This window comes from Mugil cephalus, chromosome 1, assembly GCF_022458985.1.
Source record: "Mugil cephalus isolate CIBA_MC_2020 chromosome 1, CIBA_Mcephalus_1.1, whole genome shotgun sequence".
Lineage (NCBI taxonomy): Eukaryota > Metazoa > Chordata > Actinopteri > Mugiliformes > Mugilidae > Mugil > Mugil cephalus.
The window spans coordinates 4596631-4738034 of record NC_061770.1 but is presented as its reverse complement, the minus strand read 5'-3'; the positions used below and the strand labels follow the sequence as shown (position 1 = coordinate 4738034).

Below are 141404 nucleotides of genomic sequence, written 5' to 3'. Positions count from 1 at the left end.
CCATCAGTGGATTTTATTTCTTCCCTGATGGCACAGGTATATTCCAAGATGACAATGCCAGGATTCATATCCTAAAACTATTTCCTTTCTATACCAGCAATAACATTTTTCTTTTGCTGTAGTTCTTTGATGTTTCATGTATCTGGGGCTTGCAATATCAGAGCTTCCTTCTGTGTCATTTAGTGGTGCAAAGAAGCAACATAAGGTAATATGATATGATATGAGAACTGAATGTCATCTATAGCATGTCTCATTGTCACTGAAAGTATTCCAAATGCATCATCAACTCATCGGAACAGGCTGAGATAGATGCCGCAGGAGTAGGGGTGTAACGATTCATCCACTACATCGATGAACTACGATCCTAATACATCGATCTGTGCTCGGCAAGTTGGCCTTCTGGACAACATACATCCATAGACAAGCATACATTGAACTAATATCGATCTAAAAGGTAATCGATTGTATCGATACTAGGAAATAACGCATTAGATTAAGCACGTCAGAGGGTCCGCTTAGAGTATTTACTTGAGAAACACTGTAAACGTGGACAAACAAACTTTACAAATGAGTTTTATACACCGAAAACACCGTTATACAAATATGCGTTACAAATGAGTTGTATACACCGAAAACACCGTTATACAAATATGCGTTAGCTTCCGGCTATCATTAATGGCAAAATTAATGTATATGCTAATGCTAACATTCGCCTTCACGTCTTCTTGCCTCTCCGCCTCGTCCCACCAGTGACGCACAGTGACCTGAGACAAAATAAAACGACTCATACGTCGGATAATTTAACGTGCAGCGTCGGTTCCCACCATCATGTGATATTGTCAACAGACGGGCGTGTAGTGAAAACGTCAGCGCTCAAAAGATGAGATAATATACAGAAACGGACATGTGGTGTTAAACTACTGGGCCATAATAACCTTATTCTTTATTGATAAACCGAGCGCAGTCCAGCGGATCGAGACACTTGAGGAAGTATAAAAAGTGACTGTAACCGGTAGATTAAGAACCCCAAAGAGTAGATACTGAGCAAGATAGTTAACTGTTGGCCACTCTTACATGAATGTAGAGGAAACACTGAGTAGATATTTGTTTCAGTCAGTGAGGTATCACATATCACATATAATGTATCACATATAATGGAAGGACAGACAGTGGACTATCAGTAACAATATGTTTGCATTCATCTTCAGAAAAAAATCCTAAAACAACAGACAAGATAAGGCAAAACAAATCAGGACAGTTTTCATCATTTACTTTACACTACTATAGAGGTTTAAATGTAACATGTGCCCATAAGACTTGAGATTATTACACAACCATGCCAAAACCAGGCACAGTGCTCTGCCTTTATGTGTCATCATAAAATCATCAGCTAGCTTCCTCTCACTTCTGCTGTAATGCACTGTAATGAGGGACAAACTTTTTAAACTGCTTTAGATGCTGAGCAGCAACGGTGAAAATGAGAAGCCACATGTGCTCGAATGACCTTTCACCTAGTTCCAAAACACCTGCGAACCTTGAACTGAATGACTAATGCAAACTGGTTGAAATGTTTTATTTACATATTTAGTTATTATTATTTCAGCTGGGATGTCCAGCAATAAAAGTTCCAATCCATGGTAATTCTCAGTGGCAAACAACAAACAACTCTGTTTCTATGTGATCAGTAATAAACTGCAGCTCCCTGCTTTACATATGTGTGGGTGTGTGGTTAGGGATTCCCTGTTTGTACACATTAAAATTAGATGCTTCCAAGTATATAAATAATTGACCAAACTTTACTATAATACGAAACTGTAGTGTGGAATGAACTTTCCATGCTGCGTCACACTTTCTCAATTCACTGGTCTGTTTGCATTTGATTCTTTCGATTGATTGTGACAAATCGTCCGAGGATGCTATTTGTGGGTTTCAGTTCAGTCTTTAGCACTGTTCTCCTGGATATGCTGTTCCTGATACTCAACAAACCTGGGTCTCTCAGCATTTCCTAGCTCAGCTTACACTGCCTGAGTCCAGAAGAGGATCAGACACATTGTGACAGATCCTACTGTTAGATCCTGGGCAATGCACGCTCACACTTGTTCCCTAAAGTCCGGATTCAATGGCTAGTGAGAGTGCAACTGTACAGGGACACTTCCCTGGCGCAGTACGGTTGGAAGAGATGTGCTTCAGGCATGGCACAGTTGGTCACACAGCGCACAAGGGCTGTTTAGTACACAACGTGCAAAATGTAACCATGATGTAACCATGTAACCATGACATATAAAGCAAATGACCGTCGCTCCATCACAACAACAACAGCAAAGGGTTCACGTTCAAAGGAAGAGGGCTGACTCCGACATCTACGTCATCACGTTGATACACGACATATGCATGGCGTGACAGTCATCATGAACTGACTGTCGTGTCTCTGCAGTTATAGCTTGTACGCATGTGTGACGAAACATGCCGTGCCGAAGTCCACCTCCTTCCATGGCACCTTGCTGAGGAAGTGTGCCATACCCAAGCATGGTACGGTTGCTCTCACACTAGCCACACACTCACACTCACACTAACCATAGAAAAAAAATAGAATTCGGACTTTAGAGGGAAAACACGGTACAGTTCCCTAGAATGAGTGCACCCTTAGAGATAGCTTCTTCCCCAGAGTTGTGAAACTAATCGCCCCCCTGTAGTGAAACACTCACGTCCCATCCCTCTAGAACCCTCAGACATGCATCCTTGTACATATTTGGTGTTTTACCTTTTTAAACTAAGAGTCTCCTAATGACAATAAAGACTCTTGCCTCTTGGGCATCTGGAGGTCTTCCCAAGGAAATCCCTAACTGGATTACAACACAGATGACACATCAACCTGTGATGATGCAGTAGTAGTACCCATTAGACATCTGCCTCAACTAGTTCAGTTTCAGGTGGCCAAGTTCTATTAATACCGTAGACTTCAAAGTCATTCAGCATAAAGCAGATGTTCTGTCACGCAAAATTTTAAATAACTACGAAGGTGTGCCTTGGCATGGTTTCAAGGAGAAAGTGAGCAAACAACTGACTCATAGGATTAAGAGAGGAATTTATGCTTGAAAGTAAACCTCACTCACTCTTGGACTGTAATAAAACAGGCAATTTATAAGGACACCACAGCCACATTTACAAATGCAAACAATGACAATACTTTACACGTATGTTGTAGTGTTGAATCACATTGGGATTGAATCATTAAAGAAAAAGTGTTACAGGTAGTCACACTCTTTAGGTCAATCTTCGTTTGACTTGCAGTGCCTGACTAAGCTGATGCAACATTGCTTCAAAGTCATTGGTAATTCTGGGGAATTTAACCGCACCATATATAAAATGCAAACTGAACAGGAGTGCAGAGACACACCCCTCTTTAATGAGCATGAATAAATAATAGGGATATATGTAATCTGTATTTCACTTATATTCAGTTCATTTTAAAAGTATTTATTATACAGCACCAGTATCAGTCAAAAGCATTCTAAAACCCTTCAGAAACTTCAGAAACTGAAAACCCCAGAGCACGGATAAAGTGGTAGAGAAAAAACTCCTCCTTAACAGGAACCACACTCTCTGTACACTCTCTGAGTGAGAGTGTACATTATGTAAACATGCTTTCATAATACTTTTACGGGATACATGACATATAAGATGTGGATATAAAGGATGGCCTCCAAATTTGCCTGCAAATTTTTATACAGCATCTTTCTACCTACTGGTACTCAAAGCACTTTTGCAGTCACAGACACATCTACCCATTCGCTCACACAAGCGCACACACACATTGACACACCAGTGCCACAGAGCGGCCAGAGCAACTGAGGAGTCAGCGTCTTGCTCAAGGACACTTCCGGCATGATGTGCATTGTAGGGATTGAACCACTAATCCTAGTGTTCGTGGACAACCCACACTACCCGCATGATCCACAGCCAGGTGGCCCAGTGTTTGCATTCCTTTCAGTCAGTCGGCATTCCTTTGGCAGTGTGTCAATGAGGGAGCCTTGCCTCGTTCATTCAGAAAAAAAAAAAAAAAACACACGACTGTTATGTCTGATGGCCAGTAAATGAAAAATCATTATCAGCATAAGGTTAATTACTGACACAGTTAAGTTATGGATTTTTACGTTTATTGCCAGAGATGGTGCATATAGAAGCTTCCTGTGTTGCAGTTATAATCTCAGGACTTGTGCAGTTTGTGGTTCAGAAACACCATTACAGGCCCATTAGAGGCAGCAGCTTTTAAAACAATCTACTGTGCCCCAGATAATGTCGGGGTTTATTTGAAAAAAGAGGTAAATATCCTGGGGAACATGCAAACCTGAAACTAGTCACTTGCGAGTGAATTGCCCAGAATGGACAATAATGCAAGGTCAGGGCTGCAGAAGGACAAGAGGAAGGGGGAAGGGTAGGGAAAGCAGCTTACCTCTTCTGACCTTCTCTTTAGAAGTGGGATATACGCAGAGAGGCTGCAGTCAATTATGTTGTAACTTCTTGTCTTCAACTATCTAAGTTTGTATTCTGCTTTTGCTAAGCTTTGCATGTCCACTGAAACATTTCTGGTATTTCTGATGTGTCAATGCCTTTGTAAGTCACTTGACTTTGGGTTTTCCTTAATTTTTTCAAAAATCAAACAATACACACAATAGAAATCCGAAGTCCACATTTTGTTTAAATCTGGAAACACATTTCTTCTTGTGAATCCAAAGCTATCAAGCACCATTCTACGAGTTTGCTTTCCAAGTCCTGCTATCAAATTCTGTACAACTGAAGTGCAGTTCTTGTTTCGATTCTTAACCCATACTGAGCGTCATTAGCGTAGTGAAATAGAGGGAATATTATTGGATCAGGGAATACATGTACCTATTACTACCTATGAATTGCATAGTAGTAGGCGGCGGACGTGTTGCAACATGAGTGGGAATACGTACACGCTTTCTCCTCTGGTGTGTAGGTGTTTTCCCCAGAGGCTTCCCCCACGCAAATTCACAGGAAGCTGTCATTCATTGTTGAGGTAGTCAAAGCGGCATCCCCTGGCGCGCCTCCCAGTGTTTAATTTTAGATGTGACGTTACATCGCCGTCTTGTCTGTGTGTCAGTATTTCTTTATCAAACATTCCAACATGTAAACATTTAATATTGTAATAAAGGTTATATAAATACAATTTTACAAATATATGTATATAATGTATGTATATGTATATAATATCATCAGTCAAAATGTCCCCTTCACACCCGGGAAATCAGCAAATCAAAAGGTTCTAATGTTTGCTTCAATGAATTTATGACATTTTATTAACTCATGGACAAAGTAAAGATTCTCACTGAGGTCGAGCAGGATCCTTTCCAAAGAGGTTAGACTACAAAGAGTTTATTACACTTGGCACTGATCCATGCTAAACGCCTCCACGGATTCCCTCCCAATGCAAATGCGCTCTTTCATCACCGCTACTGGATAAAAGCAGCAAGGTGTGCAGCATGACAGGAGGTGTGTGACAGACCAGCTAGCCACAGCGCAGGTGGATTTGACACAGGGTACCAGAGCAAAGACAACTGAGAGCAAAGCTTTACATCATGAACTTCACTGCTCTTCTGGTGAGTACTGCAAATAATCTGTTGGAAAAAAAATGGACAGACCTAAAAAATTAGAGGCGTTACGTCATAATAACGTAGAATTATTTTACACTCTCAGGTTTTGATGTCATCTGCAAATATATGCAGTGTAGCAGTGTTGGAATAAGTAACTTTTGCTTTGTGTCAAAGTAGTATAGTAATGTAACAGGGATTCTCTCCAGCCTCAACACTTGGAAATAACTGATCATTTTTGACTGGAAAATTCGCATTTTATAGACACTTTATTTTTATATATTTACTTTTTTATTTACCAATTTTAACCATTTTAATTACCATTATACTGTACATACATGTTTTAACATTACATTACATATTTTTTCTGTACATAATTTAATATTCCTGTCTAATCTGTTATTATTTTTTGTATATATTCTGGTCAAATTCCACACTACTGTGATAAGAGAATTTCACATACATAGGACAAATAAATAATGTTTTATGTCTTGTAATCTATTTGACTCATAGAAAACTAACATATCTCTCTGTATTTTCAGATCCTACTTGGACTGATGGGGAGAGTCTACCTCCATCCTATCTGTCCTAAGGACTGTACTTATGCTTCTGAACATCACAAGCAGTACTTCAAACATGTGTCGGAACTTGGGAGCTCTTCAGCTGCACCCTGGCAGATGATGTGAGTTTTATTTCTGTTGATCCGAAAAGAGTCTGGGTGTTTGTCGTTCAACTAGAAAAAGGGGTCACTTGTACGTGTTCTTTAACAAGAAGATGAATCCCAAGTTGTTCTAGTGCTTGGCGCTGGTGTGTGAATGTGTGTGTGCTTGTGTGAATGAATGACAAATGGATAGAAAAGCACTACATAACCAATTATCAACACAATGTCGTATTCACACGATTTATTTTGTACAGCACTGTCTAAATATGTTAAAAGACATTTGAGGTTAAACTTAATTTAGAGTTACTTCACAGCTTTTCACAGACTCATTTTAAAATGGAATTTAAACCTCTATGGTGGCAAGAGATAGGGGGTTACTAAAATCACTGGGGTAAACCTTTCTCCATAAAGCTATACCAAATTTAAGTACTGATAGAATTGTAGATATATTTGCATAAAATGAAATGAAACACTTCACTTCAGGCAGACATATAAAATAACATCTGGGATTTTAGTAGTTGTCTTAGTTATGGCATTACGTGTAGACCTCCATTTATTCGTGAATATTTTGTTTCTTCTTTTCTAGTAATGAGACCAAGAAAGACAGAGAGCCTGAGAACATCTACCATGCATCATGCAAGGACTGCACTATGAGTGGCATGACTGCCGAGCCAATCTACTTTCAGATTGCAGTTTTCCAGAGGGTGAACACCAGCACCTGGTGCAGATGTCCCTATAAGCTGGCTGTCGGCTGTACATGTGTCCGGGCATCAAAATAACTCGTACTCTCTTTTTCCCATTTAGGTCCAGTACCTCTGTAGTTACTGACAAAGTGAACCATATCTGCTCATTTATATTAAGTGTGCATGTATCAAAACAGACTAAATATATTTTTTTGAAAATGTCTTATCGAACTTGTATGTATGTCAGTGACATGGATTATCTCTATAACATGTTTTTTTGTGTGTGATGTGATGAAATTTCTTAATTATTATTACTAGATTATTTTTGGCATTGCAAAATCCCATAAATCAGATTATTGTTTTTTTTTTTTAAAAAAAAACAAAGAAAAAAGAGCCCCATGTGCTGCTTTGTTTGATGTGATATTCAGTATCTGAATGTCCCACAGTTGTTGTTTTTTACATGTTTGATGTAATACACTTCAGAATATTTCTGTTCAATACAATTGTGAAATCAGTTTGATTTGCATTATTTCACTGTGTTTCTTTATCAATTATTAAATATAACAAATAATCACAGTATTTGGACTTTTGGTGTCACTCATTTAGAAACCACAGACTGTTGTTTAACTGTGCTGCAAACATACAGTATATACCAGATATATTCCTATTTCTACGAAATAGCTTCGTAATTGTTGACGAAAACAACACTGCATGTATATGCAAATGTGCACTGCAAATGTATGAGATGTCACTGTGTGTGTGTTTTGTGCATGAGATTGTAGCTTATAAATCATATTTCATTCGGGAGAGATGCCTCGAGGAGGTTGAAAGAAAAACCAAAGGAGCTGTGTGAGGCTGCAAAAGGCAAAGACTAGCCTACTTAATCTTTGCACAGATATGGGGTGTGGACAATGATATGGTATGTTGTGACCCCATCGTACATTCTTTATGAATATGGGTTGCTACAGTTCAACCAGTTATACTTTTATGTATTTTTCTGTATTGTCTTTCAAATGTGTGCTCCATGTGCCGACTTTAAACTTTGAGCACCTGCCCCTCCAGAGATCTCTGCAGGCCCTGATCATTGCAATACGTCTGCAGAATCACATTTGTGTTACCCCAGTATTGCTATGTTATCAAATACATTTATTTAATCAGACTCTTGCATCTTTGAATGTACACTATTGTCTTAATTATATTTTGTATGGTTAAACATTTAACATTAACCCTTAGTGGAGATAAAGGATGCTGACACAAGCTGTGAAAAACATTTTGGCTGTAATAACAAAAATCTGCAGGTGGCGCCATAAACATTCGTCTCTGTCAGACGGAGATCTTTTTTCATTTCCGGGTCAGCGGTACTTCCTTTTCTGTCGGCCATTTGTCGTACACGGTGGGTATCTGTCGAGCTCTCGCCTTAAAAACGTATAAAACCGACACATATCTTTATTTAGCTGTACTTTTTGTGACGCCTGTAGACGCCGACGCGGCCACGAACGTGTAAATAATGTTTGGAGCATGTTTATCGCAGGCATTGCCTGTAAATGTTAAATAGTAGTGGAGTGTGTGAGCAGCCACATGCGGCCGTGGGGTTCGCTCCTCATGCTAACTGACATGCTAGGTGGCTAACGCTTCTGTAACTCATTGTTTCTGCTTACTTACTTTAATGAAAGTTAAGTTTTTGTTCTTTATATTCGTGACTCGTGATGCCCACCCCCGGCGTTTCCAGAAACACCGCTATAAAACCATATACCGCACCAAACCACAGTTCACTTTAAACGCGCTAGCTTGTATGTGTCTTAGTAGCTAAGTTAACATCAGGATAAAGACGTTTGATCTCGTTTCTTTCAGATTTGTAGGCGACCATCTGCACCACCGTTAAAAATGCAGAACGATGCTGGAGAATTCGTGGACCTTTACGTCCCACGTAAATGGTAAGTGTTAGGATAGTTGCAGAAGGGGAAGGAGGACGCATAAATGTAGTGAAACGTACATGTTGTTAAGAACTCGGGGTGTTTGCCTTAATTCTAGCACGTTTGTTTTCTCTCAGGTCAGTAACAGAAGTCAGAGTGATCAGTAGTGATGTTTTGACAACATGGTTCAGTACTTTGTGTTTATTGCAGCTCTGCGAGCAACAGAATCATTGGGGCCAAGGACCATGCCTCCATCCAGATTAACATCGCTGAGGTAAAATCTAATCACATTCAAGCTCCTAATAAAGACCACACAACGCCTTACTTAATATTTTAGACTGCCATGATTTCATAATGCTAGTGTGGATAGGTTTTTCAAGACGATACAAGTAGACGCATGGAGAACTTAAAATTATAAAAGGGCAAAAAATGAAAATCAAGAAATATGTGCAGTTTTGAATTTACTAATATCATCTAAAGGGAAATGTATATGAGCTACTGATGACCTGCTGCCACTCTACCAGTTTTTTTTTTTTTTTTTGGATCAGATCTATTATCTTATTTGACATGCTTGTCCAGCTGATGTGTCTTTCTTTTTTCTGATTGTGACTCTCCAGCCTTCAGTAGTTTTGTCTACTACTTGATTTGCAAAGTGGACCTTTGACAAACATTTGTATTTCCAATGTTTGTCTCTATTTGAAAGAAATCAAAAAATGTTTGACTCTTGCCATTGACTAGCGCACGTGTATGTTCCGAAATGGGGCTCTGTGGTGTTGTGCCTTTACTGAAATGGCTATTTTTCTTAATTGTCAATAATCTGTCTACAATAACATTGTGTGTAATTAAGGTCTATGTCATACAATCCATTTCTCTATATGATCTCAAAGCTCTCACCTAGTCATAAAAATTGGCATTTAAAAATTAATACAAATACAAGCAAATGGCACACCTTTGTAAATGAGTCTTAAAGTGCAGCCTTTAATAGGAGGAATCTCATTTTACTGTAACCTGCCAAAATTGGAACAATTGTAAATACACTAGGATTAGGGTTCCCATGGATCCTTAAAAGGTCTTACAGGGCATTGAATTAATTAATATAAAAATAAGGCCTTAATTGGCATTAGAATGTCTGAAATCAGTCTTTCAACGGTCTTAAAAAATCTCAACACATTGGTAAGTAGGGTGTTATGTTTCACATCTAAAAATAAGAGGCAATGTTTATTTTTTTTAAATTGGCTAATAGCAGTAACGTCATACAATCACTGGAGTTCATGTTGCAGTTGGACAGCTACTACAGTTTTGTTTTATGGAATTATTATTCCATTCTGATAGATAATACAATGCAATTGGCCTTGAGTTTGACATGTGTACCATAGGGTAACAAGGTTTGACCCAACCTACCTGTCAGAGAGGAAATATTCATCCTGGCTGAACAAAACTGATATTGGTACTGTGTCATTTAACTTTCCTTTTTGTGTAGCTAAAAGCAAACAGTGGCCTTGCTGTTGGTTATCTAATTTGCATCGAGTTGCCAATGGGAGTAAACAGAGAGTACACAACGCCAGTGAGGCAGAACATGGAGAAACTGATCGTCAGCTGATTGTTGGTGAAGCAGATTCCATAGTATGGGAACAAGACTGACTGGAATAGATTTATCAACTTGTGTGTCCTAGACACCATGTCAATATTTTATGTTAGAGGATCACACCACTTTGTTCTGCCTGTTATAAGTTTATTATTATAAATTCTGTACATACATGCTGCTGTGTTTACCTTTATGGGTATTTTTGACCAACTTCTTCATATAAATTAAGATTCAGAGGCAAAATGGTCTAAAACGTGCCAAAATCATGATTGAAACTAAAAAGCTTTACCAGAGGATAATTTCATCGTCTTTATTTTGATTTGTGCAGCGATACATGTTAGTTGTTTAACCCGTTATGGGGCAAGGATCCATATTTGGTAACTTCCAAACACTTTAAATTGTGCCCCTTTGCTTCTCAGTGAGTAGCAGAGTTTAGAAGCATGTGGTTTTCATTCAACCAATCAAGGAAACTTTCTCAGGTCAAGTCAGTCTGATTTCATCCTCAAGGTCCATCTCTGCATGAACACTGGGCATAACTGATTTATTAGGTACCATGGGGCAGTGGCCTAATGTTTAATATCTTAACAAGTGCTTGAATCAGCACTTATGTTCTAATGGACTAAATACATGTTTACATTTGTTTACGGGTTTAAGGGCAAGGAAGCATATATGGTAAATTCATTAATCTTGATTTTCTCCATGAAAATGAAAAAATGTGAAAAAATTCACAAAAGCAAAAACTAAAAATTTGGTGTCCTATGATGACACTCTAGGGTTGAGATTTAGGACTTTAAGATGAATAGGAAGGGATTTTAAGAATTTGAAAGTATTTCATTGAGTGCCCCTAAAAGGTTAATTGACTATGTTGTGATTTCAGTCATTGTGTTGTTTCTTTTCAGGTTGACAAGGTGACCGGTCGTTTCAATGGACAATTCAAGACCTACGCCATCTGTGGCGCAATCCGCAGAATGGTGAGTTTACCCAATATCATAATTCCTGCAGTCGCATTAAGAGGACAGTTCTTAAGAACTCGCCGTGAGTCATCATTACAAGTCTCCTATCAGAAATATATTGATTTATTTTTATTTATGCAAAGTCCTCCCACCCTCTGACACATTTGGCTCAGTAGTTGTACTCTCTTGTGTTGCAGGGATTTCAGTTAAAGTAGCTGTTATTTAGCATTTATTAGCTCCAACGTAAGCCACTCACTTCCATCGACCTACATAACAGTGGCTACAAATTAGAGGAAGGTTCGAATGACTTTGGAATGACTTCACGCAGCTAAATAAGGGAATGACGTGACCTTTTCTGCAGGCAGAACAATTGTGACCTCACTGTGCTGGGTGGTTTACCATCTGCTGTGAACTTATGAATGCTGAAACCTTTGATCTGAACATTGACTTTTCTCCCTGTTCACAGGGAGAGTCGGACGACTCCATCCTGAGGCTGGCAAAGAATGACACCATTGTTGCAAAGTAAGAACCTGTCCTTAGACATTGTACTCTATCAAGTATATGAGGAATATTTTGTCCATTCAAGTAAATGTGAATATTAAAATTCATTGTACTTCAAGGTCAAATAAAATACTAGTTCAGCGAGTTAATTTGGCACTTTAGGAAAGCGTGTGGATTTAATGAATTTAATTTCTTGTTCAAGTCTGTGAGCCATCATTCACAGTAGCACAAAGTCTCTGTTGACAATTTACACCTGTTTTCTTTTTCCCTTTTTTCATAGGAACTTCTGAGTGAGATGAGATGTGGAAACTTTGTAAAATAAAATGGGGAAGAAAAACCTATCATTGTTGTTGGTTTCACTTGAGAACTAATGAAAGATTTAAAACGGTCAAGTGGCTTCTGCAATTTTAATATTTTCTGGTTTTGTGTTATTTTCATTTTATGCAGTTGGAACAAGACTAGACATACACCACGTGTCAAACGTGACACAGTTTACGCTGTTGTCATTTCATGAGATGCAAAGCAAAAACCATGGGCTCGAAAAACACCTCGGGTTTCAAGAAAGGCATCCTGCTGTCTTTACTTCACTTTTAGGTTAACAAATGCTCTGATGTAAGTGCACAATCAATGAGATAATTTGAATTTAATTACCAACACATACGTTTAACCATGGTATCTAGGCACATGTAAAATAACACCAAAATAAATACAGCAAATAAGTAACATTTTAAAGTTAATGCAATCTGGTATTTTTTTTCCTGACATTAAAAATTCATAGTACAAAAGTCTATGCAGATTGTACATTTACACATTCCCAACACAAAACTGATTGTGAATTTTAAACAATATCCATATATAGACTTTCTCACTTAGGTAGCATTTAGTTTTACAGTCTTAACTGAATGTAAGTGATTGTCACTTAAAAACCAAAGCACAATTCATATACGTGCATAATGTAAACATTCACATCCTTTTCTCTGAAGTGTGTGATGATGGGCGTTTTAAAAGATTGGTTGGTATTGATTACTCTGACCAGCAGGGAGCAGCATACGGCAAAAGATCTTAAGTCGCCCAAAACTACATCAATAAGAAACTGGTTTGGTTTTAGATGATCTTTGTAATTTATATTGGGGAAAGGAATCAAGGTTTCTGTATCAGATTCTCCAGGGATTTCTGCAGATTTTTCAAGAGTTAAGAAGTCTAAAATTTGATACATAAATAAATACGAGCATATTTTATATTGTAGGTCTTAAATTACATTTGGTCAAGTCTTAATCCCCCTTGGGCCTCAGCTGTTATGGTTCCGTTCCTCATTAGTGGAGCCCACCCCAGGGATATTTTGTTATTTTGAAAGTAATTCAGGGTTTCTGATTTCCCTTATTTTCTGGTACTTTGCATAGATCTTAAATCTAACCCATAATGGTCTTACAAGTTCTTAAATTTCACTTGATCAAACCTGCAGCGTCCCTGTTGTCAGTGTGAATCAGTAAACCTCATTGATGCGGCAGTCATAATAGCCCATTTATTTACAATATCTTTTAGTGCGTAATGTCTTATTCCCTTCACTTTTCCTTTTTGTTCATATTTAATGTTAATGAAAATCATTTGTTTGACAACAGCAATCTTAAAAACAAGATTATTAGATACAAAGATTGCAGTTGTCAAACCGTGTGAAACAACGCCCCCTTTGACCTCTGTGTATTCGGTTTGCGTGGTGAAACGTTTTGAGGTGTGTTATTGAGTGACTTGTCAATTTAGCTCAGGAGAAACACATGAAGCTTGCATATCATTATCCAACTAAGTGCTAATGACAACGACTAGCATGCAGGTAAATAATAATGGATGTGAGAAAATCACTAAATTGTACTTAGGCAGCCATTTTCTCAAGTGAGGTCAAGGTTCCTAGTTAAATTAGACAAAATATCAATGAAGCTCTCTACTGGAGGATACCAGAGGTCTACTGGGAACATAGAGTGTATCTCCACATATGAAGGTTAGTCTGATGCTTTTAAGCGTCCTCATCCATGTTGTACTTGCTGACATAATGAACTGCCTGGCCAAAAAAATAAAAAGTTGCCACCTGGATTTAACAAAGCAAATAAGTACAAACCTCCTGTAAAGTGACTGCTGCCTGGGTGATTATCTCTCAGCTGGCAACAAGTTATTTAACCCCAACTGATTCAATGAGAAGCTTCTCATTTGTTAAACAACCATGCGGAAAGGCGCATCCTGTGGTCGTGGAAAAGATGTTTGTCTGTTTGAAAAGGGTCAAATCATTGACATTTATCAAGCAGAGAAAACATCTAAGGAGATTGAAAAAGAAACTACAACTAAGCCAATAAAATTGGGTTAAAAAGTGTCCAAATCATGATTAAGAACTGGAAGGATAGTGATGAACCAAGCTGTTCCACAGTGATGGGGCATCAGGATCAGAGGTGAGACAGATGAAGTGATTCCCCCATCGTATCTAGTGTTTACTGTACCAGTCTGTGGGGTCAGTGCTATGATCATTTTCACACATGGATTGGCTACCACAGAGCATCTTTGGGATGTGCTGGAGACGACTTTGACTAGTGGTCAGACTCTTCCTTCATCAATACAAGATCTTGGTGAAAAAATAATGCAACACTGGATGGAAATAAATCTTGTAATATTACAGAAGCTTCTTAATGAAACTGCCACAGAGAATGCAGCTGTAATCAAAGCTAAAGGTGGTACAAAGTAAAAACACCCAGTTTCTGTCTTTCACATCACATGAGGTCTTTTTGCAGGAAAGTGTTGAAATCCACTCATTATCATATAACTAAATCATAACAGCATAATTGCATAAGTCTTTTTCTGACTTACAAAATCAATCCGAATACCATTTTTTCCCCTTGTTTTCCAAAAGACGACTTAGGTAATTAGGGTAGTAGGCTCACTTAACGCAACCTCAGCATAATCCAAGGTGGTGCTTTATTTGTTTCTCTGTCCTCGGCAGCACTGATCCTGTATTGCGGAAACGCGGTTCTTATTGCTGCAAGCAAGAATTTTACGTACATATCCCGGGAGTTGTGCTGCATTACTTCCTACTGCCTGCACCACCTGGCTTTCAAAGCGTGAGCGGGCAGATAACATGGAGGTGAATAACAGGGTGAGATGAAGGAGTATGATGGCTGCAGTAGTCATGCAGGTTAAAAGCAGTGCAGAGGTGGTGTGTGGGAGCGGTTTCAGGGCGTTTTTAACCTCGCAGCCTCAATGACAGTTGTCGTCAGCTACTACTTTACTGCTTTGTTCCCACACATTCTCCCTCTTTCTTTCCCTTTAGGTGAACAGCTGAGCAGACGAGAGGCATGTCATCATTGTCTTCATCACCTCACCTCTTCTCCCCTTCCCTCACTTTTTCCCACTAGTCCTTGTTGGGACTGTTGGTTTTAAGGGTTAAGGTTTTGGTCCCAGTTACCAGCATCCAGGTAATTTGTCTATCCAGGTAATATGATAATCTTTAATCATCATAAGTGCACAATATGATGGTTTTACAAAATATGGCATCAATGAACATTTGATAAATCAAAGTCTGTTAAATTAAACAGTTGGTGTCTTAAGACAAATTCCTCAGCGTCCTCAGACCAGTTTGACATGAGAAGAAAACTCACAAATTCCACCTCGTCTCCTAGTTGTGTGTTTGAACACTCCGATGATGCCACGAGGATAAAAACTAATGGAATGCTTAAGAAACAAATGTATGTGTATATATCATTAGGTGTTGTATGTCTTGAACCTAAACAGACAAATTGAATTGTTATACTGAGACATTAGACCATACTAGACTTTTGTAATTGTTACAAACTGTGTTGTTGAAACCATGCTAACTTTGTCAGAAAACAAAGAAATAACTGGTCTTTTCAACAGTTTTCAATTATTATATAAGGTTATGTAGCCACACTTGATATGCTGACCACCAACCAGAGGACTTCTACCTTTTGTCAAGTCCCAACTTCCTATGTCACTATTGGTAGGTCAGACAAACGCAGGGGTCCTTTCTCATAGGAAAACAGACCCTATAAGCTTAGTTTGCATCAAAACTTAAAACTGTGGATCTTCAATGACAACCGGAAAACTTGGCTTAAAATCTGAAGTATTATTCTACAGAATGAAATATGCATAACTGAATAAAAAAAGTAAGTTAAAACAAAATGATCTGCTTGCCTTTTCTATGCCAACTTCAGAGTAGTGAGATGAAATCAAAGTAAAAAAGGATGACAGGAATTCAAAAGTTATGATCTGTGATATTAAGAAGTTGACTAAAAGATTGTAAGGCTTTTAAAGTTTTCTCAGCATAGGGTCTTATTTAAACTTCAATCTTTTCTAATCCAAGACTGTCTTAGGCAGACAGAGTAAACTCTTCCCCTGAATGAAATGCTAAATATGCATAGTGTTTCTGCGCCTGTGGCAGGGAGCGCCCTGCGAGTCACAGCTCGCCAAACAATGATCTTAACATGAAGGGATGGAAGCCCCTTATACCCCCCCCCCCCCACCCCCACCCCCCCACCATCCCTGAACCCCCTCACCTGCACCCCCTGCATACCTTTGACACACACAGACAAAGAACACAGTGTTACAGCCACAACACACAGAAGAGCCAATTTGGCCTTGGTGCAGAAACTCAGTTTATTAGGAAATTATCTTTGGTTAGATTTGATTGATTATGTTATGCTTTTTTTTGCTAGTAAATGAAGGAGCTACATAGAAATGTCTCTCATCAGTTCAACGTAGCACTGTTCCAGGTGTTTCTGTCCTACAGCTCTCCCCTGTTGCGCATGTTGTTGTACAACCTGTTAAAGTGGCAGTTCTTTTAATGGCCACTAGGTGTCAGCTGAAAACAAAACTATGTGCACACTCCACTCACTATCAGGACATAAACAGGTGAATTTAAAAAGCTCTGGTTCCCTTTATGTCTTGCATTTTTTTCATGCTTTCTAAATGTACACTCTAAATTTCTTTAATTTCCTCTCTTCTTCTGTTTTTGTTATGGCTCCCTCTTTTTCTTCGCCTGTCTATCTTTCCATATCTCTTTCTCCCATCCTTTTGTCAGTGTTCAGAAGCAGCCTCATCTCTATGTCCCCGTCCAGACGCCAGCAGACTTCAAAGTAGGCAACATGAAGGCAAAGGAGGTGAAAGAGAGAGCTCTGAATCACCATAGGGCCACACTTACAAGGCTGCTGAGTTTAAGACGAAATGATTCCTCTCTGAAGCCAACAACAAAGATTTCATAAACATCACTAATAATATTATTTAAGAGAAGTTGTTTAAATGTAGGTGGCTTAAATCAAGGACCTGCACAAATAGTCGATTAGTTTAAGTGTTTCAGCCATTCATCAAGTTATCAGTATAGACATACTTGAATTTATTTTTGGTTTAAATGAGTAAATAACAGGAAATCAACATTTTGCCGTCTTAAAAAAAATACTTCTTTACTGCTTTTTGATATTTAGTGGGCTAAAGGTTCCAAATAACTGACAATTTATCGTATTGCATGCACATTATCACCAAATTAACTTATGTTTTCAGTTAAACTTTTGTCAGAAAGCTTAAGTTTCAAACAGGAGCTTCCTGGATATTAATTTATACAATGGAAATAATCATTTGCGGATCTGGCTTCTATTATGTAAAGTACGCAAGGTCTGATGTATGAATGAATTAAACTGATCCAGCCGCAAGTTCCAGACAAATTAAAAGAGAGGCTTCAGCACAGAAGCAAAACGTGTTTCCTTAGTGGCTCACCTTGTTTAGAGCTTCCGATCTATCAGACATCAGCCCCTAAAATATTCTACTACGATCCAAAATTATTATTTGCATACAGAGCGTGAAACTGTGACCGGATCTTAAGTGGTTGTTGGAGATGTCTGTGGAGACACATTTCAATGATAAGTGCCTGTTCCGATAGGGACCTTGCATTAAGGTCTGGGCTATCAGATTGCAAGTGGCTAGCTTTACACACACACACACACACACGCACACACACACATATATATATGTCCCCGTCCAGACACACACACACACACACACATATACATGTGTGTGTGTGTGTGTGTGTGTGTGTGTGTGTGTGTCATGTATTCTGTGTGGCTGAACCAGAACTCACGGGGGAACAAAAGAGAAAGCAGGAGAGAGAGACAGAGAGAGGTGCGGGCCCCCCATGAAAGTGTGTGGTTTGAAGTGCTTGGGTGACCGAAACAAAGACAAGGACATGCATGTACCTGCCTCACACACACAAGCTTCCCTCCACTGTCAACCCATAACATCCCCTCCCTGGCCCACAGCACCCCACGCATATCCGCCCTCTGCACTGTGTGTGCCATTCGGTGTGTGTGCATCGTAAAGTGTGATCCAGGATGGAAGCTGGAGCATCTGAGGAATGCTGTGAATGGATGAACAGTGTTTACACACAATATTGTTATCATCCAAATGTTCTGGGGTTATGTCTGCAGGAGAGAGAGACTGGGCACATGTGTGTGTGTGTGTGTGTGTTATATATCAATAAGAGAGGAAAGATAGGAAGATGCTCCAGAGTTAAATTTAAAGTGAAATTTGCTGTGAGGTCAGTGGGTTTAAACATTTTCTGTGCAATTTTCTGGGACTCAGCTGAATTCCAGAACATTATCAAATTAACTGAAATTAGAAATATAACTTCAGTGCAACAGCAGTGCAGTTATTTGACGCAGTGCCCAGATAATATGAATAGATTATTATAAAATATGTTTTACACCTGTGAACGACTAAAATGTAAGTTAGTCTACAAGAGAAGTCTTTACTCAAACTGTCTGTACTACGCCTTTCTACACTACACTACATCTTTGTCACTGAACAAACCCTTTGTTGAGTATGTTGGAATAAGGGTGTATTGCTTAGGTAATTCACCAGGGACAGTAAGATATCATAAATGGAGAAAAAAATAGAAAAAAAATCACCAAATTTTATCGTTTTTATTGAGACTATTTTATGTCTGTATATACTGTAGGATACAGAAACCTGTACATGACTGGCCTGTTATGTCCTCCAAATTACTGCTAAATAAGACTGCCTTTCTCTGCTTCATTTCCTCATCACTGCTAACTTCCGTGCTTCCTGCCTTTCCTCTCTCCACTTATCTTTTTGCTTCCCTCCCATTCAGCTTTTTCCCCTTTTCAGACAAATTCCAACCTCTTCATCTGTGTGTGTGTGTGTGTGTGTGTGTGTGTGCGTGTGTGTGTGTGTGTAAGGATCAGTAGGGGGTAAGTGGTCTCAATTGATCGAGCGGTTAGCAGTTGCCACGACAACAAGAGTCCTATTCCTCATTTCTCCTTTGGTCTCTTTGGTAACCAGGAAGTAGATTAGTTATAGAGTTCAGGGAGGACGACAGAGGGAGAGGATTAGTGAGGTGAAACGACAAGGCCTCTTTCCTCCTTTCTATTTTTGTCTCTCTCTTAAACTTTATTCAGGTTTTCTCTTCAACCCTTTTATTTCTTTCTGCTGAAGATGACATAGATCTGTTTCATAGTTCTGCATTCTTATTCGAGGCCTGAGTTTGTTCCTCCCATCAGCTAGTCTGTTTAGGTGTAAACCCAATAGTAACAATGTTGTCGGAGTTTTTCTTTGTCCTTTGTTCTTTGTCCTGTCCATCCCAGGGGACAGAAAGGTCACCACGTCTCTTGCAGATTTCACATTTACAGCACCATGAGTTAAATATGCATCTATTTCCTGCGCTTCATATTCTTTTTCTGTTTGTCTCCAGTGTTTTTATTTTGAAGTCACTGACCAAGTACACGGACAATCTTCATCCTGACATTCCAACTTTACCGTTAGCATAGAGGCTAAATAAAATGATTATAGCATGCCCCAAGACTTTAATCACAATTTAACTTTTCTGACATGAGTGAAGTTGGTTCTATAAATAGGCATAAATAACCAGATCAGTCAGTTTTTATGTAGCCGCTAATATTTACCAGTTGAATAGATCATCAAAGTTGTGTCATGAGACATTTATATTCTGATTGTCCACAGAAACGTGTTAATGTTTATTTGAAGTGACCTATAAGTGGTGCCATTGCGCAAGTTATCGCACGCATTTGGAAAAACCCTGCCTCCCTTTTTTTTTCAAATTTTGGATGACTAATTGATTTAAAAAATAACCCACAGTTGAACCTATCATTTTAAAACAAACAAACAAACAAAAACTATGAGTGAGCACAGTGACCGCGGTATTGTCTTGAGTGTGACCCGTGAACCTGCAAACATCCCGTGGAATGTTCTAGTATGTCAGTGAATGAGGCTGTGCTGCATTAACACACTGCCTCGAGACTCCCTTAAACTACAGGAGGTCACTGACCTCTGACTGAGTGTGTGTGTGTTTGATTGTATTCCTTATATTGTGAGGACATAAATCTGGTTAAGGTTAGGTTCATGTTAAGATGAGGTTAGACTTAGGCGAGTAGTAGCAATCCAGCAAATGTGTGTAAGTCATGAATAGAAACATGAAAAGCGTGTGCCTGCGTGAGACGGAGAGAAAGGCAGTCCACAGGTCAGAGTTCAGCATGTGTTACACAGACGATAGAGGAAGTAAATGTGTGAGGTTTCTGGACTCTGGACAGCATAGGCACAAACATAGCAGCAATTTAACCTGCCTGACTGAGGTACCTTAACCTTTTTATCTGTTTTTCTTCTTTGTCTTCACTCCTTCAGGTCCATCAGTGAAGGATTTGTTTCCGATGCAGACACTCATTTGAAACAAAAAGGCCTGACAGTGGCTTTAACTCACCTGAGCAGCTGTTACCTGTCTGTGTGTGTGTGGTGGGGAAGCTCTTTCATCCTCTAAAGTGGTTCCTGTCGCTTAATTAGATGGCAGTGCTCCAGAGTCCATGAGAAAAATAAACACACACACAGCTGCTCAGGTGTTCCCAAATACTAGCTTTCGCGTAGGCAGCAGTCTTGGCAACGATTTATTTTTCAAGAACAAGACCTGATGTGAAAACATAATCCCCAGGCAATTCCTTATGCACGTTTTAATACACGTTTCTAGACGTTTGTGGTGCTAAACTTTTGCAGTTTTTCATGTGCACACTTGAAAGTGGTAAAAATGTGTTTGACTGTGCATTCTGTTCATCTCAGTTCAGATGTGGGAATTAAAAGAAGTTTAATTCAAACTACCACAGATGAGACATGCTAGTGGCTCTGTGACGCTAACACCATTGTACTCACAATGCCAGTGCTAACATGCTAATGCTAAGCAAGTGCAACGTTTACCGTGACTAAATAGTTTTTTACAGGTATAACAAACTGAAATTATCTCTTAATCAAAATTTTTGGAAGTTATGAACATAACATGAGAAGTCAGGTTAATCGATAGGGTCCATAATCTGGGCTTCACAAATGTCTGAGCAAAGCTAACACTAATTTCTGCTGCTCCCATTTTAAATTGTTGTTCTTTTCTTCAGCAAATGCCTTCCTCTAGTTTGATAGAGATGTGAAGAGAATATTGGAGACAGTATGGCTTATTTAGAGGGACTCCCGAAAACCTTTCCAAAGATACTGTCTGTCCCTCTCTAAAACGCTTACTCTGGGAAGCAGCAGTGGAGAACAAAATCTGTATGACACGTCTGACAGCTCCCAGGGAGCAAAAGATGAAATTACAATGGGACGTGGGTGGATTAGAAATACCCAAGGGCTGGTCACCTATTCCATCAGCACAGTCTCACACATTTTATGTCTTACACTTCTTTCTGAGTGCACAGGCTAGATCAGTGTACACAGCATGGGAGCTTTCAGCTTCATCTTAGTCTTCATAAACAAATTAAATTTGTATCAGAGTTGATGACTAGATGATAACGACCACCAGTTCTCACCACTGACTGTATCTACCATGGACAAACCCATCGTGATGTCACCCTTTGCATTCTGAACCTCGAATATGAAGCCCAAAGTGGGCAGAAGCCCGCAGTCGCCATGTTGGATGAGCTTTACTCCACCCACACTCGGACACTCTAAATATGGAGATGGGGGGTCCTATCGGACTTTGGGATCCACCCAACTCTCCACTACTTGTTAGCTCAGGCTACGGCTTGTCACTCAAAGTGGGAATGCCGCTAATTATGCAGAATTTTAAGCCTTAATAAAATAAATAAATAAACTAATGTAAAAAAATAAATGAATGAGCCCCTGTACAGTTGATGAATAGTGAAATAAGATATTGAGACCGAAATCGATTTTTGGACCAGGTTGTAAACATGTTTAATAATGCTGTAAAGTTGGACTTTTTGACATGTGGGTCTATGGGGATTTGCTCCATTTTGGAGCCAGCCTCAAGTGGCCACCAACTCTCTACACCTGGGTCACATGCCACAATTAGACTCCACCCACTGAAAAAAACGTGGGAAACTCCTCATTTATTAGGGAAACTGTTAAACTATATATTTTTTTTGTGCGTCTGAGTGGCCGTGTCGGGATGCCCATTTCTCAGCGTGTGAAAAAGGGTAGGTGAGAGAAAAAGGACGAACAGGAGGAAAAGAGAAATTGGAGAAAACAGGACAGTCGAGGAAAGGTGGAAGGGGTGAGTGATAGATTTGTAAAAACTGCATCAAAACACATCTTTAACCAGTTTCTTGAGCCGCGCATTGAACGCTGCTGATGCTTTAACCATGCAAACATTGCACATTGAATGAACTGTGCCCTCCTCCAACCACCGGGGCCGGGCCAACAGAGAGAGAGAGAGAGAGAGAGAGAGAGAGAGAGAGAGAGAGAGAAAGAAACTGCACTCAGTTGAATAGGTGCCTGGTGGAGCGACACGGGGAGAGAGAGAGGGAGCTCAGAAACCTCGACGAACCGCTCTCCTGTATTCAAGTCCCCTTCCTCTCTTTCTTCTGTAGTTTGCTGCACTCTCCTTTCTCATTCCCCTCCAAATGCTTCTCTCCTTCAAAAGATAACGACTCGCCTCCTTAAACCCAGATCAATTGTTTCCTAAAACTTTCCTCCTCGTCCCGGATCGAGCGGGCAGGTGGAGAGGATGATGGCGAGCGGACCTGCGTCGCTCGGTGCTGCGCTCTTGGTGACCTGCTGCGTCTTGGTGTCGGCCCAGGAGCTGCCGACCAACGGGGTGAACGGGTACAGCCTGCACCCGCCCTACTTTAACCTGGCAGAGGGCACCAAGATCACCGCCACGGCGACCTGCGGGGAGGAGGACACCGGTAGGACCGTGCACGACCTGTACTGCAAGCTGGTCGGAGGCCCGGTGTCCGGAGACCCGAGCCAGACCATCCAGGTGAGCAGAACCTGCCTGTGATTTGACTCAAAAAGTGAACTTGAATAAGTTTCATTTTAAAGAAAGATTTCATTTATAGACGGGGAATACTACAACCTCACCGTAGACTAATATTTGCTCGCAACAGCGCCTTCAATTTTGCGTCTCTGCAGTTAGTTGCGTTTTTAGTATTTTTCCAACATAGACTTACAACACATCTGTGGTACTTAATTGGAACAATAATCCGTGTTCATGTGCTATATTCCCAAATCTGATTTTGAAGTCATTTTAGTTTTTTGGTAACTTACTTTTTTGTGTTGTATTGCTTTGTTAAACTTGTTCTATTATTCCTGGTGCTCATTAGCAGTCTTACTGTAAACTCTTACTGTACTCCTATAGTCCTCCTGTCTGTTTATACTCAGGACATATGACGTGTAGTACAGTTTTAATAGCCTCATTATGCAACGTGCCTGGTATCACTCCTCCTTTTATAAAATTCCCACAGAATCAATAAAGCTGTATTTGCTGTACTCTTTTCTTCCTCCTGAAAACTGCCAGCCTACACTCCTCACTGCATTCAGAGTAGAGAGTTGAACAGAGGGGGTCAGCAGTGTGCACGAATCGCCAACTGCTCTGCCAAGTCATTATTTCATGCACTGCTTCCTTTGTAGGACTTGGCAACGCTCAGCGCAGGCGACTTATATAATGGCAGGCACCATTCCTCTTAGCCACAAGAAACTCCGCCAGTGATTAGGTTTCCACATCGCGCTTTTTTAATGTGATGATGAGTTTGTGAGCTTGTAAAACCCATCAGTGGTCCCATTGTCTGTTTGACAATTAAGCCTCCTGGTATCTGCAGTTAACGCACAAAAGATTGTTGCGGTTTCACGGGTTAACCATTACAGCAGCCCTCTGGGCGATAGCATGAAAGCTTATTGCCTTCTTTCGGCCTCTCTCTTTGATTTTCTCTCTCCCACCTGTTCCCAGCATTCCTCACGGTGACTGACCCGTGTCCTCCTATCCGCTCAGTTACCGCGAGATTATCAAGGCCCGGTGCGACTTCCACTTATGATCCTTGACATTGAACCAGAAGTCATTTTTGTTTTAACTCATCTTTACTACGGGCAAAAAAAGACACTAACACGGTTGGAATTAGAAGTGAAAGTTTAAGATTGATTAGCAGAAGTGGAGAATGAACTAGTTTGGCTGAGAAGCACAAAAATGTGTGCCTTCAGGGCCTTTGTGAGGGTTAGGTGAGGGTTTTTCAGGTTTCTCGCAAGCGCTTACTGTTATAGTAACATATATAGAGAAATGTAGCAAAATAAGCCCTTGTGCACATTTTACTCACATCAGCTTCTCCACCCTGAGGATTAAGCCCAATATCCTCCTGTCAGAGTTTTCATTCAGTCTTTCTCTGATCTGCCTGCTCACAGCAGTTTGAGTGAAGTGGTCATGTTGTTGCTGTATAATTAGCTCAGGAAATCTCCAAAAGAACCCAAGAAATCTGGTCATTAGCTCAAGGAATGGTGCATTATGTGTTCGGTCTAAGAGGTTTAGCCCACTTTGCGGCTCCATTGTAGGTCGGTCCACTCGTCGGGTTGCTGCACCGTCTGGACATGACACACCAAGACAGAAAACGCACACTTTTCTGTGTCGAGGCTAATCCTGTTTTGATTTGACGGCCAGAGTGTTTCTACTAATTAAAAACAGCAGGAGGAGTACTGGTGAGTGGAATGTGTTTGCGCTCGCTTGAAGGACACATGTTGTGGGGACATACAGTACATCTCTTTACACAGCAAAACTGTGGGGTGAAAAAGCAAGTGAATTAGAACTTATGGACAGGGTAAGTCTCCAGTTTATGCAACATTCAGTGTTGTTAAATATCATTGGCTGTGCTCATGTGGACAAAAAAATTGAAGTTTTCCACTAATATTGGCAATAATAGATGACAGTAACAGTTCAATCAGTGCAAAATCATGTAGCATGTAGCATGGACAAACTGGTGTGATCAGAATATTTAATCAGATGCAGAGAGTTGTTATAAACCGTTGTTAATCTTTGATAATAGTAGCTCCTTATAACCATATAAGCACTTCACCTGATGGTTCCTGCCTGGAACCATTCTTTCTGTGCAAAAACCCAACAAAAGTGGACTAAACGTCAGCTAATGAAAGGGGAAGGAAAGACATGAACATGATGTGGGTTGCAATGTGGAATTGTGGGTCAGTCTCGAGCATCTTCCTAGTGTGAATTCCGCAGTAAAGTTCTTCTGTTATATGTATCAGATTTGACACCGTATTGGCTGATGTCAAAAACGTTGTATTTTGATAGGTGCTCAGGGGGCATGTCAACACACGTCTTATCAGTTCATTTTATTTAGCGTCCATGTAAACAGGGATCTCTCATCACAATGTTATGTCGATGTTATGTGGCCATGTTGACTGTCACGGACGTGAGGAAAGATTATAAAACAACTGTGAGATGAGGGAAAAAGACAAACGTGAGAAGTAGTTAATGGAACATGAAAGTTAGATTACGTAAACAAGCAGAGTGACGAGATTGAGGACATCATCTAAAGGTGGAGGGAAGGAAAGAGTGGGAAGTGAGGTGAAAAGCAGCTGAATGTTTGTGTAACACAGAAAGAAAGGAGACTCAGCTCTGCATGTTCGTTTCCAGGTGGCCCCTACACTGAGCTTTTCTAAAGAAGTGAGAAATAGTGTGAAAGGGAGTTTGACAGTCTAGCAGAATTATAGAAGCACACTGTGGACATGTCACGACACTAAGCTCCGGACATGTCTCTTAGAGATGTCACCTTCAAGGTGGGAAATCCCTTTTTTTTTCTCGCAGCCAATGTTTTCTCTCTCATGTCCATGCGTTTAGCCACAGTTTGAAGGTACCTTGTGATCCAACCCTAACCTCCACAAAAATAAAAGCGAAATTCTGATTGACAGCTGATCCCCGCAGTCCCGAGGGAAAGACGAGTTAGGAGAAGTGGTGGGGGGATGGAGGTGGATAGGGAGCAGTGTCCTCTGACCCCAGTGACCTGCAGTGATAACATCTCCTATCCTGGACCTTTGTTCAGGCCCACACTTGTTTAGTTTATGCTAACGCTTTTATTGCCAGCACTGGTTGGGTTAAATGTTCTGACAAGCAAACTGGATTAGCTAAGAAAGAAGAGGATTTAAGAAACCAGAGAGGCAAAGAGACTGCTTCAAGTGGACATGTCCACTTTTGCCTTGACATTATTTAAGCGTGCAGTGTTTGGGACTTTGGAACATTCTTTACTTATTTTTCAGGATTTTTTCTCTTTCTTCTCACAGTGAAAATCACTTTTATTGTGGATTAACTATTGTTGTTACGTGACAAATGAACTGATAGCGGCTTTGAGAGTTGAACTGAAGACTGAGATGCTAAGCTAGTGTTTTGCCATTTGACTGGTGGTGAGTATCTGTGACTCTAGCTTTGGTTGTACGTTCCACGCTGTTGGCACTAGTCAGGCCACTGTAGGCAGATTTTCAGTCGGTTCAGCATGTTGAGTCAATGACAGAGTGAGTGAGTCAGGGAGAACACTCTGATTGGCCGTTCAGCTTAAAGAACCAGTGCACAAGAAGAAAAGTAATACAAGTGAACATAGTCCAAATGGTATATATTTTCTTGACAACACGATCATCTAGCATGAAGAAACTGTAGATGAATTTATCAGTTGATGCTGGAGAGGCCATCTCTGCACAGTGGTTTGTTGCTCTTCCCAGCTTGCTAGTCTCCCTGCTAACAGTAGCTTTTAAGTGACAAAGACTACTGACACCTGCTGGTATGAAGAGACATTTCTTATGTTTCATGCAGGTTTACAGGGTACATTTGTTATTTGGTCACTGGCAGTAGTCTTTGTGGTATGTTCAAGTGCCACGTTTTGGTCCAGACACAGGCAACGTCGTTGTTGCTGGTAGTTCTTAGGGTATAGATTCTCAAAAACTATGCTGTGAATGTGAAGATGTTCACCAGAAATGTTGTGCTTGTTCATTGTAGGAGTTGTCAAAAGTGGACTCAATGGCTCTTTAGACTGAGGTCTTTTTAGGTAATAAATTGGTTTTATGGAAATAGTGTCCATTTCCAACCTTGTTTCTTTGAGGGTGCTTATGCTTTGAAACCCGAGTATTTGGCATTTGTAAGGAACCATAAGTAAAGGAAATTTTCTGTAATAACAACTGCCATATGCCTGTTGATATCTTCAGTGTCTTATATATTATCTTTCATTGGAGAAAATCTCAAAGGCATAGTGACGGACAATGTCAATGTTCATTTAAACACCGGTTTAGCGACATACTGTTGTAAGTTTTACACTTACAGAGAGAATTAGGTCCAGACTCTATCAAAATCCAGGAGCAGACATAAACGCTGGAGTATCACTGTTAAAATGAAAGTACAGAGTAACCTGAGTGGAGTCACCTTTCTGTTGGGACATACGAAACTTGACCCAGGTTGCTTCTGGGACAAACATTTGTAAAAGAAAACCCTTCTTTTCATAGATGTTTACTGTGAACCTGAATCATTGTGCTGCTGTTGTGGCTGGTTACAGAGACTGGTGGGTAACTTAAAGGACGCTGATATTTCTCCACAGTACATCTGTAAATAAAAGGATTTGATTGTACATGCAGCACTTTGAGTCATACCAGCCGAAGACTACAGCACCTCATTACTTTTTATAAAAACCCCAGGTGTATTGACTGACTGAAGTCGCACCTGCAGACACTGGCTTTCATACGGAATAATGTTGCCTTCAAAACTGTTGACAATGGTCCCAACCTTGTAAGTGGAAACTCATGGTAAGGTCTGCGCGCATAAGTTGTGATGTTTTCAGAAATTATGGAAGCGGAAAATATGTTGATTTTATACAGTCACTAACAGTTTCTTCATAATAAGTTTTGATTCCTTAAAAACTCATCCTTTCATTATGCCTTGAATTTTCTACATTAGGTTACATGTAGCTTTCTAAACTGCTTAGCTGCTTAGCAGCAGTGTGTGCACAATTTATGGCTGACATTACCATTTGAACACCAAGCAATTTGTGTACTTGACTTGTCATAGTGTTACCTCAAGCACACAAGCTCCATTTAAAAGCAGCATCAGACTTATATACTCACTTGCCTCTAAAATATGGTGTCAAAATAATAGAAATATGTATCGCTACAACACAGTCTCAAAAATGAAAGCACTCTTAAATCAAAAGCCCTTTCAATTATTTTAAACAAATGCTGAATATCATAACCTTCACGAGGCTAAGATTTAGTGCAGGACTGTTCTATTTGGATGCAGTAAACTGTAAGGTGAGTGTATTTTAGACCTCCTTGATAGATAGCACCTCTGTCGCTGTCTCCTCAGGGCCAGTACTGTGACATCTGTAGTCAAGGCGACAGTGATCGCGCCCATCCCATCACCAACGCCATCGACGGGACAGAGCGATGGTGGCAGAGCCCTCCCCTGTCCCGCAGCACGGAGTACAACGAGGTGAACGTTACCCTGGACCTTGGACAGGTAGGACTCATTAAACGCATTGCATGCGTGCATCACGATTTACTGTGTGTGCTCTGCTTCTGCTCTTCTACCGCGTGACCGAGTGTCAGACTCTTTTCGTATGTTTTCACGCAAATTTATATGATTTCTGGCATTTCTGGCATCCCAAGGGTATTTAGATTTGTGTTTATTTAAAGTGGACCCTGATGAGGTCCTGGGCCTCAGTGCTTGTGAAGTGTAACCTATAGCCTGCATTCCTGCCCATTTATGACTTCATTGCTGTTGACCTGATCATGGATGTGCGATTGGATGCTGGCCTTTCAGACTACATGCAAACGTGTCAGTTTTTAGTCTCTTCTGATAATTCAGAATCACTGATAAATTCCAACACCTCCATTACACTCTAAGAAAACATCTGTTGACTCACCCTTTGACAGTTTGCTGTGATAAACAGTTCCAAATCTGATAGTTAATGTCAAATAAATGTAAAGGTGTTAATCATCCTCCTGAACCTCAGCGACCTGAACCAAATATCAAACCATTTCATTTGACTTGGAGCGGTTTCTTCTTGCTGGTGTTACAGTCGTGAGTCCGTGAGATTCATCAGGCCACATACAGGAGACAAAACATTCCCTGTGCTCTAAGTTAACCTTCTCGTGTTTTTGAACGTCGTTCTTGAACAACCCCTTTATGCTCCTGAATGCGGCTCTTTTGTGCCAGGCTCTCCTACTCGAGTGCCTTCCTCATTCATCAGTGGAGAGACCTTCCCTCTGTGTGTATGTGCACTTGTGTCTTTGGCGAGTGCGTTTTCTGCGAGTGGCATTCAGTTTCCCTTCCCTCCTCCATCCGTCGTCCCTCACTTTGTTCCCTTCCGTCTCTCAGGGCTGAGGGGCTCAACAGAGAGGCATAGAGTTGTGACAGTCTGTGTGTTTAGCCTGTTAAAGCTTTTATGAGGTTGTTTACTTTGTGCCCGTAGGAAAAATTTCTTTATAAAGTCTTTAAAGAAGAATATGAACGGTGCCAGAGCTCAGTGTTGTCATCATTTAGACACTCAGTGTGTAGTTAGTGGACTGGATGGAAACAATAGCTACCAGCTACCTGTGATGACATCCACATTCCTTTCATGCCTTTTTTGTTTTGACATTTAAGAGAAGTGAAGTGAGTTGTTAAAGATTCATTTCACCCTCCTGAACGGACAGAAAAATAATCTGATGACATCACTTTTGTCTCTGGAAGATCGCAGTGGACATTTTCATAACATTACTGATAGCGACCAGTAATCACTAGTTGCAGGTAAAGAAGTACAGATCTGCTCATTTAAATCCAAATGAGTGGAATATTATCACAATAGTTTCAATTAAAGCCTGTTCAGAACATATATATATATATATATAAAAAAGGTCCTGATTGTCCAAGACCTGCAGGTAGCTGCTGCAGATGAACAACTTCATGTCTGGTCCAGATGTTTTAAAGTTACGTCACATTGAGATGTTTCGGATGCTGTGATGCTCACACGGCAAAGCAACTTGAGTGGAGAGAGGGATCTAGTTACCAGGTTGTGGTTTTGTCTTGAAAGAATGTAGGTGGGCTTGTGTGTGTGTGTGTGTGTGTGTGTGTGTGTGTGTGTGTGTGTGTGTTAGTGGCGGGCTGCAGAGAGGGTGTTGAACATCCCACCCACCTAACCCCCCACCTCCTCCTGAATGAAAGGGAGTAGAGAGAGATTGGAATGTCAGTTAACCTGTCTCAACCCGCAGAGGGGATGGATTGTTAAATTACCCCCGACTTTACCCCCCTCTCTTTCTCTCTGCTGGTTGTGGCTATGCGATGAAGTGAAACCTTGATATAGTACTCTGTACGATGACTGGACGTTTGTATTTCTCTCTCAGAGTTTTACATGTTAAAATGATTATATCATCATACGTAAGGGTGAGTATATAAATATGAAATACAAATGAAATTACTTCAATTTAGAGCCTGTCATGAGTCCAGCAGGTAACAGCCTGGTACAGCACGTTTACCTTTTTGGTCTCTGTAGCTAATTTGACAATTGGTGAATTTCTACATAACTCACTCAATTTATCTACATTATTTCTAGTCAAAAATTGTGCGAACTTGAGTTTTCTTGGTGTGGAATCATCTGGCAATAAATACAGTCACCAGTAGCATCAGTCTACCAAGCACAGACTGCAGCAACCACATTACTGAACACATTTGACTGGAATCTGAATGAGCATCGTTTATCAGTGGTGTGAGATTGTTATTGTTATACCTACTCAGGAATGACTTACACTAAGTTTAAAAACCTCTTCATACTCCCTTTTTTTTTTTTTTTACTTTCTTGCTTTTCACCCTCAGTAATACATGATCACTCCAGTGCATGCATTTCTTCAGAAGCTGGCTTTGTTTTCATGGTCCTTGTATAAAATATATGCCAGGCTTTCAGATAAGGAGAATAAGTTCACAAACTGTTAACATTCTTCCTCCTGCAGCACCGTTTCTGTATCTGAACCATTTGTTCTATCGTTTACAGATAACCTCCAGCCCAATATAGACCGTTTTTATCTTTCTCCTGCTTTCATATCTTCTTCTGCTCATCCTCCTCTCAGACACTCTTCTCATTAGATTGCCTCCTTGTTGCTGGGTTCTCTGCTGCAGAGTTTTCCACTTTCTACTCTTCTGACTCTCATGTTGCAAAATAAATAAATAAATAAATAACTCCAGTAAAAACAGCTTGAGTGTTTTTTTGTAAAGATTTTATTCTTATCAGTCTTAAAGTCTGGTTCTCGCATCCTTAGACAAATCTTGCAAAAAATCTCTCATCATCTCTTTAATATAAGAATGAAGGATAAAAATATTCCAACATCACTGGCAGTTTTTTGCTTCAAAATATATTATTACATGAAAATGTAATAACTTTATGTACGGCTAAAAATAGCCAGCAGCTGTAGCTGTCAGATAAATGTAGGGAAATAAAAGGAGAGTAGAAGTGTTCCATGGAAAGAATTTGAAATACACAAAGAAATGTCCACTATATTAAAGTAATCTTCATGTCTGTACGTGCCAGGCTCCCTGTTGGTTCATGTATTATATGGGCTCTGGGACAGGCAGAGGAAGGAAGGCGATGAAAGAGGAGTGACAGCTACCTGATGAACTGTAGGCTATGAATCATCAGATGAGGTCATACCTGGTTTGGACTTGTAATATAGTAGAGTAGGCTGTGTAGCCTACGTGCGATGTTCCGTTAGTGTGTTTTCACGTTTGTTTCATTCCTCAGATGTGTGGTAGTGAAAGAACTGTTATTACAGGTAAAGGGGAGGGGAGTGGAAAAAGGTAGGAGGCCCATAATAGACCAATAAATACAGTCGGAAGGGGAGGTGAAATAAAATTCCCAGGAAGACAGAAGAGGAAGGAGGGCTGTCCAGAACATGGGGAGGAGATGACAGAGGAAAAGAACAGGGGATTGTTGTCTGTTTGTGTAAGCTATTATTAGAGCACAATATAGGCTTCAGACGACATTTGTGTGTATACATGTTCTTCAGGTGAGGTTGTATGTTTTCCATACCTCCCTCCGTGAGGTAATCAGACCCTGTCAGTGTCTTTAGCCTCCAGCCCTACAGGGCTGCGTGAAGTCCTCTGCAGTTTCCGTGATTTAAAGGTGTTTTGGCTTCATTCCTGCAGACAGAGGCGGTTCTTGGCATGGGCAATGTGGGGGCGGCATGAACAGCACAAGAGAAAAAAACAAAATTGCTATGGGGTGGGGGCGCCTGATCTGGTCTAGGTTGGTGGAACATGTCTAAGTAACATCTGCTTGAACGTCAGGTCCAAACGTTTCCCAACAGAACACTGAATTATCAGATTAAGTAGGGACCTCCTACCTATTGTATGTGTTCTATATAAAACTCGGCCTAGTGCTATTTATAAATATACATCATGCATTCAATATTGCATTTTCTACAGTATGTTGGATTCATGTTAATGTGTGCTGAAATTTAAATGAATTAAAAAAAATGTATACAAAATGTCTAATCAACCAAAGGTTTTTTGACCCCCCCCCCCCCCCCCAAAGCTTTTCTTTGCAGGTTTATATCATGATGATGTTAATCCCATACTAACCGTTCTTACTGCCTACTGTCTCACCGACTAGGTTTCCTGGTATATTGGCAGGTTTTTCCCAAACACAAACAAAGAGACAAACACATACACCGACACACACTGTTGAGGTAGCGCCATTGTTCAGTGTAAGTAGGATCGAGCTCAGTGCCAAGTGCCAGTGATTCCTCTCTACCTGCTATTGATGTGGTTTTAACATCAGAGTGCATCTTTCAAGGACTAACCAGGAACTTTGTGGGAGGCTTCGTAATTTGGGGAAATCACCATTTGTGACGAGATTTATGAGGGAAAACAGTTTACCTTTAAGAAAAAGGACAATATGACATGTTAAATTATAGAGTCACATCAGGAACACATTCCCATCCAAGCTTCCTAAAGTCAATTATCACCAGTGAACCTGTTCCAACTATTCTACGCTTCTACAACAATAAACTGGGATGTGATACAACATGTTGTGATTCAGCACCCGGAAATGACCTGTTAATAAATTAGAAAACTGAGCTGAACTTAAAGAGAATTTGATGAATTTCGACATGACACACTGGGACATTATATTATATTATACCTTCTCGGCCTCTAGATGAGCAAAATTTCTGCGTGTTTTCTTTTGACATCGACCTGTGTGACTTTCTGACTACAATCAGTCTGCTCTCTGCCAATTCTGCTATTTACGAGCGAAGCGTAAGCAAACGAGACGCAGCCCAGAGCTTGTTATTTTATGCATGAGTGTTTTGTTTTTGGTTTGGCACAGACATTTTCAGACCTTTTTTTTTTTTTTTCCCCCAAGTGTGACATCTTGTCTGTGCTTGTGTAGTTGCTGCTGTAGTCGGGCAGAAAGCCCTTTGAGAGTGTGTGAGAGTTTTCAAGATATCATCTTTTATTCAGTGCAACGTCTCACGCCTCATGTTTTTCCCTGTCATCACAATCAACCTTCTGATCTAGTGCTTCTTTCTTGCTGCTCTGCTATGAACTATTCTTCTCTATCGTGAGTCTCTCCAGCCACAGAGACTCTTTTGTACCGTGTTTGACAGAGTAGTCATGGGAGAATGAGGGGATTAAGATGAATATTATGAACTTCAAAGATCTCTCTCTTGTTCCTGTGTATCCCCTTTTATTCTTCTACAAATGTGTCTGTTTGATTTTTTTGTTAGTTTTAGTTTTGAGTTTTCGTTGAGTGACTGGTGGTTCATAGTGACCTGTTTCTGTCAACTAGTTAACAGAAACCGTGATGGTGCACCATGCTGAACGAACAAGAAATAATTCAAGATGTTAGAAATGAAACAGTAGATGACAGCGGAATAACGGGCTCTGATTTTGGCTGCTGATGCATTTCCATCATTTTTCAAGGAAAAGCAGCGTAATATTCTTCAGTTCCAGCTTTGTATTTGGGAATTGTCAGTGTTTTTAGAAAGGTCAAGACTCCAGCAGCACTTTATTAGACTGACACGTTTTGACTCGTGGCCTTCCTCAGGGTCACCCCTAGATGACTTTTCCCTAATTTCTTTTCCTCCTCTGTGCACCTTGAAGTTATGTTCTGTTAGACTCGTCCTATGGGCTGAGGGGAGGGGCCTCTGTGGATCATCCCACAGATACTTGATCAGTTTGAGATCTTGTGAATTTGGAGGACAGGTCAACACCTTGTGCTGGAGATGGCTGCTGCCATCAAGGAGTGTCATTGCTATGAGGTGGGGGTGTCTGGTCTGGTCTAGGTGGATGATACATGTCAAAAGTAACATCCACATTAGTGCCAGGTCCAAAAGTTTCCCAGAAGAACATTTAATTTTCACAATATGGTCAATAATATTCACTTCTCCTGTCTGTGGTCATAATGTTTTGGTTGGTGAACATCCAGCTGAAGTTGTGTTACTCTGGAAGCTGTGATGCATTATGTTTCTTTGACTTTCTGTAATTAGGTCTGGGCAGGTGTCATAACAATGGCCTTGTTTTTTACATGCTCATATCTTTTTACAGAGTGACACTGTGATGGTCTTGTGGGGCCACTACACTGGCAAAGTGAGTTGAAAGCAAAGACCCACATGTGTACTGTGTGTGTTGATTTACCGTGGGATCAGCAGTACTAGTAACACTTTTATATTCCGTGCAGCCATCTTTATCAATTGTGAACAGCTAATTCTGCTAAGCTGCGTTTCACCATTTGTCCAGTGAGGACATGCTTCAGTCATTGCTTTATATGTGATGTATATGCTGTCACCATTAAGTCTTCAGAAAGGGCTTTGACTGCGTGCAGTTTTCCTCTTTCTTCTCTTGTGGTATTTTCCACAGTGAATCAGTCAACCACACAATTTAGTCACACATTAGTCAATAGCGGTCCTCTTTCTGTTTCTCTACTTTGGATCCTTTTTTAGAGTTGGCCGTCATTTTGAGGGACAGCGGTTGCACTCATTCATTCGCCCCCTCCACTCCTCCGTCCCCGTGATTCACTCTTATTTCTGTCACCGTTTATACTGATTGGCCTTCGTCCTTCCATTCTCTTTTGTCCGTCTATTCCAGGGTTAAACGTTGCCTCCGAAACTGTGTCCCCCTCACACAAGCGCACGAATGCTGACGCGCAGTGCACATTTTTCGGTCATTCATTATGTGTACTCGGCAGGAAAATGAGCAAAGAGGGGGAGAATAAGAGGTGGAGAGATAGAGGGAGAAATCTGACCTTAATAGGAATGATTCAGTTGTGAGTGAAGGCAAGTAAAGAGGGATAATGAAAGTGATGAAGGCAGGGAGGGAATGAATGAGGGGAGGTAGTCCAAAATAGTTTGCAGATATTTTCAGTGGTCTTTTTTTTTTTTTTTTAGCTGTCTGTGTGTTGTTGTAACTCCTATCAGGTTGTGTTGATGTTGGCAGGTTAATGCACCTTCACTTTTGGCTTTGGTTTGGTGGACAAATTTAGATAAATGCAGCATTATAGTTAACTGGAGTTCAGAAGAACAGCACATTTTATGACATCAGACACAACATTGACTTGACTCTTGGAGCCAAGACTGTAGAACAATATTTGTGCACTCTTTCAATGCACATTTTGTTTAACGTGGTTTGCTTTTAGTTACTATTTTAGTTCCAAAACTTCTCAGATAATCTCTAGAGATGAAAGCATTCAATAAAACACAAGTGTGGGATCATAGTTCAGAGTTATTGTTCACTAGCTCTGTTTTCAGGTAGATTAAGGTTAAAGTATAACTCCGGAAATGTTCTAATGTGTAGTGTGCAACATGCAAAAATCTGCATTTTACATTTTGATTGATTTGGTGGCTTAAATAAATAAATTTAAATAAATAAATTCAGCTTAGGGTAAATATAATGTCTCCTTATTATTTATGGTAATATAAAACACATACAGCTATGTAACATATATAAAAAATAGTCATCAAAAATGCTTGGAACTCCAGTTTAAATCCCCTATTTAAACTCCAACTCCAGTATATGGCCTTAAAAGTGGTAGTAGCCCATTAGTTTTACTCTCATATAATCACTCATATAATTCTTGAACTCTGACCTTCATCGTTTTCAATTTTTCTTGAAAAAATATACGATGAAGGTAGGCAAAAATTTCAACAAAAATATCTTAAGGAAGGAGAAGGGGCGATGGAGAAACTGGGGAGATTAAGAGTAAGAATGAAAGAGAAAAAGGGAGGAGAAAAGGAGGAGGAGGACGACAGGAAGGGGAGAGGGAAGGACTCCAGCTGGGAATGAGAGAAAAAGACAAGAAGGCATTCATACGCTGGCTTTGATTGAAATGTCAAACGCAGTGCTCCGTGTGTGCGCACGTCTTTGTGCGTGGTGTTGTGTGTCATTATCAAAGCAGAGGAAGTGATTATAAGAGGGTACCTCCCGTCCTCATTGCTGTCCTTCAGTTGTTGGGGTGTATTCATATACGTATTTGTCTCAGCTCTGTTCTACTGTCCTCTGTAGACATTATATCCCGTCTTGCAAAGCAATACATTTGACAAACCCAGTGTTTCGCTCTCTACTCATGCATGAAGACTGTTCCAACCCACTGATCTGTCTCAGGTCAAAGGTCATTGTCAGGCTCTTGAGTTCTCAACTTCCAGCTGCTTTGAACCCCCTGACCGACCCCAGTGCTCGCACACAAATCTTTTCTCTTAAGTGTACCTACCCAAACTCTGTCCGTTGCTTGCCCCGTTCACCTCGTCAACGCTGAGCTTATCTTTTAACCTCCACCACAGACAGTCTCCTTAAATCATCTCTGTTTGCCTCATTTTCTCTTGCTGCTCCTCGAACTTCTACCTGTCTGGTCCTGCTTTTTCCCTTTTCCCTTTTCCCTTCTTGTCTGTCACCATGCTTTCCTCTCTTCATCACTCCGTCTCCTTTCCCTGAGCTGCTACTGGAAGGCAAAGAGAGAATAAATGGCAGCTTTACAGAGTCAAAATGTAAAAATGAACTATTGTAAGAGCAGGGTACAAATGAAGGAGTGTGATTTCAGCTGTAGTCACAGTAAAAGGGCAAGAAAGATTACATTTTTTCCAGTCAATTCATCTGTTGATTATTTCAAGTAGGTTGCAGCAATGACTCCCAGTCACTGAATCAGACGAAACAAAATGCTGACGCTGCTCTGTCCTGTTGTTTTGAGGTCGGGAGGCTGGTGAATCATCTCTGAGACGCACATGTGCTGCTGTGGTAGATCGTTTAATTTTTTTATGGAGTCCATATTATTGAGTATTATTGAGAGTTTTCACCTTTTTAACAATCTGTCCCTTTTGGTTGCAGGACCTTGTATAATCAGGAAACGAATGTAGATGTGTTAACATATTTCATGCAAATCAACTTATTCACACCGTCAATTACGACAATGCATCATTGCAACCCTAAAGATGTCTATAAATGCTATTGTAAAATGTAAACATAAATTGACCTTGAAAGAGGAGGAAAGCAGATCAAAAAAGCAAGGAAGAAAAGTCTCAATTATCCTATTAATAAACTTCCCCAAAAATAATAGTTGTACTTCAACTGTTGTTATACTACTTGTGTACACTCGTCCTGGGGCCAGTTTGGAGGTTGGGTGGCTAAAGGCTCCTCACATTCACATAGGGATGTGTTTAAAGCTGAAGTTTGCGTTGGTAGTACCTCCTGGTGGATGAGTTAACCAACTCATACAGTTGAAGTTATCCTGGTTGGTGGTAAAAAGTCAAAATGTTCGTAAACAATTAATCATTTAAGTCATTTGTCATTCAAAAAGCCCAGAAATATTTTTAGTTTTTTTTTTCACTTTTGGTCAGATAAAATCCTTCATGTTACCCTGAGATCTGGAGACTAGACTACGTCTGGTTGGTCCACAAATGAACCAATTTACCAAATAACACTCCATAGCATGAACAGTAATGAGGAATCTCTATATGGCTTTATTTTAGTGCTCCGTCAGCATGTTTGGTTACATGGTACATATGGGAATGGGCCTTCTTCAGGTGGATCAACAAAACAAGGAAAGAAAATCCAAAGTGAAACCTTAAGAATCTGGTTCAGACATGTTGGTTGTCACCAAGAGGCAGAGCGACGTCTATCCATTCAGCTCACTCTCTTTGTCTTGCGTGTTTGCTCACCCTCACAACCTCCGTTTGATGCGGCAGTGGTCCTGGGCCCTCCCAATGACTTAGCATTCAGAATACTCCTCAATGGGCCCTTTATCACACCATTGTGTCAGTGAGAGTGTTTGGCCCATTGAGAAAGACTGCTGAGAACAAACATGGAGGAAACAGTTGGTTGCAAATGGCTAGTGGAGTGTCTTTAATCCTTCTCAGTGCGACAGAGGAAATGGGATTCAATGGTCCATTAATTAAAAATGAGATTAAACTGGTTAATCAGTCACTTGAAAGACTTGCTAACAAACCATTTGAATGTCTGTTTTCATCTTGAATTTTATTTAGTCTTCAGTTCCACTTAACAAAAATCACTCCCTGACTGAGAGAGAAATGTTCTGCTGAAGGAGTTTTGATTTCTTTTTAAGGACATACTCTCTCCAAGGACAAGCACATCGCACATTCAGACCACGCAGATTAAGTTGTCAGTAGCTCGGTGTTTGGTCTTTAGAAGTTGTTTAGCCTTTTCATGGTCTCTGTGTGAGCGACCCTCTATACAGACGCCCTTTAGCACAGTTTTAAATGAGATCAAGATATTTTTTTTTCAAAAGCAGATCAATTCAAACATGAAAATAAGATTTTTTTATTATTTGACCTTTCTAGGACATTAGTAGAAAGCAGTTCAGTGCTTTGATTACAAGACAGATTGCACTTGTCCATATACTGTGAAGGAACGGACCGTTCACTTTCTCCGGTTGTCCCCATCTTGTTCACTCCAAGCTAATTCATGTAAGTGGAGCTGAAGCTGATCAGTGATGTCTAGGTGGATAAGATGGCAACAAGTGAGAGCCCCTTCCCTTTCAAAGTCTCCACACCCCACCCAGTTGCAGTTGTCATGAATGTAAAAATTGATCATATAGACCAAAAGTTTTATTGTACCAGGCTGCAAACATTTACATTTAATTTCTTTAATGAGACGTAGCTTAGCACAAGAAACCAGGAGAACTTTGGGAAACCGTTAATGGAGTAAAGGCTTTTGGTTCACGTTCTACCGTGTAAGCCCAGAGTGTTGTCATCTGTACGTTGAGATTTTAGATCCAAACACGAAGAACTCACTTCAACAAGAATAATTATCAGATTGCAGTTTCAGTCATATCGGTCAAGTTGCAGAAGTTCAGTGTATCCAGCTGCGCTGTGTGAGGAGGAGTGTGTGCAGCTTCCTCTCTAGACAAAACCCAGACAGAAAAACAGGTTCTGTGCCAGGCTCTTCCTTGAAGGACACAAGTGACTTTGAGCAGTCTTCTTATTGCTCTGCCAAGCCAGACTAAGAATAGACTGATGCTAATGTCTGCCTACTATCACACAATGAGCTCATTTAGTGTGATATAACAGCAAGCTGGATTTAACTTTTACACTGTTTACTGTAAAACCTCAGATGACTTATTTTTAATCATTTGTACTTAAGCCAGTCTGAATTAGATTGAACTTTAAAACAGGACCTCTAAATCAGGACTGTTGGACATGCAGATATTTTTTATGCACATGCAGTACTCATTAAGTCTTGGCTTTGAACATTGTTGATATTTTGTGGATTATTTTTTATTATCCCTCATGTTCTTCACTGCTGTGGTTAAAATTTCATCATGTTTTTTTGTCCTAGCCATGAGTGATGTTTTGTTGTTTTCTTGTAGCACAGGGTTTGTAATTTCTTCAGTTGCCAATAGTGTTAGAAGTCCATTTTCACTCAGTTACTGGCATTTCATTAGGGTTTTCATATTTGCTAATCTGGACAAATAATGTGTCTAATACTGTACAACGTATTCCAAGGCTTTCACTGTGCCTGGAAAGTAACTAGTATGTAGATCTTGACTTTTGCCAAAACTATAATAATATCTTAATTGTATTAAAATGGGGAAATATTGTATTAGAAGTAGTTACTTTGCAGTTTGTTAAAAGATAGGCACCTTTTGTGGAATCGTATTTTTTTTTTAAATACATCATAGATTCATGATCAACTTACTGTCTAGGTAGCACGTATAAAAACCAGAAGTTTCTCTGACCTTTCCCCCTTTAGTTCTGTTTTTTAAAAGTTGATTCTGGATGTCTGGAATGTAGCTTTTCTTGAAAACTATCAGCAGTCCATCAGTTTTCTTTTTCTGGATTTTACTTATCAGCGTTTTCCACGAATGGAGGAAGAAAGGCAGGCAAATAAAGGATAAAATGTAGAGAAATGGGTCAAAAGAGGAAACAAAGTGGGAGGAGAAGAAATAGTAGGGACAAAGAGGCTTGCCCTTGTTAATGTGACAGTAAATATTGGTTTCCAGGAGATTGTTTGAGTTTCTTTTCTTTTCTTAGCTGGCGACTGAAAAGGAGGGGTCATGGGGGGATGAGGTAATGGGCCTCAAGGGGAATGTTAGGGCAGTAAGTTCATTATATATATATAGTCAAAAAAAAAAAACTAAAAACTGATTTTCTCAGCAATTTGTTCCAAAATGTAATCAAACTCTGTGTGGTCTTGTTTTTATTAAAAATGAGAACACACGTTAGACTGTGGGGCCATTTCTCTGGACCCATAATTTTTTGCGAATAAAAAACCCGCAAATGACATAAGGTAAGGTAAATCAGCTACAGCTACATAATTCGTAATAATTTTCCAAGATATTCTACTAGAAAATAGTAGAAAATACTAACAACTTGCTTTTGGGAGCTTGTTTTTCCTTGTATGTAACCATACGAAAAACAAGCACCTGAAAACACACCGAAGTGAAGAGTTTTCAGTCCTATTCAGTCAGCTGAGTTTGACTGAGTTTTCAGTCCTATTAAAGCTAAAATTTAGTACTTTCTCTGGGAATCGCCATGGTAATCAGTGACAAAAGTTGATCCAAGGGGAGCTGTGGTTTAGCTGTTGTTGGTCTGCAACATTGATGCAGAGAAGAAGAAGATGAAGAAGAAGGACAAACAGAAAGGAATGTTTTCCCATAGTTAAGTCATAAAACGGTGAATGGGAGTGGACCAGACATGTGAGTGTGTGTGTGTGTGTGTGTGTGTGTGTGTGTGTGCTACTAGGGTCTGTTTGTTTGCAACACATAGGTGCAGCACAGGGACGGGTAAGGCAAGGAGTGTGATCTCAGTGATTGGTAGCACGCACAGTTTGTGAATGGTCTAACTTTGAGACTTACTGTGAGATACTGTGGAGTTACACAAAAATAATAATACAATACAACAATGCAAAGGCAACCATACCATTTGGTAAATGCACCCTGCACCTCATACATGTGTTTGTTTCCCTCACTTGCAGTATATTTCTGTACATAAATAAGAGTCCATGTGCAAAGTCTTAACCCTGCATGCGTGTCCACCTCAGCAGGCAGCTTAACACTGTTTTAATGGAGCTTAGTCAGAGTTCAGACGGTGACTGACCACGATGCGCTTCACAGAACAAAGTCCACATTGAAAACCCCATGACTCTGGGAAACTACGGCGAATGCTTGAAAGAGAGAACGTGTTTGTTGTCGAGACAGAGAGGGAGAAGTTATGAGTGTGTCCGTAGCCGTTTCAGAGCGCTCCACTTGTTCCTCTTCGTAAACCTGGAGAATGGTCTGATGCACTGGCAGCTGTTGGATGGCACTTGTGATACTGTGAACACCAGCAGGCACCATTCACTGTCGAGTCACCCTGCCATCAAAGCAGACGGAGATACAGAAAGAGATTTGAACTGACGGACAGACATACAGAAGGTGTTTATAGGGGACTGAGAAAAACAAGCTGAGAGCGGCAGCAACTGTGACTGGTTCCATTAAGGCCAACAGCTGGGGAGTCTCAGCACTCCCAGTCGACATTAACAGCCAGCCTTACAGTGTAACACATACTGGGAATATTTGGCATGGTAGACAAGATTTCTGTCTGTCTGACTGTCTGTCTGACTGTATGATGGCCATCATATGCACAGAAAGAGCTTGACAATTAGTCCCGTGTCAGACGGTAGGTTGAGAGTTATTTTTGTTCCGTTCTCAGATCACATGTAATAAATGACAAAGCCAAAGCTGTGGAATGTGTAGGAATTCTTTAGTGACCCATTATGTTTCACATTTTGTAAAAAGTAAAGAGCTCCCACTGTAGTACTGATGCGGTAGTACCTCAACAGAGAAGATTTACAGGCTTTTCAACTTAAAGGCAATGAGACAAAAGTGTCACTGTTTAGTGAGTTTTGTCTGTCTGTTGTTTTCATGTCCAAGAACTCAACAAACTCAGATGCTAATGGTTAGCATGGCAGCGGTGCTTTCTAGGGGACTTTCCTGTTGTAAGCAGTGCTCTAATTGACTGATTTTCTTACCAGGTGATGGAAATTGGTATCACACGCCTTCCATTTTGAATAGCTGAACAAGTTGGAGATATTAGCTGTGACCTTTGGAGCTATCTGAACAAATAATGTCTGATTTATGACTCTGCGCTAGCTATGGATCCTTACCTTAAGTATGCAGAGTGGTGAGGATGAGTAAATGTTTTGTTATATCAAAGATTAATGAACTTGTGTGGACTTCCAAGTCTCTATCGGACAGTTTATTCATTATAAGAAGGATTATATGTAGGTCGTGTGTGTGCCCGCCTGTTCTTGTTTTTATTAAAAATGAGAACACACATTAGACTACTCTGTTGTGGGGCCATTTTTCTGGACCCATAATTTTGGGGATAAAAGCCTCCAAATGACTTAAGGTAATGTAAATCTTACAGTTAGATGTGGTTAAGGATGATGAGAGTCAGCTACTAGGTTATAATTTATGTCCTCACAAAGATAGAAACATCAGGATTTGTATTTCATCATCCTTCTCCAGCTTCTACAAAGCTACAAAGCTTCTACAAATGCCCCCTGTCCTCCCCTACCACTATCTTCTTCTCTCTTTCTTATCACCAAGCTTCCTCCTGCTCCCATTCTCCGCTAATTATGGAATTTGACCGCGCTGTCTGTTATAATAAGGGATGGATGGAGCACATGAAAGCAGGGTTGGATCAGGAACGTGAAGAAAGTCAAGGTCATTGGAGAGGAAACCTCCCTTCCTTCTCCTTCTGTCCTCCCTTCTGGGTGTAATTTTCAAGTCTTTTTTTACATTTGTCTTTTTTAGTCTCTTGGGTTCGGATCCATGTGGAGAGCTTTCAGCATCATTTTCTTGTGGGAATTTCATGGTCATTTCTGGTTTTCCAGGCATCGAGCTGCAACATGTCAATTGAACTGTTATCTGAGGGAGGTGGGAAGCCTCTGAACTTTTCCAGCCTTGTCTTATCATATCACTCAGTCAGGTTTGTTAGTCCTTCACAGTAGGCTGAAATTGGGAGCAAGCGTGTTCCTTTGGATGCATTCGGTGGGTTTGATCTATTGAGATGAAATGTGACTGAATGGTGTGTATTTTCAAAGGCCGTCTTATCTTTTCAAAATTGTACTTACTTGCCTGTGTATGCCAAAAACATCAACAACAAACAACAAAAGCAGCTCAGCGTGTTTTTGAGTTTGAATATGATTACACAAATGTTAGTGATTAGAATTTGGCCTTACACTTTGGGTAAACACTGGTCCTGAAAGAGAGAGAAAGGGGTGACGGTAATAACTGAAGACACGGTGGGGGTAATTCCCCCTGGAATGTCTAAATCCTGTTGCACCTGCTTTCTGACACAGTTTTAAATTCACAACTGCTCCAAATGCTGTGACTGATCAGATGTGAGAGTGTTGACTTCTCTCTAGTTGTTGTCTTTTGTTCACTCAAAAGTATTTCTGTCATTTTTTCATCTGAACAACCGAGTGTCAGGAGACTGAGAACATTTTCCGCTCTCTCTGTATTTAGGCATATCACGTCTCACCTCTCCGATGGTTGACTTTTCTCTTCTCGTCTTCCTGTGGTCATTTGAAACAGTTAGACTTCTGACACCATCGGACAATATGTCACACAAACAGGGTTTCTTCAAATGTAACCTGAATCAAAAAATAAGTCAGTTACCTAACTCCTGAAATGTCTTCACTATTGAGGTCTAAAACACACAAAGATAAACAGAGATACCTGGAGAGATGGTTTGTCATTCAGCACAGACTCACACGTACACACACAGGAGTGTGTTTCCATAACCTGAGGGGATGTTGAACTGTCAGACAGGATTGTGGAACAAGGCATCAATCTATAGAGGAACCCGGAGGATAAACTGTTCCTCTGGGTCTTCTCTTTTTCACCCCTCTCCTCTCTCACTCACTTCACTCCTGTTTCGCGACACTCGTCACATTCCTCTCCTTGTTTTTTACTGTACTGGTTCACAGCCGTTCACTTAGCTTCAGGCCACATCCACACGAACGCGATTTTTGGTTGAAGCCGCATAAGTGACGGATCTGGATTTTTCGGTGACTGGAAGTATTGTCCTAACTTCAAAATGTAGATGATTCAACCTGCACGCTTTCATGTGGACTTTACGACAGCAGGAGAATTCACTGCACCTTTTCGACCTTCCCTGCCCTCCTGTATTACCCTTACTACCTCCCTTCCTCCCTACTTCTCATCTGGCCTGATAAGAATTGTCTGAGAAGAGGCCTCAGTCACTATTTCCATGATGGAAGTTATCTATCTTATCTACTCTCGTAGTCCTCTTGGTCCTCCTCCTTCCCGTTCCATCTTCTTCACGTCTGGTTTTCCTTCCCTGCTATCTTGACCACTGCTCTTCTTGTATCACATTTTCAGCTCTCACCCTCTCACCCACTCTTGTCTGTGTTACTGTTTTTGTTGCTTCTGTCCGGTGGTAGCGAGTCTGAAATTCCCAGGTCGATCTAGTTGTCCATGTCAAAAAAGATGCATGGATGCTTCTGACGCGTTTTTGCCAAATGCTTAATGTTCTTGCATTTGCAGCAACTAATGTTTTGCTTTGCTTTGCAACATTAGTTAGCTAGTTAGCTTAGCATTGTAGCAACTGTTGATGCTACATTTACTACATAAATGTATCTTCAGATTTCCAAAAAAAAAAAAATAAGTGAATTGTGTTTTATCCATTTTTTATTTTATGTGTTAGATGCCATCTTGCAAGATTGTGGTCAAGTTGATTTCCACATTTCTGACTTTGTGACCACCCTGGAACGTAACACATCACCCACGTGTTAACCCAACTTTTCTTTTCTTGCTCTGACATGCCAGAGATGGTATATGAGTACCTAACGCTGTACAAACCAGTAGCAAGTGGACTTGAAAGTTGAGACAGTCAGTAATTTTGCTTTTCTGACATGTTTCAGAAGCAGCGAGATCACTGCTTGAGCGTGTATGGGCCGGCTGCATGGATGTATAGATGCATGTGCAGGTTGTCTCTGTACATCTTTAGCCTCTGGGCAGTGAAAAGCCACCTGGAAAATGCTGCTTAGAATATGAAGGTGATGGTTATAGGAATGTGTGGTCTGTTATTAGGTACAGTGTTGGTTTGCTTTTCTCTTCCTTTCATTTACAACCCTGTAGTTCTTGCATGGTCCCAAGTGACAGCTTTTTTTGTTGTCTGACAAAAAAGACATAAATACTGTTGAACTCACTAAAGGCAAATAAGTTTCATTTGGGTTTTAGATAAGGAATGTGAGTTTGTGGTGTTTATACAGCAGCACTAGTTAATTTGAGGAACCTGCTGGAGGTGTATAGGTCACTTATCCCTGGGCTTGCTTCGACATTTGCGACTTTGAATGTTGACTATCTCCACCCTTAACCTGAGGCTAACTTCAGACGAGGCGTATCTTTGGGCGTTTATAGCTGTGAAGACTTAGTGAAGTATCAGTCCTTGGTAGATAATAGAGTACTAATAATGAGAAACAAAAACAACAGGACAGAAGATTTTTTTTTTTGTGAAACCATCTTGTGTCACATCACTGTGATTTCATTATTTTCTGTTGTTTTACAACAAAGGAAAATATGCAACAATCTTCACCCCATCATCATTTCAAGAACATTTTGAATCGACCCACATTTTGTAGAGTTTGATTTTCAACCCTGAAGCTCTGAATCGACACATCAATATCAGTTTTAACTGAGCAGTGTTGATTTCAGCCCTTATAATCCCACAAGACACATCTAAAGAGGCATCTTGTTTTAAACAGCGACATGTAAAACCGTCAGAAAATGTTCTCAGTGAAATTCAAGAGGGGTTTTTTGCCTCTAAGGAATCCAGAGCAGAGATTTCTGAACCCCTGGAGACAGAGGGAAAGCAGGAGAAAAAAAATTCATTGTTCCTCAATCAGAATTCAACTTTTTATTTTCTTTATTTTTCCTTCCTGCACCTTCATCCCCTTGACCCTCAGTCAATGACTGTGTTTAGGTTTTTTAGAGGGGGCTTATCTATCATATTAGCAGAGTTATCATTGAAACTAGCTGCATCACAGACGGATGCTTCAAATATATGTAACTGCATTATTAATGATCAATCATTTGTCTCTGACTACACTGATGTGGATTTATATCCACATCAACATCTGTCATTCTGTGAGGGACCTTTGTGAACTTTAATATTGACAGTGTGTTTGAACAAGTGACGGAAAGAGAAGATGAAGAAGAGAGAGTGTGGTATGGATGAATACTTACAGGATAATAAAGAGAGAAAAATAGGGTTCAAGAGAGACACTGAGATTGACTTGGAATGCAAAGAATGGCCTCCTCCTTGGAAGCACACACACACACACACACACGCACACACCAGTTGCCGACAGAGAGAGTTACACTGATACACTGTACAAGAAGTAAATCAACTTTTCACTACTTCTTCTAGGGATTGTGTGTGATCACGACAGCTGCTTCTCAGTCTGGCACCACTGCATCTGCCTGCAGAGACGGATTACACACCGACTGACAGATAACTGACAGATAATAAGTGGAGCCAGTGGAAGCAAAATGAATGGAGAGATTAATGCCAGCCAGGAGTCTTATAAAGGCAGCGTTATTAGGTTTTTACATCATCTGACTCTTAATCATTCACTGTCATCCGATGTAAAAGAGAGTATAACCCTACGACACTGCTGCAGAAAGGCAGCTGATAAAACATTTTAGCCTCATAAAGAAGCTTTAAGACGAGACAGGCGGCTGTAATTTGCTCTGAACATTGCACATCTCAAACGACGTTTGCTTGCGTTGTGTTTTTCCTATTACTCTCCCTTCAAATATGTTTCTCCCCAAACCCACCACTACACACAACGGTCTCACCTGCTTTGTACTTAGTTTAACCTGATGGACAAGTTTTTTTAGATCATGGGTTTAAAGTGATTGTACGAAAGCTGAGCAAAACCCAGAGGAAACAAACCCAGACATAAAGTGAACTAGCTTGACTTTATAAGCGCTAGCCAGCAAAGTTAGATTGAAAGTCAACAGTTTAATAAAAATTAATTTTATTCGTTATACTTTAATCTTTCAAACATTTGTCCGTAGTATTCCACATCTCAAGAGCCGTTTGTTTAGGATTCATGTAGATGAACTGCAAAGGCTGTTTCCATTTGTTGCTAAATCCAGTTGGCGTCATTACGGTAATGATGGACTGACCTTATTGTATGTGCAGACATTTCATATACTGTATAAATAGTTTTTATGAGTGGCAAAGCATCATAATTAGCGTTTTAAGACAGAAAACAACTAAAAAAAATCTGCCAGGGTCTCATTAATAGGAAACGCAGACTTTTAACATCGCAGTTTAGTTTTTTCCCATTTTTTTGTTCAACTTGCCACGTAGCCAGAAAAAGGCGTAATTGGTGATGAATGTAAAAACAACACATATCGATATAACCAGGTTACAAAAACATCAGCAAATTCTCATGAGACTTCTGATAATATTTATTTTGCAAGTATTTAGACATGAACCAAATTAAATAAATAATGATGCCATCTAAAATAAAACAGCTGTGTGACCTTTTGTTTCTCTACAAACTTTGTCTCATATAGTCTCCTGGGGTTTCCTCACAAACATTAACCCTATGGCTTGTGAGTTTTGTATTTAACTGTTTAACAAAGTTTAAGTTGAAGCACATCACTACAGAATAGTCCTTCAGATCTGATCCGTACAGTGACAGATGCAGCTGCAGCCCGGCCCCTACTTTACAACACAGCCGTTATTCCCCGAGCCCGGTCTCTTATCATCTTCTGGTTCTCTCTATCCATCCACCTCTGCACTCATTCCTCTACAAACACACTTTTTTTCCCCTCCACATCCCCAGACGCCAGAATAATCTGCCCATCCGCCGGGCTTACTGTAGAGAAGTATCTCACGCGTCTACACGCAGCAGAACATCTGTCAGGGCTGTGTTGTGTCAGAATTTGTAGTGCGTGTCATTGTAGGAGTGTGCAGGCTTGGATTAGAGACTTTGGCACTTGCTGTGTGGATGGATTTGTCCGTTAGGAGTCAATTTATAGTGCTGTTATGTTAAAATTCATCAATCTTCTGTTAATTATTTTGAAAAACAGGCAGAAGAACTTTTTAACATTCCCAGTATGAAAAGCAGTTTTGGGGGAAGGGACCAATGTGTGTTCTCTAAAGACACACACACACACAGTGTTGCCAGCGATGCCTTTGACTTGATTGGCAGCAGTTCACAGCTCTGTGTTTTCTCTGCTGTGGTTTTCAGACAGGAACATTTATCAGCTGCCCAGCCTTCTCTTTAGCTGTCTGTCTGTCTGTCTGTCACACACTGCGATTCTGTCTAGTGTTTACACACACACACACACACACACACACACACACACACACACACACACACACACACACACAACCGTCCCGCTCTGCTTAGGCTGCCCTTTTGTGGAGGTCATATGGGAACAACCGCTCAACAACTCGTTTTCTTTCTTGCGCGTTTGTGTCTAGTGTTGTGCCCTCTGGAATTACAATTTGTTTGCGTCTGTTATTTTTATTTCTGTATACTAGTCAACATAATATTTTGAACTTATTAATTCATTTTCATTTTTTGTTTAGATTACATTTAGCCCTGTGGAGAGAAGCTTGATATCAAACCAGAGGAATGTTGATTACAGTTTGGTGGGAGTCCAGCCTTTGGACCTTTACGATCTCATCAAAAAAATGAAAGATTTATTTTTTTCTCTTGGACCCAAAAGTTGAAGATTGTTAAAACCAAGTTAGAAGAAATGTATTGTTACATTCAACCAGCTGCCCAATACTTTTATCACTTTAGCTGAAATATATATATATATATACTGATAAAAAAAAAAGTGCACATAAAGCTATGCACCATGTGGATTCAGCTATAGCTACTCTTCCCCTGGTAGTTTCGTGAAATCAGGACCAAATCTTGTCAGATGACGCTTAAATGTGATCTGTCCATGCTTATCTCTCGCTTAGTTGTGTTTGTCCACATGGACGCACCTCCCTCGATCCTTGCTTCATCCCTCTGTCCCTTTGTTGTATATCTCCTGTCTTATCTCCATGGCTACCTGAGGCACCGGGAATGTGGTGCCACCAAGGAATGTGTACAATTATTAAACCAGTCAGGGGCCAGACACACACACACCTGCATTCCTCGCACATATGGATGCACATGTATGTTAGCATTCAGACAGTATAGCCAGCAGATTTAGTTTGAGGTAAAAGCTTCAGGTACTGCTGCATTCGTTCATGCATTACATCTGCTGACTTTGATGGAAAAATAAACTAAGAACTTACTTTTAATTAAGAGTTGTGTCAAGTTTAATATCAGGTGTGGTGTCATTGTTGTTTTTCATTTCAAACAGAGAGCAATGATGACAACGAGAACTAGCTGTGTCCATACTAGCCAAGATCTGATAGGTTCTAAGAGATGGGCCGATGGCTTTATACGTGAATGAGGCTGGAGTCAATAACGGCTGTATGAACGATGCCAGTATACCTCCATGTAAGACAGGCTCTCAAACATCATGTTAGCTTTGTGTTGGCTTCGCAACATTTTCCACAAATACAATTGAAATGTTTGTGTGTTTTTTTTTCCTTTAGAGTGTTTTTTCGTTTTATAATGATCTGAGAACCAGGCCAGCTTCCCTACCGCTCATTTTTGTGTTGGCCTCAGGCTCTTCACGCATCGTTCTTGGGGTCGAGGTACGGTCATTAATGGCCCCGTCTAATACATGAAGTAATGTTTGTGCCTTTCCTTGGCCTGCTAAGTGCACTTTTAGTCCCATGTCTGTGTGCGACAAAGTGGTTTGTAGAGGTCTTTGCTCAGTTCTTGAGAGATAAAAAGCTGCTTTGACTCATAACTTTAATAAAGAGCGTGTAAAGTTTATTCTTGTCTTTTTCAACCTGTATACGTGCTCGCTTCTCTGGTGTTTTCCTTCGTTCTTCTTTGTATTCATCAGTTTCTTCCCCCAATACTTGACCTGCTCCTGGCGGCCTGTTGCTATAGTAACAGCAATTTGATTGATAGGTCTGCAGGCAATTCAGGGGGGCTGACCTGGGAGGCCGCCACTAATCCATAAATCCTGCCGAGGTGTGTGTACGTGTTGGGGAATAGGGGTCAGCACAACCTTTTGTTGAATCTGTGTGTGTGTGTGTTTTTATACCAGGCAACAGACTGGCTCCCACCGAGACCTGGAGACAGAGCTGAGAGGGGAAGCTGTTGGATTTTTACTTTGGTGGTGACCAAAAGTATTTGATGCAGGGAAAAGCTTTGCAAAACTGAATCGCAGTTACTCTCCTTTTATCATAATCCAGCACAGAATTTATATCCTCTCAATTAGCTGCTAGGACAAAAAACTGTCTGTTTGGTGTCATGAGTGACGAAGTGAAAATCCAGCAGACATCCCTACAAATCTGACCAGATAACTCTACAAATCAAATCAGAGGTTTTAGTTCAGGGCTGAACACCTGAGTTCCCTGCATGTTCAGACATGTGTTTTCGGTTAGAAACCTCTTCAGTTCTGAACTTTGGGTTACTCCCTGAGCAGGTCAAACTTTAACCCTGGAATCAGAGGAATGCTTCTGGATTTTTCTTTCAATATCATTTCCCCCCTGAGGGATGTTTAGAGGCCTAGGTTTTTGTTTTCTATCCTCTCTTACAGAATCGACATGAACTGCACGGTAACACGGAACTTTAAAAATATAGCGAAAGATGACGAGAAAAACAGTAATGAGTAAAATATTAAAGAAGTGAACTAGAAAATGTGATCAATCTTATTCCAGCTTATCAGTCTTCATCAGACAAACTTGATGCAGCCCCTCTGAGGCCCTGTTAAAAAAAGTACAAATGATCAGACAAATGGAGATGGATGAACTCTCCTCGGTAAGAAGAAAAGATGACACGCACCTCCCTCATCACTATCCCCCTTTCATCAGCGCAAACACAATCATCTGCCATTCCACAGTGACGGAGCAGTACTAGTTTTTGCAGGTCTGTGTGTGTGTGCAAGGCGCTTGGTGTTTGTGTCCTGGTTGTGCTGTCGTCACCTCTGACTGAGCTGCCTGTCAAAAGGAGGAAGTCTGGGGATCACGGCACTCAGACTCCACTGATGGATGATCAAAGAGTGTTTTTAGCACAGCTACAAATTTGTCTCTTGAACAAACTATGGATCTCATACAGACAAAACTATTCCCAGGGAATTTTGTTGCATAGTCCCATATGTTGAAGTACCACCATTAGATTGTTGCTACATCCTAATTTTCAAAGAAATCCACAGCGGTGCAAATGATATTTCATTGTGTTGTCAAATATTACTGTAATATACAGTCTGTCTGCAGGTTAAAAGCTTTTCTTTCACTTAATCTTTTATTAATTTTATTTATATACATGTGGCGAACCAATATCAACCATCAATCAATTCAATGTTGAAAAGCCAGCAGCTGTTTTCTGTTGAAGGTGCTTGTGTGTAGCTGCTGCACTGCTGTGGAAGTTGACGTCTTTTTCAAGTGTTTTCTCACACCTTCACTTCATCCCTTTTAGGATAAAGTCATGTTATTGCCAAAATTAGGATGAACGTACACACTGAGACATAATTCCATTCACATCCTCCCATGTCCATTTCCATTGTTGAAGACCTGCTGAAGTTTCACATCGGATATTTTGCGACTAATCAAATTCACAAATGAGAGGGGAAAAAAAACACGGTAATCAAAACACCTCAACCTGTGTTTTTTTTCTGATCGTATCCCTTCCTCTTCATTCTCCCTCTCTAATGAAACACAACTTCACTCCAAAAGAGGAGGTATCAGGGGACTAACGAATGTTTTAGCATCATGCGCTGCAGTGAGACTGAAATCCTCAGGACTGAGCGCTTTTATCAGGAGTGCTTGAGCTCAGTGTCACTTTTATTCCAGAATTAAATCAGCACATACTCTAGTTAAACTGGACTGTCAACACGCTGCCTCTCTCTTTCTCCAACACACATACACGGAGGAAGTGACTGTTATTAATGAATAATATTATTACATGCGTCACTGTGTTGTTTCAGTGTGCTCTGTTTCTACTGGGGAGCGATTCCAAGGCCGTATACAGACACAGCTGAACCGTTCTGTCTTTCCGTCTCTGCCCATGAGAGCAGTTTGTCATCGCTGTCTAAGCAGCTTCAGGGCCTTTCAGGAAATGAACGAGGGATGACAGGTGAAAGAGTAAAGGCCTGCACGTGGCCAGCTGAAAGCAGAGAGCCTGACTCGGTGTGTTTGATGGAGCATCTGGTGCTCATTAGAAATCACCTTTGTGACAGTAACTCGTAACATAACATGTAACAGGACCTAATAGATTAGATGTACCGTAGTTGGTTTTGACATGAAGTCTCCTCGGAGGGGAGAGGTTTTACAGGTCAGCTGTTCAGGTCACTGCGATGGTTGATTGTTTTTATCACTAGCTGACCGCTGACTTTTCCTTCGCACCTCAGTTGTCTGTTGCTCTTCATCAGTATGCCTCAGTTCATATTACCATTTGTTTCCTATTGTTATTCTTATTATTTTCATTTATTTTTTTTACATTTAATCCTGATTACTTTTCCTTCCTCCTCCTTTCTGTTCCTGTGTTTGTACCTTAAAAATGAATCTCAACAGACGACTCGTGCTTTTTATAACTAATGATCAACGATGATTTTCATGTGAATTTCTTCTTCTCTTGTGTCTCTTGTGCAGCTCTTCCATGTGGCCTACGTGTTGATCAAATTTGCCAACTCTCCCCGTCCAGACCTCTGGGTTCTGGAGAGATCCACTGACTTTGGGCAGACCTACCAACCCTGGCAGTACTTTGCCTGTGAGTAGAAGTACACATTCACGTACTGTACAACATGTGTTATACATAACATGTCTTTGACTCCAAATGTAGGATGTAAGGACTAAATCAAGTTAGATTCCATCATGCTTACCTAACCTCCCCCGAGGCTCCCTCTAATCTCGGTGTTGAACAGCATCCCTGAGGGCAGGGGGCAGAAGGGATTGGGGGTAGGGGGGGCTTACATCACACTGATGCCAGCTGATTGGCTGTGGCAGCTGTCAGTTGAGGTGGGCTGTGGGGGAATTCCAGGAATGTTCGCCAGCAGGTCACAGCCTGATTTTTACCTGATTAAACGAGGTATAAGCAGACGTGCCTTGGGTCTGTGTCTGTGTCTGTAGATGTGTGTGTGCGCAGTGTTTAATGATATGCCATTCATTAGTATTATTGAAATCTACTTCAGGTGCCTCAAATGGAAGTGGAAGATAAATAAATTAAATCTTGACAGTTTGATGGGCGTCATTCATTGTAAATACATTTTGCATCCATGTGGATGTTACTTAGACATGTATCATCCACCTGGACCAGACCAGACACCTCCACCACATAGTAATGACACACTCGGTGGCAGCAGCCATCCCCAGCAGGATGCAGCCTGACACAGACACACACATATAAATGGTTTAGGAACAACTCAAAAAACATGGAAAACAACACAAAGTATTGACCTGGCCTCCAAATTCACTAAATCCCAACTGATCAAGTATCTGTGGGATGATCCACAGAGGCCCCTCCCCTCAACCCATAGGACCCAAAGACCCCCACTAACAACATCCTGTTTCCAGACACCACAGGACACCCTCAGAAGGATCATGTCCATTCTCTGATGAGTTATAACTGTTTTGGAGGCACAAGGTCATAATGTTGTGGCTGATTGGTGTATGCCAGAATACTCACATGAGCTGTGTCTCTTAGGTTATTTAAATCTGATCAAGAAGCCTAAAATCTATCGAATAACGTGAACATTTATTTACACAAATAGGTAAAAAAAACTTGAGTTTTGAAAGTACTGTCAAATGTGTGCTGAGAAGTTCAGCAAGTGTTCTTAAAATATTGGTTTGGTTGGTTTATGCACACCTGAACAACAATACTTATCCAGCTCCTGAAGAAAGTTTTTGAAGCCCAGTGTGGTGGTTCCAACCGTCGCTGTCTTTCCAGTGACTCTACCTTACTCTGTGGTTAAGTAAATGGTCAAAGAGGTGAGGAGTGTGAGTGGATGGCACAGAGGCAGACGGCTTCCAAATCTGATTTACTGCAAAGTTTGACATTTTAACATAGCAGCCTATAGGGATAAACCCACCACCCATACTTGCCTGGAGCTGAATGTCAGATTGCGCACTTTCAAAAGCCAAGTTCATTTGACAAACACCAGCAAGAGCTCGTTCACAGTCGGTCCTCTGGTGTCAAGAGAAACTCAAATGAAGCTTAACTGGACCAACTTCAGTCGCTAAATATTTTAGCTTATTCAGAAAATGACTTCAATGTGAAATGTAAACCTGTGCACTGTGCAGCTTTGACAAAGAAGCTGAGCTCTTCTCCAACACGAAACCCAAGGGTCTGTTTTTTTTTTTAGAGAAATGTGTAATATGCAAGAGTAAATGAGCGTTGGCCTCAAAGCTGTAAATCTCATGACTATGTGCGCTGCAGCTGGCACTGACTTACGCAAACACTCCAGTACATTTGGAATTGGCATCCTGACATTTTAAAATCACCCTCTCCTCCTCTTTGTCTGGTCTGTGCCGAGGACAAGTCTGAGATTAGGTGAAACGAGGAATGTACGCTGTGTCTTCTTGAAGTCACAAACTGCATAATAAAAGCATACATAGTAAAGTGAAGGCTGGAGCTGCTGTGGGATTTGCTCACACTTGCAGAGATAATGGTCAGGGGTATGTTTGTATACGTTTGTATGAATGCAAATTTTATATCTTTCGATTTCATAAGTTGCAAATACGTGATTGGAACTTTTGGGGCTAAAAGTGAACTAATAAATAAGAAAATGTTTCTTTGAAAGCTCTTTACCTTTGAATTATAGTTGGTGTAGTGAGAGGAAGCTGTTCATTATGCGCTCCAGCTGTTTGTGAGACTCCAGCTGAGGTGTATTTAAGGAAGTCTGTTAAGGAGGAAAAAGCGCAGACCTCCACCAAATAGAGCCTCCTGTAATTATCACACTGAGATGCGTCATTAAGATGCCATAAGTTTCAAGTATGTGGTTGTAAATGATTATAACCTTTTCTCTCCCTTTCTTTGCCTTTCCCTCCATTTGTGTGTGTGTGTAGCCTCTAAGAGAGACTGTATTGAGCGTTTTGGACAGAGGACCATTGAGAGAATCAACAATGACGATGATGTTATCTGCACCACCGAATATTCACGTATAGTGCCGCTGGAAAACGGAGAGGTAAGGGCGTCTGCATATTAAAATCATACATTTAATGCCTAAAACCCAAAGTTGTACAACACAAACATTCAATGGGAGATGTATCTATTGACGTGTTGTAAACAGAAGTCCAGTCTTCAGTGCTTCCTGCCCTTTACCGGTCTGTAATGTGTGTGCGTTAGCTGCTAACATCTTCCTATCTCCCTCAGATTGTGGTGTCTCTGGTGAACGGTCGTCCCGGGGCCTTGAACTTCTCCTATTCGCCCGTGCTGAGGGAGTTCACCAAGGCCACCAACATCAAGCTCCGCTTCCTGAGAACCAACACGCTGCTGGGACACCTGATGGGCAAGGCGCTCCGTGACCCTACCGTCACACGCAGGGTAAGACAGCTCAGCAAATCTGTAACCAGGCACTGGGTGATTTATATTCTGACTTGTTTATATATGACCGACTTCATTTTCAGGGTTCTCAATGTCTGACACCATTTAACATTTCAAAGAGCCTTAAAAGATTGTCACTGTTAAACCCAAGATGCAAGATTCTGTCTGAAAGGTGGTGGTGTTTGTTGAAACATCAGGACTAATTCTGAATTTGAAAGGAATGTTGAAAGGTGTGATCTTTAGGCAGAATTAATTACTGACTTTCGATGCTAGAGAAAAACTAAATATTGCCCCTTATGGTATGTGAGATACATGAGATTAGTATTATCTTCTCATCTTCTTAAATTACTTTAGCCAAGAATAAACAATATTATGCACCTTATTATAGTACATTATAGTGAATTCTTTACAAAATAGATGTCAAATATAAAAACACATCTAAAAACTCTCCTAAATCATACATTGGCTCTGTGTTAAAATCCATTTGCATATTTTGGTGTTGTGAAGTGATGCAAATAAGTTGTATGTGAGTATTTCGTCCTCCTCCTTTTTACATGTGTTGGATTGCACTTATTTTTAGAGGCAGAAGACTATTGTTGAAGCTCTCTTTGTAACAAACAGTTTGTGTAGTTTTACAGAAAGAAAATGGACCACCAGAATTAGCTTTGCTCTTGGTCAGACTTAGATTTACTTTTATTTATACATTTATTTATTTAAAAGAAGGACATTTCACATTGATTGACATGATTTCTAAGGAGAATCACGCAAAAGTGCCAGCTATAGTCATGCAGGCTAATTTTCATCAGGTTGATGGTATTAAAAAGGAAACACAGATGCACAGAAGCTTATGACATACAAGAACAAAGAAAACAAGACAAAATCAGAAACAGATAAAAAGTGACAGAAAATTAGCACATTAAATCACATAGAATAAAAATATAGCAGTCAGTAGGGCATATGTATTCAACATGGGGTCCGCAACCCCTAGGGGGTCCATGGAGGTAGTGCAGAGGGGCCGCAAAACATTTGGTTGATTAGACATTTTGTATATATATATTTTTTTTATTTTTCCCCAATAAATTCTTTTTTTTTAAATAAACATTAACATGAATCCAACATATTTTAGTTTAGTTACTTAATCTCTCATCTGTTTGGGGGTGCTTGGCGTTGAAGTACCCTGCAGCAGAGGATTAAGATGGAATATGAGTACAGTGTGAGTACAGTATTAAAGTATATTTTCACCTAATTGCCCCACTCCAGCTTCATTTTTATCGTGCAGACATGATTTTGTAATGTGACTGTAGACAAAACATCAAATGGATTCAGCATTATTACTAAAAACCTCAAAGAACAGAATCACTTTGATGATAAATGATGACTCATGCCTGGTTATCCTTGATCTCTGCAGTACTACTACAGCATCAAAGACATCAGCATCGGAGGACGCTGCGTGTGTAACGGACACGCTGAGGCCTGCAACGCCAAGGACCCCATCGACCCCTACAAGTAAGATGCAAACATGTACCCAGATTTCAAAACACTATATAAACTGTAGACGCGCGCACCCAATCTGAAAATCTTGACATGCAGCAAACTAACGCAGACTTGGTTTATGAGGTGTGTGTGTGTGTGTTTGTGTCTCCAACTGAAGGACATGAGCAGACGCCACAGCTTATAAAACAGAATTATGTTATTATGCTGACTTACAGACGTGTGCCTGCAACAGTACACACACGCACACATTTAAACACACCGCAAAGAGCATGTTACTAAACTCAGCCCCAAGCTATCACCTGGCAGTGGTTTCATTTGGTGCCAGTGCTGTCTGTATTTCCAGGGTGAGATATACCTGCATACCTGCAATGCAAATAAGATGGCACGATTTGTTACAACATGCAATCCTGCTAGAAAACAATGGGTAACCCTTGCATTTAATCAAGTCAAAAATGTGACTACGCGGCTAGTGTGCAACTTGTTAAGGTGAAGAAATGTCTTTGACAGTCAAAGATGTTGCCAAGTCAAAGTCAGTCTGTGAATGTGGAAGTGACACAATTGTTTCCATTGGTGTGAAAGCCAGAAATCTACTATCAACATGACATCGGACAATATTCTCTGTCAGTGAAATGTTGCTCTTCAGGTTCATTCGGTTCAAATTTCAAATTCAAAAATTGGGTTAGATGTTAGGGTTAGTTATTGAATAAAGTCTGAGCGAATTCAGCGCATCTAGTCTGAAATTGATTTTCTTAATGATCAGACTAACAAACATCCATGAGAGAAATTTCGGTGGACAAATTGTACATGAACAGTGTTTCTTCAACATGATTAAAATCATTCTGACCAGAGATTCCAACTAAACCGACTTACTGACACTCAATGAAATGATCTGATCAGGCCAAAACAAAAGGGATAAGAACTATTTTTCACCGTGGAGCTTCAGATTTGCTTGAAATGTAACAGATAAGCAATTTGAGAACAAGGTCAGACACAATAGGAGACAAAGAAGGAAGAGCTGGGAAACTGTCTCATGGGAGATAAACAGCTTAGATGCTGAGAGGAAGAAGAGAAGGGAAGACTTATATTGTGATTGCAGCCTGCGAAAAAATAAACTTCCTGTCCTTCATTCAGTTTTATTGTTGAGACAAGATATAACTTGTTTTAAGACACATGTATGTCTTGTGTCTGAGAGGGTTTCCAGATAAGTATAGGTCCTCGAGGACTGAAAGTAGTGATTTGTTTAATAGTACGCATGTCACTTTTTATTTTATTTTTTTCAGTGCATAAGCTGGAGTGTGCAGCTCCCTGGGGGCCGTGGATTTGACAATAAGCCGTCATTACTGTGTTAAATCCACCATGAGTCATATATATACACACAGACACACAAAGAGGACTGAAGAGCCACATATCCGCCCATTTGTTCTGTCTGTCTCCTTGCATGTGCACACATGCAGTTCTTCTGTATGTCACTGTTTTTTTTTTTCCTTACTGACAAACGCTAACAGTTACCCACACACACACATCCTGGAGTTATCTAAGCTGTGGTGTGATTGACAGCAGATAAAGACACCCAGGTGGCTCTATTTTCCGTTGTGCATTTGTGAGACATTACATCTACTAAAACATAAGAAACTATTTCAGGTTGTTCTACGCCTTTCGTACGTGTGGATGTGGCTGCAACTGCAGTGATTTTATTTTAAAAGTTTTTGCAGATCCCAATTTTACGTCTTTAAATACTGTAAATACTTTAAGTACTGTATGGCTGGTTACAGACTATGATTCCCCTAAAATGACTGAATGAAGATGAATGTTTTCAGGTCTGCTTAAAGCGTTGGGTGAGGAATGCAAAAGTAAACAATGTGGGTTTTAGATGTGATGATGGATAATCCTAAGGGCACCTTTTATGCACATTTCCTTACCAGAAGTAAGAATGATCTACTGAGATGTTAACTAGACCAGTCGTTCTTCAGTTCAATGCAAAGGTGTGCCCAAGCTAATGGTCCTTGTTGTCCGTTTGATGCCGTTCTACTATATTAACATGGTTTGTTGGCCTGATTGGTTGGTGTTAAGCTGGATGTGCGCTGATGTGCAAGAGAAAGTCTTCTTTTACAAACCATGTACTCAAACGTCTTCTCTCTTTTCTACGTGGCAGTGATTTCAGTAAAAATAACTGTCGTTCAACATATATCTGCTCTAACTCCAAAGTGAACTGAGTGGTATGAGTTGATCCCATGGGCAGTACGAGCCGCTCACTTACAATCTCCATGGTTTGAAGTAGACAAAGAGACAAGCCAAACATCCCCAACACAATGGTGTGCAAGTATAAACATCGTATACAAGGCCACATCTAGGCTGCTGCAGAAATATAAACCATGATTTAGGAGGTAATACTCTGTAATTGATGATTCATCTAATCACCTGCTATTATTTCTGTTGAAAGCGTTGGCCCTTTCCCAACAGGTTCATAGGTTGTTCTGTGTAACAAACCATCACATCAGGTTATACAGCAGAAATATTACTGTGCTTTTACATGAAATTGTATAAACATTGATGGTAATTTTTGTAAGCCTATGAGGCCTCCTCAGCTCTGATTATGAGTCAAATTATGATGATGATGATGATGATGATGATGATGATGGTGGTGATATAACTGAAAATCAGCTGTAGTTACAGCACTGTTTTAATGGGCAACAAGCCAAAATACTGACGTAGATAAAGACACAGTGTCAGTTCAACAGACTGGGAGACAATAACTTTTACAGTGGAGATATGCACAAGTAAAGGGTAGACATGGGGAAAAGAATGAGTGATCATTTAAAAATGGATGAGTCATAAATGAGATCATAAAAGTCAGCGTCCATATCTGTGTGACGTGGAAGAAATGAAAATGATACATGAAGTGAAAATAAGTCTTCAGAAAAGACAGATACTGCTCATTTATTTTGTTGGCTGCTTGCGCCTGTCTACAATTAAGACCGAAATGGATGTGATCTTATATTTTGGCTGTTGGCGCTCTGATGTGTTTGTTCTTTTGTGCAATCACTACACTAGTACACTACAGAGAGGAGAGAGAGATGTTTTCATCCTTTACCCATTTTAGTTTGACACTTAGCAGTTGTGCGGAAGAAAAATGTATTTGATTCTGAGGATGATATTAATTAATAAATTGACTTTATATTGCTGCAACCTAAGTGAAGAAAACTCAGCTACACCCTCCATAATAACACACTCTGTGTTTTGTGGCCTTTAAACTGCAAACTGTGTTCCGGTCGAGATGATTTCATCGGTGCAGCTGCGGGTCGAACCGTTCAGTCACCTGCTGCCTTTAAACACATACCTCCAGTCATCAGGCCCGCTGTCGTCTTCAACACACCTGCTTGATATAGCAACGTCAAACAAAGTCCAGCAGTGATGTAAGTTCTCGGTTAAAGCAAAAAGCCCGCTGCTCTGCATTCCTTCGCTCTGACACAAACCAGACAGTGTATCTCCAAACGCTTGATGAGGTCAGGAGGGATTTATTTGAATTCCTTATCCTGTCTTCCCATTAATCAAACACCTGCCTCCAGGAGACAAGTGTAAATAGAAGCCGTTCTGTGTTCATTCTTTCAACCTTTATTCATCTAATTGTAAGACCATTGGAGACGTGTTGATGATAATTTAAACCACATTGCAGGATTTATCCACATTCTTGTTCTGTTTCTCCAGAATGACATGTTATTGCAGCTCTAATTGTTTGAATGCCAGCAACAAATCAGAGACATTATTTGAAGAATAATCCAAACAGTTTGAAAGGCTGTGATTTTCAGCATTTTCTATTGAGCTTAATAAATCTTTCGCATAGGAAACATGACGATGAGTCACAAATCAAACACTGAAGTTCAGTCTGATCTGTACCAGCTTTGAGCTCTCTGTTAGCTTTTACCAAAGTATGTCTAGACTGTAGCTGATTAGGAATAGCCTCTCTTTCAACCACCTTCATTTTGTTTGGAGGAATATGAAGGTTGAAGATAGGATAAAGAGCAAGAGTCCTACAGAGTCTTGAAGGTTTCAGGTGGTAGACAGGTCCACAAATGTCTGATTTACATGTTGTTTGTCTACAGTATCTTTATAATCTTTACAAATTTGGAAATAAGATTACATCTCACATGAAAGCACCACCTGACATCACTGCAAAAGGAATGTGGTGTGAACATATTGCAGAGTGCAGTTGGTCTAATTGCATAATGCTTTCTAATATGAAGGGACAAAACAATGATAAGAGGATTTATGTGCTCTGTTCTCAAAGGGTCATACAGTACTGTGGAATCACACGGCATATCTTTTTCTGCACTTCCTTCCTCCTTTTCTTGATTTTACCCACACTTCAGTAACTCTCATAGGAAGAGACCGTTTTCCTCTATTCAGTTTCAGACTCACTTACACTTAAACACACACACACACACCAGCCATGCTGATGAGTAACCCAGATGTAGCCTCACCTCTCTGAGCTGTGATCCTGAACTGAAGGTGATGCAGCAAAGTGAAACCAAATGGTGCGAATCAAGCGGGCATCTGGCAGCAGTGTGATCCAACATGACGTCTACCAAGATTCCCAACAGTCCTGTACAAACTCGTTTGCTAGTGTCCCTATTTTATTAACGTCAACACTTATTGCTACTTAATTCTTCCTTTTATGCATCAGTAAGTTTGGGTGCAGCATCTGCTCAAACAACAGTTACATTATGGATGGTGTTTTAGCTGCTGTGGCCTGTAGAGTTCATTATACACTGTAACACCTACAGAGCATATAAAGGTATGTTTGCTCATATAAAGCCTCTGTTTGCTTTCCTGTTTCACCACATTATTCACATGACGTCTGCGGTATGAACACATTCAGCTGAAGAGAGAACAAACTCCAGCCTTTCTTACCTTTCACATGAATTTAATCTAGAATATTTAAGTACAGTAATTATAGTTTCACAGGTATGATCGTGTCATCCGGTTTTCTCTCAAGACGTGATTATCAATGTGTTTTGTTCTCTTAATCTCCTGAAATCCCTTTAATCCCACTAAAAGGGAGTGAAGTCGAATGGTCCTGGTTCAGGAGGTGTATTTAGGTTAACTCTGCTCTCTTGGGGTTACTCATCACCAGCCTGCAGACGCTTTGTTAAACTGTCATATAAATTTTCATGGCGGCATAAACACTTTCAGTATAAACATGTAACTCAGGACGCACATAGAATGAAACGCACACAATTAGAACTATTAGGATGTCTCGCTGTATTTTCAAGTTGGCTTAATTATACGTCGTTATGTTTAAAGATATTTTACATGGCAGTCAACTAGTTCTGCAACAGACTTCACAGTCTGAAGATGACTTAAGTTGGCCTTAAGTCTTGAGTCGGCACGGAGGAAAGTGAAAATGAAATAAGAGGAGACATTCCTCCGTGTGAGAACTGGCGTGCCAAGCTGTGTGTGCAGATGTGCAGATGTGCATGCATGTAAGCAGACTTTAGAAGAATTTATACACATCTTTTTCTTACAGCAACATTTGGGCCTCCAGAGATATTACAAACACACGCTGCTCTACACGTGTCTGCCCCAGGGCCAGCCACAAATACTGACACAGATGACGTGAGGTCACTGTATGTTGAATTTCAAGACATCCCCACTTCAAACACACGCCTCTCTGTCTGAGCTCTGCAGATTTAAACGCAGACTCTGGACAGTTGTTGTGATCATCGTCATCTTTACTATCTAGACTGTAACGTTCAAGTTTAAGGACAAATTTTCAGATGAGTTGTTTGTTCTTCTTCTTCAAACCAGCGTTCAAGTCAAGGCAGTGTCATAATAGCAGTATTGAAGCATAAAAACCATTATTTCAACAAACTGCACTGCGTCATCCATGAGCCCTCATCTACAGTATGTGAATGTACTTATTATACCAAACCCCCCAGGTTCACAGTTAACAATCAAAACCAGGAAGTAGTGTATTGGGTGGAAACCCTCCATTGAAAGTCATTTCCTAAAATGCTTGAACGGAGCTGACTTCCAGGGAGGAAAGGAAAAGGGGATGGAGAGCCAGAGAGTTAGAGGAATACACAAAGGAGAGTTAAATAGTGTGTGTGTAAGAGAGACTGACTGAATGAATGAGTGAGTGCCACAGTAAAGGTGAAAGCTGGAAACACAATACAGAGACGTGTTATCAGCTCAGGACAGAAAGGCTTTAGAAAGACCTTGAAACTGTTAACATACAGTTTCAGTAGGAGCTTATTTCTAAACACCACGTGTATGTGAATCCAAACAGGTCATACCACTCACTTATTTTGTTGTAGTGTAGGTGAGGATTCTAGCAAAAAAGCAGCACCTTTTTTCTCTCAATGTGCAATTTGATGTTATCAGACCTTCACTTTATCTGCCTTTTTTTTAAATAATTCACTCTAATTTCAATAATAATCCTGAAAAACTTTCAATCAGAAAAACCTTTTCTTTGTAATTGTAAGTTATATGTTTTAAATTCAGGTCTGTTTTATTATCTTGTAAGGATCATGTAAAGCCCCCTTAAATATGTTCTTGTTGTAAGTGATGGGAAAGCAACATCTTGTCAGAAGTATATTAACGTTTTAGTTTGCTTAGTATTTGTGGTTCCTGAAACTGGACTGGAGGACTAGTGGTCAAATAAATAACTGATATCAGGCTACTGTAAACAGATGAAGGAATGACATATTAGAGGATTTCCCTGATCCTTTTGATCACGCTTCTCTTTCCCGTGACTTGCCCTCTGCGGTTGTCTCTTTTTGACCGGTTAAGAGATGAGAGAATAGGGTTAAGAGTTTTTTTTCTCCCTCCCTGCTGTGTTTTGGCCACACTCTGCAGGCAGCAGGTTTACTGCCTAATCCGATTAAAAGATGGGGTGAAGCAGTCAGCCTCTGTCGGTGAAGGAGAAAGATTAACTCTTTCATTGTTGGCGGGCCTATTTCCACTTTCATCTGTTCTCCCCGTTCCTTTTTCATTTCCTTTGGCCTTCGCGTGTGATCCGAGTGTCAGTGTACGAGCAGAGCAATGTGAACTTCTGAGGAAAGATCAAATGACGTCTTTACCTTAAACACTGAGTTGAGGAACTGTAGATAAACACCACTGCATATTTAGGCCGTTTTGTGTCTGTGTGTTACGATTCTATAGTGTCTCTTTTTTGTTTCTGACACCATTGCTGCTGGTTGTTCTTGTTTACAGGTTACAGTGCGACTGCCAGCACAACACCTGCGGCGTGTCATGCGACCAGTGTTGCCCCGGATACAACCAGTTCCCATGGAAACCGGCCACAACCTACAGTGCCAACGAGTGTGAACGTGAGTGTAACGCACACTCACTTAAGCCTATACATAAGATTTCATGCTCACTCACACACACACAGAGTTCAATCACTGATCTCTGCAGAGGAATGTGTTTCATGTGTTGGTTCAACAGAACTTGTTGGCCTTAATTTAATGAAGCAGAACAGATGCATAAGCTGCAGGGCTGCTGTTCACTTTCTTGATACTTTTCTAACGTGCACGTTTGGATTGTGCCTTAGGAGAATGCTTCAGACCGTCTGGATAAATATGCATGAACCTGTATTTTAAATGTCTCAATCCTTTCTCCTGCACCAATAACACTTGTTTGTTGTTAATAGTAATAATAATTATATTAACATAGATATTACAGTTCTAATATTGATTTTCAATATTTGTTTACCTATTACCCTCATTAACAATCTGCAACTACCAGCACGTGCCTATCAACTAATGTTGGTTACTTATTGTAACCCTAGTTTCAGTGAGTATACCCTAAGGAGTACCCTGCTGTCTGTGCTTGTGTAAAATGTGCTGTGCTTTGATTCTGTCAGTCTCTCATACTCTTTCCTGTTCAAGTCTGCCGGGTTGAACTTGTTGTTATCAAACTCTCTGGTTATATTTACATGTGAGAGCCGTCTCTTATCAAAGCCGTAGTTATATTTAACGTGGGGTCACAATGGTAAAAAGTTCCCTGAAGGTCAGCATGGTACGAGCAACACTAGAGAGAGAGAGGGAGGTGTATGTCTGAAGGTTTTCTTCAATATTTAACAGCCGGAGGAGGCTGAATGACAGTGTCCCCATTGCTACAGGAAGTCATTCAAGACATGAGGTGACGCATTGAAAGACGTGAATTAAGATGTGGTACATGAAATGAATGAGGCACTGTTTTGGAAGGGAATGTAATGGGAAGTCAAGATTTATCAGCCTCCACTGCTTTGAGATTGAGAATTTGTAGTTTTTCAAGGCTAAATGTCATCTTGTAACTTCTATAGCTCCCTCTCATAGCTCCCTCTCTCTGGTAGGACATAGTCCTGTTGCTAGGCTGTGACTGAAGATCGGAGCAATATCATCAAACAGATCTCATCTTGTACAGAAAACCCTGGCATCATGTTTCATGATTGAGATGACGGATCTACCACGAATAATCACACACCCGAATCAGTCACAAGCTGCTGAGTTAATCTCTACTTGGTTGTTCACTGCACTCACTCCTTGCTGTGGATATGATTTTGTGGGGTTATTTTCCTCAGCTGTGAGAAAACCACTCAGCACTATCAGGCTGCTGTTGGAGCTGGAGGATAAGAAGCGCTGGTTTATTCAGCTGGCACCTCTCAGGCGCTGAGAGTCTGATAAGAACACAAAGCTATCGAGGTTTCAGTGACTCTGTAGGAAGTGTAAAGGTCCGTCTGGGCTTTGAACTTCCATTCTTCTTAAGTACACAGCTCTCTTTCTTTGATTAAGTCAAGAGATGTATGGGATCTTCTTACTTAGTGTTTACACGTAAGTTCAAGGGGACAGTCGGTTTCAAGAGGAGGGATGACTAAAATTTTAAACTTTGATTTTTGTGTTCTCTTCAAACCGTATGTGAAGTACGGCACATGCTACAGCCATAGCATGTATACTATGTAGGGGACTGCTTTAAGGATAAATAAAACAAACCCTGTGAAGAGATTTGACCATTCTGTAATCAGACATCTCCAAAAGCCATTGCAGGAAATAATGTAGTCTCTGTGGTTCTATTAATCACAGCTTCTCTCTTTTTGATTTGTTTGGAAACAAACATGTGATTTGTGATCCTCAGCCGTGTGTAATCGCCCACATTAAATGAACACCTGCCAGAGGAAACAGAACAGCAGCTATGTTTGAAGTGACTTCACAGAGCTAACTGAGATTCATGTATGATGTGGTTTCAGCAGGTACCACTACTACCACTAAATTAAACTGCTCCACTGATTAGTAACTTCTGACTAAGCCTGGGTGCTTTTCCTTCTCTGATTTTCTTTCTTTCTTGTTTCTCTTTCTTCTTCTCCTGCTTCTTATCTCCTCACCAGAGGCTGTTTTTACCTTCCAGGTGAATCTTTCTTGACACTTTGTTGTGGACATTGGTCCAACTGTGCATTGTGTTTTTCACACAAGGAAGCTGGAAACACAATACAGAGAGTTGTTATCAGCTCAGGACAGAAAGGCTTTAGAAAGACTTTGAAACTGTTAACATACAGTTTTAATAGATTTGTTGTAGCATGGATAAGGATTCTAACAAAAAAAAACTATATAATTTGTCTGTCAATATGCAATTTGACATAATTAGACCTTCACTTTACCTGCATTTTATTTTTTTTTATCATTATTTATCAATTCACATCAGGATAGATACAATTCTTCCACATTTTTAATGCTTGTTTGAGCGCTTATAGATATGAAAGATAAATCACCTTAAAAAAGAATCTGAAAAATCAACATAAGGAAGATATGTTATGAAATAATATTGTTAATAAATTGGACATTGAGCCACTGAAATGTGTCTCATCCGGGAAATAACCATTCACTGTATTTCTGGAGCTTTCAGCCGCATGTCAAACAGAGTAAACTTGGTCTGTTGTCTCCCCTTAAGTCTCACTTTAATTTAGTTTTAGTAATATTAGTCTGTAATTGTTTCATAATTACTCCATGGTGTCTGTTTCTTGTTTCACGAGGGTGTTTTCCATTTTGCCTTTCAGCTTGTAACTGTCACCGTCACTCATTTGACTGTTACTACGACCCCGAGGTCGATCAGAAGAGAGGGAGCCTCGACATCCACGGCCACCACAGAGGAGGGGGCGTCTGTCTCAACTGTCAGGTAATGGACATTCATAAGATTTGTGAAGCTGTGTGTGAGAGCATCTGGTTGCAGCCACGATGAGGCAAAACTGACGGAATCTTTCCCTCTTAGCATCACACCACCGGAGTTAACTGTGAGCGCTGCATCCCCACCTACTACAGGTCACCTGACTACGCCATCGACTCCCCGCTGGCCTGCTCCCGTTAGTTACAACTGATTATAAATAATAATAGTAAAGAAACATTTCCTTGTTCACAGTAACAAATGTTAAGGAATGTACCAGTTATCTATATTTTCCTCCTTCCCTTTGTCTTGCAGCCTGCAACTGTCAGTCAGAGTTCACAGATGGTACCTGTGAGGATCTGACCGGACGTTGTTTCTGCAAACCAAACTACACTGGGGACAACTGTGACTCCTGCGCCAGCGGCTTTATCAACTTTCCTCAGTGTTACCGTGAGTTACAGCAATCAAAACCTCAGTGTCCAGATAGACACTAGAACTGCCTGGGAAAAATGAATGCAGATTAAAATCAAATCGACTTTTTAAATGATTTTCCTTGTTTCTGATCTCTGTCTCTCTCCATCTCCATCAGCTATCCCCACCTATCCTACCAACAACAACAATGGTGAAGCCAAACCGGCTGGAGAGATCATCAGTGAGTCCACCTCAGTGCCCCTGCAGAAGGACAAAACATTCAATTATGCTTTTACACATTTTTTACAAAGAATTGTCAATAAATCTAACAGTTATTTGGTTATGTCATGATTAGATATTGACTGTAACTTTTATAAACCCTTTTATCCAAACAAGTTCTCAAAATAACATATTAACATCAAATCTATACGTGCAACAGCCAACGTAACCAATGACGGCGCGTTGCTGTGGTTCAAGTTTAGGATGCAGGAAAAAGGACAATGATGACACATAAAACATGCTGAGTGCAAGGAAATAGTAATAATTGCAGTAGGAGTGACAGTTTTGTGTAAATCATTACATAGATAATTCCATTGCTGAGCTGTGCAAAGAGATAAATACCCTCAAATCTAATCCAAAAGTGAAACAAATAAAAACAATGGACCTTTAGAAACAAGCTGAGGACTGACCTTGGCTGCTAATTGTGTATTGGATGTGAATTTTTCCCACATCTTCTTGTCACCTGCTCGGACTGTGAGTCAAACGTCTGGGGGAGTTTTGGGAAAAAAATGGTGTGGTGTGAATTGAATCTCAGTGGAATGTGATAAACCACCCGCCTCCAGTAGCTTTTGTTCGTGATTAATAGAACTTAGTCAGAGGAACATTTGAGAATGACGGTATCTTTAGTGTCTTGCACTGTTCATTTTATTTTTTTGCTGACTGCTTTTCCTGTCTGGTGAATAATTGCATTAATCATGACACGTTCTCCCTCCAGACTGTGAGTGCAGTGCAGCAGGCACAGTGGACAACGCGTGCAAGACGGACCCACGAACACGAACCTGCATCTGTAAACCAGGTTTCACTGGTGAACACTGTGACACCTGCGCTCCGGGTTTCCACGGACTCAACTGTCAGGGTGAGAAATGGATTTTTAAGCTTACATGTTACTTACACCTCAGTTAATCTGCACATCATTGCACTGGCCTACATCACGCCTTGTCTGACCAACCACCCTCACTCCATCCCTCCATCCGCTTTCATTACTTATGTAAAGTCGAGTTGCTCTGTCCAAAAGCTAAGCACGTTCCTCTCCCTGGTAACATTTTCTAGTTCTTCATGAGGACTCCCAAGGCATTCCCACAGATGAAATGTGTAACCCTTCCAGCAAATTATGGGTCTACCCAAGGGTCTCCCCCAGCTGCCCATGCACAGTAAAACTCCTGAAAGGCATTCAGGAGGAATCCTCACCAGAAGGCCCAACCACCTTTACTGGGCTCTTTTGAAATCCACCCAACTACTTTTTAGTATAAGAGAGGCAGCATTCAGGGGACATTTATCTTATTTATTTTTTGCAAAAAGAAATTCGTAGAAAAAAAGACTTTTTTTCTCCAATAATTTGAATTACAAAATATGTAATTATGCATCTCCAAGTGGTGATCCTCCCAAAGCCATCGGATTACTAACACTTACTTTTATAGATTCTGTTCCATTTGTTGTCCACATGCACACTCAGACAAAAATACAAACAAAGCCGCGAATTCCAGACGCTTTACTTCGGTTTGTTTATTTAGTTTGCCACCCAGGAGTAACCTCCCACAAACACACACACACACTCCTGAGTAAATAGCATTCCACTAAGCTGTGTCAATCCCCGTTTCATTATTTACACCCTGGTCAGTGAGGCTGCACAACACAAACACAGTCATCTTTAAAATACCTGAACAAACAGTATTTAACAAGAGTCTGTGTAGGTGCTGTTGTGTTTGTCTAACTCTGGTGTGTATACGTGTGTGTGTGTGTGTGTGTCCGTGCAGCCTGTCAGTGTTCAGGTCCAGGCTGTTTGGACGGGTCATGTGACTTGATGACCGGGCACAGTGTGTGTCGGAGCGGTTTCCAGGGTCACCAGTGTGATCAGTGTGCTCCTGGTTACTTCAACTACCCACTCTGCCAGCGTGAGTCACTTTGCTTTTTCCCTTCCTTCTTCCTTCCACTAAAAATCTGAATAAAAACGTCTCGTTTAACACATCTTGTTCATCTGGAGATCCAAGCAGTGTGTCAGCATCAGAGCTCCGTGTACTGAGGACAAAATCCACATTCATTAAAAAATATATTAACGCATTTACCTGAGGCTTCACTGGTCTGTTTCAGTCTAAACACAGTTAGCGTCTCAGTCGAGTCATCTCGACATAGTATCTTATTGTATCTCTTATTATCTCACAAACATAAAAGTAATAATGGCAGTTTGTGGTTTTAGAGGATATTAATCTGCTAATTGTTTTTCTTGGCACAGCAGCTTCCTGAAGTCTTTTCATGTCTGTACAGAGACCGAAAGCTGCCAGTCTGCAGTCCACAGAGTTGCTGCACATATGCATGAATTGTTTTTACCTGCAGTAATTTGTACATTGAGGTTACAACTCTACTTCATATGACATCTGATGAAGAAATACATGCATTTAAGACTTCGAGAAACAAACAGCATGCTGATGCTGGGTGCAGAGAGGACAGCCGTTTCTCCGGATAAATGTCCTCTTAGGATATGAGCACACTGTTCAGATACATGTGAGCGCCCTCATTTAAATCAGGTTAGTAACTGGATGAATACTTGTGGTGGTCTCTCTGCAGTGTGCGGTTGCAGCACAGTCGGATCTCTGCCTGAAGTCTGCGATGCGTCTGGCCGGTGCCTGTGTAAACCAGAGTTTCAGGGTCCTCGGTGTGAACAGTGCAGATCTGGGTTCCACTCGTACCCCAACTGCCAAGGTACGCACGCACACGCACATAGCAAAGAGAAAGCGTGATCCGACGCATCTGTTACTGCTCATCCCCTCGTACTGTAATGAAAAGAGAGAAACTGATACCCTGTCACATGAGAGACAGGGACACATGGAAACACTTGAATTTATGCACCTCCTTATGAAGTGTTACACTGCCTCGTTAAATTTTATGATTCTTTTTTGAGGTTCAACATTTTCGGTGCAAAGTAAAAACCGTGACATTGTTAAAGGGAAGGGCAAGTGTATGTAAGAATCTGTGAACTGGGTTGTAACACTTGATTTCACATCTGCAAGGGAAAAAAAAGTCACACAGTTTCATTCCAACCATAAATTCAGCAGTTCTACATTTCAATTAAATTAAACCCAAGAAAGCAACCCATCTGATGTGACAAGGCCTGTCTAAAATTAGACATTTGCTGAACTTTCTGGTTTGGCAAATTTTGAATAATGCAACAAAACTCTATATTCTGGACGGTCTACCAGCAGGAAACTACACTGCAGAGAAAATTGTTATTTAAAAAAAAAATTAATTTAGCACATATCCACCCCTATTATTCCTTGAATGAGTTAAGCATTGTGTTGTGAACAGACCCTAGTCATGTGAGTTTCAGGACGGTACCAACCACGTCTCAAATAAAAAACTAAACTCCCCACAGATCTTTTAGAACTGAAGACGCTACTTGGTTCAGTGGTGAAATGACTTCAAGAAAACTAAAAAAGCACGTTCATTAGAGTTTTCTTTCAGATATATCATGACCGTGGTGATTAGCCAATCTGCAATATTGCATAATATTATGACATCTGAATAAAGTAACCCACCCCAGAAAGTGAAAAAGTATTCAGAAAAGATTAAAGTCCCGACCCGTGTCTCACACTCGATTATACTTACATTGTGTTAATCACTGCTGCCGTCAGTTTTCCCCAGTATTGATTTTCTTATTTTCATGAGTAGCTTGAAGCTTATAATTAGCAAGTTGTTCTATTTTTGTAATAAGCTGAGTCCTGTTTTCTCAGTTTGCGCCTGTGATTCTCGCACCTCACTGGACACCAGCTGCACAGCGTCCGGTCACTGCCACTGCCGGCCCAATTACAGCGGCGCGTCATGTGACCAGTGTGCACCCGGTTACTATGGCTACCCCAGCTGCACTCGTAAGTCGTGCAGCAATAATATTTGCCTCAGGTTTCGTGAAATTGCCTTTTAGTTTTCGGTGGATAAAAACATACAAAATGTATTATTAGAAAATCTCGTTTAATTTGAATATATGCTTGTTGACTGTATCAGTAGTATTAGTTAGTACATCACCCAATGTATGGTGTGTTATTGCAGCCTGCCAGTGTTCCTCAGAAGGCTCCCGCTACACTAACTGCGACCAGGTGACGGGCCAGTGCGTGTGTCTGCCCAGTGTGGTGGGACTGAGGTGTGACAGCTGTGCACACGGCTCCTACGGCTTCCCCAACTGCCAAGGTAATGACACAAACACAGGCCCAGTTTGTGTGCATGCTTGACATTATGAAAGTGAGGCGCCACAGCTGCACTCAACACAACCTAATCACAAAGGGCACACAACAGACATGAGGCAGAGATAACATGCTGAATGGTAAACATATGTGTGTTTTGTCACTTCATAAACGTGGGTTTCATTTAATTGGAAAGGCCAGAAGGCTACTTAACAGTCTTAGCTCAGTAACATGGACAGTTTAAATTCACAAATGAACACAGTATAAAAAACAGTATACAATAAACTGTGTGTGTGTATATATATATACAGTATGTTCTGCACAATATTTCTTTAACCAGACCGAAGTCATTCTGATTAGAGACTGAAGTGGTGAGATCTGACACATTTTTATTAAGATCATCAAAAGCAACGTAGCAATTGTCCAAAACCAGATCAGCATAAAAATATTCTGTGGCGCTAGTGGTTCATTTCTGACAGGCTTAATGCAGTCAGACACAGTTATTTTGTATTGTGACTCCTCACACTTTAAACCTGATCATACTGTCCCAACAGTTATCCAAAGCGCACACATTGAAGATGGTCCCCACCATAAATACTGACACGTTGATATAGATCCAGCCTTATCTTAAACATGGTTTCTGTAGCAAGATACAACAACAGATTTAGTTCAGGAGTCTGAGGTCATTTAGAGGAAATTTAGACTCTGTTGTCATTTCCTCTATAATCCAGACTTTAGTCCAGTATAGAATCAGTATGTGGTCCACTTTTCGTTCTCTGTTCACCTTAAAGCTGGACTGACTGTAGCGCTGGATTTAGGACACGTTACTGCATGTTACATCACTCTTTTATTTCATTTCAGTAACATTTTTTCATATTTTCCTTTTTTCCACTGAACCAGAAGCAAAATGTTTCTTAATCCTGAAATTTAAAGGCAGTTAGCAACATGAGGAAATGCTACCTAGCTTCTAGCTAGCTTAGCAACACACAACAACCAAAGCAAAGCATTGAGAAATGTTTTTCTTTCTTTCATTGATAGCTGGTACCTGTCACCCTGCTGGCTCTGTTCAGTACACAGTACAGCCACCTGTGGTAAGTCTTGTCTGTCTTTATTATTTTTCATATTTAAGTAGATCCAGTTTTGGGACTTATTTGTGCAAAACATGACATACTTTCAAAGTAGGAGTTGACTTGAAATATATCAATCTGTCTTCATGAACTAAATGTGTTCAGTCTAAATCAGGGCAGGTTTGACATCATTTTCAGTTCCATTATGTTTTCATGTGTGATTCAGCCTTGCCCTGTGCTGTTTCATACAGATACTGCGTGATGGTGAAAGTACTCTGCAACTTTCAGTCAAGTAGATTTCTCGAAAGTTGGTCGTATTTATTTTGAGGCAGCAGCAGAAACACCTTCCCGTCTCATTTTCCTGTCAATCATTAATTTAGGGCCAGTGTGAGTGTCGTCGTCACGTCGAGGGTCCGGCCTGTGACCAGTGTAAACCTTTGTACTGGAACCTCTCACCTGACACTCCCGATGGATGCTCCAGTGAGACACACATACTCACACATAACATGTGCACACTGACTTGAATGCAGCAGTTTGAACTAAAGCATGTATGTGTGTCTCCTGCAGACTGTGAGTGTAACATCGCGGGGACTCTGAGCAGTGTTGCAGAGTGTGCACAGGTGAGCTGCTTTCAGTCTGCAACAAGAGATTTTTTTCCTGAGTGTTATGTCGTGGTACCAGCCTGTGCACGTTAACATGCTATTATTAATTTACATAAGATATAATTACACTTAAATTTTTAGTTGCTCTTTATATATTATATTAACGACATAATAAAATACACTGTTCTCACTGTTATCATATAAATAATAATATCTTTTTGTTTTTGACAGGAAACCGGTCAGTGCTACTGTAAGCCCAACGCCTGCAGTGGAACCTGCTGGACCTGCAAAGAAGGCTTCTACAACCTGCAGGAACACAGCTACTTTGGCTGCCAGGGTTAGTTTCAGTCACTAAATCGTTGCAAGCTTATTTTGAAGACAAGCCTGGTTGATATTGAGGGGATTTGTGTGTGTGTGTATGTGTGTCATACCTTTAGGTTGCCAGTGTGACATCGGTGGCTCAGCAGGTCAGTCCTGCCAAGAGAGGAACGGACAGTGTCGCTGCAGACCCAATGTGGAGGGACCAAAGTGTAACTTGTGAGTTGAGAGGAATTTTGAGTAGCTTCAGTTTTACACTTTTACCCCAGTGGCTTTGTTACTGATAGTTCCTGTTGGTTTTATAATATCACAGAACCAGATGAGCATGCATCCATCCCTAATGTTTTAACATTAGGGATGGTAGTTTGCTTTCTGATACAGCAGGTTTTTATGGTGTAAAAAGTATTGTTCAAATCACTTATGAACCTTTTCTCCTTTCATGTACAAATAGTTTTTATGTGAGTTTTTTTTTTTAGACTTTCTAAATGGATCTTTGTGTTTCGGTAGACCTCGTCAGGATCATTACTTCCCGGACCTCCATCACCTGAAGTTTGAGATCGAGGAGGGAACCATGCTGGACGGCCGACCGGTGCGATTTGGCTACAACCCCCTGGAGTTCCCAGACTTCAGCTGGAGAGGTTACGCTCAGATGAACCCCATTCAGGTAGGAACAACACCTTTTACAACTCACCTTTTATCTTTTCCATTGATCTTTACAAGGCAGCTGTTTGTGACAGTACCTGATGTATTGATAGTGATGTATTGATTATACAGATTATCATGTGTTTTACATGTTACTTGTTGGTAAAACATTTCATTCGATGAGTTTGATTTATGCAGTGTGTATTTTATATGTAGATGTTTATGTGACTGTGGCCCATCAGTTATGTTGCTTCTGTTGCATGAAATAAACAGATAGATCACTTTGAGTTGTATGCGGCATTTCTCTTTGTTGGAATAACTTCTGCATCTTTATATCTCCACTTATATTTTAATTATTTCACTATTAACTTGCTCCTGTATGAGTGGAGTAATAGTAAAACCTATGTTGATAATATGAGTTGAGCTGAATGTTAATAATGTCAGTAAAGGTATTTTCTATGTGGACTACATCGGAGCACCAATAAAAGTTCAGTTGCAGAAAAGTGGAACTCCAAAGAGAAATGTTGGGTTGGATCTGGGGGTAATATTGTGTTGCTGGTTTGCTTTTGGTGGTGAAGGTGATGGTGATGGTATTTGTCCTGGTTTCTCTGTTTGTTGTTTCCATTGTTCTGCTCTGCTTATCCTCCTCCTTTTTGTTCCAATTTATCCCATTTCTTCGTAACCTTTATGCCTCCCCCCTTTCTCCTCATTGTGTGGTTATCCCCATTATTCCACGTCTTTTTCTATCCTAATCTTATCCCTGTTCTTTTCTGTCTCTCCCCCACCCTCCGTCTCCCCCTGTCGTTGCTTGCTGCTTGCCGCCTGCTCCCTCTATAGTCCAAAGTGTTGGTGTCGGTGTCAGTCAGCTCTCCAGACCTCTTCCGCGTGGTGCTGCGCTATGCCAACTGGGGGGGTTCGGATGTTCGGGGCAGGGTGTCGGTGATAGAGGACGACTGGAACTACTACTGTGGTAACTGTAAGTGCTGGGAGGGGCCGCCTCACTCTGATCTTCTGTCACTTATTCCAGCTCTGGAATAGACAGTGATGGAAGAGAAATGTCTTCTCCACTTCTTCTTGTATATGTTTTCTCTTGGCTTCCATGCTTTGTTTAGGCTGTGTTCCAAAAAGTTAAGTCAAAATTGTTCTGCTTTCCATGTCAGAACGTAAGCAAGCTCTCTCTGTCCTGGGATGTGGGGTTAGGGTTGGACAGATACATCGATGCTCATTAACAAGCGCATAATCATGCAGGGAAACCAATTAAAACATCAGAAACAACCTAAATAGAACATAATGGAAATAGACAAAACAGTCGACCAAACATAACAAACACATCACTGTACAAATCAACACACCTTATAATATAAATGTATGTGTATGACATGCTAGGAGATAAAAGAGAAAATCTTGAAGGTGGAAGTTCCTTTAAATTTCAAATATTACACTTTGAAAACAACTACATGGTTAGGATAATTTCAGCTATTGCTACGCAATGGCTAAGGCCACAGGACGTCTGGAAAACTGAATATTCAACTCAAATCAGTTTGAGCTGAATATGATTGAGAGTGCACCTTGTTAAACACCTCAGTTTAATGCCAGAGTCTTTGAAACTTTTGAGAAATACACTCATATCTTTTTTCTCATGCTACTTTTATAGAACATTTTGACTGACTTGTTTGGAACCACAGAAATCTACTTTCTCTTTCTTCCTCCTTGATTCCTTTCACGTCTTGTTCATCTGTGCAGTGAGACAGATGATGGAGGTATGTGTAGGTGTCTGGTGGTAGCTGGTATTTCAACAGCTGTCAGTGGTGACCTCTGGTCTCGCTCCGTATATTTTCCTCTTCAGGGCCACAGATCAGTGCAGGATTATCAGGGATTTAAGAGTAAAAACTCACATCTTCAACTCTCCAAATTCCCTATTTTCTCCTTCCTGCCCTTCCGCTTTCTCCCGTTTGACTTCGTCCCCGTAGACTGCAGTGAAGCTTCAGGTTTATGTGAACGAGGCAGACGTCTATCTGACTCGCTTCATCCTCAGATATGTAAACTCTGAGGGCGTCACCTCCAACGGTAAAATTACGGCCTATCAGGTCAACCGCAGAGGTACGTCTCCAGTCTCAAGTGTGTTTTTGACTGTTTGTCGGAACAAAACAACAGCAGATGAATGTGTGTCTTCATGTTTTCACTCCTGGGTTATTGTAAAGGTTTATACATAATAAAATTAAGTCTAATTATGATTCTGTTCTGTTACACAGATATTAATTTCTCACACTATTTTAGGTTTCGGTGTCTGAGGCCATAAACTTCTGGTTTGTTTTGAAGGTTCAGAACAGTCCAAACAGATCGTCTTTGCTCCCAGTGTGGAGCCGACCTTTGTCAACGTTCCCCAGAATAATTTTGTGGAGCCCTTTGTACTGAACCCGGGAACGTGGACCGTGGTTATAGAGGCTGAGGGAATCATGCTGGTGAGACGCATATGTTGTTAAAATCTGTCTCTAAAAAGGTCATACAATGATCAGATATGTGAATTCTGAAATGAATTCTCTGTTTTGCCCTCAGGATTATCTGGTCCTGCTGCCCAGTGCCTACTATGAAGCTCCTATCCTGCAGATCAAAGTGACTGAACCCTGTACCTACAGCGCTGTATCTGAACCCAACCAGAAGTAAATAGTCTAAATATGCTTTCAGATTATATTTTTTTTCAAATGTGTTTCTGTTCAACGCTAATGCTCTAAATATTTTGAATTTTGTACTTTCTTATATGTGTGTTAACTCCGTCTGTTATTTGTCTCTGTCTGTGTAGCTGTCTGATGTACAAGTATCTGTCTCTGGACTCCTTCCCCTCCATCTCTGGCAACGACGCCAACTGCCGCACCGACAACCACCTGCCGCGCCCCTGCCCAACTGAGAGGGTAACCCCGCGGCATCCCGACATGGCCGTCTGCAGTGGCTACGATGTGAGAGAAAAAAAAAAAGTTTGATCACAAGTATCTTTTCATCTCCAAAACTCCAGGAATAACCATCTTATCATTTCTGCTGCAGATCAGCGTCGAGCTGCAAGCTCGGCTGTCGTCTCCAGGCGACCACGTCCTGGTGGTCGAGTATTCCAGCGAAGAGGAACTGCCTCAAACTCTGTCTGTCGCTGTCAGCGTGCCCGGCCCACGGCCAGACCAACATCGTGTCACCCTGCTGCACTGCAAATACAGGTACCAGGCAGATCTCACCTGAGGTTCAGTCCTTTATTTTAATGTGACCAAATAATCCCAGAAATATGTGATTGTTTAAGGCTCTCTTGAATAAATTGTATTAGTTGAATTGAAATTATTTTGTTATTTATTCCATTTATATAGTAATTGTATGGGATGTGAATGCATAATGAGGGCGATGTAGAGCACCTGCCGTCCTTGAAACAGGGCAGGGGATAAGAGAGGAAGGGAAAACCTGTCTGCAGCGAAAAGTCTGTGTTTGCCTGTAACGTGTGGCCTCAGCAGTTTACTGTTACGTCAAGTGTGTCAACAGCTCCTAATCTTCACGTCTGTGTGGGCTTTGTGTAGCTTCCTGTGTCGAGTGGTGGCCATCGATGAGCAGAACAGGGTGGCAGTCTTCTCCCTCCCTGCCAGCGCGGAGATCCAGCTCACCTCCGACCGCGCCAGCTTCTTCCTGGTGAGACGGCTCATGATGAGAAAGCTGCACTACATTTTAAATAATAATTAAACACTCAGTCTTAGTAGAATGATTTAAAAGCAGCTAAATCGCTCTGAGACTAAAGATATTAAATCATGAAAAACAAGCTCATATTCAGATTTGAGAATCTCTAATTAGTATATTTTTTTCTCCTAAACAACCTCTTGTGTTTTTCTTGCCCGTCTTCAGCACAAAGTGTACCTGGTTCCTAAAGACCAGTTTACTATGGAGTACGTTGACCCGAAAGTCCAGTGCATCAGTACTCATGGGCAGTTTTCACCTGACAGGTACAAAGTGACTCTATCGTTCATAACAGTATAATTCTTCACACACATAAAACAACTTTTAACCGTCTCCTTCCTCCTCTCGCTCCAGTTCCTCCTGCGTCCCCTCACGCTTCCAGACTCCATCAGACTCTCTAGTCCTGAAGGAGGGCCAGAGCTCCTCCATGCAGGAGCTACCCGTCCCGGCCACCCCTGCTCCAGCTCCTCCTCTGCCCTTCTATCAGAGAGACGAGGCGCCCTGGACAGGAGGAGACAGGCCTCCACACGTTGCGGATAACAGCGACCACATCCGTCTGGACTCGCTGCAGGTAAAGATTAAACTCTGTGATAGTTCAGGAAGTATTCATTTAATAAACTGTCTGCCTCGGTATGACATATAAGATGGCTGCAGTTAGCTTCACCTTGGCTGAGCTGTCTTCTCATGTCCGTCTCTCCATCTATCATCATCCTTTACCCAGAATGCAGCGGTGTACTCATCGCGCGTCCACACCCTCGGCCGTTACGTCTTCATCCTCCACTTTCACCAGCCTCTGCACCCCACTTATCCAGTGCAGGTCTACATTAACGGAGGACGAATCTGGCAGGGTAGGAACTCACAGTGGTTGTGATGCACAATCCATTATATATGGCAGGGGGGAAAATGAACAAATATCTAGGATGACAGCAACAGAGTTGTAGGGGAATGTTAATGAAATGTAACACTGTCATTGCCTCAGGCCACGTCAACGCCTCCTTCTGTCCACACGCTTACGGCTGCCGGAACATCCTGGTGTCTGAGAATCAGATCATCCTGGATGTGACGGACCACGAGTTCTTCCTCACTGTACAGGTACCAGCAGGAAAGACTCTGTGGCTGGTGAGTTTTACTGCTCCGTCTTTATTTTACACTTTTTCATTTTTTGTGTGTTGTAAAGATAAACATGCTCCTTTATTGGCCTGTGTCCTCTTCCAACCTTTAAACTGTGTTCTGTAGTCCAAATTTCCCTAAAAAAACACCATATCTCTGAGGTACCATTTGTACCATTCAGGTTCTGTAGGATATCTGCATTATCATTTGAATGTAATAAACTTTCAGCTAATTTCTCTTCATCTGGTGCTTTACTTACCAGATAAAGTTTGACCTTTATTAGGTAATGGCGGTAAATCAAAGAGCTGAAGAGACTCATGATGTCATCAGATTGGCTTATAATCTAAAATATAGAAAAGGAATATTCCTTTTGATAAATTCCTGTCGTCCGTTTGCCCCTGTGTCTCTTCAGGATTATGTGTTGGTGGTTCCTGAGACGAGCTACAGCTCCAGCTACCTGAACGAGGAACCTCTGGATAAATCTTATGACTTCATCAGCAACTGTGGCCAAAACAGCTTTCACATCGAGTCAGTATATTAACAGTCCAATAGTTTCCATTTGGTGGGCCATTTAAGACCTGGTGTGTATTTTACTTATAAAAGCTTTTCCTTCCTCCCTGTCTCCATCTGTCCAGTCCGTCCTCTGCCTCTCCGTTCTGCCTCAGCTCAGCCGTGTCCCTGTCGGCCTTCTTCAACAACGGGGCGATGCCCTGCGCCTGCCACGAACTCGGGGCGGAGAGCGACACCTGCGAGCAGTTTGGCGGCCAGTGCCATTGCAGGCCAAACGTGATCGGACGAGAGTGCTCCATGTGTGCCACGGGGTACTGGGGATTCCCCAACTGCAGACGTGAGTCAAACAGATAGCTAGCTTAGCCTTGTCACATGTATCATAAATGGATGCATTTTCCTTCCTCGCAAATTTCAGCAACACTGATGATAAACTTAATGAGCAGTTATTTAAGGGTTATTTATTTATGAGACTAGTTTGAGATAGATGACTCTGGAGCTGAAAACTAAAGAGAATGCTTGCTCTTTTGTCTCCTCTGCAGCCTGTAACTGTGGTACAAGGCTATGTGAGCCGGTGACTGGCGATTGCATCTGTCCTCCGAGGACTCTGCGTCCAGAGTGCACCCAGTGTGAGCCTCAGACGTTTGGCTGTCACCCAGTGGTGGGCTGTGAGGTCTGCAACTGCTCTCGGCCCGGTATCACCTCTCCTGACGCCAGCTGTGACACGCTCAGCGGACAGTGCAGGTAAAATTTATTTATTTATTTTTTTTGCGTTTTGAATCATCTTCTCCACCGTGTCAGGCTTCTCAGATATCAGGCCTGTGTTAAGAAATGACTAAAAGGGCAGTTACCTTCTGTCTAGTTTATCCTGAAACAACCTTGGTTGCGGCTCTTTCACCACTGTCACACGCCTATGCGCTTAAAGAGCTGTACTTGCCAGCTCTTGTCCGTGTTCTCTGGAAGCTGTGCATTTTTAAACTTTCAGCTCCAACCGCTGCCAGCAACACATCAGCTGTTATTCTTCATCCTTGCCGGCTCCTATTCTTTCTCCTGTGTTTAGACCATGATAAGGTGGTCCATCTGTACCAGTTTGTCCAGAGATTCTGGCTGTAAGCAGGGTGCCAGTCAGCACTGTCTATGTTCACAAGCACAGTGGTAATAGAAAGGGCAGTCGGCCTTTACCACTTAACCGTAGCCGTTACTGCACGTGCACACGTCCAGCTTTCTTTTCAAGTGTAGCTTCAGAGTTCTTCCCTCGTTCATCATGATCAGATAACTACTGCTGATAATTCAGCTTGAAAACCAGACCCTGTCTCTTTCTGTCTCTCCCCGCATTAGAGCCAGCCTGCTATTGTATGGCTCACTTGTAAGCATCAAGGCCTTCAAGATATCTAAAATCGCTTCTGTCATTACATCCTCTTTCCAGGAGAAGGAATGTGCCTTTCCAGACAAGACCAGAATTCAAGGCTGAATTATTTTCTGCCTGAAGTTCGTTTAAGGTCCTAACACCTGCAGTAACCAGCTACACAGCTACATGCATGCAGCCTGCAGCTGGCCACCAGTGTACAAATATTTGGTTTGGAGGCAATAAACTGAGATTGAAGGACTTTCTGGTCTTTCTTCCTGGCTGCCCCAGAGGAGACGGATCCACCCCACATGAGCTGACTTCTTCTCAAGGCTTCTCCTTGTTGAATGCTGATTGAATGATTTTTTTTTGTTGTTGTTGTTGCTTTGTTCGCTCTGGGGTCACTGGGTTCTGTAAAACATCTTTAGAGTTGTTATATGAACAAAATGAAACTGAAAGTGTGTGTGTGAGAGAGAAACTGGACAAAGAGATTCACATTTAACCAACTGACATATGAATGAACAACTTTTGTATTCCAGGTGTAGGAACAACGTCGTCGGCCGTCAGTGCGACCGCTGCGCCCCCGGTTTCTATGGTTACCCCAACTGCAGGCCTTGCGACTGCAATGAGGCGGGAACTGAGGAAGAAGTGTGCGACACCTTCACAGGACAGTGTCTATGCAAGGTTGGGACCCACACCCACCCACATACGTCCTCGTGACCACCTCCGTCTGTTCGTTCGTCTGAACCCGCCGTGTGTGCTCTGTACCTGCAGGAGAACGTCCAGGGCGCTCGTTGCGATCAGTGCAGAGTTGGTACTTTCCACTTGGACCCAACCAACCCAAAGGGCTGCACCAGCTGCTTCTGCTTCGGAGCCACCGACCGCTGTCGCAGCTCTGACAAAAGACGCACAGAGGTACTCGAGTTTGTTCACTTCAGTTTTACAGCAGGTTGAAAAAAAATCTTCAGAAAAAAATAATCGTTAACACAGAAGCTGAGGTCTCTGCCAGCAGATAGGCGTTTTTTCTGCAGTGAGCAGAGATGAAGAGCCTGTTCCAAATCCTAAGGGGATGTGCTGTCAAGTAATAGTCATTCATTAATGAATGTGAGATGTGGAGGCTGCAGAAACCTGTTCTGTCAGTTAGCTGATCCAACACAAAAACACATCTGTCTTCCAAATTATCTGGGTTTCTTTTTTCTGTTGTTAGTTGGATTGTTGAAGATCCTCTCAGTCATCAAACAAATGTGTCTATACCACAGACACCTGGAGAGCTCATGTCCAATCTAAGGTTCTGGTAGGGGTGGGCGATATGGCAAAAATATCATATCACGATTTTTTAAAAATAAAATCACGATTTCGATTTTATCACGATCTTAAATTGAAAAATGAAAAACAGACAATTTAGTCCAAAGAACCCTTCTTAACCGATTTTATTTTAAATAGTCGCAGTTTTGCCTGCATGTGCAAACAATCAAGTTTAAGACGTGGCATGGCAGTGTTGTACAAGTATTTTAGGCTGGGCAGCTCGTACCGTGAGTCAACTACTTTAAGCAGGCGTTTGAACCCCTCGTTTCCTACTGTCTTGATAGGCACCATAGCTTTTGCAAGATAAAAGGTAACTCCTTCTGTTATCTCTTTCCATCGTTTGCTTCACTTGTCATATGGAGTGCCTTTGTTAAAAGCCTGTGTTAATGTTGACTGTTTTGGTCTTACGCTAGCTGCTGCCTCTGCCTGCGGTGCCAGTGCCGCCGGGCCGCTCGCTGTTTGCAAACTTTGCACAGAACATTTGCCTGCGCTTCATTAGTTGAGGAAAGTCCAAACCTATTCCAAATAATGGAAGTGGATTTTTTTTTTTTTTTTAGTGAGCTACTCCGTTTGGCTTTCAGCCATGGCTCTCCATGCGGCTACCGCTACACACATACTGTAAACAAAGAGGCGGGTAAGAAAGCGCGTCGCTGCCCGTAATTCACTATGATTGGTCAGTCAGGTTAACGACGTAATACGTCTGGTGCGACGGTGCATCAGCATAGAACTGCAATTTATAGAATGTGCCCTAGACGATCCCACGATCTCTGCAGTTTGACAGATCGTCTTCACGTTGTAATCGTTCACGATTTAATATCGTCATATCGCCCACCCCAAGGTTCTGGGTAACCACAACCGTCACCAATGGGCTGAACACCAGTGCATCAATAAATAAAATCCACTTTCTTGAATTTACACCTAAACTGCTTTGCAAATTTATATTTGTCAACACAGAAACCAAACTCAATAAAACAGAGACCAAATCACAAAGATGCCAATTCTGTACTACTGTTATCAAAAACTTCTGTGTTTGTAGAAATGTGATGGTTATTTGCAGTGTAGGACTAAAAAGACAGACATAAGTTCTCCACAGTTATTACAGATTCTCAGGTAATGCTCTTCCCATGCAAATAGAGCTTTATTGAATCCTGCTGTAACCATCGTTATTATCTTGTAGATCATGGACATGAATGACTGGGTGCTGCTTGGAGCAGACAAACAGGAAGTGCCGGTGACAGTGTATCCTGGTCAGGACCTCGTGGAGGCTGACCTCAGTGACGTACCCGATGTCTACCAGGACCTCCACTGGCACGCTCCGAAGACATACCTGGGAGACAAGGTAAGGGAAGACAGCATGTAGAGCTGCTGGAAAGAGTAAAGTGATTGTGAGCTTTCCTGTTACGTGTGCTACAGTGTTTACTGACAGCCACGATGGACAGATGTGATCGTTAGATAACATAAAGATAAATGGAGTACAACCAACAAAATTAACTTGCGGAGTCACGTAAACAAACAAACAAACAAACAAAAGAAATTCAGTGCTGAAATAAAAACTGTTAGTTCTGCAGAAACTAATGGCAAGACAGCTTTAAGTAAACACACAACTGAGATACTGTATTTCATGTCAGTTATAGTAATAACAAGTCAGACAGGAGCAGCCAAAGCTGTATTTTTTTGTTGTTGTTGTTGATTGTCCATTGTGTCTCTTTATCTTTATGGGATTTTCTAAGATGTTAAGATAGATGGTTGCAGGTTTTTTAAACAGTCTGTGTTTACTTTGTAAAGGTTTACTGGGGATCCTTTATGTGACAAAAGCGAGGACGAGAGACGCTAGTGTGGCTAGCGTTGTTTTTGATCCGGCCCCAAAGTTCATATCAAAGATCTGTGTGTGCATATATGTAGCTGAGCCTCCGTTTAGACCGGTGTAGAAGATGATGAACTGTAAACAGTCCCATTTTGCAGACTGAAGAGCTATGGATCTGCTTGACGGCTTCTCTCATCACATTTCCTAGTGTTCCACTGTTACTGTGAACGTCAGTTCACTCAGGTCATTGTCTGTTCTGGATAGACTTCACTGATTACGTGGGTCTTGTGGAAATATCAGTTCCATTGCTGACAAGTTTGGAGAGTAAAGATATGTACTTTAATAATACTTGGCACTCGCTCATTTTACAACAGAGCACGAGATTCAACGCTCATTGATGCTTTCTCTAACTTTAAAAATTGGAAGTGCTATACCTGCAATTTAAAATATAAGAAAATGATTATTGTTGGTTAATATCCTTTCATACAGGTGCATACATGTAAATACACAGTTGAATTGAATGAATGCTACAACAGCATTAAGGTAAACCTAAAGGCAGCGCATGAGAGACACAAACACAACGTGTTTGCAATGAAAGTACATAATGAACACACATACATCAAGCAGACAGATTAATCCCGCATTGCATACGAGTTGTTTGGGTACAGATCAGTGTTTAGTCTGGGGGAGTGACTCAGCAGCGTTGACACGTTATTCAACCAGTATCTTCTTCAGGCGGATTCTTCCATTTAAACTCTAGACTGAATCCTGTTACGCTCCATGAACCAGCTACTGAGGCCAACTTGCCAAAACCTGTCAAAGAAGAGCAGGCATTTTATCTTCCCGGGATAGAACACAGGCCATGGATCTGGTTTCTGTTTGGTTGTACAGTCAGAAACTAATCTGTTGATGTCTGGATTAAGCGTTAAGAAGTTGTCGTGTCTATCCTTTTTTCTATCTTTTGTAAAACTTTCCTCAGGTCTCATCCTATGGAGGTTCCCTGAGGTATCGCCTCCACACTCAGACCATGAGAGGAGATGTGTTGTCTCTGCCTGCTGAAGCCTCCAGACCTGATATCATTCTGAAGGTACAAAGCGCGCACACATATAATATTACTGTTGTGTAATACACAAAGCCCTGTCGAAAAGCACGGATGCCTGCCAGTGTTATGACACACCTCAGCACACACACAAGAGATCAATACAAATACCTTTACCTGCCAGTACTCTGAGTTTCATGTGTTTTAACAGAAATATGATATTGAACACACATTTTTGTGCATCGCTGCATGTTTAACGATACTATTTCCGCTTTGTTTTTGTGCTGCAGGGTAACCAGATGACTCTGGTCTTCATGGAGCGAGAATACTCCTCACCTGAAGAGCCTCACCTGGGGATAGTTCACATAGTCGAGGTAGAGTTTAGATTTATGCGCAGGACAGACGCTAGAAGAGGAAATATTTTGCAAGAAACTGTACTTGTAATGTTTTTAAATTTAGTAAAAGAGCTCGAAATCTTGAGTCTGTAATGTTCATCATTAGTTTATGTATAAGTACATTTTGGGGGGTAGTTTTCTCAAACAGATTAAGATGTTGCAAACATTGAAGTCACTCTCCTAACAGAGATACAATATGTTAAACAATCATCACCTGTTCTCCCTGAAAATGTGAACTGATTTTAGTCTTCAGTATATCTGTATGTGCCTTTATGTCCCTGAAAGAAAAAAAAAAAGCCAAATCAGCCACAAAGCTGTATTCAAGTATCCTCCAAATGTATGTGCACCTTAGTATTAGTTCTGCTATATTTGTTGTTGCGAGAGCTGCTACTAAATCTACCATCTATGTCTCTGTTGTAATAGGTTGGTCTTTCGTAGCATTTTATCTGGGCTAAATGCTGGATTAAACGGTGCAGGATAAATACCAAGATACCCATAAAATACCAGTAGTGGTTGCTAGCAAGTAAAGTTGAAAGTGAAGTACATTATGTAAGATGTGACCAACAAAGTACAGCAAATCAGACACAAAGTTGCATTTGTACATTCCTACAAGTGGCCCAGGACATGGTCATTATAAACATACAGTGGTAGAACCATTTTCAATTACATTACAGCATGAACTGACAACTAAGAAAAGCCGGTCTTTATCTTAAGGTCCTGTTTATGTCTATTCCTGTACGTCCCCATCGTCATTGTGTGATGAGGAAAATAACCAATGACGATCCTTTTCAACGTCTTTCTTCCTCTCAGGGAAGTTTCCGTCACGCTCAGACCGGCAACTCTGTGTCTCGGGAGGAACTGATGATGGTTCTGGTCGCTCTGGAGTCCCTGCAGATCCGAGCCCTCCACTCGCAGTCAGCCCACTCCGTGTCGCTCCGTGGGGCCGTGCTGGAAGGAGCAGAGACTCTGCCCACTGGACGCCACGCCAACAATGTGGAAATCTGCATGTGTCCCGCCAACTACCTTGGAGACTCGTGTCAGGTGAGGGACCAGACAGTGTCTGTGGTGATGATGAATTTTCTCTAAGTATAGTTGAAAAATGAGTCATCAATGGTTATATGTACTTACACATGTACTTAAATGTTAATGAGTGTACATAGGTGACCTTTCATTGATTACATCTTACTGAGAAAAGTTTTATAAATTGAAGAATGACACATGAACATGATCTCGTTCCAGATTTTCTTTTGACATTTAGTGTAAACAAAATGAGAATAAAAGCAAAGGAAGATCAATATTGAAAGTAATCACGTTCTTCTTCTCTCTGCAGAAATGTGCTCCAGGTTATTACAGAGACACCATCGGCCTGTTTCTGGGGAAATGCGTTCCCTGTAACTGTAACGGACACTCTGACCAGTGTCTGGACGGATCTGGAATCTGTGTGGTGAGAATCTATAGTGATAAACATTCGACCTCCCTCCCCCTCTGACATTGTTAATACTTTACTATTTTTGTCTTCTCTGTCCTTCAGAACTGCCAACATAACACCCTTGGCGACCACTGTGAGAGGTGCCAGGGTGGTTTCCTTGGTAACAACAGCCTTGATGGGCAGGCCGTGTCCTGCGCCAGTTGTCCCTGCCCGTTAAGGACCCCATCCAACAAGTTAGTACTCTTCCTTTGATTCTTTTTCTGACCTTCTTTTGTTGACTGCCAAATCATTTTGTATCTTTGTATCATTTTCCCCAAACACACACCATGTGCTTGACATTTCTTTGTGTCTGTAGCTTTGCAGAAGGCTGTGTGCAGAAAAGTGACAGGATGCAGTGTCTGTGTATGCCAGGTTATGCTGGACCTAACTGTGAAAGGTAAACAACCTTGACAACACAGGTGCTTTATTTAAATGGACACTAATACTCCACTAATAGTCAATAGTCGCAGATACAATGAGTCAGATGTGTCCATTTAACATTGTTTTTTGGCCTGTTTAACCAATTTATGTTTCTGTTTTGTATGTTGTTTATAAAAAATAACAAGCATTACTTTATTATTTTACTTTATATTTTATTATGTTTAAATGATTATGCTTAATAAAATATATTTGAACACAAATTAATGCCATCTGAGGGTACAGTACAGTACATGCACGCTGCACATGTGCGTTAATAACCGTGGGCCCTTACAGGTGTGCCCCTGGTTTCTACGGCAACCCCATGGTTCTCGGCAGTAGGTGCCAACGGTGCAACTGTCATGACAACACGGACCCAAACATGTTGTTCACCGACTGTCACCCACTGACCGGGGAGTGTCTCAGCTGCATGCACAACACAGCCGGACCTCACTGTGACATCTGCGCTCCTGGTTTCTACGGCGACGCCATCAGTGCCAAAAACTGCACCAGTGAGTTCAGAGAGCTTTGACAGGAACAAGTTCATTGCCTGAATGGATGCCACACAAAGAATTTCCTTAACAGCTGAATTCCAGTTCCTATAAAAAAATGGGTTTAATTATCTGTGTGTTTTGTTTTTGTTACCCAGAATGCAACTGTTCTCCATGTGGGACAGAGTCATGTGACCCTCGTACTGGACAGTGCCGTTGCAAACCGGGAGTCACTGGGCCGCGCTGCCAACGTTGTGAGGTAAGAGATGTATCTTGTAACCTTTATTGTAGATTATTAATTACAAAATAATAGAATTTAGTCTTTTAATTCCTTCACAAAGCATGGAAGTCCTCTTTCATAAAGTCACAACACCAATCCGACATAATATTATGACCACTGACAGGAGAAGTAAATAACACCCTCCCCCAACCCATAGCAACGACTCCTTGATGGCAGCAGCCATCCACAACTAGGAACAACTCAAAAAACAGAACATGGCCTCCGAATTCACTAGATCCCAAACTGATCAAGTATCTGTGGGATGATCCACATAGGCCCAAACGGCCCTACTAACATCATACTGTTACCAGACACCACAGGACACCCCCAGAAGACCCATGTCCATCCTCTGATGAGTCACAATATTAGGAAGATGGTCATAATGTTATGCCTCATTGGTGTAAATAACGGTAGCCGGTGTTGTGTGCTACCATGTTAGCTTAGCAAACAGACAGTTCAAACAATAAAAGAAAAGGTGAAAGCTTCACTTCTGCCCGCGTATTTATCTCTTTTGATCAGGAGGGCGCCTTTGGCTTTGAGTCGTGCTCAGGCTGCAGTCAGTGTGACTGTGACGCCTCGGCAGCTCTCGTCCAGCCGTGTGACCCTCAGAGCGGTCAGTGTGCCTGTCAGCCTGGAGTCAACGGGCCCAACTGCAGACAGTGTGCTCCGGGGTACTGGGACTATGGACCCGACGGCTGCAGGAGTGAGCAAATGAATGACATGCAAAACACAGCACATTCACAAAATGCACGCCTTTGCAGACATTAGTAACAATAACTGACTCTTCCCACCTTCATAAAATAGCTTTTGGTTATTTTATTGATATGTTTTTGAGGGAGTTGAAGTATTTGTGAAGAAACAATGACATAGTGTATGTTGTCCATTTATCTACAGACTTATTGCTATTAAGCAGATATCTTATTGATATTTTGGTATTAATCCTGCACCACAAGTCTACCCAGGATTTAAGCAGCTTCTATTCAAACAGATCCACAAACAGCATTAGTAGCAGCTATAGTAATAAAAAATTATAACCCTACATTGCACATACAGTACTTTGGCAGGGAATGCACCTTTGTAGTAGATTGCTTTTTTTGGCATGTGAATTCCGCTTAAAACTGAACCGTCCTTTCCAGAGTGCGACTGTAATGGAGGTCACTGTGACCCTCGGAGTGGAGAGTGCCGCTGTCCTGACGGGATGGCAGGAAGGCAGTGTGACACCTGCTTACAAAAATACAGCGTCCCTACAGTGGACCGGACCGGCATGCACTGTGAATGTGAGTGAAACATACTGCTCAGAGCTAACACATGCTCGAAACAGAGGAAATAAAGACAGCATAGAACGTTCTTAAACACTGTGCTTGTGTCCGCCTGCAGCGTGCGACAGCTGTGTCATCGTCCTGTTGGAGGATCTGGACAAGATGAACGAGGACTTCCAGTCAGTGGCCAGTCAGCTGGGTAATCTCAACGCCAGCTCCATGGCCTGGGCTCAGCTGCACAGTCTCAACAAGTCTGCGGAGGAAATCGCCGTGAGTTTACCCGCACAAGCACAAGTGTACCGTTTTTACGACGTCGTGTTCTGGGCAGGTATTTATTTGTTGAACTCGTCTTCCTGTGATTCCAGCGTGCCATAGAGAACTACAACAGTACGCTGGATGAGAGCAGGAATCGAGCCGACTTGCTGGATGCCGAGATCATGAATATCAACGATGACATCAATGAGCTGCAGAATAAAGTGAGGACACTTACTTTACAATTTCTGAATAAATATATTTATACGAGTGTTTTCAGGATTTGAGGCAGCAAGTCCACCGTTGTTTTCTTTATCATAAATAGAGCAGATTGTTAGTTTCGGCTAGTCAAGCTCAGCTCCTATACCCAGCCCACATCAGCTGACAACTCAACTGATGCATCCATTGGCAAATCTTTTTTTGGATCCTAATTTAAGGATTTCTAAAGGCTTTCATGCGCAAGCCACCTCCACCTCAGCTCTTTTGTGGTTGTCTTAAGCATGTGAGCGATGTCTGCCCCTTTCTGTGTCGGGAGGTGTTTACATCTGAGCTTTCTGCAAAGGTGCATAGAAAAGCAGGGAGGTTCCGCAACAGAATCTCATCCTCTACTACCGCTCATCCTCACTAAGGCAGTGGGGGTTGCTGGAGCCTATCCCCACAACAGAATCATATGTGTTTTCAGTGTGTTTCCTGTGGTATTTTTTAGGCCGACGCAATGACAAACAAGGTTGAAGATCTGCACAACAACACCATCAACACACACCAGAGGGCGGAAGATCTGCTGTCCATGCTCAACAATTTGACCATGGATATAAACGGTACATGAAACACACAATTAGGTTCACAGTAAAAAAAATATTAAAGGCTTCTAGAGAGTAAAATAGCCCTAACCCCTAACAACCCTCTATAAATGTTGTATGATCTATCTTAACTTTAAATCCTTGAAATTAAAATCTTTTAAATTTTAAAGGATTTTATTTTCATGAACCCCTTGCAATTACACCATAGACCACTAGGGGTCACTACGGTTAAAGACAACTACTGCTTTAAAATACTAGAGACATTTTCATGTTATTCAGGATGCAAATTATTTAAAAAAATAATTAAGCTCCACAAAACCAACACAATTTTTTTTTGTTTTTTTTTTTAAATATGTTTTAAATGTGTGTTTTTCCACAGACATCCTGCATATGGCGAACCGGTCTTTGCTGAATGACACTGACACGGAGCAGGACGACGGTTTGAGGGAGAATACCATAAAGGAGGTGCAGGACATGCTGAGAGAGATGAGGTTCAGGAGCTGTGTGGGACAGATGAAACTGGCTGAGAAGGAGAAGATGGAGGCGGAGAAATGTGAGTTTATTCACATACATCTACAAAGGATTTGTCTTGTTAGTTTCACTAGATGTGGAACAGTCGTATTTAAAATGAGGGATTGCACTCTCTGAGGGATTGAACACTCTTCTCATTAATGACTAAAGTATATCCCCAGTGAATTATTAGTTACACTGACATAAAAAGCAGTCCTGTTATATTTGAGATGTCTGGCCCAAGTTTATGAAATGACCCATGTTTGTTACATATCACTTGATTTGTTCTGGCCTCTCTGCCACTAAATGTGAGTTTTCTTCCTTGTAGTAGAGCTACTTGTAAAAACATGAATATGAATACAACAGCCTCCCCTCTGTGGATGGGTGGTCTGACAAAATTAAACAGATTTTATAACCTTCAAGATAAATCTGCTAGATCACATTTCCTGTAAACCATGGGGTTTCCTGAAATCTTGGGCCACCTCCATTTTTCTTTTTACAATTTACTTTCAGTCAGAACCATAGACTGTGTATAAATATGAACAATGCGTCCCCATCTCATTGCATTGACCAAACTGACACCATTTTCCGGGAATATTGGCGGCGCAATCTTGCGACTTTGGAGCCAGAGTCTGTGCAGTATGGTCAGAGAGAGGAGCCATCCTTGAAAAAAAAACATATTTGACTTGTATTTTAGTGTTTCGATATAAGTCCCATCCACTAACATGGAGGAGGTGGAGCTTAGCTGATATATTGCAGCCGGTCACCAGGGGGAGCTCTACTTACTTTGGCTTCATGCAACCTTCTCTTCTCTGAATGGCATTACTTATGTTGGCTTTCTTGCTCTTCAATTGAAGCTGCAGGTATGATCACCTGCTTAAATCCCTCTCTGTGTCTCTGTCCTGATAGTGCTGAATCTTGTTAACAAGGAGCTTTTGGGGAGTCAAGAGGAAAACAATGACTTGGCCAAAGCTATCAGAGACCATCTGGCTCGCTTCAACTCTGAGATGATGGACCTCAGAGACGCCCTGAACGAGGCCGTGAACAACACTGCCAGAGCAGCAGAGCTCAACAACGTTAATGAGGAAAGCCTGGAGGAAATTAAAGTGAGTTTACAAGAGAGATCGATACGAGCTGTTTTACAGGAAAGAATCTGATTTGGAACTACTCTGTCTCTCTCAGAGGAGGATCGAAGACTTACTGGCGAAGAAGAAGGAGGTGATCGACCAGCTGAACATGGCTGAAGACAATTTCGCTCAGGTCAACGATATGCAGTCTATGGTGCAAGAGTCTAAAGAGGTTAGGATATAGTTCATATTCTAAATATCTAATGCTTCAGTGGGGTCATTAACACCCAGTCACTGTGAGGGCCATCCTAAATGTTAATATTATTTTTCATATTCACTTTCCTTCCATCTTTATTTTGTTTTGTTTTTTTAGCTTTTTATCTGTACTGCCACTAGAAGGCGATTGCAATGTTTTAGGCTTCATATTTGTGATGCTGTCAATCGCAATGTTGCATATTTTGACTTGTCCCCAAGAGTATGACACACTGAAGACATTGGCCATGCATGTGCTCAGCATGTTTGGCTCAATATACACCTATGTATTTAATTCCATTAAGTTTTGTTTTTGGTAGTGAGATTGTTTAGAAGTAGATAAATCAGAGGTGATGTTCATGGGTGTACTATTATGCGAGTATAGATGTCCTTTGGAGTTAGGACCATGAGGCCATTCTCCATCATTTCTCCAATGTTATTCTTAATGGTAATATTATTAGACCTACAGATACAAATCACAGCAAGGTACCAGAGAGCCTTCAGCATGAAACCGTGATGTGTGTTTTGCAGGAGTACGAGCGTTTGGAGGCACAGCTGGACGGCGCCAGGGCTTCGCTGGCACAAAAAGTGCAGAGTTTTGCTTCGAAAATCCCTCTGGTGGAGGAAGCAGAGAAACATGCTGAGCTGCTGAACGCTTTAGCCATGAACTTGTCTAGGTGAGAGTATAGTCTTCATCTTCTAAAGGTGTTTGACTGCTTGGAACTGTAGTAACAAACGTCTCATTTTCATTATAAATTAAAAGAACATACTGTATAACTAGTTGTCATATGTTTGCAGTTTGGTGGCAGAAACCAATAGGGATGGAACCGTAAATGGCACAAAAGTTTACAACAACATTATTAACAGCATTAAGGAGGCAGAGGATGCTGCCATGATGGCTGAAAAGGCTGCTAATGACACGCTGGAGGTATCAGATGTGTTTTTTCTTTCTCAGTTTGAATACCTATGCTTGCAAAAATTCAAACTAACTTCAAGTCATTTATCTGTTTGTAATATTGTAACATTGGTGTGTGTTTTCAGAACGTAAAGGACCAGAACCTCGGCAGACTTGCTAATGCTCTGAAGAACCACAGCATGGACCTGAAGGATGAGGTTGAACAACTAAATGATGAACTGAACAATGGTAAACATTTACAAACATGTTGACATTAGTTTTTTAGTTTTTATCAAAAGTGAGACAGTGAAATTGTGTAGAGTCCGGCGCACTCATTGTAAGTTTGAATCTCTGCCGCTCAGACCTGAAGCCTCAGCTGGACGACGCTCAGGAGCGCCTGGAACGCGCCAAGACCAAACAAGTTGCTGTGATGAAGGATCTGGCAGCGGTCCAGAACAACCTCAACTTCACCTCGAGTACGCACAAACACACACAGAAGCTCCATCCAGATTCAGAACTTAACAACTGCGTTATTCTGAACACTCGTGTTTCTCCGCGATAAACAGATGTGAGCCAGCAGATTGATGATGTGAAGAATATGGCAGATCTGGCAAACACCACGGCCACCCAGGTCAAAAACGCCCTGCGACCCATTCAAGAGGAGCTAGACCAATGGCAGAAGGCCTACGGAGACGCTAATGCCACAAACGATGACCTCAACAACGCCCTAATGGACGCCAACAACACCGGTAGAAGGCTTAGTAATGTTTCTATGTGTACTGTGGTTTCCAGTCAGATTGCGGGCGTATTTCATTAGCCTGTTGAAGAGAGTTCTCCTTGATTAGCTTGATTAATTGAAAGTGATTTATTTTATGTTTTTGAGTGTTGGTGAGACAAAAGTGAAGATCAGGCATTTTTCTAAATGAAGGAATTAAATAAAAGATTAACTGACGGGGAAAATTCATGAACATGTAAAACTGTACGTAGCTAATACAATGCTCCATCTTTACTCTAGTTCACAAGCTAGGGGAAACTATTCCTACTCTCATGAAGAAGCTGGATGACCTGCAGAATCACTCCACACAAATGCCAAACATCTCGGAGAACATCAACCGCATCCGTCAGCTCATAAAGGAGGCGCGCAACGCAGCCAGCAAGGTACCGACAGTCACGTTTCCACCACCTCAGACCATATTGTGTTGAATCACTTCTGCTATTATTCATCCTTACCGAAGCCATAATATTCACACTAAAATCTGAGGACATGTTGACCAACTGGTGCTTTTCCTCGTTTTCTTTCCGACATCAAGGTGGGCGTGTCTGTGAAGTTTGACGGGAAGTCAGGGGTTCAAGTTCGTACACCACCCAACCTGGCTGACCTGGCCGCCTACACCTCCATGAAGTTCTACATCACCCTGCCCGAGGCCGCACGGAAGAGGCGACAGGACACAATGAACAAACAGTTTGTTTTCTACCTCGGCAACAAGAATGTAAGCGTCGTCATGGAGTTACCTTTTTTTTTTAATGATTTATTTAAGGCTGCTGCTCTGAACTTGGTTTTGGATGTAAAATGTTGCGCTGCTTTTTAAATCCAGTCCTGTGTCTGTGGTATTTGTAGTCCAGTAAGGAATTCCTGGGGATGGCGCTGGAGGGGAAAAGACTGCGCTGGTACTTAAATATTGGAGGAGAAACTGCGGACGTGATGGTGGCTGAAGACGTCCAGACGAAAGGAATCTTCAACACCGTCATCCTGGAGAGGTAACGCACATTAACATCTGAATATTCTGCAAGAGTTCAGTTAAATCATCATTTTGTATTGAGTAGTGTTTTAGATTTTATATGTAAAACCTGCTTTAACATTCTCCAGACAACATTTATGTTACAAACCAAACAAACAAAACCATTATTATACTGTAATACCTATCCTAAGATATATGTGCTGATATCTGCATGTCTCTGCCTTGATGAGTAGTCTCTAAGGGCACCTGCTTTCACCTCAGCAGTATGGTCAAAAATTAAAATCCAGAATAAAATAAAGTGAAATCTTTCCTACATACAAGGCCCATAATGACCATAATGCTCCATCTCCTGGTAAAGACCTCATAGTGCCTTATTAAGCTCTCTGCTTCAGTTGTTCTCATATCTAATGTTCTGTCTGGGTGAATGCAGGATCCTCCAGTTCGGTGAGATGTCCCTGTCTTCAGACCAAAGATCCACCAAAGCCTCTTTGGAGGCTAAAGGAGACCAGGGCCTGCTCAACCTCTTGACTAACGACACTGTCTTCTACGTGGGAGGATACCCACCAAATTTCATAGTAAGTATCGAATCAGATTTCATCATAAGTACAGGATTACAGGATATTGAAACATACAGTATGTGAGCTTTTTATTACTGTCTGTTAAACACCTTGCACCTTGATAACTGATGGTAGGATACAGTAAAGAACATGTGTTCTAATTGATCAGTCTGAACTCTTTGGTAATGGTGTCTTTGCTCTTAGATTCCGTGTTAAAAAATGTCTGGACAGATCACCAATCTGTCCCAGGGTTAACACAGACAGTTTAGAATCATCATCTAATGAACAGTACTGTTTCACTCACTGTTTATGTTAAGCAGCTGTGTTTCATTTTTATGTTCTTGTTTTTTTAGATGCCTGACCCGCTTGTGCTGCCTTACTTCACGGGTTGTATCGAGCTCGGCACTCTGAACGAGGAGGTGCTCAGTTTGTATAACTTTGAAGAAACCTTCAACCTAAACACCACAAAGGAAAGACCGTGTGGCAGGTGAGTGCACGCGCTGTCATCATAACGTGTCTTTTTTTTCTTCTTTCTTTACATCTCAGGAAATTAAATGTCAAATTATTGGTTGTAGAATCTGTTTTCTTTGTTTGACTGTTTTAAAACTGTCTGACAGGTCAAAGCCCTCGCTGACTCAGAACTGGGTTAACGATGCAGCGTATTTCGATGGCACCGGCTTTGCTGAGATCAGCTTCAATGGCGAGGCCGCACAATACTTACGCTTTGAACAGGAAATCAAACTGCTCTCACACAATGGAATCCTGCTCCTGCTCCGCAGCGCGGTAAAAGCCTCACTTGTCCTACAAATTACTTGTTACTGGATCGCAGATGTGTTACAATATCCCTGACATCCTGTCTAGTTCAGTTCTTTAAAGAAGCTTTATGCTTCTAGGTTGGATCTACACTGTAGCTCTACTGAAACTCCAGCTGAAATAAATATATTGTCAGTGTGAAAGCGTGTGTTCATATCCTGCTGATATTCTTTTGAATGTCTGGTTGTGACTGTTGCTCCTTTTCTCTTGTCCATTAGGGTCAGTTCCTGTGTGTGGCGGTGCTTCGCGGCGAAATCGCAGTTTTTTACGATTTCTCTGGTTCTCTTGAGAAGCTTACGCCTGAAAGCACAGCGGAGTCAATAAAGATCAGTGATGGTGAACCCCGAATTGTGAGTCCCTTATGTCTTTCTAACTTAAATCACCTTTAATTGTCATTTCCCACTTAAACTTGTCTGGGTGTCAAGTCCCTCTCTTGGATAAGTGGTATTTTTATTTTGTGCATTAGTAGATAAATCGATAAACCAACACTTATCTGCAGCACTACATATTAGAAATGTCTTTATAGGGGCAGTTCCTGTCCAGTATACAGTTTAATAAGAGTGACATGCTTTTTAATAACTCATTGTACAATATATATTCCCTACACTCATTAGCCACTTCATTAGGTATACTCATGGAAACGACTGCATTCTAATATAGAAATGCAAATGATTTATGATCTTGTTCTGATTCTGCAGCTGGACATTTTGATTCTTCAAGCAAGCAAACTTGTGGTGAGGGTCAATCGCAAGACCATCTACACAAAGCCGTTCTCGGAGACCGTACCTCAGTTCAGCAGGTCCTACTATCTGGGAGGAGTACCCAAGCATGCGATGCCTGAGAAGTGAGTTGATTTTATTTTTTATTCTGTTTTATTTTTTGTTGGCAGGAAAACACACTCACATGTGTATCCAGGAGGATTTATTATTATTCTTTGATAATGCGCAGTGCCCTTAGCTTTGCACTTTTGAAACGCAAGTTTGCAGGTTGCAGGACTTCTTGACAAACATATGTGCAGGTCTAAATCAGTTTACTGATGCGCTGATGCAGGAGAGCAGGGATAAATTTGAATTTAACTCTAAAAAAGAATTGCGTAGTTTGGCTGACAGTGATTCAAAAATTCCTTCAGACTTTATGCAACATTATGCAAGCCTTAAGAATTTAGTTTCAGACTTGAATTATTTTTTTTTTTTCAAGCACAGATTAGGGCACGATATGAGCTATGGTCAACAATGACTTTTTGTCAAGTGAAACTTGATCTTTTGGTTCAGTGTTTTCGTTTGATGATACTTTCAGTCTCATCTGTTCACTCCGCGCACTAACTACATTCCCACACATCTTCTCTTCTGGGAAAACTTCAGTAAACTGCTGACACCAACCAGTAGACCAGAGTTACCCACTAGCTGGTGTCGAACTTGAAATCCAAAAATGTAAAGCTAGGAATTGGTGGACACCATAAACAACCATAAACGGAGAAGGTCCTTTAGATTATTTGTAGGCACAAAATAATAACAAGACAAAGTCTGTATTAATACCAATGTATACAGCTGTTTGTTAGTAAATTATCTGTGAAATTAGGTATGTTATGTTCTTTTGTGCTTCATCAGCCAAAAATTTTAATTCAGCAACAATGTTTTACTGCATTTTGTTGTTTTAACCGGAGTTGTTTTTCTGCTCGTCAGTTGGGTTCATGCTGTCCTTTCTCCTCTCCTCAGGTTGAAGGCTGTGTTTTCTAAACAGGGTTCTGTGAAGGGCTGTTTCAGGAATGTCAAGGCACTGGGCACTCACATCGACCTGAAGAGGATGAACAGCTCTGGAGTCAGTTTCGGCTGTGACAGTGACTTGTTGGTAAGAGGAGGTCATTTACAGTTCAGCCTGTGAAAAAAAGGAGTAAGCCATTTTTTATGTTATTAAAATGGGACATTAGGAGGAACCGTAGACTGTGTATGGATGGAACTGCTACTTTAAAGTGAGTCCAAAGCAAGTAGAGCTCCCCCTGGTGTCTGGCTGCAGTATAGGTGATAAGCACCTATGGACTTGGGCTAAACTAAAATACTAAAATACATGTCAAATATTTTCTTTGCAATATATATATACATATATATATATATGTATGTACATATATAAATATATATATATATATATATATACACACACACATATATATGTGTATATATATATATATATATACATATATATATACACATATATATAATGTTCATGCATACTCAAGTGTCCATATTTCTGATAAGTTTTGTTTTAGTTAGTTATTTGACACTATAGAAACAGGACATGACATCATAAAAATTACAAGTTGCCATGCCAACCACTCTGTAAGCGGTACCTTAAAAATGTGAGAGTTGGAAAATAATTTCATAAATAAATAAGTACAGTGAATAATCCAACACTTCCTTGTGACTGGTGGAGGTCGAGAACATAAATGAAAAATGAGTTGAGGCTAAGGATGAACACAGAATTCCAAGTCTGAGGCAAGGCCTCCATCATACCTACCTACTTTCAGCTCCTCTATTTATGGTCATTTGGGTGTTAATTGACAATAATGTTTGTCATCACAGAATGCACACCTCATACTACAGTGCAAATGATTTACAGAAGACAGGGTGAAACGACAAAGTGTCCCCAGGACATGGAGAGATTTGGATATTTATGGAGTTGAGAGAAAATAAAACCTTGACCTGCTCTTTGTGTGTGTCCAGGTGGCTCGTGAGGGTCATTTCACGGGTCAGAGTTACCTGAGCTTTAATCTGACAAACGTGCCCAGGCTCAGGGACAACTTCTACACCAGCTTCAGCTTCAGAACCGACAAGACCGAAGGACTCATGTTCTACCACCTTGATCAGGTGGGAATAAAGTTAATAATAGTTTCACATTCAGTTGTTACAAGCACCTTTTTTTCTTCCTGTTTGATACATTTCAGATGTATTTCTCTGTTGTGTTATGTCTTACAAGCACTCTTTGTGATCTGTCATGGCTGCAGGACGGTGTCTGTCAGGTGTTTTTGCAAGATGGCCATGTCGTGGTGAGAGCCGGCAACAGTGAGATCAGGACTCAGAAAACATACAACGACGAAAACAGTCACTACGTCACATTTTACAACAATGACGCAGGGTATGAGTTATCCAAACGCATAGGACACAGAGGAGCCAGTGTGTAGCTTTCAAACAGTTTGCTGACCGACTGGCTGCTCTTTTATCAGGATACGTTTGTACATGGATGACGTGCTGGAGAAAGAGAAGGGTGGTAACACCCGGCAGGGCACCATTCCTAGCAGTGAGACAACCTCAGATAAAACCACCACCTACCTGGGAGGAACGCCCGACCAAAGCTTCGCCAACCTCACCGGATGTATCAGCAATGTTTTCATCAAGAGGTAAGAAAAACTCTAAGATCATGTTTTGTTTTGTTTTTTTTAAATCAGCACAGCTGACAGCACTGAATCCTTCACTGGCAATGAAATACTGATGGCTCTCAGTCCTTGTATTTTTCAGCTGCATTTTGTGCCTCTGAGAGTCGCACCAAGGAGGAGAGTTAAGAAGAATAAATTACTCAAGCAATTTTTAATAAGAGAACAGATCAATAGGGAGACATAGCTTAGTAACTGGACAAACCAAGTTAATACTGCAGGCAAAAAGGCACACTGTAATGCCTGGACCAAAAAGTTGCACTTGAACACACCACAAGGACTGTAGCCAATGTCCATCTGACTGGAAGGAGATAACTCTTCATACCGGCAAGTGGTGGCAATCTACATACCAAAGGGGAAACCAGAACAACTAGGTCTGGATAGGAAGCTATAAGTTCCGTAGGCATGCTGGTCAGATGACCTACAGTTTATTCGTTCTCTCTGTTTTCGTGCATTGGTTTGCTTGACTGATCAGTCAATCAGAGTGATCTCTCTGACCGACTCGTCCTGCCATTAATTCACCATGCTCAATCAGCTGATAAGCAGCCTCAGGGACACAATGGAAAAAACCATGGTCACACTTCTTCACTGACAAGAGTGTCGGCGTGGGTTTATGGTTCTGATGCTTTACATACAGTGTAGGTGAAGATTGGTTTGGTTGGTAGTTTAGTCTGACGGTCTAAGCACCACAGAGCATCTCTGAGCTGAAACGCTAAGAGATACACAGCTGTTTGAGCATTACAGACATATGTACTCGCACGAAGAGTTTATTTTCAGATGCGTTTCTCGTCTCCAGGAAAACTGATGTTCAGGCGGTTTTGAACCTGGTGAAAGCTAAAGAAAACGCCAATGTTCCTCTGGACTGTCCCGCTGCTAAAAAGCCTCAGCAGATCGTCGCCTCAATGCCTAAACACAGTAAATCTAAGGTAAGCGCACACGTCAAGTTTGCCTTTTCCAGACCACAACAACAGAGCCATGGATGCGCCTGGTGAGGAGGTTAACGTCAACTCCATCTCTCCCTTCCAGGGGAAGCACAAGAAGACGCCAGGATCTCGCAGTCGGAACACCCGAGGGTCGTGTCAGGGAGAGCTGTCGGACCACGAGAGCGGAGCGACGTACTTCAGCGGCTCCACGCACAGCTACCAGAGATACGACATCCTGCCCACCTCAATGTGAGTGGGAACACTGACTGAAATGAAATACTCTCCTCAGGAATGAACACAGACCAAATTAGAGCTCAGAGTCAGGCAAACATTGGACGGAGGACTGAGGTTTCTTGACTCAAAGAGCGAACTCGTCCAGCTAATCGAATCTCCCCGTACAGGACTCACATCTCCATGGCGCTGAAGATCAACTCCTCTGACGGTTTGGTGCTGTACGCAGCCGGCAGGCAGCGCAGTGGGGCCGTGATAATGCTCGGCCTCTCGGACGGCCGCCTGCTGCTTTTGTTAGACGGAGGGAAGAGGAAGGCCAACCTGCGCAGCCGCAAGAAGTACAATGACGACCGCTGGCACACGGTGAGGTCACATGATCCGAAGTTAAGGTAGTCACATGTTCATAACAGCATGGGATGAACTGGATATTGTCACTACGTAGGCTAAGTTAAGATAACCCTTTAATTTGTGTGTGTAAAGATGACAACAGAGTAAAACTGAGGAAAAGTACAAACTTATTAACATCATTCATGTTAAGTTCTCAAGTCAATGCCTCTGAGTGCAGTATTATCACTGGAGCAGCCACAACATAACATAAACCGCATCAAGTATCTGACAGATCTTCAGACAGAACTCGACGCATCTTAGATGCAGATTCATCAGATTCATCCTAAAACTGACCGACTCTGCCTCTCTCTTCCTGTCACTGCAGGTCTTCATAAAGCGTGAAAAGGAGAAGATCATGCTGATTGTGGACGGCATCGATGCTCAGTCCAAGAAAATGCCTGGAGGAGAACGGACTCGTCTCACCGGGCCTTTATATGTCGGAGGAGTCCCGTCCTCACTGACGGCAAACATCCAGACTCTGTTTCCAGATGTAAAAGAAGCAGAAATATTTATATATAAAAAAAAAGCAGATGTGACCCTTCATTACATTTTTTTGTAAGCTGTGTAATAAATGTCTGTGTATGTCTGTGGTATCCTTCAGGCCCCGGGCTCTGGTGGATTCATCGGTTGTGTCAGGGACCTGACGCTGAATGAAGCCCCTGCAGGAAGCCCCTCTCTCAGCCAGGGGACGATGCCCTGCTTCCAGAACCATCTACAGCCTGGAGCCTACTTCTCTGGACAAGGAGGACACATCGCAATAGGTAGTTCAACATCTTATTATCGTACTTGTGTCTTCTCTTCTTGTTTGGACCCTGCTGAGTTGACTCTCACCTTTCGCACAGATGAGTCTTTGGTTCTGGGTCGGGATAATGAGATCCAGCTGGAGGTTCGACCGGTCTCAGAGTCTGGGCTGCTGTTGCATGCTGGGACGTCACCTGACCATCACCTGAGCTTGATCCTTAACCAGGGAGAGGTGAGGCCACCACAGTGATTCTCTCCTCTCGGGGTCCGAGCTCTGGCTCCTGTAAAGCATCTAGAGACGGCTTTGATTGTTATTTCTATACTGTACTATGTGAATGAGTGTCTAACTAAAACCAAGTCCTGTTTCTGCAACTTTTTACTAATGAGCAGCGATAAACAGAGGTCCACTTCAGTTAATAGGTTCTCATTAAATATTGATAACTCCACCGTACCCCCTTCCCCTCAGGTTAAGAGGATGTCATGCTTGTCATCCTTGACAAATCTCTCATAGCCCACATCAGCAGTGTAGCATACTTCCACCTCTGCAACATTAATCCACTCCCCACCGCCATTCTTGTTCATACCATCACATCTCATTATGCATCAGATATTATAATTCTGTTCACCTGAAAATTACAACCTTCAAATCCAGACTCAAAGCACGTCTGCTCACTCTGTTTAATCGGTTGTCCCTTCATTTTATACCTATATACGTTTTGTCGTAAAATCATTATTTTAACTGCTATTGTGAAGCCGCCAACAAAAAAACAAAGATTAAACCAGAATGTGATGTTTGCAGGTGACTGTCTCAGTAAACACTGGCAAAGGTGAATTCTCTACCTCCTTCACTCCCGAAGAACCTCTGTGCGACGGCCGCTGGCACACGATCACAGGTGAGCTTGCGTCAACGAGCTGCCTCCCGCGCTCGTCTCGCGGTTTTATTGTCCCGCTGTAACGCCCAAATGTTTTTTCCTGCAGTGGTGAAGAAGAACAACGTCCTGCAGCTCCACGTGGACGGAGCCAGCTCGCACAGCGTCGGCCCCAAACAGAGCCGCTCCGCAGGCGCCAGAGAGACTGTTTACCTCGGAGGCACACCCGGTGAGTACACACGACACTGACACACAACGGGCAACACACACGCAGACACCTTTTTATTTTGTACAAACGCTCTGCATTTCTTCCCGTGGAGCCTATGTACATCAATGTAGTTATTAAATTTTACCATTAAAACTGTGATGTGTTGCTTATTTTTATTAATTCAGTCTCTAAAGCTTCAGTGATCAAGGAGAATTTTTTGTAGTTCTTAAAAAACATGCAAAATATAAATTGTTGAGACTTCTGGATGGATGGATGATTTATTTTATTTATATGAGTTTGAATTATTCATGTTTGCTTTAGATCCAGGAAGAAAATACATTTTGATAGTTACACACTGAGGTAGTAGAACAGTTGAAGTTAAAGGAAAAAAAAAATATGTGCAAAACATCGACTGTGACGCTTGTTGACCTGAGGTTAAAGTTTTCTTAGAACGTCATGGTGCCTTGTATAATATTTTTGGTGTTTTTGTTGCCCTAAAATTCAGTGTTACTACAAGCTAAAAACTACGATTAACTTATCAGGGTTTCTCCTCCTCCAAGTCATGCACAGCTCCAGAGCAGGTAATCAATGACCCCATTTACTCCTCCCTCTATCCACCAGGTGGCGTCACAGTTCCAGGTCTACCTGCCAGCTTGCCGGCCTTCCAAGGCTGCGTCCGCCTTGCTACCATCAACCACAGACCTGCCAGGTTGTCCAAGCCTCTCGCCGTGCACGGAGCAGTGGGGACCCAGGGCTGCCCACACATGTAGACCCAACACACAGTCTTACCCTCACATTCTCCAACTACAGAATCCTGGTGGTGGGTGTCATGTTACTGTAGCTAATTTAAAATATCTATATTAATATTTATTTTCTACGTTCAGAAAAAAAAATGTATATTTTATATTTTCACCACAATATTCCTGGTGTTTTTTTTTTTTTGTGCTACAGGGTGCTACAGCTGAGATGCACTGATACGAGATGTTAAATTTCACCTCTGTAATGAAAAACATCAGTCACTTCGAAAATGTGTAGTATATTGTAAATAAAGGCAGAACGGCTTGATTTCTCTAGGTTGGATTCATACAGATAAAGTCCCAGAATATTTTGACTTTAAAAGATGTATACCGCTGTGTATTGTGTATCTCCAGCAGAGAATGTTAAGTAGGCCTACTGAGTCGGTACACTGTGAACACTGTGATACTAGAGAAACGTCCTCAGGCAGCACAGACGGGTGGCCGTACCTGCCACCGAGACGGGACTGGACTTTTGGGGGAATCAATTAGTTTGGGGTTTAAAATATTTTGCAGACATTTTCTATCAGCATTGGTGATGATGTTGCATTCAGGTGATACTAGAGCCGTCATAATTGGTGATTTTTGAACTGAAAACTTCTTTTAATCTGACCTAGAGTGCAAAGAGTCGAGTCTGCCATTCAAGATAATTTAATTCAAATTAAATGATCGTTGAGTTCCATCCTAAGCCGTATAGAGTCCTTCTCTCCCGTAGGACATGAAGGCACCACAAAATCTAGTTCTGTCCAAGTTGCAGGCAGCGTCTCCCGTCTATATTCCGTCATAAATGTAAACATGTACCAAATGAGTGTGAACCTGTATGTAATATAACCACTTTTACAAATATTTCAAAATGAATAAGCTGTATCCCCCCTCACTCCCCGCCCTTGTGTTGTAAATGTTTAAATAAAGTTTCTTTTTTCATATAAACTGTAGACTTTTGTGTTTGTTACCTTATCTGCAAAAAAACAAGAAGCTTTGAGTGAAGGAATATATTTTTTTAATTATCAATATCAAGAGTGAATCAGAAAGGTCTCTCCCAAACAGAAACCTGCTAACTCTGTATAGTCTGTCCTGAGTGGGAGCAAGTTGCCTTTGGTATAGAAAAGTGTAAGACAACATTGAAGATAAGGAGGTAAAGAAAATAAAAAACAGAAAGAATCAGATTTCTCAAAAGGCATGGCAAACTGAGCCTTAATCCAGACTCATGTCCTCATCGTCCTCCTTCTTCTCTTTAGAGTCCTTACTGCTCTGCATGGCTCGGGCAAACGCCTCCACATCTGACAAGGAGCAAAAAACACACACTGATAAACAGAAAGGACGTGGAAGTGAATGTAAATGTAAATCTATCCTTGTCGTAATTCCTCATTCATCAGACAAAGAGCCCAGGAAATGTTGTAGGAACATTGAGTTTCTTCCCCATGAACCCACTTTCTCATGTGCCATGAATAAGGTAACACTCTTGTACATTTCCCAAACAAAATGTTTCCAAGTGAAACAACCAGAACATGTGTATATTGCTACTTTATGGACAGTAGCAATAGCTCTTCTTGAAATATCTTTAAACTGAATCATTGTATTAATGTTTGTTTTTGTCCTGTATTTAAGACCCTTAACACAAACAAAGGTAACATGGAAAATGAAATGAAGGGTTCTTAGTGTCATGCGTTTGTCTGACCTCCTTTGTTTGCAGCATCCACAGCTTCAGCCGGCAGACCAAACTGACTCATGAGTGGGCCGAGCTGCCCGGAGGCCAAGGCACTGCTGAACATGCTCATAGACTAAAGAGAGGAGAGGTCACAGTCAATGACGTATACAGGAAGCTGAAGTGATGTCCTAACTTTCTTCATTCCTCCTACCTGCTGGAACTGAGGAGAGTTGAGTGTGCTCTGGATCTCCTCAGCGCTCTGTGGTAAACTCTCTCCACTGGGGAGGAAGGGCAGCAGCCTCTGTTGGACCTCGGCGTTACTCAGGATCGGAGCCATCATCTCCGGGGTGCAGACGCTTGCTAGGTCCACTGTACGACGAGAGGAGCGAGGATGCAAGAAGTGAAATTTGTTGGAATAGTTGTGGGTTTGTTTTTTTTTTCACTACAACACTGCTATCCTCATCTGTCACTCACCCGCTGATCCCTGAGCACCCGTTGCTGGAACGTTCATGGTGGCTAGGATGCTCTGAAGGTCACTGAGCTGGATAGGCTGGTGGGGGGGAGGGCTTCCAACAGAGGCTGGGACCACCGGTGTCTGAGCCGAGGCTGGAATAGAAACCGTCAAGTATTAGAGACTGCGTTAGAAAACTCAAGCATAATTTAACTTCATTAGAATGAAAGGGCTTCGTTTTGCCTTGTTTTATGCTTGTTTTGCTTGATCACATGAAAACATTAACAGTGGACTGTTCATTTGCGACTACGTCATCATGACACAGCAGAGAACTTTACATACCTGGTGTGGAGGGAGCAACACCAGTGGTGGAGGAAGCTGGGGCAGCAGGAGCTGCAGGGGTGGTGGGGGCCTGAGAGGAGCTCAGTCTGGGGGCTGCACCTGATGAAGGAGTGGCTGCTGCTGACTGACTACGAGAGCTGGAAAGAAAACGGAAGACAAACGTAAATTAACAGGAAGGAGAGGCATCTTGAATTCAGTAGTGATTAACTATTTTTGCTGTATTGGAGTGAGCTGTGTGGTCAGTCTCACCTGGATGAGGAGCTGCTGGTGGCTGGTCCTCCACTGCCCAGAAGGTTTGCTAGTCCTGGACCAGCTAGTGCTCCCAAGCCTTAGACAAACACAAACAAATCAAAACAGGCCCAACTAATCTCTGATTAAACAAGTGTCCAAGTCTCTAGTTTGTCAAATCAAATAAATGTGAACTATAAGCTGTTTATGTGAAATGAAATCTCAGAAGCTAATCACCTAGCCCGCCAAGTCCAGTTGGACCAATGAGCTGCATAAGCTGGTTGTGACTCATATTCCCTAGAAGGTTCTGCAGGCCTCCCTCTCCTCCGAGAGCAGACAGCTCGTGGCCACTGCCGCCTCCGCTGCCCGGTGCTCCAGCAATGGGAGGGTTGTTCAGGTACTCATTCACCTTACGGCAGTACTCCTCATCCTTGTCCGTTTTTGGCTCCTAAGAGAAAAGGGGCATAAACGCACTGGTATTAGTCTAAAAATCTAGGAAAATATAGGAATTACACAATTAAATAGATGATATGCACATGACATCCCAGCAAGCAGACGTCTGGTTATGGCCACTGAGTGGCAAAAAGTAACAGTTGAGCGTGGAGATTAGCAACATTAATTTGAATCATAGGCCTTAATACCGTCTATATTGTAAAATTCATGAAAAAGAGCTGTTGTGCGACTAAGCAGTTAGAGATATATTTTTACAGATATCTGCCAAAGTAAAGAGAAGTAAATGAATTGTTGCATTATGGACAAAACTGGAATCCAGGGACCGAAACCTGGTGTTGTGGTTCACATTTAGTCTCAGGTAATATCAATTTATGTTGTATTTTTTGATGAACTCATAGCTTAAGTTAGGCTGTCAGATAAGTTTGTCCATGTTGTTGTTTTGGCATAGTTACAGCCAACAGTAACTATTTCAGCTAGAACAATAAAAAACTACAAAACAATAAACAGAGTATTTACAATAAGCTCTTAGCGTTAGCATCTTTTATTTAGCTACAATCATCATAACCAGATTGACCTTAACTAACTTTCCAAATCCATACTAGTTCGTATGGATCATTGTCGAGTCCAAATGTCCTAAATCTGATCAGATAATCCACATTTTTCTCAGTGTCGCTGTAGTTACTGATACAGTTCACCATGTTTTTGCCCCTTAGAAGGACGTGGCCGCAGGCGGCAGTGACGTCAATACATACCCTCTATTCGTAAATAAGATAAATGCCATTCCATTAAGTGGGCAGAAACTTTTTATCAACGATGGACTGTAATAAACTCTATTCATAACTATTGAGTCATAATTCAGTTTCCCTCTATTAAACATCCATCTGCAGGCACATAAATGGACACAGATGTCCCCACTTTCACATCTCTACTTCTTTGTCGTTTAAAAAGACGACAATCCACATTTTTTTTCTCACTTGCATCCAGAAGAAAAGCCTTTTGGACCCGGCCTTGAATTTCAGCACGTAGACACGTCCAGTGGTGCACTGGTTGACCCTCTTGAATTCACAGTCATCAGGGAAGATTATCAGGTCCTGGACATGAAAAAATACAAGTCGAGACATTCAACAGGGAGAGAGAGAAGACAGGGGTTGCCGTGACACAACAAATCATCATCACCCAATCACCAAAAGGGAAAACCGAGGCAACTACATCACTGCAGCACTGAAATGGCACGGCCACTTTGCCAGCTTTAGGGAAGGCCAGCTAAATTAGGATTCAAAGTGTCAGCATTAGTGATGACAAAACTGCTCTTGTGAGCAAAAACAACAACAGTTGTTCAAAGTCCATTTTGTCCCCCTTGCAGGAGTGCAGCATCTGCCCTCAATTTCTTTGTATTTGTGGAGTTTACTCGTCTAAAGATAGAAACAACTGAGTTTTTATCGAAGTGCAATGAGACCATGCTTTGTTTGAAAAGTGAAGAATAGCTCAATTATCTCAATTGTTAAATTAGTTACTATGTTGGTAAATTTTCCTCAGACACAGAATCACGAACAAGAAAATTAAGAGTTAGTCTTTTCATTTATCCCACAGTGGGGAAATTGTCAGCTTTAATAAGTTTGACAGGTTTATTCAAGTTAATGCTTAAGTTTTAATTTAGCAAACCCTTGCTGCCGATTAAGCCATTACATTAAAGAGGGTAGTTAAGCAACACTCACATCATCAACACTCCCCGATGTCCTGTCCTTCCAGCAGAAGTGAATCAGGGAATCATCAGACTGCTGGATGTACACCATCCCCTTGCGTTTGTCTGGTGTGACAGTGTTCCCCTTCAAGTTCATTTTGCCGGCACGAAACTCCACCAAGTACTTGCTGGAGCTTCCCCTGGACCCACTGACCAAGCTCGGAAAGAGAGCGCCTGACGACATCTTCAGATCCCTTTAACACTGAGGGAAAATAGAAAGGTTTCAGCTTCACAAGATCAGTCAAGAATTGCTTCACCGGCATAAATAAATTAAGCCACAAATCAGAAAGGACATTAGTAGGGGTATTTCAGTACTGATGAAAGGTTTATTGTGTACCAGTTAGAAAGTAGAAAACACACATCGTACTTAAAATAAATAAAATAAAATAAATAAATGAATTCTTACAAAGAGAATATTCAGAACGTCTCATGTATGTCACATTTCAATCTCTGGGCTTCATGATATCAAACATTAAATACAACTGGGCACAAACAGCTATCATCTTTTTCCTCTGTATAAAGGATGACAGAGAAATATTTTTGACCAAGTAATGCTACTAAACAATTTGATTCAATTTCTATTTGCCATTTAAGCTCTTTGATGTGTTTAGTTCATACAGTGTTTCACCCTTTACAATGACATCAGATAGTTAAACAAATTACTTTTCGGCATAAGAATATTGATGAACTCTAATGAATAGATTTGATTAAAATGCTACTTAGAGTAATCCCCAAAGTGAAACTAACGTTGCATCAAAAGCAGTCAAACTCAAGGTTGGACACAGAACTAGCTTTGCGTGGCATGTTTTTTTCTTTTTTTCCCCCAGTAATCGTTGCTTTAACGCATAGCATTAATACAGCAACGTGATAACTGTCCGTAACTTTGTCCTTTATGTTTGCTTCAAAAATAAAACAGGACTAGGTAGTTTGTGCCACACAGACTTTTCAGAACGTATCTAACAAAACTAGCAGTTAGCCAGTCAGCTAGTTAGCTATGACTTCTGGCTGTGTCATGCTGCTTGTCAATGCTAACGTTAGCCCATGACATGGCTAAACCGATACACCGCCGAGGCCAAAAGCTTTCTTTATATTTAAAGTAATTCGAAACATCGAATTGACAATGAAGTCTAAGTCTGATGTCCTTTTGAGCAGTTTTGTGTGAAACCGAAATTTCAAACTAACTTCTGTTCAAATACCTGAAGTTGTGATCGCTGAAAGCACCAACAAGTTTCTTCTTCCTAGCGTCGTAGAGTAGTGATGTGCGGATCGATATGGAAATATCGATACCACCAGTACTAGATCTTTATGCTCTGAAACCGATTCTCAAATCAAAATGTCTGATACTTCGGTCATTTGAGGTAATGTTTATCATTAGCAGGAACAGTGATACAAAGGTACTTTGTAGATACTTTTTTTCTGCCTGGCAAGTGCGTAATAAGTGCAGCGGCAGCTGCAGTTACTGTCTCATTCTGTAGACTGAGCATAACGGAGTCAACCCCAAACAGCCCATTTTCAAATGTTTTGTATGACTCTGTCCTCTGCTTTTTTTTTTTTTTTTTTTTTGACCACTTAATGTATTTATCGGCTGTCGACTCTGTCATTTGAGCCGTAAGTAATAAAAGTTGCACAAGGCAGTTAATAGAAACTGTAAAACCACACTGTTGGTAAAAACTGGAAAGTAGAAAACAAAACAAAAACTTATTTATGGTTTTGTCTCCCTTTCTTTGTTTTGTTATTGTTGTATTAGTTCGACTATATTGTAAACTACACTGCTACCTCAATATATCTACAAGTTTAAAACAAATAAAGGATTCTGATGTCTTATATTCTTTACGAAGCTATGATTTTAATTCACTGCTTCTTTAGATTTGCCAGACGTCTAAGTGCATTTTGCACAAAGTATCGGTGTCATATCGGTGTCGCCGATACCAGGATGAGATTTACTCAGTGTCGGGTCGGGAAGGAAATCGGTGATATCGAACATCACTAACGTAGAGTGTTGATGTTCTGTTGTGTCGTGAGCGCGCCTGCTGTTAGCGGGAGCGAGCAGAGAGCAGAGTGGGAGGTTTTCCGCGCGACCGTCCTGTCCTGCACGGATTGACAGCTCGTTCTCTCCTGGAGTAGCCGTTAGCTCAGTCGCTGCGCTACCCGGCTATTTGAATGGTTTAGCGGCGGAAAGCAACGCGCAACTGGGATGCGAGTATTATAACACTCGAGCTAGGCTTCTTATTAAGAAAAACGGAAGCCACGCTGCCCAGTGCGGAGAAAAGGTAAGAAATGCACAGAGTTAGCCTAGAGGCTAACATTAGTCAGCTTTACTGCCCTTGGATTAGTTAGCGAGCTAAGTGCTAGCTGGCTTATTCAAACCACATCTCTCAGTGTGAGCTAGGCTATAGGCTGGCTAACCAACATGGATGCTGGTTGCGTTCCTTTGATGCGGTGTCTGGAGATTATCCGCTTTAACCACGGGTTGGCTCCCGAGTCGACCGGTAATTTCTAGTTTAGCTGCCAGTCACGAATCGAAAGCCCCACAGTAAGTTACGTGATCTCAGACATACGCCGGGTTCAGATCAAGAGGTTTCACCTCCGATCGAGTATTGTCAGTTTAAACGCCACGATTTTAGCCAGTGTCGAGTAAAACGGGGAACACGGGATAAATCCGGATTTGCAGTCTGTAGCTTTTTCGCTCTCAAAGCTGACGCCTGTCTTTACAATGTTAGAGAGACAGGTGCAACTTGCACGTTCATCAAAAGCATGTCCAAGAAATAACCAGGTTCGTAAAGAATCGATTGTTAAATCGTAGGTTATTTTGTATCGTTCTTAACGGGACAGCTCCTATTATTGTATTTTATACGAGCGTTTGTGAAGCAGATGGAGTAGAGCTGCTGTCTTTCTTTGCCCGCATGTGATGTGTGTAGTGGCAGGTGGCATTACAAACTGTCTCTGTGTGTGGTTACATGTTTGTAAGGGTTTTATTACAAAATCGTAAGTAGTTTGGGGTCCTTGGCCACCTCTATTGTGTCAGTTCAGTTGGGATGTTTTTAGTCATTGCAACCCAGGCAGCAGTTCGGTCCACTGAAAGTCTTGGTGATATGTTTTCCCGAACAAGCAATGCATCAGGTTATTTTCAGTGATTCTTTGAAGACAGAAATAATTGCAATATAATGCACCTTTCTTAACCTGAATAGTCTTATTTAGATTATTTAGAAATTGCAGAAAATACCAGGTATGATCGATTGATTGATTGATTGATTTGTGTGGATCATTCCACAGACTTTGCATTCATTCATTTACAAAGTTTTCATATTGTATTTTTCGTAGTATTCGTAGCAGCCTTGAATACTATTGATTCATAGTTGTGCCAGTTTATACAATATACGGATTCATAGTACTCTTACTAATGCATGCATTGCATTGCATACATGTCATCAGCTCTCTTTTTTTGTGTCCAGGAAACATTTGGCCAGCTCATATTTCTTGTCTGACTCAGCAGGTCTGTGTAAGAGTTTAGGGGAACAGAAGATAGTGGATGATGTCATCTGTATCATCTGCTACAGTGGTCATCAGTGAGTCATATATAAAAACCAGTCACATCAAATCAGGTTGTGCCTAGATAATAGACCAATAGTAGGTCAGAGAGGGAGATTACTGCCTCTACAATGCGGTCACACTGGGCCTTCAATGCAATAGAGAACTAATGCTGCAGTTAATGCTTACTTTCGGTATGGGTTATTGATCACATAATGTGCAAAAGGTCAAGAAAGAGGTATCTTCAAATGGCTTCTCAGATTTTTTAATTTCAGTAAATCATTTAAACAGTTAGACTGGTACCAAAGTTATGAACAATTCTATTAATAATTCTTTCTGTCATTGTTAATCTGTTCAGTTTTTAGTTTAATTAAAATAATTGCCCACACATTTTCTGTCTAGACATTTAGATTAAACAATGAACCACTTCAGCTTTGCTAAAAGTCCGTTTCTGTTCCGTCTGTTACTTTCTGTTGTAGATATAGTATCGTTTACATTACTTCTTCTTCCTTACCTACTTTGTATCTGCATGTAGCTGCTGTAGCTCGGTTCAATAGTTTTCTGTCTGTCTCTCTCTGCCATGACCCCTGAAAACCTAAAATTATCCCCCAGCTGGGATACCTAGTTTGGCTCATTGGCATTTGGTATTGACATTTGTGTCCTCACATGGAAGGATTACAGGGTTCACATTCAGCAGCTATAGTTGTAGACAATTGCAAAAACTGAGTTTTATAGACGTGATTTATGACTGAAGGGTATAAATAGTGCAACTCATTAGATGACAGAGAGATTATGTTCTATAGCGATGTGCATATGTTGTTAGTTGACATCTTTAAAATCTTGTGCTTTTTAAATGTTCGGATTCATCTCAAAAGAGAATAATTCAATTTAACTATTCAATTACTTTAACAGCGTTTACTTGTTTTTCAGTTTTCAGTGTGTTTGTTTTTACTGGTCGAGGTAACTCAATGCCTGAGGGAGTCAAAATCAGTGGTGAAATCAGCAGTATCCAAATGTGAATTCTAGTTATGGTCAATAAATCTGTCAAGAAGAAATCTCAACCTCTCAAATGTGAATTCACAGCTTCCTTTACTTGAAAATGAGACAGCAGGTAGCAGCACGGACTAAATGATTAATTAATTAATCAATCAAGAAAATAATTCGCAAACTAAATTTCAAATATAATTGCGTAAGACAACTCCCTGTCTTAGCTGGACAGGAACTCTGGCTGCACTCTTGTCAGAATACAAGAATATATGTAGTTAATTTTGAAATTGGTAAAAGTGTGATATTTTTAGAATGTGTTGTATTTAACAGGGACTGTATTTCCATCTGACACAGTGTCGTTTCTAATTTTCAGTTGCAAGTTAGTCGCATCCACTTGGGCTCACTGCAGCTAAACTCACCATTGTATGCAGGTACACGACAAATGCTCATCAGTTGGTCTGACTGTGAGTAATTAAAACAGTAAAAGTACCCCAATGAAGTACTCTCTGCTAATCAGAGAACTCAGCCATGCACTAAAAAAATGTTTTCCTTCAGAGAGACAATTCTTGTCAGGAGCGTGTCCTTAAAACATGATGGCGTAAGAGTCCTGTGATCACAAGTCACGTGGCTCTGTCATATATTCACTTTCACTTTGCACTTTCTGTCTCCATTTCTTTGTCAGCCTGAACTAATCACTTCTTTCTGCCTGCCATTCCATGTCCGTCTGCCTGACCCGACGGTCTCCCCTCTGTCTGCCTCCGTCTCATCTCCATCACGCTCCCCACCCTGTTTTTCTCTCACGTCTTTGACAGTGGTTTGACGCAGGTTGTTGTGGTGGACTGTGGACGCCCTCCGCATTGTTTCTACAGGAGCTTTCTCTGTGAAATGACCTCAACCTGACCTGTGTGACAAGAGAAGCTGTGAAGATTAAATAGAAAACAGTAATTTTAAGTGTGCTGGCATCACAGTTACACCTGAGCTGACTGGTTCAGCTCAATTCATTTAAAATACATTTGGTATTAAATGAAGGTTATTTTAGCAGGGGTAGCGAAGTTGTACTAAGATTGAAAAGTCTCTGTTTGAACAGGTTAATTTAAAGCACAGATAAACATTGATAATCTAACTAATATTATTGTTTTCTGCCAAATGAAATTAGTTTGTTTAGGCGGTGTATTTGTGCAGCACTGCTGGAATGAATAAGCAGACACATGTTTATACATTTTCAGGGAGTATTGGAATTGAATGAGGATTATTGAATTATAAAAATTTGTTGATTACACCTTTAGAAAGTGATTTTTATAATGCATTCTGCTGAATTTTGGTAGCAGCACTTTCACTGGAGTGTAGTATGTCCACATACTGTTTACTCATTGTAATGTGTCCAAGTCCAGGTTATTGTTGTAATGTTTCCTCCTGCTGACAGGTAGCTGATTGGACATTGGCTAATGAATTGGATTGGCCTTTCTGCAATACCTCTGCCAAGATTTGGACGGATGGGAAAGTGTGTGTGTGTGTGTGTGTGTGTGTGTCTAATTTGTATATAGGCGACCTTTGCTCAGAACAATGGTCTTATAGACACGTGTTCAGACCTACTTTGTTTCCGCGTTCTTCTCCCATCTAATTCATTTTAATGTTCAGCTTTCTGAACAAGGGCTGGCATGGTTCTTGTTAGGACTATGAACTTAAATTACTTCCTGTTGAAGATATTTTGCTGCTGGTTCGAAGCAAATCAAAGCTGTGGTTCACGCAGCTTCAGTAGTTGATTATCAGCTTCCACCAACACTCATGTCGTTCACGAGGACTACAGATTTTGACTTTTTTGCCATTTTTTTTTTTTTACTTTGCACAGGACGGTGATGTCAGATATAGTGCAAAATTCCCCTGATGATTCATAATTACTTTTTTATGTTATACTGTAATCTCCCCGATCGCGTGTGCCCCAGTCATACAGGCCATGGAGCTGAATTTGTTTACAGCTAAATGACACGGATTGGTAGGATTAGTTGTTTGCAGAGGTATTTTTTTTTTCTCAGATGAAATCAACAGCATAATAAAATCTAATCTAAATTGTGTGTTAACAAAGTTATATTTTGATCAGAACTGAGTCTGGCTTCTGTGCAACTGTATTAAGTGAAAAAACTAAAATTCAAATTTAAATTGATGGCAGACGCAAAACTAATCCAAAAGGTTGGACCAGGTTACATGCTCAATCAAGCAATGCAACAACTGATCATTTATTCAGTCAAATAATCTGACCATCACTTTTTGATTAGTCAAGTCATCTTTTGGTTAACTGCTAAAATATAACAGAACTTTTCCGAATACATTTTATTTAATTATCATTGCATTTGAATATGATATCTATGAATGAAGTTTTCTCACAAGCTTTTTAATATTTTTCAAACGAAGAAACTCTTGTAAATGAGCACAAAGCCGACTGCATTTTAATCATAGAATTATATCATCATCATCATATCACAATAATAATATCATTGTTATTACCTGGCCAAAACAACCAAACAACATAACGCTAACCCTTTCTTCTCTGTGTCTCCATCAGCATCAAATGAAAAACAGAATGCACCAGAACATAGTTTCCTCCCTTGCATGCATGTGTGTGACAGCTGTGTTTACTGTGTGAGCCGTAGCATTGAGCTACCATCTATTGGTTGTCAGGCAGGAATGGCTGAGTGTGTGTGTGTGTGTGTGTGTCTATGTTTGTAACCTGACCTCAATGAATGAATAGTGAGTCAAACACACTCTGTAATCAAGAGGGGTTTTTTTTTTTCACTTTGAAGCTTCATTTGCATAAAATGGTCAAACATGTTGTATACATTCATAGTCTAATTCTCCTAACTTGTAGTTACCCTCCCTCTAAGTGTTTTTAGTCCTCACATGGTAGTTGTGGCTTGATCTTTAGGTTTTTGTCAGAGTGAACACATTTCTTGGTCTTGGTCTCAAAGCTACACGTCATTTCATTTCATTTCTAGAAGAAGGAGAACAATGAAAGATGAGCTGAAGAGGATGTGTGACAACAATATAGGGTTTTGATAAAATTACATCAAACATTTCTGTCCTTTTACTTTAAGAAAAAAGCAAAACAAATCTTTTATGCTTTAAGGGGGTTTTTAATCACCCCCAGATGGCAAGTAGGGCTGAAAAGAAGGAGACAGGCAAGCAGATGTTGAAATGGCGCTTGGAGAGAAGATGGTGTATGAGATTGAAAGATGAAAGTGGCCATAATGTGGTGGTGGCAGAGCCGAGCGAAAAGAGGGGCAATGGAAAGCAGTGAAGAGTGGTACGAATGTGGCAAGAGCAGGATTGGAGAAGACAGAAAAATACAATGTGAGAATGAGGAAGGAGAGGAGAAGACGTGTCACAGGTTAATGAGGAAGCGATGACAAAGATGGAGAACAGGAAGGGAGACACGGTGAGTGTGAGGATAATAGGAGTGACGGAGGAGAAGTGAAAGACGAATGTGAATACAGTGAAAGAGAAAGCTTCAGTACATGTTTGAAATGAAACAACTGGTGCATCTTCATCAGCTGGGAAGCAAAATGAACATATAAACCGATGAATGTCGGTGTTTTGCCTTCAGATCATTTATGTTCCTGTGTTTGTTTGTGCCTTGATCCTTGTCTGTTTCTCTATTGGAGAGTTAAAGCAAGAATTGGACCTGAGAGAAGTGCACTTCCCTGATGAGCTCCTCAAACTGAACTGGAAAAGACAGCAGCGTTTCACAGTGAACAGTGAGGATGTTAGGGAGTTCACTTTCAAACCCAAATGTTTCCCCGGCCCATCTTTCATGGAGGATCGGTATTTAGTCTGTACTGTTCTGTGTGTCGGCACGTCCAGCAGGAGTCTATTTATGGGCTGGATGTGCTGCACCTCAGTTTCTTCCAGGTGGGACTAGGCCAAGGTCGAATATTGAAAATATCTACCTTGCAATTACATTTTATTGCATCTGTGCCTACTTACAAAACCAACATTGGACATTCAGTATCAAGGAGTGTCATTGCTATGAGGTGTGTGGTCTGGTCTGGTCTAGGTGGGTGGTGCATGTCTAAGTAACATCTACATGAATGACAGGTCCAAAAGTTTTCCAGCAGAACACTGCATTGTCACAAGATGGTCCGTGTTATTTACGTCTCCTGTCACTGGCCATATTTGTTATGCCTGATTGGTGTAATAACTTAATGGAAAGAAGGCACATTCATAATTCATCAGACACTTGAATTAAGGTTGCATAAAAATGTCCATTTGAATAAAACCTATTGCAGGTATTGCTCAACCTGCATCAGCCTACTGCTGGTAGTTGTAGTGTCTGTTTGTTAACCAGGCACATTTTGAGAACAAAATGGCCTGTTGGTTATCTGCAAAGTAAGAGATTTACTGTGTGTGTGTGCGCGCGCCGTGTCTGGAGAGCCGTGTTGTGTTTTGTGCTGCAGACAGATGTTCATTTCACTGAAAGGTGTGTGTAATTGTCGTATTCACAGGTTTGATTTTGGAACTTGGATCTGCTTATGTTCATATTTTGCAGTAATGTCCATATGTCGCTGCACTTTGTGTATAGTTATGTTGTATTTAAAATGTTAAATCACTACAGTGATGTGTGTGTGTGTGTGTGTGTGTGTGTGTGTGTGCATGCGTGTGCAAGCATCAGCACAGTGGAATCAAGTTGAATGCACTTCCTGCATAATTTACATTCATTTGCACTTTCTGTATTTCATTCTGGCGCAGCACACAGACAGTATCTGGTGAATTGTGTATTGGTCATCCCTATCTGGCCCATGGTATATCAGTCATAAACACAAATGAACAAGTATTTATCCTGTGCATGCAATACAACTATGTTGCTTTTATTTTGAAAAACAATGACGTACGTAATACGTCATGGCTGTTAGAATCTGCATTCGTTATTCTTCAAAAAGGATGATTGAGACAGTTTATCTATTTTACCTAAGCCTTTGTTTAGATCTATTGAGATACAGAAAATAATTCATATAGCTACATGGTCCCTCCTTGGTCCTCCTAAGCTTTCCAAAGAGGACAAAGTTTCCAATACTCTAATGCATCATATAGGGCTGAACGATATATCGTTATCGTATCTATTTCTAGATATGAACATTCAAGATATTAATATCAAAAAGCGACGATATAGATTTCCCCTCCCCGCGCTCGCCCTGCATGTACAGGTCTGGCGGTCACAACAAACACCATTTTTACACAGTGGCACAGTGGGGAAATTAAAAAGAAAGAAAACGAGTGCGGAACATAATGCGGCCGGTGACGGTGCAGGATCTGACTTGGTGTCAAAACATAAATCATCCTCCATTATTTGGAGGTATTTTGGATTCAAAAAGGACGATGTTAACCGGAGTGAGGCGTTGTGCAGGTCGTGCTTAGCAAAAATTGCAACAAAGCAAAGTAGCACAACAAACTGTTTCACCACCTGACACAACACGTCTCACGTAATGCATGTATGTAATTTATTTATTCAAAATTTATGTTAATGTTGGTGACTGGCAGTGAGTTCTGAAAAATAAAATTGCACTTTCCACATTTCTTTGTTTTATGATGTTTTTATTTTTCTGAAAAATGCTTGGTTTTCACCGAACCCGTGGTCATATTCTATCGTCGAGATATCTGGCATGAATATTGAGATACAAAATTTTGCCCATATCGTTCAGCCCTAGCGTCATATCCAAAACTACAGATCGATTGTTTTTTATTTTCTTCTTCAACCTACACCAATTTCATAAATTTAAATAAAAATTTACAGAATATTCTTATACTTCTGGTTTCCAGTAGCAGCTTATCAAAATATATAATTTACTGCTTTTTACAATGGGAGAAAATTGAGCAGAATTAAGTTGAAGTTGTCGTTGGTTCGGCTGTAGAAATGAATTGCCCAGCCCTGGTCTAGAATAACTGAGCGTCATGTGTTTTTAAAAATCATTTTTGTGTCATCTCAGCAGTTTGTGTACACAAGCTTGGAATTTTCTGTTTCCTAGTTTTTCACAGCAGGTCACCCACCACTGTTCTACAGAGGTAACTACACAGATTCACATTCAAATGATATAATCATGGCTTAGCTTTAATGTCAACAACCAAATCATAGTAAACAATTAAACAATATGTAGTCCATCTATGGTGGAAAATACTTTGTTGTACTGGACAATGTGTATGGGCGTTGCTGGGAAATAACCTGGGTGTTCAGTGAACCTTCCCTGAATAAATAGAGGTTAAAGAAAGACAAAAAGTCAGACACTTATCCTGTCAGGTTTTGCTTGTTTAACTGAAGTACTGTAGTTTGATTGGTCAAGCATTTGGGTGACTAAATCATGTTTCTAGTAACTGGAGTTACGAGGAATTCAAGTTGATGCTGAACTGTTAAACTGTTTACACGAACCGAGGTTGAGTCGGATCATCTGATGCTGTGAGGGCTTTACGCATCCGCTCCTAAACCACCTGCAACACTCGTAGACTCAGCAAATTACTATAAGACATATTGGCTATTTCAGACTTAAAATCTGGATGACATGTCAGTGCTTTCATGGTAACCAACCAACGAGAGAAGATAATGGGGTTACCAAGGAACAGTAAAGGGTAGCTGACAGACATTAAAACAGCTTTTCACCACAAAGTATAATGAACTAAGTGGTTGCGTCAGAGTCTGCTTTGGGTACATCTGCTTCCCTCGTGAGATCATGTCAGTAATCGGCCATGATAACTTGAATAATTGAATAATATCACTATCATTCCTCAAAAAGTATTAAACCAAATCCTGTTCAGACTTGATTGCTTTGACATTTGGTTTATATACAGAAGTCGTGAATGTCACAGAGACATAAGACGTTTTTTGACTCCTGATTTTCAGAATAATCATGAGACCACAACAGGAAGTGACTCAACACAACTTTGTAGACATGAAATTCAAACTGTCGCCTAATCGGTACAAAGCAAACAGTCTTCAAGAGAAAGGACTGGACCATCAGTGGCACTATGTCTTTTCCTTTTCTTTGGTTATTTTTAGGTACACAACATGCGTTATCGTTCACTGTTGTATCAGTGGGTGCAGCACAACTTTGAAACTAAATGCTTATGTTTTATAGATTGCGTAATTAGTAGACTACATCAGATATTGACCCTTGTTGGGTGGCTAGGGCAATATATACTGTTACTGTACGTATCTATACACTGCATGTTTGAGTACGGCGTGCAGGGTGGATGTGCATGCTCTGCTTCTTCTTTCTGTATCATAAACAGCGCCACACATAGGCCTGGGATATGTACTACAGCCTTTCTGCCACTAGATGCAGTTTTACAATGGATCGATATTTACCAAGTTCTTGAAACGATGCCAAGGAAAACCAGAGGTAAAAAGATCATTCTGCTACGTGTGGATATGGCCGAAATACAACAGATGTAGCAGTTTTTTCTTGATGGACCATTTGTTCTTTATTAGCTCGTATGGATCATTGTCAAGTCTAGTTGTCCTTCGATTTGATTTGATGATCCACATTTTTGTCGGTCTCACTGTGTTTACTGTGAAAGTGAGTTGACCCGGGGCTGGAAGGAGAGTGAAGGACCACACAGCAGGCATGTTTACTCTGTCTTACTCTGTCTTTTATTCAGATTATTAGTGGAGTGCTAGTGTCCAAATGCAGCAATATCTCATGTTGCAGAATGATAACTTTCTGATGGTTCTTGATGAAAATCCCCTTATGGATACAATTCAGTAAAGTAAATGAGTGTGAGACATAACGTGTGACACGTTAAGGCCCATATGCTGTCACACTCATTAGTTCCTTCCGGTCCGTTTGTTCTTTTAGATCACTCACCAAGACAAAATCTCATTGGCCACTTAGCTCAGGAAAGAGTCTTTAGTTTAGCTTTGTGCTGTTGGTGGTTGGATGTTATTATTCACTACACACAAACACACATACATACATAGCACAGCCTCACAGTGTGTTGATAATCCCTGGAGTACTGATGAATCGCCCTCATTGGCTAATCCCAGTCAGGTGGTGTGAATGTGTGTTGCGAGTGGCTAATCCAGTGCACAGTAGTGGGCGGGATTTAGTGAGGCGTTAAATCGTTGTGTTGTCAGACATGTTGTTGAGGCATCGGAGGGTTGCCATGGCAATAACAGCCATCTGGTGCCATAGAGGCCCCATTTTTTGTCATCGTTATATTCCCTACACAATATGCCACCTTCGTGCATGACTAATGTCTCTTCATGCTCAGTCATAATCCATAAAATGCCTTCCTCTCATCCTCTGTTTAAGATTATCCAGCGACAGTCTGCTAAAGTTAACCTCCTCCTGTTCACTGCCTCAGTTAAACTTTTCATTTCATTTCACCCCAACATCAGGTAAAAGGTAATGAAATTACACAACTGGAATGCCAAATACACGTAGGAAGTGATTAGGAAATGCTCTATGCCCTTCACAAAAACGCCAATGTCTTCAGCCCCCTTCACATAGAAAAGCCGTTTACTTGTCCCACATGTTTCTGTAGCTGACAGCTGCTGGTAAATTCCCCACCACATGTTTCCAAGTGAAACACGTAGAACATAAAAATATTAACGGTTCTAGCTCGTCTTGCCGTCACCACTACTTCAGCTCTGCTTTCAGCAGGATCAATTTGGTAGAAGGAACCAAAGTTGTGAAGTGTGGACTGACCACAGTAAACATATGGGGAACTCGGTGTCATATGTCAGTTGTATCTGTCGCTACGATTGGTTCTCGCCTTAGTCACGTCTCCTCAAAGTCAAGATTAGTCAAACTTGGTACCTATTCACTTTGCATGTTTTTTTCCCCCGTCTCAGTCCACTGTTGCCACTTTGCTACAAGTCCCTTTATTTGTGTGCACCCATTCACAACGCCACAAAAAACACTGTGTGATGTGTGCTGGTCACTAGGGCTGGGTATCGCCACAAAAGGGAAGACATATACAAGATGGAGGGAAAATATTGAGGAAATACCACAAATGCCGAAACATCAGCTTTGTTAAAATCTCTTTAATGACTAAGCCAAATTTTAAAAAACTAAAACTGAATTGATACTGAATCAAACCAGGACTTTGTAAATCAGAATACGATGGGTAGATGATGGATAAGATTGGTCAGAGTGCTAATATAACATTCAACCCTTTTTGTAAAACATGGATTTAAGAACTCGGCCAGATATCTCACCTGAAATTAAAAATATTGGATCATTTATTTTACATTTTACTTCTTAATATAAAATATTAATTTCCAACACCTATGAGTAAAGTCAGTGCGCATTGCTTTGATGTATTTCCTCTTTGGAGGTGTGTATAGTAGGAATTAGGACTGTCTGTGTCTGTGAAGCGCAGTGTGATAATTCATCACTGGAGGAGAGAGAAGTGCAGATCTGCTGTGAAGACAGCATGCAGCTTATTTTCTTGTTAATTAAAGCATGTCTGTGGAGCTGGACTGGCTTACTGTGGTCTCTAAGCCTGCTAACCCCCCTACACCTGCTGTCTGACAGGGTCACATCAGTCAACGTCGAGGCTCAGTTAGTGCACTTCAAAGGTCAGGGAGTGGACGTCCTTCGGGAGAATATGGTCCACTGCTTCACCTGGCTTATTATCAACTCACTTCCTGCCTGGAGCTGGTTCGTTGGAGCAACTGTTGTTACTGTTTCAAAAGGGTGTGCTGTGTTTGCAGGTTGACTGTGTGCTCTTGTTGACTTAGCTTACCATGAGTCCTTAGAATTAGACGAACTGTATTGATACACGAAGGAAATGGTTTGGTCACAGTAGCTCAGTGGCTTAATGATAAAATACATTCCTGCTGCACATAAACTGGCAGCAGGTGGACATTGTCTTGTTTTTCATTGTATCTCCACTGGATGGACTAATCTACAGCAGCATCTCTAAGTCTGCTAGGATCTTTCACACCTAAACAAGACAAGTAATGCAAACATAATTGTAATGCAGTGTGGCCTCGTTGCCATGGTGAAATTGCAGATGAAGGAAAACATTTTTATAACTTACTTTCTACAGCTCCCTCCCTACGAACAATACTGTTTCTCAAAATAGTCCCTCCGTACTCTTCAAAAGCTACACACAAATAATCATTTAGGTCAGCTGACCTATATAGAACCCTCAAACGTGCCTCGAGGTTCGTGATTTGTCATTTATGTCTATTGTGGAAGAACTTGTTTGGATTGAGAGCATTTTTTTTAGTTGAATGTCTCAACTAAAAGCCTCTCCCTTTACTTCTGACTCCCATGTTTAGACACCGTAGCTGCAGACAGTTGACTTGCGCTGTATTCAGTCCACAGGTTAAAAAAACTCTCCCTTATGCACTTGCTGGGCAGGTTGAGTGACTTGAACTTGGCTTACCCCGATTCAACTTATTTATTGCTTTCTCTTCCTCTGCTGATCCTTAAACCCCGCAACGCCACGTTAACGAGGAAGCCAGTCACCATCTGGCCGTGAATGCAGCATTACAGTCAGCGTAACGAGGTGGAGGGAGCCGTCCATTTGGTCTTAATCATTCCTTCCAAATGTGCTCTGATTTTATTTACTTGAAAATCCTGTGTAAACCCCCCTGATCAAAGCTGTTTGTGTTCTCAGAGTTTCCTCAGATTCCAGCCCAGCTCCGGTTTTGTTCCGATCTAAGCCTCTAAAAGCCAGAGAAGAAACTGTCTTAGTATAATTCTGTCAGCACCAGGAAGGCTTAATGGATTGAGTGGGCACACTGAGTCTGAAAGGTGACAGGTCTGAGGTGGCATTTGGGAACTGGAGGGCAATTTGTTTAAGATTAATTGAAACTAGGGCTGAGATACTGAACGTGACATTTATCAAGTAAAGAAGCCTCATTGTCTGGTTGCAGTTTCTCCGATGTGAACCTTGTATTTTATTGTTATTCTGTTTCATGCCAGGGTTTGGTTTCCCACAGTTTATATGACATCTTGTGGATTAAACAATTGATTCATTGACTAATTACCAACACAAAGGAAACTAAATAAAATAGAATGAAAAAATCCAAAACATGTAGAATACATTGTCTTCATCAGGTTATTTAATTCCCACTCTAAATGACACGGCAAAATGGTATAAGAGAGAATATGTGGAAGAAGGAAAGTGAAAAGGGCTTTGAGGTGAGAATTGTTGCGACTAATCTATTTTTATCTGACAGGTGAGAGGCTGAGTGAGCGAGGGAGCTAGTAAGAGAAGGAACAAAGAGAAAGAGAGAGACAGAGGCCATGGACCATCAGAGACAGAGGGCTCTCTCCACATCAGGGGAATCACTGTATGCTGTCCTGGGAGTCGACAAGAATGCCACAACAGAGGACATCAAGAAGTGTTACAGGTATGTGTTGATTCACACACAAACAGGAGAGCATAGGAATGTTTTAATTTGTGACCCACTAGAGGGCGTCAGAGTCCTGCAACATGTTCCTTTAAGTGTTAAAATGTATCCTGAAATAAACAGGTGAGTGGCAGTGATTGTTTAGTGATGTCTTCCTGATCACCACGTTTACTGATTTTATTTTTTACTTCCTCACTGTTTTTAACAGTAACAGCCACAGCTCCATGTTTCTAAATGTTCAGTATTCAGCCTTGTCTGTGCAGTGGTTCAATACTGAAATCATCGAGAATGAAAATCTGTCCTGGGTCATGAAATAGTTTGACAAAATTGTCTTAGCTCAAAGTCTGCACACAGTCACTACCTACAGCCTCCGTACTTTGTGAGATGCATGTTAATTATTAAGAAATTAATTATAAGTCATTGTTGTTCTGCTTCGGAAGAGTGACAAAAAGAGCAGTAGCCCCCACTGAGCTGAGTCCTCCATTCTCTGTTTCTCTTTACAGGAAATTGGCACTGAAGTTTCACCCAGATAAAAACCCAGACAATCCAGATGCAGCCGAAAAGTTCAAGGAAATCAACAACGCCCACTCCATCCTGGTCGACGCCACTAAAAAGAACATCTACGACAAATATGGCTCGCTGGGCCTCTATGTGGCGGAACAGTTCGGAGAGGAAAATGTCAACACCTACTTTGTTCTGTCCAGCTGGTGGGCGAAGGTACGTTGGGACACAGTGAAGCACTTTGTGAGGCTAATGCATGTCCTACAAAGCAGCTTCTGCCTTTGTCTTTGATTCAAGGAAGAGGTTTGGGACAAAGGTTTTAAAATGAAACTGTGTTTGCAGTTTTACAAATGAAATGTAATCAGGGATGGTTGTTTCACATGATGTGGGCATGAATAATGGTGTCGTGTTCTTTAGATGTCAGTGCTAACTTTGTAGTGCATTGTTTATATATTATATTTGTGTATTTCAACTGAAAGATACGACTATATTTAACAGTTTATTTTATTTTAGTAGCTCCAGTGATTATTTCTGTGTCAAATGATGTCTATCTATACTGAGCCACCAAAGGGAAAATTCAAAAGTTTTCAAAATTCAAACAGCTGTGATTAACATCACCTACATATATCAATGAATCACAATTCAATCTACAATCAGACTGAATTGTTGAAAAAGTAAATAGGAATAAATGGCACAGGAAAATATGATCTGTGTCAAAAAAAAATACATCCACTGTCTTTGATTTGTTCACTTAATGTTCACTTTATCATGTATATACAAAAAAAAAATCTTCCTTGTTTTTTTTTTTTTGTTTTGTTTTGTTTATTTGCAGCTGCTCAGCTTTGTCAGTCAGTTGTAAATCTCTCTCCTCTTCGTCTTCGTCCCACAGGGCCTGTTCGTGTTCTGCTGCCTGGCCACGGGCTGTTATTTCTGCTGTTGCCTATGTTGCTGCTGTAACTGCTGCTGCGGAAAATGTAAACCTCGGCCGCCCATGGACCAAGAGCCCGAGTTCTACGTCTCCCCCGAGGACCTCGAGGCCCAGATGACCGCTGACGAGAGAGGTGAGGAGGAGAGGTTAAAAAAAAAAAAACAGACTGTCTTTCTGTGATATTATCACAGAATCACACAAACAATTAAGGTTCATGTCCACGATCATGACTTTTTTGTCTTTTATAGTTTCATTGTCTTGTTGATTTCATATGTGGGTGCGTGTGTGTTGTCCCCAGATGGCGGTGAGCCCATCGTGATGCAGCCGTCTTCAGCCACAGAAACCACCCAGCTCACCTCTGATGCCCACCAAAGCTACAAGACCGACACATACTAAACACACACACAATGACACACGTCACACTTCATCACTGCTACATTATCAGCCGCCAACACACACAACTGGCTCCACCATAATCACAGGACGGATGCATATTCTGCACACACTTTTAACACTTTATCGTCGGTTTCCTTCTTCCTCCACACGCAGAAACACACATGCACGCGCACGCACACACACCAGCAAATACTACTACCACTCAGCCAAATGTTGTTGAGGTGCGGTTAAAGAGGGGTGGAGGAGTGAGGAAGACATGAGGAGAGAAAGGGAGAGAAAGAGACTAAATCAACTTCTCCCAGCAAAACACAAACGACCCTGTCCAACCTTGGAGACACATTTATTAAATACATGACAATATGGATCTACATACATGCAGCCTGATAAAATACGTCAAAAATGACTGAAAAAATTTTATGTTTATAAATTGTTGTGACGGGTTTGTTGAGCAAGATTGCGTATACATTCTAGGTGACCACACTGAGCAACAACCACACTTAAGATAAGTCGTAAAGCTTAACAGTAATGCTTTTGTCATGTGCCGTTGTGGTGTAAGATAGAAAATTCAATCCCCAGCCAATTACTTTCAATCTTTTTAGCAAGAAAACCAGCACAATTTAAAGAATCTGTCGTAATGTTGGAGAGGAGATTGTTTTTGCTTTCGTCTTGCATGAATCTAAAATTTACGCTTCCCGCATACGTTTAACAGCCTTTTCTTATCTTCCGTGGTTTGCCCTGGCCGTCCACACCCAGCCACAAATATGTGATACGCTCTGCTACATGTATGCAGTGAGCATACGTGCTGCTGTATGTGACCACATTAAACAGACAACAAACAAACAGCTTCCTGCACACATGGCTGTTTGGACCATATCTGGACGTTAAGTGTCCTTGAAGCTAATCAGGAGGAAATACAGAGAGAGAGAAAAGCTCTTTTTACCTGTCATTCAACAATTTGTTAACTAACATCTGGATTTTATTAATCATGGATTTTTTCTACCTGCGCATGGGAAACTGTCTAGTTTTAGCTTGCTGGGAAACAACTAGGTCAGAGATCCTGTCTGCATGTTCAGGGAGGAGTTGACAGGCCCGGTTGGGGTGTAGGTGTTTATTTGTCCTCAATACCCTCATGAACATTGGGATAGGAGGGGGCAGATCACACTTCAACAGCTGCTGCTCTGGCTTCAGGTTCCATTGCTTTTCTTTTTTCAATCAAATGGTGCAAAATCAGTGTAGTCATGTTCCCCAGTTAGCCTTTCATCACAAACCATTCTCGGCTGGACAGAAATGCCTTGAGATTCATCTGTCCTTCCTTGTGGAAACACTGGAAAACTTGCAGCTGCTGGGGCTGAATCTCAATCAGCTCTGGCACGCATGGCCATGATCAAACAGGAAGCTGGAAGTCAGCACCAGCCAGTCAGACAAATAATACTCCTAAACTTTTATTATATAAACTGGGCTTCTCTGCTCTCACAGGGCGCTCTTCTCTTCATCAGTTACTCTCATTATTAATTGAAAACATAATCACTCTTGGCAGTGATTAGATCTTTTTTTTTTTTTTTTTTTTTTTTAATTAATGCTGCTCCGCTGTGGGTTTACTGACGTCTTCTCTCCTCTTCCTCTTCTTCCTTTACTTTTTTCTTCCTTCATGTTCAACCTCAATTCACTTTCTCAATCACATGTGAATTAATCAGCTTCCTCGTTCACATTAAAGCAGAGTACAGTGTTATTGGTAGACGTTAACATATTTTAGTGACCACTTGCTGTCACCCAGAAGAACATACACACAGTACAAACATACAGTATATATAAACATACATTACACACTGATTGAGCCCCCTTTTTTGTTTCTAGTGTTCAATTTGTTTTGTGAAAAGTTAAAAATGCTGTACATGTCGTGTAAAGTGTATGTCTAGATTTCACTGTATTTCTTTGAGTTGGTCAGATATTTTAACACTTTTTCCTCCACTTGTCTCTAGATTTGCTCTTTTTTTGTTTTGTTTTTCTTATTTATGTCGTTAATGAAGGGAGGACATTGATATCCAAAGTCCTGATCGTTCATTGTAGAAAATGCAATCATCGTAGCAAATGGACGGCAGTTTACAACAATCAGACTAGTTATGATATAATTTTACTAAAACAATACTAGTAGTTCTGTATTTGTCAGAGACAACTAGCAGTCCAGTAATAAGAAAACACAGGTGCATCAGAAACATCGTCGTTGTTTGTGTCAGTAGTTTCATTTTCGTAAACAAAAAAACCTACACTGAACCAAACACGCTAATTTATTCACTGTATTTTGATTTCTTAATGAAGTACACACTCAGTATGTATTTATACATATCATGAGAGAGTGCAGTAAATGCAAATGAAGTCTTTTTTCACTGCTAACCTCAACTCTTAGATTTCATATCAAAAGGTTTCAGAGAATTTGCAGGTTCACAGTTTTAGGCCCCAAGAAAAAAAAAATGAAATGGAGTTAAATCCAGTTATTGATCATCTTTGCCACTTAATACCACAACTCTTTTATACATCTCTACAGAACAAAGTGGTTACAATATGTGCCCTGTCTGATTTACTGAGGACTTTGAATTCCATTCACAGTTTGATGTTGTCTGGTTTTCATTCCTGGTTGTTTTTTGTTAAAGTTTTAATTTGGACTTTTGGTCCAGTGTAGGATTAAAATACCTTTAAGGGCCTTTTAATGTGTTTTTCTGAAACCTGCATACTCCATTTTCACTCTGTACTTGATTAGTTTTGTACTTTTAGACATGTGACCATTGACATGCCACACCACAACCCTAATTTCTTACATTTTTTCCTCTATTGACCAAACATGCAACAGTGTATGAGTGAATGCAGCGTGAAGCCTGAAATAACATAAACTTGGAGTCAAGATACTTTCATTACTCAATCTTAAATAATAACAAATAATAAGAACTGATGTAAGTGTGAATATAGCGACCAGATTATGATAATATTGAAGCATTATTTTATTTATTTTATTTTTCTTATCTTTTTAATAATTGATTAACTACAAGGGGATGTATAGAATTTTAGATGTGAACCATTTTGACAATGAAGTGACAAAATGGCTGACCTGCTGTATATACACGCAGTGGCACAGTACATAGAGATGTAGAGGCTTTCTGTTTTTAGCATGGACTGATGTTTGCATCTGTCAGGCAGACGTATGGGTAAATCTGATGTACTGTTGTAAAATAAATGTTTCTGATGCTTCAGAACCTCTTGTCTCACTGGAATTTTCTTTGATTTAATTGGAGAAAGGCTTGCATTTATGACAACTTATATTACTTTTGTATTAATACTGTAAAATATTTGTGAAAGCACACGAAAAAAAAATCCCATCTTCCAAACTAAAATCCACAAGGAAAGCATAAATAACAAGAAAAGAAGAGGACCAAGATAACTGCCCTGTGGAACACCACAACACACTAGTAAGATGAAATTCCAGTATTGTTTTATGCCTTTGAATATATACTTGAATATCGTCGTTACATAGTTTGTATGGTCATTTATGTCAGCCAAGACTGTACATTTAAAAAGTAAATATAGTAGGGGTCCAAGGCAATAGTCCTGTGGAACTACACAACAAGGCCTGATACAACTGCTACACATTGTATTACTATATATTATAACTAGGTTATGCCACATACAGTAATGAATGCAATCCTCCAATTAGCTTTTATTTCATGTTGATTCAGTGATTTCATTTACCACTAATGGCACTCAAATGAAATGTGTGGATGAACACCATCAGCTTATCTGTAATGTAACAATATTTACGTTAAGCAGCGCAATTAACAAGAAATTGGGCATGTTACATTATTTAAATGAATGTGAAATACCACACGTTAATAATATCAGTAATTTAGAAAACTGACCAGACCTGCACATTGCTTATGCATTTGTTCTGATGCTACCATAACACTACAGATGTACTTGATGTACTGTGGTTTGTAATGTATAGAGTGTCTGGTTAAATTCTTCAGCAAATTATTCACGTGTCATAAACATTTTTATTTTTTTCATTAGAAATGTTCATAATGATGTTAATCATAAGCATACAAACATGGGATTCAAATCAATTACTACATTTCTACAAAAGTACCACTTCATTATTTAGCAACAAAAATCAATCCATGCTACATTCTTGTCATACGTTCCCCAGAATTTCCTGGTTTCAGATTTATAGCGTTATATAAATCTAACCTTTGCAACCTATACTATAGAAATGTTAAAAAGGTGTTGGGTGAGGGGGTTCAAGTGTTAATCGAAAGACACTTAAATGATTACGTTACTTAAACGTAACGCTGTTAAGAGAGAACTGTCTGGGTGTAACCGTAGAAAGAGCACAGCCTGGCATGGTCTTAATCTGTCCACATACCAGCTACCTCCTGATATGGCGTGTGTGTTTGTGTGTCTCAGATCAGCTGAAACCTGATGCAGCCCCCTCACCCCCCAACTCAAATCGGTCCTCCCACTGTGCATCCTCTCTCTCTCGCCCACACAGACACACACATTTCTGCAGATGGCAAGGAAGCTGTGAACTAACCAGCACAGCGGTCGCTGCTTGTGCGACAAAGGGCAATGGAGTGAGAGTTGGAAGAGCAAGGGAGCATGTGAGGAAGAAGAGGACCATGCAGTGAGAGCTGGGACTGGAGAGCGCAGGAAAACGAGACAGACTGCCTTGATACGCTTGGACACGATTTGGTGTCAGTGTCACGGGGGGAGAGCCCACAGGCTGTCACCTTGTTGGACGCAAAACAGTCATCTCTTGAACTGAAATCGATATAACTTTTTGAATTATTGGATGTGACAGTGAACACTACAGAAAAAACACTCACTTGAGCTTTTTTTTTTTTTGTTGCTGACAGTTGAGTGTGTCGTGTATTTCCAGTACTGACACAGACAGTGACACCCTCTGTGGTCTTTAAAAGTCACCAGCTTTATGGAAAACTCGCTCAACTCTTGGACAAACTTGGCTTTAGCTTCCTCCAGGAGTTCTTCTTCTTGTTGCTACAGCTGATGTTGCCTTCTCTGATTCTCAACTACTGCTCTGATTTTTTTTTTTACAAAACTGAAACAGATTGCAAATTAGCTGTATGAGTTACAGAGTCATTGAAACATAAAATTACAGTTTGACTGACTGTAAAGCCCAACAACAGTTGCTGACACTAAAGGTACTGACTGTTGACAACTCTCACTGACCGCCAGCAACGGATGCAGAGAAAGGTAAGTCAAGAAACTGCCCTAATCTTAAATGAATTTATTATTTTTCATAAGTCTGAAGATTACCATATTGTTTTTTATTATTATTATTGCAAGTGTATTTTTTAAAATGGATTTAAGTTAATATACTTGGACATGTTTCATTTCATTACTAACATTACTGGGTTCAAAAGTGGTTTGACAAATAAATGTCATAACATTTAGTCTGACATTTTTTCCCAAATGGATTTTCTTTATAGGACATTCTGTTTCATTTGCACGGAAAGGTTTTTAAAACCTATTCCAGTCAGCCATAACATTATGACCAATAGACCAGCATGACAGGTGAGGTAAATAACATTGACCATCCTCTGACAATTCAAGTGTTCTGCTGGGAAACTTCTGGCCCTGGAATTCATGTGGATGTTACTTAGACATGTATCACCCAGGTTGACCAGGCATCCCCGCCACATAGCAATGACCAAGCAGGATGCAGCCTGACACAAACATAGACACAAAAACATTTTAGGAACAACTCAAAAACATGAAGAACAGCACAAGGTGTTGACCTGACCTCTAAGTTCACTAGATCCCAAACTGATCAAGTATCTGTGGGATGATCCACAGAGGCCCAAACGCCCCCACTAACAATATCCTGTTACCAGACACCACAGGACACCCTCAGAAGACCCAAGTCCATTTTCTGATGAGTCACAACTGACTAAGAGGCACAAGAGAGATCTACACAACATTAGGCGGGCAGTCATAATGTTAACCAAATGTGGATGTTTTAACTCCTTTTAGCTGTTTAACTGTTAAAAATAAGGAAAGTATATCATCCACTTTTGAGCTCGTGATAAAAGGGAACTATCTATAAAAATGGTTGTATTTCCTAGAGCCTGTACTTTGAGACCACATTTATGGCTGCGACCTGAATAGTTTTTAGTACACAGCTAAAAATAACAAAAAAACCTGTCTGTCCAAACCTACATGGAGCTACAGGTGTCTGTAGCTTGTTCGTCTCTTCATCTGGTGCTCCGTTTGATGGTTGTGTTTTGGCTTTTTATCACAGATTTACGTTCAGCTCTGCACATACGGGCACATGTTAAACATGCCTAACAGAGGTTTAAAAGCATCTGTGAATTTTATCATAAGCTCATTTATAACAGCTGGAATCCACTGGTGATATGGTGAAGTATTAAAACGTGTGCTTGGTAACTCTAGACCACATCCCGCGTCTCTGGCTTCAACAGGAGGAGGTGAAGTTCGGTGGAGTGGTCATGTCCCTGTCAGCCGACCTGAGCTGCCTGCAGGGCAGCAGTGGAGCAGAGCATGAGGCGGCGCTGGCAACGCTGGAGAAACAGCTGATCTGTCCGATCTGCCTGGAGATCTTCAACAAACCGGTGGTCATCCTGCCGTGCCAGCACAACCTCTGCAGGAAGTGTGCTAACGAGCTCTACCAGGTCAGTGTGTGTATACACATTCACACCTGCACACACAGTTCTGTATGTGGTATGTGCACAAGCCCCCGCTTTCACCCTGTACGTTTAATACCACATGACAGCAGTGAACATAGTGCACATTCACGTGTGCTTAAAACAAAGCATGCAGATTTGTGTGTGTGCGTTCAGTGGATTATCTGGGGCTAAACTGGGATGTGTGGATGTTTAGCTGGTTTGCTCATGAAGGCTGCATGAAAGTCACCCGATCTTGACCCACATTTGGTGACTTAAATGTGCTCCCAGTGCCACTGAGGGTGACTAAGCGCACCTGAAGTCCCCAAACTGAAAATCTAAATCAGAAGTGGCTGAAATACTTCAGTATTTGAAGTCTATCTCTCTATTTTAATTTACTTCATAGTTTCTCCATTTATCTTGACAGCTGCACTGAAGCAAGTAGTTACTGGGGCATATGGCGAGTTTCTGCAAACAGGTTCTGTAAATATAGTGTTTGCTCACCTACATTTATCTGATAGCTATTACGTGCAAACGTTTCAAACATCTGATAACATGTGAGGACCGTTATACAACAAACAGCCCAAAAAGTTATAAAGAAGTCAAAATACTCAGCTAATGATTTGATCATATTTATTAACTGATATATTAATGCTAAATAAAAGGACTCATTAGAGGCAGTTATTAATTGAGGACCACAAGCGTCATGGATATATTAATAAAACTTTAACTCATTTTACAAAGTAATTCTTTGTTTAATATTTTAATGACCAATTAAGATTTATTAAAAGAAATATGGATGAAATACAGTCGGGTTTATATTGGGAAACTTTGGACCCGGTATTCATGTGGACGATACTTAGACATGTAGCACCCACCTAGACCAGACCAGACACCCCCACCCCATAGCAATGACACTCCTTGATGGCAGCAGACATCCCCAGCAGGATGCAGCCTGACACACACAAAAATGGTTGAACACATGAAGAACAGCACAAGGTGTTGACCTGGCCTCCAAATTCTCTAGATCCCAAACTGGTCAAGTATCTGTGGGATGATCCACAGAGACCCCTCCCCTCAACCCAAAGGCTCATACATTGTGTTTCCAGACCCCTCAGAACACCCTCAGAAGGTCCATGTCCATTCTCTGATGAGTCACAACTGTTTGGGAAGCACAAGGAAGACCTACACAATATTAGGAAGGTTAACCTGAGGAATCAGTTCATGTTCCATCAGATGAACACATTCGTACACCAGTGGTCATAAATCAACGTCATCTTCTTATTTACTGCTGGTGTTCCCCACAGTACATTTGTGAAATGCTTTCATTGCATGAGCTTCATTACCATGAATCAGTTGTTGATGTGCCTAGGTAAATCATATAACAGTGTAGTGGCAGGTGTAGAGTAAACATGATATGACATGACATGACATGTAAGTAAATCTGATCACCTGTGCAGGCTGTGAAGAAATACCATATCAAATATCAAAAGTGTACAAAAACACCACTAATGAAGTAATAACATGTGCACATGATACAACACAACCAAAACAACTTGGAGTCTGTTTCTTAGAACATACATTGGTTCATTTCCTGTTACCTGCACTTTGACGTGTTGTAGTTTCATGGCTGTTGTTTCCCTCTGGATCCACACTGTGAGCCCAGACTCACAGCCTTACAGCATACAAATCTGAAGCTGCTCTCACACAACAGCACACACTTTACATACAGTATGAGTGTGTGTATTTACACGTGAACATGATATGTGGAATGGAAACCTTCTATATGTCGCGCCCACTGTCACGATCATGTTCACGACCTTTGACCCCAAGAGGTCTGCCTGAAAACTACACTCACACTTAAAGTTGGAATGGAAAGATTCATCCATCCATCCTCTTAACCTCCTCCTGGCTGCATGCTGTTTCCTTTCCTTTGTGCACTTTGTTCAAATACAACTGCAGCTCTGCCCACAGCCATCCTCAGCTTTCAATATCAAGCCGTTTAGTTTCAGATTGCTACTATCTTTTCTCTTCTCTGTCCTCTCTGCATCGATAAACCAAGAATTTAATTTAAATTATTTAAAGTTATTATTACTTTGGATGGTGCCAAACTGAAACTGAAACAATTCCAGTCACCTTTGGTTTATTTTGGTTATTTTGGTTTTCTATATATACTTGTTTGATCAACTGGAGTCATGGAGCTTCATCCTTGTCTCGGTCCCTTGTGGAAACTTGTTATCTCACCTATTTTTTTTACCCCACATGGACTTGTAATAAAATAAAATGTATTAATTCTAAGCAGAAAGAAACAATGTAATGGTTACATGTTGATCAGGAGATCAGGTTTTCCTATTGGAACAGAATATCATTCTGACTGAGGTGGATACATGTGACATTTTATCTAGATTATTAGTGGAGTAACAGTGCCCATGAACACTGTGACCCCACTCTTCTGTTTCTGTACAGTAGATATAAATCTGGGGCTAGCGGGATAGTTTAGCTTAGCATAGACAAGACAAACAGCTGTTAATCCTCAGGTTAAACTGCATGTGAGGCCATTTCTTGTGTATCATTGGGTAAAGATATTTATCCTCCTCTGGTTCAAGCCATCTTTTTGTCTCTATATCAGTCCTCCTGCCTCAGTTGTTGTCTCTCCAACAGCCAGAGGCACTGATCCCTCAGTCAGGCCCAGTGGCAGCTGAGGCTTATTTCACTATTTCAGGAAGCTGTACTCCTATAACCTTCCATCAGCTCATCAGTCCTTTTCTTCATTCGTCTGTCTGTGTGTCTGTGTATTTTCCCTGTAACACCCCAACGACATAAATCTTGCTTTCGGTTTCTGTTAATTGTTCATCTCTACATTCATGTGTAGCCTAATGTACTTACCTAATGTATACTTACTGCTAGTTTGTAGTTATGTGACCTCATTCAGATGGTGGCATTTTAAAGAAAGGCATAAACTTCCTCAGCTTCACACACGTTCCATCGCCTTGATCACTATTGTACTATCTACACACACACACACACACACACACACACAGTCACTGACTAGGTAACCTTTATTTCCCCTTCCACTCTAAATGAAGTATAAATAACACAGAAGCCTCTGCTGATAATGTTCTCATGGAGTTAGAGAGAGTCATGAACCTTCAAGATGGTGGCGACCGGAGCCACCACACTGACACAAACTAGCTTTCAAGAAACCTTTGGGTGAAATTACAGAAATGACCTCCTTTATGTACAACCAGTGGTTGTGACATGTTTGCTGAAATTTTCAGAACTGGTGGAAATGAATGTTAATTTAGAGTACTTTAGTTTTGTTCTTCCAATGGCCTTGTCATTTCACTATGCCTTTACATGTCCTGCTTTGACATGTTAGATAGATATAGTTAGATCCCTATATTATTAGCCTCAGTAGTTTTTAGTTCCCTAGCAAGACCTACAGCTGATGTTAAAACTTGAATGGCGAGCTTTATCTGTACATTCTGCCCCATTCTGTAGGAAGCGTTACACTTTAAAAAATTATACTTTTAATTGTCTGATAAGGTCCAAGACTAGATCACCCTCGCTTCGATCTGAGCTGAAGTATGTTGAGCCAGAACAATATTTATTCCACTGACTAAATGAATTAATCGCCTGCTGATGTGGACTGTGTATAAAATTGTCGCTCACATTGACAAATCTTGAGAGAATAATCGAAACCTTGTCCATCCCTGTGTAGCTTTTAAATTGGTGTTATAAATGTTTTAAATATGAAACGTTGTGCTCCACCTTGTCAGCACAAAACTGCAGGTTGATAGTGTTAGAGACTAGTTGGTTATTGTTGAGGAACATTTACTGGATAAATAGTCAGTCAAATTAGTAGCTGTTCTAGTAGTAGCTGTAGTGGCCAGAAAATTACTGCAGCTTTAAGTGGTTGATTTACTTTGCAATCTTGACTTTGATGTAAGGCATACCAGCCATGAGAATAAGGTCAGCAGAGGCTTCTGTGTTATTTATACTTCGTTTAGAGAGTGGGCGGGGAAATAAAGGTTACCCCGTCAGTGCATGCATGTGTGTGTGCATGTGTGTGTGTTTGCTGCCCAGTGAGCTTCAGTGTGCTTGGACAGGAGCAAGCAGGGGATTTTTCCCTGCTTGCAATGTTGTTCTTGCCCAGTAACTTGTCCTTAAGCAGGTCTGACTTCATCCTGGGAGACGTTTGGGAGACTTAACACATTCTTCAGCAGTCACTCTGACTGATTAATAATGCTGCTGCTAATTATTGAAATCCCCGAATGCGGCAAGTGTTAGGTGTTGGCAGGCATGGATGAATGATGAGACAGTTGTTAGAGGCTCGGGTATCCACTTTACTAGTGGTTAAAAGACCCAAAAGAACCAAAAGATATGACTTTAAATGTGTCAGTGTGCATCATCTCATGTTTCTCGATGAATATTGTGTTTCTCCAGGGTCCCCCTTCATGTCTTTGGAATTGTTTTTAATGTCACTGAGGACATTTTGTGTGTTTTTGTGGTTACATTAGTCTCTTTTTGGTTGTTTTACATCTATTCATATTTTTTAAACAGATCCCTGAGACTTTCCAACATTAAATATGAATCCCGACAGGCCTCTGTAGCAACTAAACCACAATCTGAGGCTGTCATTACGCGTTAAGTTCACATTTTCAACCTTTTTAATTGTTACTTCCTGTGTCCAGCCATCGCTGTTCCAGGCCCGGACCACCATGATGGTGAACAGCGGCCGGTTCCGCTGTCCCACCTGCAGGCATGAAGTGGTGCTGGATCGCCACGGCGTCTATGGCCTTCAGAGAAACCTGCTGGTGGAGAACATCATCGACGTCTACAAGCAGGAGGTCAGCAACCAGAGCGCCATGAGGTAAACAGAGACAACAAGGAGGTGCACGTCATATGTAACATATTTTTATATTCACTTATATGTTCCTCTCCAGCCCAGCCCCGCTTCCTCCACCAGCTGCTCAGGTAACATGCTCAGACCATGAGGGTGAAAAGGTGAACATCTACTGTCTCACCTGTCAGGCTCCCACATGCTCGCTGTGCAAAGTGTTCGGGGCTCATCAGTCCTGTCAGGTGGCTCCTCTGACAGACGTGTATCAGCAGCAGAAGGTGCGTTATACAGAAAAACAAAAAAAATAATATTCATTCGTAATGAGATAAGCAGAAGCCCAATGAGTCATTTTTTAACTGATGTTTTTGGTTTTCTGCCCTCAACGCCAACGCTGAAATAACTTCAACTTCATCAATAAATTTTCTTTCTTTTCTCAGGATGAGCTGAGCGAAGCAATCACGTCTCTGGTGGCGTTCAACGACAAAGTCCAGGCTCTGATTGATGAGCTGGAGGAGAGCTGCAGAAACGTGGAGGTTTGTGTGTTTTACGGTCATCCTATAACTATGTTTAAGATCACAATAATGTGTCCAGGTTTTTATTTGATATGTCCAAAAACATCTTCAGTTACATTTTCCAGTGTTGTTCTTTTCATTAGAACAAATATACAGTTACTGATTATATTTAGAGCCAAGTCCTTCCTTCTACTGAGGTAACATTAAAAAGCTCTGGTTGATAAACTATTTACAGAAATGTCAAAAATCCATTTAAAAGTTAATAATATCTTGCAGGTTTGCAGTTAAATACTAGTACAAGTTAAAAACTAGTTACTTATTATATGACTTATTGTTGATTTGTTAATCATTTGCAAATTTTACATGAATTAATTACACCTTATAATCTCTTGATTATAAGATCAGAAATTAATACCAAAGTAACTAAAAATCAGTAAATCTGAACTCATTCTTCTGTTCTTATGTGACACTGTCACTGAATATGTTTGACTTGTTAGCGTATTTCCAGTGTCATACCTACCATCTTTATTTCTCACATTGTGTTCAAACATTCAACATGAGTGAATCGAGTTTTGTGCTCCAATCTTCTCTCCTCCCTCCACAGGAGAACTGTAAGACACAGAAACAGAGCGTGTGTGACAAGTTCAGCCGCATGTTTTCCATCCTGGAGGAGAGACGCACGGTCAGAGTTTATACCTCTTTGATTTCACTCTCAGTCACTGTTCACTGAGCAGCTTTGATGCAAGTAAAATAAACACAGATGGAAGCCACGGTTGTACTAACGCAGCACTACTGACAGTAGAGGCTGCACGAGTAGTGGATATGAACAACGGAATAGTAATAGATGAAATGAATGTTATATGTAACACATATTATGTTTATATCAGTAACACTATCTCTAAAATATGAGTTGGCTTCATCAACATGGCTTCATTATATTTCTTTGGTGTATATTAGGTGATTTTTGTGTCTCTGACATTTGACTGAATATGGTGTTCCTCAAGGAAATATTCTCGGTCCCATTTATCTTCTTTATACATATTCCCTCTCGGCAGACAACAACTGCACATGTTGTACATTTGTTTCTTTGAATGCCCAATGATGGAATGCGTAATGCGTTAACAAAATTAAACAAGCACAAAACAGAGATTTTACGTGTCCAGTCAAAGACAGAATGATAGACTCCTGTATGTGTTTGCTGACCAAACTAATTAAAACTAATTAAAAGATACACGAGTGCTTTAATCTTAAATTTTAATTTAATGCAAACACATACCCTTTCCAGACCTTTGTTTTTGTATGTTACTTTTACCGTACAGTTGTTCTTATTCTTATTCTTAAAGACGATGATGCAGCAAATCAACTCTGAGGAGGAAGAGAAGACAGGCCACGCCCAGTCGCTGGTGCTTTGCTATGGAGACAGTGTGGAAGCCAACAGGAAGCTGATGGAGAGTGCAACGGGCAGCATGGAGGAGCCAGACATGGCTGCTTTTGTTCAAGTGTGTTCAGTGTCCAGTCCAAAGAATGCTTTGAATCCTTTTATTTTTTATTTTTATGGTTTGTTTGATGGTTCTATGTTTTTGCACCTTAAGATAAATCAAACTTGTTTAACTATCCTTTCAGAATTCAAGAGATCTGGTCGCAAAGTAAGTAAACAAATGTTAACATTCTTTGATTAAATGTAACATCTTTTTTCTCAGTAATCTGTTTCAATTGGATCATGCGGCTTCTGCCTCCTGTTCTGTTCCCATTTCTTTACATCATCTTTCCCCCCATTCTCCTATCTATCTGTCCTCTCTTTTCTCAGAGTGATCACAGCGTCCAC

At 40.9% G+C, this 141404-nt stretch overlaps 5 protein-coding genes across 9 annotated transcripts in view; 4 read left to right on the top strand and 1 right to left on the bottom strand.

Annotated features, from left to right (window-relative positions):
- The first annotated feature begins 8292 nt into the window (after window positions 1-8292).
- rps21 (ribosomal protein S21) lies at window positions 8293-12249 on the top strand. The gene is made up of 6 exons (XM_047571634.1): window positions 8293-8349; window positions 8808-8890; window positions 9080-9143; window positions 11354-11425; window positions 11874-11929; window positions 12189-12249. Exons 2-6 carry the CDS (start codon window positions 8841-8843, stop codon window positions 12196-12198), a joined length of 252 nt encoding a protein of 83 aa, XP_047427590.1. The 5' UTR covers window positions 8293-8349; window positions 8808-8840; the 3' UTR covers window positions 12199-12249.
- Window positions 12250-22695: 10446 nt separating this feature from the next.
- On the top strand, window positions 22696-105915 carry lama5 (laminin, alpha 5). 3 transcript variants are annotated; one of them, XR_007114307.1, is made up of 81 exons: window positions 22696-23180; window positions 28539-28691; window positions 53396-53513; window positions 55808-55926; window positions 56115-56285; window positions 57694-57791; window positions 64992-65107; window positions 67810-67928; window positions 68022-68112; window positions 68229-68363; window positions 68503-68565; window positions 69319-69459; window positions 70358-70495; window positions 71166-71300; window positions 72329-72463; window positions 72642-72779; window positions 73811-73863; window positions 74220-74319; window positions 74407-74459; window positions 74673-74778; window positions 74879-74978; window positions 75267-75423; window positions 76239-76377; window positions 77721-77863; window positions 77958-78061; window positions 78202-78355; window positions 78441-78604; window positions 78953-79061; window positions 79272-79369; window positions 79458-79674; window positions 79825-79951; window positions 80083-80222; window positions 80626-80741; window positions 80849-81060; window positions 81263-81464; window positions 82605-82749; window positions 82840-82980; window positions 84548-84709; window positions 86154-86261; window positions 86504-86587; window positions 87419-87649; window positions 87939-88052; window positions 88140-88270; window positions 88393-88473; window positions 88791-89005; window positions 89143-89243; window positions 89784-89967; window positions 90401-90541; window positions 90642-90793; window positions 90889-90999; window positions 91482-91593; window positions 91955-92128; window positions 92995-93191; window positions 93268-93384; window positions 93936-94081; window positions 94203-94332; window positions 94446-94548; window positions 94662-94775; window positions 94866-95048; window positions 95315-95457; window positions 95610-95789; window positions 95918-96057; window positions 96469-96613; window positions 96949-97082; window positions 97213-97378; window positions 97627-97758; window positions 98107-98252; window positions 99124-99256; window positions 100126-100269; window positions 100407-100537; window positions 100626-100799; window positions 101629-101758; window positions 101859-102004; window positions 102157-102349; window positions 102699-102863; window positions 102975-103134; window positions 103216-103346; window positions 103914-104007; window positions 104093-104212; window positions 104813-105011; window positions 105143-105915. XR_007114307.1 is itself a non-coding variant. In XM_047606975.1 (80 exons), exons 1-80 carry the CDS (start codon window positions 22926-22928, stop codon window positions 104959-104961), a joined length of 11043 nt encoding a protein of 3680 aa, XP_047462931.1. In that variant the 5' UTR covers window positions 22696-22925; the 3' UTR covers window positions 104962-105915. The 3 variants fall into 3 exon arrangements, 2 of the variants coding, with proteins under 2 accessions (XP_047462931.1, XP_047462917.1); XM_047606975.1 differs by lacking the exon at window positions 76239-76377 and adding an exon at window positions 77372-77501 and having other exon boundaries at window positions 104813-105915; XM_047606961.1 differs by having other exon boundaries at window positions 104813-105915.
- Window positions 105916-105968: 53 nt separating this feature from the next.
- adrm1 (ADRM1 26S proteasome ubiquitin receptor) lies at window positions 105969-111199 on the bottom strand. Its single transcript, XM_047606988.1, has 10 exons — window positions 111045-111199; window positions 109823-110050; window positions 109082-109198; window positions 107892-108102; window positions 107676-107754; window positions 107427-107563; window positions 107108-107239; window positions 106845-107002; window positions 106664-106766; window positions 105969-106265 (listed from the first exon to the last, which is right to left on the bottom strand). Exons 2-10 carry the CDS (start codon window positions 110030-110032, stop codon window positions 106180-106182), a joined length of 1233 nt encoding a protein of 410 aa, XP_047462944.1. The 5' UTR covers window positions 110033-110050; window positions 111045-111199; the 3' UTR covers window positions 105969-106179.
- Window positions 111200-111894: 695 nt separating this feature from the next.
- Window positions 111895-130783, top strand: dnajc5ab (DnaJ (Hsp40) homolog, subfamily C, member 5ab). Its single transcript, XM_047607001.1, has 5 exons — window positions 111895-112118; window positions 125540-125713; window positions 126217-126430; window positions 127104-127275; window positions 127441-130783. The coding sequence occupies exons 2-5, from the start codon at window positions 125607-125609 to the stop codon at window positions 127536-127538; spliced, it is 591 nt and encodes a 196-aa protein (XP_047462957.1). The 5' UTR covers window positions 111895-112118; window positions 125540-125606; the 3' UTR covers window positions 127539-130783.
- Window positions 130784-132073: 1290 nt separating this feature from the next.
- The window catches only part of trim101 (tripartite motif containing 101), a 16660-nt gene continuing 7329 nt past the window's right edge, over window positions 132074-141404 (top strand). For 2 of the 3 annotated variants that reach the window (XM_047572893.1, XM_047572876.1), the window contains exons 1-9: window positions 132074-132794; window positions 134024-134233; window positions 138919-139097; window positions 139171-139345; window positions 139505-139600; window positions 140184-140261; window positions 140923-141078; window positions 141203-141225; window positions 141387-141404. The exon at window positions 141387-141404 is cut by the window's right edge and continues 107 nt beyond it. In XM_047572893.1, coding sequence (XP_047428849.1) covers window positions 132783-132794; window positions 134024-134233; window positions 138919-139097; window positions 139171-139345; window positions 139505-139600; window positions 140184-140261; window positions 140923-141078; window positions 141203-141225; window positions 141387-141404 — 947 coding nt within the window. In that variant the 5' untranslated portion in view covers window positions 132074-132782. Of the gene's footprint in view, window positions 132795-133994; window positions 134234-138918; window positions 139098-139170; window positions 139346-139504; window positions 139601-140183; window positions 140262-140922; window positions 141079-141202; window positions 141226-141386 lie in introns of all 3 variants that reach the window. The other variant, XM_047572885.1, reaches the window with a different exon arrangement.

What these genes read in the sequence shown, in the direction of transcription:
- rps21 (XM_047571634.1), top strand. Translation starts at nt 8,841, where the DNA reads ATGCAGAACGATGCTGGAGAATTCGTGGACCTTTACGTCCCACGTAAA. An exon ending in CTTTACGTCCCACGTAAATG is followed by an intron (nt 8,891 to 9,079) that starts GTAAGTGTTAGG and finishes TGTTTATTGCAG; the next exon opens with CTCTGCGAGCAACAGAATCA. An exon ending in TCCAGATTAACATCGCTGAG is followed by an intron (nt 9,144 to 11,353) that starts GTAAAATCTAAT and finishes GTTTCTTTTCAG; the next exon opens with GTTGACAAGGTGACCGGTCG.
- dnajc5ab (XM_047607001.1), top strand. Translation starts at nt 125,607, where the DNA reads ATGGACCATCAGAGACAGAGGGCTCTCTCCACATCAGGGGAATCACTG. An exon ending in GACATCAAGAAGTGTTACAG is followed by an intron (nt 125,714 to 126,216) that starts GTATGTGTTGAT and finishes TTCTCTTTACAG; the next exon opens with GAAATTGGCACTGAAGTTTC. An exon ending in GATGACCGCTGACGAGAGAG is followed by an intron (nt 127,276 to 127,440) that starts GTGAGGAGGAGA and finishes TGTTGTCCCCAG; the next exon opens with ATGGCGGTGAGCCCATCGTG.
- lama5 (XM_047606961.1), top strand. Translation starts at nt 22,926, where the DNA reads ATGATGGCGAGCGGACCTGCGTCGCTCGGTGCTGCGCTCTTGGTGACC. An exon ending in AAATGATGAACTGAACAATG is followed by an intron (nt 94,549 to 94,661) that starts GTAAACATTTAC and finishes TCTGCCGCTCAG; the next exon opens with ACCTGAAGCCTCAGCTGGAC. An exon ending in TTACCTCGGAGGCACACCCG is followed by an intron (nt 104,213 to 104,812) that starts GTGAGTACACAC and finishes TCTATCCACCAG; the next exon opens with GTGGCGTCACAGTTCCAGGT.
- adrm1 (XM_047606988.1), bottom strand. Translation starts at nt 110,032, where the DNA reads ATGTCGTCAGGCGCTCTCTTTCCGAGCTTGGTCAGTGGGTCCAGGGGA. An exon ending in GGGTGCTCAGGGATCAGCGG is followed by an intron (nt 107,003 to 107,107) that starts GTGAGTGACAGA and finishes CTCGTCGTACAG; the next exon opens with TGGACCTAGCAAGCGTCTGC. An exon ending in ACTCTCCTCAGTTCCAGCAG is followed by an intron (nt 106,767 to 106,844) that starts GTAGGAGGAATG and finishes TCCTCTCTTTAG; the next exon opens with TCTATGAGCATGTTCAGCAG.